The sequence below is a fragment of the Acomys minous genome (assembly GCF_964271855.1).
Source record: "Acomys minous genome assembly, chromosome: 19".
Taxonomy (NCBI): Eukaryota; Metazoa; Chordata; class Mammalia; order Rodentia; family Muridae; genus Acomys; species Acomys minous.
The window spans coordinates 28,222,689-28,366,867 of NC_140499.1; the positions used below are offsets into that span (position 1 = coordinate 28,222,689).

Genomic DNA, 144,179 nt, shown 5'->3' on the forward strand with positions numbered 1-144,179 from the left:
ATCCGCCTGCCTCTACCTCCCGAGTACTGGGATTAAAGGTGTGCGCCACCATGCCCTGCTCTGCTTTCACTTTCTTGCCTACTAAGAAATAAATTTTGCTTGTGAGAGTAAGGGAGGGAGAGAGTGGGGTAAGGGAGTCAACATCTATATATCCATTACCTAAATTTTTTAAAGACTTATTTGTGGGGAAGATTAAGCTTTGTCACAGGTGGAAGCAGTCTTGGCGGGCTTTACCCTTGGGGCACCCCATGAATACCTTGTGACAGACTGTTTGGAGCCTTCCTGGGCTTGGAATTCAGGAAGCCTACCTGGGCTTTGCATGTGACTGGGAAGGTGGGGGGAAGAAAAAAACAACAGGTTGAGTCGAAGAGAGCGCGCGGAGAGAGCAACCGGACCGGACCAGCTCGTGGGACAGAGAGACACCTAAGGACCCGTCCCGTGGAACGGATACCGGAAGGTTCACTCTTCTGTCCCTTTAACCTTTTTTTCTTCTTGTGTATGCTAATTGGGTTGTATAATAAAGTTTAATTGTTAATAAACAGAGCCAACACTTATTTATTTTTATTATGTATACATTATTCTGTCTGCATGCATGCCAGAAGAGGGGATCAGATCACATTACAGATAGCTGTGAGCCACTATGTGGTTGCTGGGAATTGAACTCAGGACCTTTGGAAGAGCAGGCGGAGCTCTTAACCATTGAGCCATCTCTCCAGCCCCCATTACCTAAATTTAAACAAACAGGTTTTTTGGTGTTTTGGTTTGGTTTGGTTTTGGCTTTTGGTTTTTTTTTTGAAAACAGGGTTTCTGTGTGCAGCCCTGGTTGTCCTGCACTCAGTCTGTAGACCAGGCTGGCTTCTAACTCGCATAGATCTGCCTGCCTCTGCCTGTGCTGGGCTTGTGCCACTGCGCCGGCTTGTTACATTGTGTTATATCTGCAAACATTTGCTAACTTTTTATGACCCTTTGCTTCACCTAATGACTCATGTATGATTGCTGGATAGATAAGAAACATGAGACTCAGATTGTAAAGACCAGCTAAGGAGTTCCTCTCCCGGTGTCGTCACGGCCTTGTTGGCTGATTCATGTGTATCCTGTGGGTGTCGATTTATAGGCCAGGTCTGAAAACATTTCGCATCCTCGGTGATGATAAGTCTTCCAGTTTCTTTGCCGTTCCTGGTTAGTCATTCCTTACACAACCTCCGTGAGATATTTCTTCAGCTCATTCTTTCCCAGTTAACACTGCCTTCTAGTCTCTCTCCTGCTTCCCTGGCCCCTCACCTCAGCCTTCCCTCTCTGCTCTCCCTAAGGTACCAGAGAGTGACAGCCTCGGGCCTCTCTCACGTGCTGCGTAAGCTCTCCACCGCTGAGCAACATCCCCAGCCCTTTCTTGCCTTCCCCCCCCCCCCCCCCCGGAACATATGATATCCAATTAAAACACAGCTCTGTCCCAGCACTGGGAAGGCAGAGGCAGGTGGATCTCTATGAGTTCGAGGCCAGCCTGGTCTACAATGAGAGTCCAGGACAGCCAAGGCTACACAGAGAAACCTTGTCTCGAAAAACCAACCAACCAAACAAACAAACAAACAAAAAACACACAGCTCTAATCAGGCCATATCCTAGTGCCCATACAACAGACCTGGCAATGATTAGAGTGAGTGTGTGTGTGTGTGTGTGTGTGTGTGTGTGTGTGTGTATCTGACTCTCAGACTATTGAAAACAATGGGCCCCAGAGAAATAGGCATTTCCCTCAGGAAACTCTGGCTGGGAAAAGGAAAGGGCTTCCACTTGAGGGGGAATTTGTCTTCCAGAAAGAGAAGTCACACGGTTCTATCTAGTCAGATCATCTTTCAGGACGAAATGACCCCCAAAGATGGGAGAATAGTGGGTGGGGCCACACTTTGACCCCATACGCTTAACTCTGGCCCTCTATTTAAACTTGAATCTCACTTCAGGATCCCAAGAGAGCTATTTGGGAGGAAGTTAACTCTCTTTGTCCGAATCTCAATGTGGCCACGTTAAGTACATCTCCTTTTTCTGCTTTTAGGCGGATTTTGGTCGCGTGTATTTCTATGGTTGTTTGCTTTTTGAGACAGGGCTTTACTATGTAGCTCTGGCCGGCCCAGAACTCTCTAAACTGACCATGCTGAAGAGCCACCTGCCTCTGCCTCCAGAGTGCTGGGATTAAAGGCATGCGCCACCATCGCCCTGCACCTGCTTTCCACTTCTAATTTGGCTTTTTCGGTGGTTTATTGGATGGGTGATCCTCTAAATTCGCTAACAGTCCCAATTACCCATCGCAAGCAGTTTTTCCCTAATTCCCTGGCCTTCATTTCCCCTGAGTGCTGCTTGCCAGGTGTGAATTCCTGACCTCCAATCATATGGTCCATCTCACACGCCTTGCCTAACAGACCTTCCGGCAGCCTTGTGGACTGATGCTCTCATCTCCACCGTCAGTTTCCGCATCTCCTGACTGAGGAACGGATGCTGTAGCGGCCGCCACCGCTTCGCCGTGGCTAATTTACATAACTGCTGTGGGGCGTGAAGCTTGACGGCCTTGGCTGGGCAGTCTCACAGACACGCGCTCGCACACACTCACAGCGCTGGAACCAACCCGGGATTCCCAGCCTGTGGACGCTCCCATTGCAGCCGGCGGGAGGGGACGCCGCCTCACGGGACGCCTCGCCAGCGGATCCCTGCGACCTCGATCGTCCCGCAGCCTCCACCCCGCGACCGACCCACCGTGTCTCTCTCTCTGGTCCAGCGGGTCCATCCCCGGCAAGAACCGTCCCCGCCTCGCACCACCTGGGTCGTGCGCGCTGATCTTCTCCCCAGCAGCCGCCGCGTGGTAGCGTCCGCCCCGCCACCGCTTGCCGGTGGCTCCGCGGCGCTTGCCGGCGCGCCTCAGTGAAGCTGCCACCTCCGCCGCGGTCGCCGCGTCTACCTCCCGGCTCCGCTCGCCCGCCTGCTCCGCGTCCCGAGAGGAGGAGGAGGAAGAAGGAACCCCGCTTGCAGCGCACGGATCGCGCGAACTCACCCCCACTCCCCCATACACACACACACTCGGCCCGGCTGGACAGCGCGGCGGCGCCCGGCATGTATCAGAGCCCGCGGTGGCTCTGCTCGGCCCTGCTGTTCAGGGACGCCCCCGGCCTGCGCCGCACGCTCGCCCCGCCGGTGCTCCTACCCCGGCCCGCGTCCCCGCGACTGCAGGCGGCCGCCTCGGGCGCCGCGAGGTCGCATCCCCGAACAGGTGAGTGAGAGCGCCGAATGAATGGGGCGCTTGAGGGCCGGTCCCCCCCACCCCCCACCCCGCTGTCCTCCCGCGCTTCGCCGCGTTGTCGAGTCCTGGAGGAAGCGAACATCGCTCGGCCGGGGGTTAGGGGTGGGGGATCGCTTTCCCTGTTTGTGTCGGATCTACCTGGAGCCCCGGAGGCCACAGAGATCCTACTTCGTCACGCGTTTTGTTTCCTTTTATCCCCCGGGTGCAGGCGGTTAGGCTTTGGTTGCAGTCTGTTCACGGACATCTTTATGCGGGGCGGGCGGGGGAAGGACCCTGAAAATGACATGACCGTGGGTTTGCAGGGCCTGTCTTCAAGCCGTGTTATAGCAATAGCACATGGTGACTCGCTTACATTTATTTGGTGGGGGAGTCTTAAATCCCTGGGTGAAGAGTTGTAAATAAGCCTTTCACGGAGAATCAGCTCCATACATTATCCTGTGTTTTCAGTGTCGCCTTTCTAACTAAAGACGGATTGCGACGATCACAAACTACATACAAATTAAGTATGGCTTTTAAATGAATAGTTTCTTCCTCAAATCTAGCAATTATTTCATGTGGGCTTTCCTTTAAAACTAGCAATTATATTGTAATACTTTTCTAGAAAGTGTAATTTGGTTGATACCTCAAAGTAGGTTATTTTACTATAGTATACATTTTGGTAGACTTTTGGTTTGATGGACAGATTTCACATTAGAAATTATAGGTACACTGAGGCTTTGTGTTGCTGTTTGTTTTTTCAGGACATGGCTCTGGCTGTCCTGAAACTGAACTATATAGACCAGGCTGTGCTGGAACTAACAGAGATAAGGCCATCTCACCTTTTTTTTTTTTTTAATAATGTGTAAAAATAGGTGTGGTGGCATACACTTATAATCCCAGCACTCAGGAGGAGGCCAGCCTGGTCTACAAAGAGTACCAGGACAGCCAAGCCTACACAGAGAAACCTGGTCTTGAAAAAAAACAAAACAAAACAAAAAACAACAATAACAAAAAAAAGTTTGAAGGAGGCAAGGTTGTCTGGGACAAGCGTATTTTAAATCCCCCCCAAGAAGCCTGCTGTGGTAGCACACACTTTTAATCCCAGCACTTGGGAGGCAGAGGCTGTGAGTTCAAGGCCAGCCTGGTCTACAAAGAGAATCCAAAATAGTCAAGACTACACATGAAACCTTGTCTCAGGAAAAAAAGAAAAAAAAATCCCCCTCCAACTCTGGATACCTGCCTCTGCCTCCTGAGTGCTGGGACCTCTGCCAGGCTAATACATTTCTTTACAGGTTTTCTGAAAGCCCTTGTTCAGGCCTTTATAGTGGGAGGATGTGGGATAGAGTTAGGGAAGTGGTAGAGTGTGGGCTTTAATCCCCACCAAACCCCAAATGCAGTCTCTAGCAGCAAAGACACTGCGGGGAGATAAAGTCATTGATTCATTTTCATTCATTCAAGATCTTATGCAATGTCACACCCCCCCCCCACACACACACACAGGTGCTTTAATACAGACCATTCTGTAAAGTATAATAGTAAAGATTCTAAGATTTAGGTTATTCAGAAGCGCTTACTTTCCATTAAGAGATGAGATTCAGGGCCAAGGAGTTGCTTGCTGCCAAGCCTGAAGACCTAAGTTCAATTCCAGGCATCACCTAAAGGAAGGCGAGGACTAACTCCTCCTTCAAAATGTCCGCTGGCCTCCACAAGGTGCCTGCTCATATAGGCAACAGATGAGTGTAATTTTTAATTTTTGTAAAGATGTAAGCAGATGTGGTTACCTGGGCAGCACCATTCCTTTTTTTGTTTTTGTATTTGAGACAGTGTAGCCCTTTCTGCCCTGCAGGTCTCCAGAGACTAAAGGTGTGGGTGGCCAGGAGCAGTTCCTGAATTCAGGGTCAGCCTGGGGCCCAGGAAATGTTTGGTTGGTTGGTTTTGGTTTTTCCGAGACAGGGTTTCTCTGTGTAGCTTTGGCTGTCCTGGACTCACTTTGTAGACCAGGCTGGCCTCGAACTCACAGCGATCTGCCTGCCTCTGCCTCTGGAGTGCTGGGATTAAAGGCATGTGCCACCAAGACCAGCTGTTTGTTTGTTTGTTTTGGTTGGGACGCAGGTAACGGTCCAGAACTGTGTTCTCATTAGGGGGAGAGGGTTTTTACAAAAGTTTGTTTAATTAAATGAAACACTTCACAAGGTAGCCATAAAGGTCTTTGCACAAGAACAATAATTCTTGATGCTTTCAGGATTCAGAGGGTGGAAGGCGGCAGAATTCAGAGCTAGACTTTGAAAATACAGTTAGCAATGGTGGCAGACACATTCAGCCTCAGCATTTGGCTCAGCACTTTGGAGGCGGGAATCTCTGAGTTTGAAGTCACCTGATCTATAGAGTTTCAGAAACCCTGTCTCAAAAAACCAAAACAAAAAACAAAAAAAAAAGGAAAGAGAAAAAAATATGGTTAGGGTTGAAAATGAAACATTTGTTGAGGAAAAGCAGCAAAAAGAAAAGAAAAGAACATAAAAGGCATTAAAGGAGAGTAAAGAAGAAGCATTTTTGCAGAATAGGCAGTATTTTTCAAAAAACACTTGAGTTTTGTTTTAAAACTCCAGATTATTGAATTTGTTAAATTAAAGTTTAATGGTGGTACCCAGATTCCATACTTTTAAAGATAAATAACAAGGCCCCACATTCCTTTTATTTCTTCCTTCTCACTTTTATTTATTTATTTATTATGTATACAGTGTTCTACCTGCATGTAACACACCAGCACACCAAAAGAGGGCACCGGATCTCATTATAGATGGCTGTGAGCCACCATGTGGTTGCTGGGAATTGAGCTCAGGGCCTTGGCTGGCCAGTGGTGGCTCACGCCTTTAATCCCAGCACTCAAAGCTACACAGAGAAACCCTGTCTCGAAAAAGAATAAATAAATAAATAAATAAAAATGAACTCAGGGCCTTTGGAAGAGCAGCCAGTGCTCTTCTTAACCTCTTCCCCATCTCTCCAGCGCGCCTCACTTTTAAATGAAGAATTATTTTTTAAAATTTTGTGTGTTTTTTTTATGTCACGCATTTGTGGGAGTACCTTAAGAGGGCAGCAGACGGCATCAGATCCTGGGGCTGGAGTGGAGGATGGTTGGGCCCCATCCAACCACCGGGTCTGGAAGGGCAGCAGTGCTTCTGACCATCTGAACTGGTCCCTACACCTTCCCTTTTCTTAGAGGTCAACCTAGATCCTTGAATGTTAAGCAGATTTTTTTGTTGTTTTGTTGTTGTTGTTGTTGTTGTTGTTGTTGTTGTAGAAAGGGTCTTATATTGCCCAGGCTGATCTTAAACTTTCTTATGTGGCTATTCTGATTCTTTTGCCTTTACTACAAAATGCAAGGTTTACAGGCGTGGGCCACTAGGCCAAAGCAAGCCCTAAACACCCCAAACTTGTTCAAAAGACCCTGAAGGAGCTGAAAGCTACTCCAGCTCTCTGTGAGGGTGTAAGTGGCAGCACATTTCATAATCTAGCTTAACAATTGGAGGGACTTAGAGGATGAGCTCGGCCCCTTCAGAGGAAGAGGCAGCAGTTGCCACAGTGACTGCTGCAGAGATGCGGAGCGTCATCTGTGGGCTTGGAAATGTTGTTCTCCAGATCCTCCTCTTCCTCCTCCTCTTCTTCCTCCTCCTCCTCTTCCTCCTCCTCCTCCTCCTCCTCTTCCTCCTCCTCCTCCTCCTCCTCAGTTAATGAGGAGTTGGCTGGGGCGCTGTTCTCCACCACTGGAACACGGTGCTTTTTTTTTTTTCTTGGTACAATCTTAAAAGCAAATACCAGCTCAGTTGACAAGGCAACTTTACTCAGGAGGCCCCTTAGCTGTGTGAGTAAGCTGTTTATGAGAAATGAGGAAGCGTGTAATTATCAAGCTTCTCCGGAGTAAGCGTGTTTCCTTATGGAGAGCTCAGGCATCGTTTTCCTGTAGTGTTCAATGGTAGCAGCCTAAATGCAGAGGGAGCCTCGCAGGGTGGAGTGTTGTTAGGTTAATAACCACGGTGCTAGAATCAAGCTCAATGCATGGGCGTTTGCAGTTCCTTTAGCCCTGCTTGCTGTGTCTTAATGCCAGATGGTATCTAGAAGAGATTGACCAATCAGCTGATGGCTTTATTGAACTGTATACTTAACCACGTACTACACTGCTCCATATGCTAAGTACAGCAGGCATGCAGAACAATCTTGTATGGCCAGATTGGTTAAGGGAAAACTTTAGAAGGCGTGGAAGACAGCGCACAGGCTGGAGAAGGGCGCAGTAGTGGAACAGGGAGAACAGTGTGATAAAAATGCACCTCTCAGTAGCAAATGCAAGTTTTTACAAAGATTTGGTTAGTTATTGTGTACGCAGTCCTCTGTCTGCATGTACACCTGCCGGCCAGAAGAGGGCATCAGGTGGTTGTGAGCCACCATGTGGTTGCCGGGACTTGAACTCAGGACCTCTGGAAGAGCACTCAGTGCTCTTAACCTCTGAGCCATCTCTCCAGCCCTATCAAACGCAAATTTACAGATTTGATTTCTTCAAGAGAAACCTGATAAACGCTGTCTAGCAGGTGCCTCTGATACTTCAGTGCGGGTTGGGAATATTCTATGACCCTGCCTTCCCAAAGGTGCGCCTTTCTCCCCGCTTAATTTTATGTTTGTGGATGTTTTGCTTGCTTGTATGTATGCATGCATACATGTATATGTCTGTGCACCTTGTTCATACCTGGTACCTGAGGAGGTCAAAGGAAGGGGTTAGATTGCCTGGAACGGAAGTCACGGGTGGTTGTAAGGCACCACGTGGGCCCTGGAGAAGAGCAGCCGGTACTCTTCCCGCCGAGTCAGCCCCAGCGGCCACTCAGAAGCTTGAGGAGCCATGGGGAAGACGGCTTTACCTGAAGGAGAACCGAGGAGGAAGACAGGAGATTGACAGCTGCATGCTGGGAGTTACTCTCGACTCGTCAGAACGTGCCGGGCCTCAGTGTGGCCACGTCAGGAGTGGTTACCACACTTGAGGAAAGACCCAGAACTCAAGGAACAATCCACCCGGGCATTTAGCCCTGTGGTGAAACCATCTGGCTAGCTAAGAGGTTTAGGATTTATTTTGTTTTGTTGTTGTTGTTTAATTTTTTTGGTTTTTCGAGACAGGGTTTCTCTGTGTAGCCTTGGCTGTCCTAGACTCACTTTGTAGACCAGGCTGGCCTCGAACTCACAATGATCTGCCTGCCTCTGCCTCCCAGGTGCTGGGATTAAAGGTGTGCACTACCACCGCCCAGGTGAGAAACCCTGTCTTGAAAAACCAAAAAAAAAAAAAAAAGGTAAATAATACAATACAGTCCCCAGTAGCAGCAAGAAGGGTCGCGGTCACATGTCCTCCTAGAGCATTGTTCTCAGTCTTCCTGTGTCTCCCTTCTTACCTGCCCTGCAGTGCTGGCCTCTTGCATGCTAGGTTGACGCTGCTCGCACTGAGCTGCATTCCCGACTTGCATGGGAAGGGGAGCTGGAAAGTGGCAGTTGCACCTGTGTCGAATGAGGAAGCCAGTGGAGGCCACTCTCTTTGCCAAGGGTAAGGAAGGCTGCCTTCTGCCTTCACTCCCCTGCTCAGAAGGACCCTTGAAAAGTGAACAAGATGGCACAAGCTTTGTAATGCCAGCCCTCAAGAGGCTGATGGCAGAGGATTTCACGTGTGAGGCCTGGCTGGTCTGCACAGTGAGGTCCAGCCTCCAGCAATCGCACGAGGATCAAAGGGGAAATCTAAATTAACATGCCTTAGAAGCTTGTCCATAGACCGCCCCTGATCTGCTCTGCTCTCAAGGCCTGAGTTATGTAGCCACGTTCCTTAGAGGACTTTATCTGATTTCTGCGCTGCAGGCCGAAACTAGTGCAGCTGCTTAGCATCTCCTTTTAATGTTGTTTATTTGCTTATGTGTATGTGTCTGTACATGTGTGTAGGTTCCTGGGGAGGTCATAAGGGGTTACTAATGGATCAGGTCACATGGACCTGAAGTTCCAGGAGGTTGTTAGAAGCCCAGTATGAATGCCCCGAATTTGGCTTACTGATGGCATAACTTCTGGCTTTCTGATTAATTTATTCCTCTGATTTTTAATTTCTTTAGATTTATTCGTGAGTATGAATGTTTGGCCTGTATATATGTATGTGTGACACATGTGTGCCTGGTACCCTGGGAAGTCAGAAGAAAGCATCAAATCTGCTGGACCTGGTGTTATAGATGCCCGTGAGTCATGTCCTGGTGCTAGGAACCAAACCCAGGTCCTCTGTGAGAGCAACAAGCTCTCTTAACCACACGGACAGCTCTCCGGCCCTAAGTTTTTTGGATTGGAAGTGCTTTATTCTCAAAAGATTTTAGGAAGGAAAGTAACTATATGTTTCATTTTGCTAACTTGATCTAGAACCAACAGGCCCAATGACTTATTTGTAGTGTGCCAAATAAAGATAATTTATAGTTCTCCTTTAGTTGTTTTGCTGTTTGTGACGCGTCTCATTGAATAACCCAGTGGAATTTACTGTGTGGCCAGGGCTGGCTTCAATTAAACTCAATAGGTAGTAAAGATTGAACTTGAACCTGTCATGCGCTACCACTCCCAGAAGGCTCTAGAAGTTCTGCGAACATTTCTTCTTGTTTGTTAAGTGACAGAAAGCTTGTTTTGATTTCATCATATATGCGTACTGTGAGGGTGGCAGGGGTGTGGGTGAAGGCGGAGGAGGAGACAGGTAGACAAGGCTCTTACTCCATAGTTCTGGCTGGCCTGGAACTTATTAGCCGAAGAGCCCAGCCTTGAACTCACAGCGATCCACCTGCGTCTGCCTTCCTGGTGCTAAGATTAAAAGTGGAAGCCACCATTCCCAGTTGATGTTTATTTTAATAGAAGTTAAAACATAAGAGTTGGCAAACTCTGTGAGGAGCCACCTAGTAAATGTTGTGACCCCTGCAGTTGCACTGTGTGAGTGTATCCAAAGGGAGTATATAATAATCCACTTTTTTTTGTTTTGTTTCATTTTGTTTTTGTTTTTGAGACAGGGTTTCTCTGTGTAGCCTTGGCTCAGCTAACAATCCACTTTTTATGAACATTGAAATTTGAATTTCATGTTTTTTTTTCCCATTTATTAATTCTTTGGTTTTGTTTTTTGTTTTTCTTTTCCCCTGGGACAGGGTTTCTCTGTGTTAGCCTTGACTGTCCTGGACTCGCTTTGTAGACCAGGCTGGCCTCGAACTCACAGTGATCCACCTGCCTCTGCCTCCTGAGTGCTGGGATTAAAGGCGTGCGCCAGGCTTACATGGGTTTTTTTTTTACCCCACATGTCCTGCTAATATTTTTCTCAACTACTTATTAATATAGAAGGAAGTAAAGGTGTCTCATCGATCAGCAGCTGTGCAATACCAGGGCAGCAGCAGGTTTGGACTGGTTTGTGGGCCCTATTCTAGAGAACTCTGCTCCGCCTAATACCCTCTGGACTCTCACAGCTGTAAAAACAGGTCATTTTAAAAGCATCCCCGTGTCAGTCAGCAGACTGTCTGAGTGGTGCTTTCCCACTAATCTCTTCAGAGCATTTTTCCAGAACCCACCTCAGGGAAGCTGTTGGCCAGCTGACGAGCATTGGAGCCCCGAACATGTTAGACTAAGTTATTTTCTTGTTTTGTTTTGTTTTGTTGAGAGTGTGTAGAGCAGTATGTAAATGGATCTCTTTAGAGGTGTCTTCTAATAAGGCTGTCGTGACTGGAACTACGGCTCAGCCTTTTCTGGAACATGCTTTGACTTTCTCATCTGGTCTCTGGCTTTGTGCTGCTGTCCGTGGATCATGGCACCGTGTCTCAGCGCTTGTATTTTTAGACCATTAGATTGAGAGTCGTGACCTTCACTGGATATCTCTGGAAATGCCACTTGGGTCATGACACTGCTTTGTACACTTTGTGCTGTACCAGTTGTGTGTGCCTTAGTGGCAGTGACGTCGACAGATGGAGGAGGTGAAACTTGACCTCTGATGATCCCTGGCACCAAGTGCGGGCAGCTCTGTGTGCCTGGGCCGCTCCCTGTGGGAGGCAGCCCTGCTGGAGATGCTGACACTCCACAGTACAAGGTGCAGCTAATATCACCAGGCCCCTCTGCAGTCTCCAAACACCAGTGTCCACATCTGGAACAGTGGCTTCCAGGGTTGCTGGAAGAGTGACGGAACACGTCATCTGACACTTCTAATAGCCTGCTCCTGAGCTTCAGAGGACTGCCAGTCATTCAGAAATGCTAGATAATAAGTCCATTCACGGCCTTAGAGAACTAGGGTTGGTTATTTAACCATCGTGCTGGGGATTGAACTCTGGGTCCTGCCATGCAAGAACTTCTCCATTGGACACATTTAAACTTGTGAAACTGTGTCTTCCTGTATAAAGTTTTGCTAACAGTTAAAAAAAAACTTTTTTCCCCAAGACAGGGTTTCCTGTGCAGCCTTGGCTGTCCTGGACTCTCTTTGTAGACCAGGCTGCCCTCGAACTCACAGAGATCCACCTGCCTCTGTTTCCCCAAGGGCTGGGATTAAAGACCTGTGCCACCACGTCCGGCTCAGTAAAATGAGAATTACAAGTAACAAAACGGCAGGCAGCCTTGCCAAAAAAAAAAAAAAATCTATGTACTTTGCTGATTAAATGTTCCTTAATTTTTTATTTTGCCATAATGGGTAAATGTTCTAGCACCATATGTCTCCAGCCCTAGGAACGTTTACTAAAACACCAAGCTGTGTGTATTGTCCCTGCCCTCATGATAGCTGTCCCATACCCAGGACATGGTACACATTGCTAATCTCAGCACTTGGGCTGGGGAAAGAGAAATGGTTTAAATATCCAAGGACAATTAAAGTTAAAAAAAAAAAAAAACAGGTCAGAGCCGGGCAGTGGTGGCATTAGTGTAGGCTTTGATCCCAACACTCAGGAGGCAGGTGGATCTCTGAGTTCAAGGCTAGCCTGGTCTACAGAGAAAGTTCCAGAACAGCCAAGGCTATCCTGCATGTGTGGAGGGGGGTGGGGGAGGAGCAGATCAGGTAAAAAAAAAAAAAAAAAAAACCAAAAAACTAGTAATGTGTGGGCATAGACCTAGACATGGGTGCTTGAATATTTGATTCCTTCAGAATACACTCGAACATGTAGTATAGTCAACATTCTACCGTCTTGTGTCAGTGTATATTTTGTGTGAACTTTCACTCACTTGCCCTGAAGATGGCCACATTTATTCAGGAACCCACTCTAATAAGCCAGTGAGAAAATTAGCTAGCCTAATTAGCTCTCTTAACCTTTTGAGGTAGTTCAACGCGTGGCCAGCAGATGGCAGCATTGGGCTGCTGGTACTTAATGTGCAAAGTGTTGGTGTGTCCCAGGTTTCCTTAGGCCCAAGGTTAATCAGCTTCCAATTCTCCCTAGGTGTGAGCCTAAGATAGCCCTGGATTTTGTTTATTATTTTAGCTGGCCCATGCTGTCGAGATTCTAAACTCAAACTGTGAGAAGCATCCACTGGCTGGGTAGCTGGACATGAAGTAGCTGGCTAACTAGGAGAGAACAGTGAGAAGAGGTGTCTTCTGGTCGCTGCTAGGGCTGCTTGGGAACTAGATAGGACCAGCCAGTTTAGGTCTCAACTGTTGAGATTGCCCCCCAGTAATTAAAAATGTAAAAACAGTTCCAGCCAGGAGCTGTACAGCTAAGTCCAACCCTTCCCTGGCAGATACAAAAGCCCTGAGTTCAAACCCTGGGTTCCGTCTCTAGCACTGAAGAGAAAGGTCTAGATAAAGCTAGGTATATTCAGTCTTTTATTTAACATGTGTGGTGGGGGTGTTAGCTGTGTAACCCTAGCTGGCTTGGAACTGTAAAGAGCAGGTTGGCCTTGGATATGAAGCAGTCTTCTTGCCTCTGTCTTGAGTGCTAGGATCGCAAATATGTACTAACGCGCCCAGTGATACAAGCCGTATTCAATTCTTTCAGCAGGATCAGGTGGTGCATGCTTTTATCCCAGCACTTGGGAGGCAGAGGGGCAGGAGGATCTCTGTGAGTTCAAGGCTACACAAAGAAGCCCTGTCTCCAAAACCAAACAGAAACAACAACAACAAAAATTCTGAAGATCGGTTTCTTTTGAGACAGCCCAAGTTGGCTTTGAACCCATAATACCCAGGAATACAAAATGGGCTGTTGTTGAGCTTAGGCTCACTGCTAAGAGTGCCGTATTTCCCAGGGGGTAATTAAGACAACCTGGAATTCCAGCCACCTGTCCCCAACCCCCAACGCCACACAAATTAGTGTCATCAGAGAGGAAGGAGCCACCATGATCAGTGGGGGGAAGGGCCAATCCATGGTGGATGGTGCTACCTTCTGGGCTGGTGATCCTGAGTTCTCTAAGAAAGCAGGCTGAGCAAGCTAGGAAGCAGCACCCCGCCATGACCTGTGCATCAGCTCCTGCCTCCAGGTTCCTGCCCTGCTTGAGTTCCTGTCCTGACTTTCCTCCAGTGATAACTATGTAATCTGGAAGTGTAAGCTGAATAAACCCTTTCCTCCCTGGCTTGCTTTCTGGTCACAACACTAGAAACCCTAACTAGGACAAAATGTAAGCAAAACATTGAGGCAAATGTTTAGGTCTGTCATTTTTTTTAATCTTCATAATAACCCTGAACTTACAGAAATGAGATGCAAAACGTAGCTAGATGGTAGTGTAAACTAAATTCTCTAATGACAGAGCAGCTAGAAAAACATCCTTTGTAAAACTGGTGGCCTCTAGCTAGTTGAGAAGACAGAAGGGGCAGGGCTTCATCAGGGTTCCGCACTTGTTCGAGCTCAGCCTTGCTTGTCAACTGGAGTACTGCGCACCCTTGGCTTCCGTCAGGGGTGCTAGGGTGTACCCCAAAGCTAGCCCGCACCCTTGGGTTCCGTCAGGAGTGCTAGGGCTAATCCCCACCCCCCAAAGCATATTTGAAGTTCCCTGTGATTAAACAGTGAGCCAGGCTGAGGAGTCCTTGGTCCACGGTTCTAGGGGTTGTCAGCTGTGTTTAGTTTAGGGCTAGGGATGTGCTTAGGTGTTTGCTTATTGCAAGCGATGGTGCACTCTATCAGTGTTTTTATTTCCTTGGATATGAGGATAGATGAAAGCCGGACCCAAGCTTTATGAACACATGGCTTGGGCTGAGCCCAGAGTCTTTCAGTCTAACTTATCTCTAGGCCTAGGCCTGGAAGCTCCCAGCCTCCGGTACAATCTAATCCTCTGCAAGCCTGGACCTTGAAGGCTTCAGCTTCCAGCCTCTGCCTGCCAACCTAGGCCTAGAGTGTTTCAGCCTCCGAGACTTCCTGCTAAAGAAGCTCACCCTCTCTGGCTCTTTCTGAGCTTTGGCTGACCGATTCACACTGGCTTCTCTCGGCCTCTCACTGAACTGCTCTGCTTGGAAAGCTGCTTCTGAACTCCACAGACTGCACCAAACTGGGCTGGTCCGCAGAGCCCTACTGTCTGCGCGAACTCCCTGCTCTCTTGCTGCGCTGCTCTTATGGAGCTTCTCTTTCCTGTCTGTTCTCGTGAGAGGTGGGCAGGTCGAATCTCCGACTCATTCTGTCAAATCTTTCTCTCATGGATACATCACTTTGCCCCTCAATTAGACAAAATTATGACACAGGGCTGCTAAAAGTACTTGTAATCCAAAGGAGAAAAGGGCAGCGTATAATTTTCAGTTGAAATAGAAGCAATGCCATCCACCTGTCTACCAGCCCTTCACATTCCTTGGATGGGAGCTCAGTGGTGTAGAGTGCTGGCCTAGCATGACAAGGCCCTGTGCTCCTTTGATCTCTCTTTTTCTTTCTGGCTTTTTGAGACAGGGCTTCTCAGTGAAGCCTTGGCTGGCCCTGTGTGTGTTGTTTTAATGATTTATTTTTCTTATTTTATGTATGTTAGTATTCTGCCTGCCTGCGTGTGTGCCTGCATCTGTCTGTCTGTCTGTCAGATCCCCTGGAACTGGAGTTAACAGACAGCTGTGAGCTGTCGTGTAGTGTTGGGCATTGAACCCAGGTCCTTTGGAAGAACAGCCAGTGTTCTTAAATGCTAAGCCACCTCTCCAGTCCCAATGTGTGTGTTTTAAACGTTTTTCTGGTCGAGGCAGTTTCCAGTTCTGGCTGTTCTGAGACTCACTGTGGGTAGACGAGGCCTCTGTTTCCTGAGTGCTGAGCTCCCCTGCTGGTTTATGCAGGCTTTGGCCACTGAGCTGTCTTTAAAGTTCGGGTCCTTACTTTCCTCGCCGCAGTCCTTTTCTAAAGGGACCTGGATTTTATTTGTGGGTTGGTTGGTTTGTTTTACTTGTTTATTTTTAGTTTTTTATTTATGTGCTTGTGTCTGGATGAGTGCGTGTGTGTGCTCACAGGGGCCAGAAGGTGGTGTCGGATCACTTGGGATTAGTTGTAGCCAGTAGTGAGCTGCCTGGCGAGGGTACTAGTACTGAGCCTTTGCAGCCTGTTATTTGATTGGTGTTTTTTGCTTTGTTTGTGTCAATGTTGGAGTTTACGTGAACCTAATGCATTTTTTAAAATTTACTTATTTATTTATTTTATGTAAGCCCTACTAAGATGTCTTTTTCAGAATAGTGAGCTAAACGTGGAAATAATAAAATTCACAGTGAAGCCGTGAGGGCCGAGTTGTGTGTGGGAACTAAATGATTTAATTAGCTTTGCTGCCCGGTGCAAGAACGTCCACCAGTGTCCTCACCTCTGCTTCAGTAGCTTTCAGGAGTAAAAGCTCAGCTTGTTGTGTGTTCTTTGTCTTCGCTGAGCATCAAAATAACTTTTTCATGTTTTGTCGAAGTCTTGGGGAAGGAAAAGTGCTTTACTTAAATGCTTCCTCAGGCTGTCTTACCAGAAGCCAGAAAGAATATCTGCACTTTAGTATTTACTCAGTCACACACACACACTCACACCTCACACACACTCACATAGTAAAATCTGCCCTCTCAAAAAACAAAACGCTTGTACTACTTGTACACTTCTCTCCTTTTAAGGCAAATTTTCTCAAAATAACTTCTCTTTCTCTCTCTCCCTCCTCCCCTCATTCGCCACCAAAAACAAGGAATTTCTGCTGTCACTGAAGCTTCCTGTGTAGCTAATTCCAGATGTGTCCTCCCTCACTTGGCTTCACTTGCCATTGGCACCGGGTGCAGGTGCTAAGGTCCTCGTGGCAGCATCCTCACAAACCGCTTGGTTTTTCTCCCTCTCTGGGCTTACCTTTCACCAGCTGCGGCTCACCCCACCCAGTCCCTTAGCATCCTCCCTCTCCGCTCCCAGTGCTGCGCACATGCCACAGGCCTGCCTCTGAGCTACCATCATACATTAAACCAAATAGTCAACTCAGAATTTTCCAGAAACTTCTTGACCGAGAAAAAGGGCAGAGACCTTTAATAGCCCAAGTACCTTGTCCCTCTAGTCTCCACACTGGTCTGCCTCAGTAATTAACCCTTCTGGGCACACATCCTGCTCAACTTCCGCACGTGCTCTCCCTCTGGCCAGCCTGGCCTCCAGTAGGTCCCAGTTGGGCTTATTTTCTTAGCGCGTGTATCTTCTGAAGAGCCATCCTCAACCATCACAGATAACAGAAGCAAATCCTGTGCTACCCAAATCCCCGTCTCACCCCTCTTCTGCATTTATTCAGCGCACTTTGAACCAAATACACACTATATGGTCCTTTGGTCTTCCCACTACAAGATGTGCTGCCTGAAAACAAGGATTTTGGCCAGGCGTGGTGGCACTCACCTTAAACCCAGCACTCAGAAGGCAGAGGCAGGTAGATCTCTGTGAGTTCGAGGCCAGTCTGGTCCACAAAGCGAGTGCAGGACAGCCAAGGGTACACACAGAAATCCTGTCTCAAAGACCCAGAAACAAATCAAGGATTTGGTCTGTGTTGTTAAGGTGTGTGTGTCTCCAGGACTAGTGTCTGGTGCGCTGTGGACATTGAGACATTGGGCGAGAGATGTTCATTTTCGAGTGTGGGTGTGCTTGCATGAGCGATTGAGGCAGGGGGTTGATGGTGGCTTTTGTGATGGCTTTGGTAAGTGGTGTATATTCACAAACGAGTGCTGTATATGTAAGTCCCTCTTTGAAGTTTCTTCTATTTGTTTCTGAGACGGGCTCTCGCTATGTAGCTGTGGCTGGCCTGGAACTCAGAGAGGTCTGCCTGCCTTCCCCCACCCCCACCCCCCCAGAGCAATAGGGTTAAAGGAGTGTCCAAGCATGCCAGTCTCTTTAGAGACTTTCTGATTATTTGCCATTTTGAGGCTGAGTCTAGGTAACTTGTAGCTAAACTGCCCTGGAACTCCTGGTATGTGCCATCATGCCTAGCTTTTTTTTCTGGCTATTATTAACCACCCCAAGTATTTTAGCCCACCTTACACTCTGGCTTATTCTCAGTAGTTAACATCTGTTCTGTCTCTCCTTAAATCATGATTACTATTTTCAGCAAACACTTCCCTGTTAGCTTTTGGAGGAAAAGGTCATGCCTATTTTGTAATGGAGGGCCCATCCCACAACTCACGGGATTCAGGAATAAAAGTGTAAATTTAACATACTGCAGAAAGTCTATCCTCAAGGACCGTGGCTTGGGTTAGAGAAAGAAGATTGGGTTCTGCCAGCAGTGGCCCCACTAACAGCACGAGCTGCAGAGGTTTAGGAGGGAATGAGTGGGCATCTTTCAGCACTCCTGCTCCCGCTGCCCTCCTTAGCTCATAAGGTAAGAGACTAGATTCATTACCACTTTGCAGCCACTTTTTATGGATGAACCTGTAATACTTTTTTTTAAGATTTATTTATCATGTATACAGTGCTCTGTCTGCATGTACACCTGCAGGCCAGAAGAGGGCATCAGATCACATCATAGATGGTTGTGAGCGACCATGTGGTTGCTGGGAATTGAACTCAGGACCTCTGGAAGAGCAGACAGTGCTCTTAACCTCTGAGCCATCATCTCTCCAGCCCCAAACCTGTAATTTTTTTTTTAAGATTTATTTATTATAGGGGCTGGAGAGATGGCTCAGAGGTTAAGAGCACCGTTGGCTTTTCCATAGGCCCCAAGTTCAATTCCCAGCAACCACATGGTGGCTTATGACCATCTGTAATGACATCTAGTACCTTCCTGTGACAGGCAGGTGCTTGTGTGAGCAGAATACTGTATAAATAATAAATAAAATTTTAAAAAAGATTTATTTATTATGTATACAATGTTCTGCCTGCACATGTGCCTGTACTCCAGAAGAGCATACCAGATCTCATTATAGATGGTTGGGAGCCACCATGTGGTTGCTGGGAATTGAACTCAGGACCCCTGGTTTGGTTTGGGTTTTTGTTGTTGTTGTGTTGTTTTTTCCGAGACAGGGTTTCCCTGTGTAGCCTTGGCTGTCCTGGACTCACTTTGTAGACCAGGCTGGCCTCCAACTCACAGCAATCCACCTGCCTCTGCCTCCCTGGGATTAGGAGTGTGCAGCATACACCACCACCTGGTGCAGAAACCTTTTTTTGTTTGGTTAGTTTTTGTTTGATTTCTCTGTGTAACAGCCCTGGCTGTTATAGACCAGGCTGGCCTGACTGCTGGGATTACAGGTGTCCCGCTGGGGGAAAAAAAATTTTTTTTCTTAAAGATAAAGACTTGAAGAGTGTGTACTTTATTTAATGATGCTTGTGTAAGACTGGGTGTGTGTAGAAAGACAAAGAAGAGGTTACTGAGGCGAGATGAACACGTTTAGTTTTGCAAGAGATCGGTTAGCAGCGGTACTTACATTTCCTGTCCTGGTAGGAAGCTGGAGGCTAGAAACTCCGTTACTCACTACGAGAGATGGCTTGGTGCCCGCAGGAGGCAGCGCGCCCGACTCCCCCTGACTGTGTGGACAGTGAATACTCTGACAGCCGCCATGTCACTGTGCTTCTGTCTGCAGTGAGTTCCATGGGAAACGGCACGAGTAGACTCTACAGTGCTCTCGCCAAGACGCTCAACAGCAGCGCTGCCGCCCAGCACCCGGAGTACTTGGTGTCCACTGACCCAGAGCATCTGGAGCCCATCGATCCTAAGGAACTTCTGGAGGAATGCAGGGCTGTTCTGCACACGCGGCCACCCCGATACCAGAGGGATTTTGTGGACCTGAGGCCAGACTGCTCCAGTAGCCACCCTCCCATTAGGGTCATGCAGTGGAACATCCTCGCTCAAGGTATGCCTGCCCAGCCAAGCCTGGTTCCGTGCACTCCCAAGGCTTCTCCTCTCCTGTGTGGGTAGCCAGAGGGTTCTCTTCAGCAACTCAGTGGGATAGCCTTAGACATTCTGTTGCCAACAGTCAGAGTCTGTGGCAGTCTGATAGCATTTCCAGGGGACAAACTGAGTGGATTGTGTGGACAGTGTGTGGAGCACGAATTGAGACTAGCCTTGGCTGGCCTTGATGACCCCCCCACCCCCACCCCCACCCCCACCCCTAGCACTCAAAGGCTGAGGCATAACAGCTGCCAGGGTTTGAGGTGAACTTGAACTGTGGAGTGAGGCCTTGTCTCAAAACAAAATAAAACCTGATATTGCTTGGCTAAATCCTAGCACTTAAATAAAGTTACTTTAAAATACTTAAGGCAACCCAGGCGTGGTGGTGGTGTACGCCTGTAATCCCAGCACTTGGGGAGGCAGAGGCAGGTGGATCTCTAAATTTGAGGCCGGCCTGGTCTACAAAGGGAGTCTGGGACAGCCAAGGGTACACACAGAAACCCTGTCTTGTTAAAAAAAAATTTAAAAAAATTGTAGCAGCCAGGAAGTTCTGGTACACACCTTTAGTCAGAGGCAGGTCAGTCTCTGTGTGTTTGAGGCCAGCCTGGTCTGCAGGGGGAAAAAAGATTTAAAAAAATATTTGTAGCAGAAAAGGGCCCCTTTTACTATACCCACTGAATTAAAAATTACATTTATTATTCATTTGGGTGGGGGAGTTGTTCTGTTTTATTTTTCTGAGACAGGGTTCCTCTGTGTAGCCTTGGCTGTCCTGGACTCAGTTTATACACCAGGCTAACCTCGAACTCACAGTGATCCGCCTGCCTCTGCCTCCCAAGTGCTGGGATTAAAGGCGTGCGCCACCACTGCCCGGCTAATAAATTTTCTTGTTTAAAGCTGTTTGTTTATTTGTTTGTTTGTTTGTTTGTTCGTTTGTGGCAGGGTATCTTGGGACCAGGCTGACCTGAGACACTCACCTGCCTCTGCCTCGCCAGTGTTGGGATTAAAGGCTTGTGCCACCACCAACTTGCTCACTAATCTTTTAAGAAGTATTTTTATTTGTTCTTTTACAATTTTGTGCATATATCATTTATGTTGCCTTTATCTACCCATTTCCACTCCACGCTGATCTTTGGTTCTTTTCCCTGCTGCTCATTCATAAGGAAGAAGGCCTACTCACTTGCCCTATTCATTCTGAGTACTATCTATTTATATCTGTTCACATGGCTTTCTTACAGTCAGTGGTAAAACTAGTGTTTATTTAAATTGACACAGTTATATCCCCAGGACTACAAAAAACAGCTTACCTTAAACCTAAAAGCCAAGCTCTTATATGCTAGAATACAGCTAAATGAAATAGTACACACACACACCACACACACCCTGCTGCTTGCTTCAGCAAATCGTATGAGGTTTTTTTGTCTGGGTGGGTTAGCACAGCTTAGACTTCCAAGCCCCTCAGCTTTTCTACTTTTCTTTCTTAGGTAGGGGCTCAGTATGCAGTTTTAGCTAGCCTGGAGCTCAATTGTGTATCCCACCATGGCCTCAGCCTTCCTAGTTCTGAGATCGAAGGTATGCGTCACCACACCAGGCTGCCCCGTTTCTTTGACGTCATGGGTCTGTAGTAGCTAACCAATGCTTGGCTTTTCTTTTTCAGCTCTTGGAGAAGGCAAAGACAACTTCGTACAGTGCCCAGTGGAAGCACTCAAATGGGAAGAAAGGAAATGCCTTATTCTGGAAGAAATCTTGGCTTACCAGCCAGATATATTATGCCTCCAAGAAGTGGACCACTATTTCGACACCTTCCAACCACTCCTCAGTAGACTGGGCTATCAAGGCACATTTTTCCCCAAGCCCTGGTCACCGTGTCTAGATGTCGAGCACAACAACGGGCCAGATGGCTGTGCCTTATTTTTTCTCCAAAGCCGATTCAAGCTCATCAACAGCACCAACATCAGGCTGACAGCCATGACCCTAAAAACCAACCAAGTGGCCATTGCACAGACCCTGGAGTGCACAGAATCCGGCCGACAATTCTGCATTGCTGTCACCCATTTAAAAGCCCGCACTGGCTGGGAGCAGTTCCGATCCGCTCAGGGCTGTGACCTCCTCCAGAACCTGCAGAACATCACACAGGGAGCCAAGATCCCCTTGATAGTCTGTGGGGACTTCAATGCAGAGCCAACCGAAGAGGTCTACAAACACTTTGCTTCCTCCAGCCTCAATCTCAACAGCGCCTACAAGCTGCTGAGTCCTGATGGGCAGTCGGAGCCTCTGTACACCACCTGGAAGATCCGGACCTCAGGGGAGTGTCGCCACACCCTGGACTACATCTGGTATTCCCGACATGCTCTGAGCGTCACGTCAGCCCTGGACCTTCTCACTGAGGAGCAGATTGGGCCCAACCGGCTCCCATCCTTCCATTACCCTTCAGACCACCTGTCACTCGTGTGTGACTTCAGCTTTATTGAGGAGCCCGATGAACTTTTATAAACACTATCATTTTAATCACAAGAGTCTTAACCAGGGATGTTTGGGGAAACTAAGAAAGGAAGTTGCCTGGAAAAGGACACCCAGTTTCTGCCACTTCACTCTCCATCATTTCCAGCATGCCCTTGGGGTAAAAAAAATAGTTCACAAACCTTTACAGTTATAACCTACAGCGAAAAGGGTGTTTGCACTCCAGCTTGGGCCTGTGTTGTTCGTTCGTGTGCCACCCTCCACACTTAGGGCACTCACGGCATAGGCTTGCTTGGAAGTGAGCCCTTGGGAAATAAAGTAAGATGCAGGACCTTTTCTAGACACCATTTCAAGTTATTTATTTGTGGGACTTTGAAATGTCAGCAAGAAATGCATGGCAATATTTATTTTTTTATATCTTCATGTAAAATTAAGTGGATTATATATAGCATTGTATACATTTTAGAACCATGCCGGAACAGACATAATTTCTTTAGACCTTAAAAATGTTTTTATATGGTGATCTAACAGAATGTACACTAAGGAACTATTGAGCCCTGAGGGATTTGTGAGTTTCTTTGTTAAGTACATTCTCCACAGCTAATCTTTGCCATTTGCTATGCCTCCAACGTACCCATTGTGTGTCTTGAAATTCATTAGCTTTCAGTTACTCAGCTTTCTCTAGGCATTGTTACGTACTTGTAGTTCTTGTGTGGTATACATGTGAAGATTGCTCCAGTCACTTCTTCTGGAATGTGCTTTTGACAAGTCGCTTTAGGAACAGTTGCTAAGAATGTTAGTGAGAATTCCTCCCGAGACGAGGACTCTGATGCTACCAAGGCCACATGTGAGACGAGAAAACCTGTGTCTTGGAGGCCGGCTTGGGCTGTATATCAAGACTATCTATCAATTTCTAGAAGAATTAAGAGTCCAAAAGCTAGCCTGGAGTCCGATTGTTGAAACTTCTCCCAAACAAAATAACCTACTGGTGGTAAAATGGTAAATATCTTAATGTGTGAGTTCTAAGTATCATTTAAGATTAATAAATGGACTTATGACAAAGAGTGCTTTTAATATCTAGTCCTTTTAGTCCAAAAGCAATCCGGAGTTAGTTTGGATCCTTTAATCTTATGTGGTAGCACATGCTATCCATTTCCACAGTGAGTTTTCATTTTGAAAATTAACTACCCATGCAAGCTTCTGGGTGTCTTGTGCCAAGGATGAAGTCCTCCAAAATGGCTTGCCGCTGCCTTCTACCTCCAGGTCCTCAAATAAGTTATGTAACTGTCCAGTTAGTCTCCCCAGTGCACTAGACACAGACACTCACCAAGGGCCAGCAGTACTGTACCACAATGTCAGACTTCACCTTTCAATTCCCTATAGAACGTGATAGGTGTTGGTTCTGGGGACACAGGACTAAATAGGCCATTTAGGGCTGGGTAGCTCAGTGGTAGAGCATCTTATCTTATAGCTTGTGTCAAGGCCCCAGGTTTATCTCCAACACCAGGAGAGGAAATACAAAGCCACCAGCAGGACATGGTCATTCACTGGGGAAGTGGAGGTAGGAGGTAAGAAGTTCATGGTCATTCCCAACTACAAAGTAAGTTCAAGGCTAGCCCAGAATATAAGAAAATTGTTGGCAGGCAGTGGGAGGCGGATCCATGTTAGTTTGAGGCCAGCCTGGTCTACAAAGAGTCCAGGACAGCCAGGGCTATTTTTACTCAGAAACCCTGTGTGTGTGTGGGGGGGGGGGTGGCGCGGAAAGCAAGCTGTTCAACAGATTTTCATTATCAGAGGTTCTGCCACTAGTAAATCCTTGCATCCTGCCCTTATTGTCTTTGGCCTATTTGCTACGTCCTCCTTCCCTAACCTCCACCATTTGTGATACTCTTGCTTTGTAGCCCAAGATGGCCTCAAATTTGCAGCAGAGCTCCTCCCTCAGTGTGTTCCAGTGCTGGGATTACAGTGTGAGCCTCCACACCCAGCTTTGCCCAGCATCCATAAATTACTTCATCTGTCCTGATTCTCTTTAAGAACAGACCTGTTCCCAACATGCCCTATTGTACTTTCCAGGCCTCAGCCTCAAAGTAGACCTTTCGCCACCTGAGTAAGGCTTCCAAGCTCACTTTGGGAATTTTTGTTTTGATGTTCCCGCCCCCACCCCTGCCCCCAAGACAGGTTTTCTCTGTTTAACAAGCCCTGGCTGTCCTGGACACGCTTTGTAGACCAAGCTGGCCTCAAACTCGGAGAGATCCTCCTGCTTCTGCCTCCCAAGTGCTGGGATCACAGGCACATACCACCACACCCAGCTTCTTCTGATGCTTCCTAAGCCAGTCCAGCAAGAAGACTGAAAATGAGGACACAAGTAAAGAAACGAACGGACAGGTGGACAAGATGCTATTGAATTTAAAGTAGTCACAATGGGGCAATGAAAATCCACTTTTGCTTTTCGAGATGGTTTCTCTTGTAGTCCTGACTGTCCTGGACTCTGCCTCCGCCTCCTGAGTGCTGGCATTAAAGGCATGCACCACCATGCCCGGCCATGAAACCCACTTTGATTTCTTATTGGCTTTTTGGCACACTTACCCAGGCTACCCTCAACTCTAGCTTTCTGAAACCTCAGCATTCCAGAGGCTGAGGCAAGATGATGAGTTTCTGACAACCTGGGCTATGTAGCTAGACCTTATTGGAGGGACGGCTGTCGTACAAAAAAAACCACGTCAATAGGACTTGGAAAGTGGCTAGAGGTGTGTGGCAGAAGGCATCTGAGCCTAGAGATCCCGGGCAGAAGTTATGGGCTGTTAGCACCAAAGGGAACAGAGGTTAATCCAGCACTCAGGAAGAGCTGTGAAGTGGCAATTAGATAAAGTGATCTAAGACCTAGTCAAAATCTAGTCCAGACTGAGATTTGATAGGAAAAGAACAGCTCTTACAATAAAATCATGTCAATAAACAGTAGTGTTTGCAGTACACATTAACTCCTTTCATCCCTACAAGGCTGATAAGCTACAGAGATAAGCCTTTGTTGGAAGTGTTTTTTTTTTAAAAGCTGGGCGTGGTGGCGCACGCCTTTAATCCCAGCACTCGGGAGGCAGAGGCAGGAGGATCACTGTGAGTTTGAGGCCAGCCTGGTCTACAAAGTGAGTCCAGGACAGCCAAGGCTACACAGAGAGACCCTGTCTCGAAAAACCAAAAAAAAAAAAAAAAAAACCCCAGACGTGAGAATAAGCCAGAGGCATGTCATGGAAAACCAAACTGACTTTGAGAAGGGGGCGGGGAGTGGGTTAAGAGCACTTCTACTCTTTCAGAGAACCCAGGTTTGATTCCCAGCACCCACATGGCAGCTCACAACTGTAATTCCAGTTCCAGGGACCCCTCATGCACGTGGTGCATAATAAAACTTGTATGGGGCTGTTGAGAGACTGGATAGGTAAAGGTGCTTATGACTAAACCTCACGGCTTGAGACCTGATTTCTGAACACTGCCCTCATCTGACCTCCTTCCTGCATGTACACACTAAGAACGTTTAATTTTTTTTTTTCAAATAAATTGTTTGATTTCAAAACTGGGATGCTGGTGAACTTGAAATGGTCTGGTGGAGAAACAGCACTAAATGATCGGCGGCTATTAACTGTTAGAGCAGGAGTGTGTGAAGGGAAAGATGCTTATGAAGAGGAGGCGCCTCCTTTCTGACAGACAGGGATGGCTGCTGAAGTGAAAGCCTCTGCAGCACAGGGTCCAGCCAGCCAGGGGGTCTCTGGAGATGTTCACAGGCGTCCGGTGAGAAGACCGGAACTGCTACTGGACTGTCACCTAACACTGGGTGTGGCGGTGCATGCTGTTAACCCCACCCAGCACCCGGGAGGCAGAGGCAGGTGGATTACAGGCATGCACCTGCATGCAGAACCTTTTGAAAAAAGAGTTTTAGGGGAAGATTTTGACCAAAAGGTACCTGCACAATATTGATTTTGCAAGATGAAATATTCAGGAACTGTTTTAAGAGGTAGATTTTGAGGTTAAATCTCAAATGGGGGTAAAAATCAAATCACCCTATACCTTTTCTTAAAGTTACCATTACATAAATTCGTGGAATGCCATTAGAAAAGGGATGTGACCTGGGAGAAACAGCTTAGCAGTTGAAGTACCGGCTGCTCTTCAGAGGACCAGGCTCAAAGCCCAAAGTGCAGCCTGCAACCATCTGTAACTCCAGGTGCAGTGGATTTGACATCGTCTTCTGGCTTCCTTGGGCACCAAGCACAGGTGTACACAAGCCATACATGCGGACAAAACAGCCATACACAAAAATGTTTACATCAATTTAGTTTTTAAAAAAGAGTTAGAAAGGGAACTTTCATTAAAAAAAAATCTTTGCTGCTATAAGTAGCATTGTATTAAATATACAAAGGCAAAAAAATATTAAACACTTCATCTAAATTTCTAAAAAGATAGACAACTTTTTCACTGTGGAAAAAAATCCTAAGATGTAGAGGATGTGTCATTAAAAACTGTGTGTGGTTCTCTGGTACCCCAGTCTTCTTCTGTAAAGGCTAGACTAATATTTTCTATCTATAAAAGGCCTGATGGAGAAACCAACAGTTGGAATGAGGACTCTAAGGATATGAGATGACAGAACAAGCTCTGCCGGGCATTCCATCTAGCACTAGTGCTGAAAGTGCCTCACGTACAGAAGTCCATTAGGTGTGGGCAACTAAAGGATGCGATTATGGGCAGGAGAGATGACTCCACGGTTAAGAGGTCTGCTCTTCCAGAGGTCCAGAGTTCAGTTCCCAGCAACCACATGGTATCTCATAACCATCTACAATGAGATCTGGTGCCCTCTTCTAGTGTGCCATATATATAATAAGTAAAATTTTAAAAAGGTATGTGAGTACAATTATAAGTGGAAATGTGCAGATGGTTGCCAAAGATTTATATAATGGGACAAAACCACAACAGCATTTCTTCATGTAGGAATTAACAAAGCACCAGACTCCTGTTGCTTAACTAAACAACACCCTGTACTGGTTTTTGAGCATTATGAAAAATATCACCAGAGACCAAAACCACAAAGTAAATTTCACTTCTATATTTCAGAAAACCTACTTGAATACACTTTGAAACAAGAGTACAACAAAATAGAATATACTTCAAATGTTGAATATACAAACTATTATAGTTCAAATCTGAACACTGGTACTTTCCCTCTTAAACATCAACTAAAAAAGAAAAAGAGAAAATCGGGAGAAAAGAAAGAGAAAGGAAACAAACACCAGGTATCAGAGCTACCTGGCAGTTCATGCTGAGCCTGAATGTCAAATAACAGGAGAACTGATACCGTGTGTCCTGCAGACCACTGGGCTGACTCGAGCGGTGCAGGCTGTTACAGCAAAGGGCCAGAGCCAACTGCTCATTTCTTCACAATTAAGAAACTGACAGACTTAAACTACCATATAAAATGTTACATGTAAATTCTATAACAATACTGTGCTAGGTACAAGGTTTTTTAAATTTTTCTTTTAATAAAAAAAGCTTTACACAAACAAGCCATTAGCTTATTTCAAGAAAGAAAACTGAAAATTAGTCTAAGGCCTTTGTTTTAAAACAGCTGAAGCTATATGATATATATATATTCAAAGTCAAAAAATAACAAACAAAAAAAAAGCGCACTAGATCTTTTTGCTATCCTTTCTGAAGCTTTTGGATCCACTCAGTTCACATTCTAGAATACCTATATTAGCAGAGTCTTCACATAGCACCAGTTAAGTGAATACTGTGCGAACACAGTAATAATATGCTGGTATGCATATAAAATGCATCAAAAATTGCTATATGTAACAATGAGATCACCCATCCCAACCCGCCCCACTGAAAACTATGTAACCTCTTACAGGTGTTAGTGTTCCAACTCTTAGTGTAACTTGCTATTGTAGTGAGCTGCTTGGTCCCTTTCAGTCTTTCTCTTACTGAGGGTTCAGTTGTTCCTACTTTAAGAGGCAGTTTTCTGTCAGCATCTCAAGGTGTAGGTCACTTCCCACTGAAACATGGGATAGGTAATTTGTTTCCAGTAAGTCTGCTTGCTTTCTTATATGCACAGCTGTTTCACAGTCCTCCTCTGACTTGATGAGTTCCCTTGCAAATGTCTGTCAGTACAGCACTTAACAGTCTGAAGTCCCTGGCAGAGCTCCTTTATTTCTCACACGTCACTAGCCCTTCAGTTTTCATCGTCACAGGAAGGGCAATAGCAGAAGGCGCACTGACAACCACTACATGGGTTACTGTCTTGTTTCCATCTGCCCCCTTTTCTTCTACCAGCTGCAAAGTTTTCACATCATGTTCCTGCTTTTTTGCTTCTGATTTAGCCTCTGGCCCTTTTATGAGCGCACTGATAACTCGAGGAGGAGTCTGGCCAGAAGCCTGCTGAGCAGGCACAGAGAGTCTCATGACGGGAGTACCGTGGGCTATTGAAACAGGGGTAAGGGCTCTCACGGCCAGCGGGGTTCCAACAATGTTAATGCTTCCTGATCCAGGCAGATTTGACTTTGTCTGCAGCTGACACTGTGCAAGCTGTGTAGCAGGGATGGTGATAATCTTGGCAGGCTGCATGGTGATTCTGTCACCATTTTCAGCAGAGGTTGGCATCACAGTCGGGACCGTCTGGATGACCACTTTTGGAGAGCTGGCTGTAGCTGGACTGGTGCTGGTTATTAATGGTGAGCCGGCATTGACTGACTGAACTGCCACAGTTGAAATCTTTTGACCCAGTGATGTCATTACCACAGGAACTTGCATTGCCACACGAACTGTCCTGGTGAATTAAAAACAAGCTGGTTATATTTAATACTAAGTTGGAAAATGAATCTCATGTTAAAAAGTAAATCCAAATCCAAATGCATAAAACTCCCAACTTTTACAGTTGCAGGGAAGTTTAGGGGGTAAAAATCTCTCACTCCTCCTGGGGATTGGACCCAAGGGCTCCTGCATGCTAACCAACTGTTCTACCACTGAGCCTCAGCTTTCTGAGGCAAGATCTTGCTAACTCACTGCTAGCTTAGACCTCGCTCTAGCACAGGCAGGCCTTGAACTTGTGATTCTCCACAGTACTTAGGACTACAGGCGAGTTCCACTACATATAGCTAAAAGTATATTTTACAAGAGCTAGCACTTTTTAAGTGTTCATACAGTGTTGGCTAATATAGATTAAACAAGGAGAGCTCCTTTGTTCCAAGGAGCACCGTGCTGCAGTTATGCTGTCTTCCTCACCTGGGCGCCGCTGCTGAGGATGCAGACGCTGTGCTGGTAGGCGACCTGGACGAAGCATCGTGAGCAGGGGAAGTGATGTTCATAACTCTAGCCATACCCTTCTCTGCTCTGGAGCAGTTCACAGGAGATGAGGTTTTCCCACCACGGACAGAAGTTGCCGCTTTGAGGAGACTTTCTGCAGACAGGGACACACGTTCTAATGACTTTTCATCAGCAGCTGCTGCCAAGTCTTCACTGCAAGCCTCACTTTTGTCATCATCAATGACCACTATGTTTTTGGGCATATCCTTGAACTGATACACAAGCCTCTGTCCTTCAACCTTTGCAAGAATTCCCCTTTGATAGTAGTATCTGTAAGAGAAAAATGACTACATTAACCAAATTGCCTTCCCCCAATAAAACCTCATACAACAAACACCTGACACACCCTTGTACTTTTCCCTTCCTGTAGATGAGCTCCTTCTACATCTACTCGTAAGACTACAGTTTTGGTGAAGAGATGACGCTGGTATGTCACACCACAGGCCCCATGGGGTTGATACTGTCAATTTGACAAGATCTGCAAGCACTGAGGAGATAACTCTGAGAGTCTGTCTAGATTTGGGTAACTAAAATGGCAAGACCCAACCTAACTGTGGCAGCCCTTTCTATGACCAGGAGCCTCAGACCAATTAAAAAGGAAAAAGCAAGCTAAGCAGCAGCATTCATCTCTGTTGTCTGGCTGGGCTGTGACGCGAGTCTTACACTATGCCTTCTCCACGCTTCCTTCAATGGCCTGTCACATCAGTGAGGAGTAGCTACAGCTCTGCACCTTGACGTGTATAAAACATTGTAGCACTGAGGACTGAACCTAGAGACTCCTTATCGAGAGGAAAGTGCTCTGCTGCCACCCAGCTCTATCTCCAGCACCCACTGCCTGTTTCTATATAGACCTGGCTAGCTTCCAAGTCTAGATTGACCCTCCTTCCTCCCAAGTGATGAGATCACAGTTTATGCCACCATATACACCTTGCTCTTTCTCTTATGAAAAGCTTAACCTAAACACAGAATATCGATAATACACAGAACTCTAATTTGTTATAAAAACAATCTGTCTTTATGGAATAATCACCTCAGCCATGTGTAGTAGAGATGCAATCTGTGGAATATGTGAACACTGTCATATGAAACACCATGTAGTAGTGGCTCATGCCTGAAATCCCAGCATTGGGAAGCTGAAATAGGCAAATTGATGCAAGTTTAAAGCCAATTTGTTTATATAATAAGCTCCAGACCAGTCTGGGCTACACAGTAAGACCTGTCTCAAATAAATAAATACTGTAGCATATACACTGGGATTTAACGCATTTCTCACACTCACCAAACCCAACAAAAAGTTTTCATTATCAAGATAAAGTCATTTACAACATTTGCAGGATCTAAAAGAAAATTAACTTTGGAAAATGTATTACATTTGGGTTCTTAAAGGATCACACTGAGGCCCAGGCTGGGGTCAAACTTACTATATAAAGGAGGATGACTCTGAACTCCTTTCCTCCTATCTTCAATTCCCAAATAGTACGAGTGATTGCAAGACATGTGCCACTATACGCAAGTCTGAGCTTAATCTTTTTTTTTCTTTTTGGTTTTTCAAAATAGGGTTTCTCTGTGTAACAGCAGCTCTGGCTGTCCTGGAACTTGCTCTGTAGTCCAGGCTGGCCTCGAACTCATGGAGATCCACCTGCCTCTGCCTCCCAAGTGCTGGGATTAAAGGGGTGCACCACTTCCTCCTGGCTCTGAGTTTAACTTTTTTTTTTTTGGTTTGTTTTTTGGTTTTTTGTTTTTTGTTTTTCGAGACAGGGTTTCTCTGTGTAGCCTTGACTGTCCTGGACTCACTTTGTGCATTTTAAGCATGTAGACCAAACTTTTCTTTACCTATTTCCATACTTAAGAAATTCTTCTAGACTCTTCTCCAAAGTTAGAAGTTACATCAAGGGCTTTGTTTTGTTTTGTTTGTTTGTTGAAACATGGTTTCTCTGTGTTAACAGACCTGGCTGTCCTGGGCTCACTTTGTAGACCAGGCTAGCCTCGAACTCAGATACACCCCCCTGCCTCTGCCTCCTGACTGCTAGGATTAAAAGCATGTGCCACCACACCCAGCAAGGGATTTTTTTCCCCCACTTTGGACAACTAACAGACAATCTAGAGACATGCAAGTTCTACTTAAAACCCATGTGTTTAATGCCCATGTTCATTCTTACCTCAAAGCTCGCCCCATAGTTTCATAGTTCATGTCCGGTTTGTTCTTATGCTTTCCCCAAAGCTTCGAGACAGCCTTTGAGTCCACAAGTTTGAATATGCCCTTTTCTCTCTGAGTCCATTTAATATACCTGGGACAAGTATTTTTATCTTGAAGCAAATCTAAAAGAAACTCCCACAGATAGGTTGTGTTTCCTTTAAAAACAAAGCAAAAACAATGACAGTCATTAATTTGAAATTCATTAACATGATTAAAATTTATTAAGATGATTAATTTCAAATAAAATATCCTTATTTACAACAAAAATGCCCAATATACTTATTTGCGACTTCATCCTGAGACCAGGTCTCACTATGCAGCCTTGCCAGACCTGAAACTTCCTATGTAGAACAGGCTGGCCTCAAATTCAAGCCCTGCCTCTGCCTCCCAAGAGCTGGGATTAAAGGTGTGCACCATGTCCAGACTAAGATGTATGCTAGTCTGCTCTTAAGATGTATGCTTTTCCACAAGGAAGCTAGTAGAGGCCCAAGATTCTATACTGTCATGTGCCTTACATCCAAGGCTTCTGGGTCAGTACGTGCAATGGCACAAATCTCAGTAGAATACAAAGCTTGCCTGAATTAAACAGAATCAAATTTCTTTGAACTCTGATTAAAGTAACTGGTACATGTTGAGAGAATATCTTGTGTCTGTATAAAAACTTCACCTGTCAATAATAAATCTGATAGCCTATAGCTTATGCAGGAATTAGGAGATGGGACATCCAGCAGGCATAAAGGATTCTGGGATAAAGCCAGCAAGATGTGAGGAGGATAGACAGCTGGTACCTGAGCACTGGTAACCAGCCAAGTGGCAAAATGTAATTAGTAAAATGGGTTAAGTTACGAGCTAGTCAGAACAGAGCTATATGGCCTAGGTATGTGTAAAATATTTTAAGTCTCATGAGTCATTATTCTGGGAGCTTGGGGACAGAAGGACAATCCCCCCTTCAACAGGTACATGTTTTTCACTCCTATCCCAAGTCCCTTAAAATTCACTAAGCTGTGTTGTCGTTAATGGTGAGGCAGAGTCTCACAGCCTTGGACTACCAGTCTTCCAGCCTTCACCCACCGAATGCTGGCATAGCAGGTCTGTGCCATAATGACTGGCACATCACTCAGGATCTTTTTGTAAGAAATACTTTTCTTTGATTAACCAGTAGGCCTCAACTGTGGAGTACTTGTCTGCATGCTGCCCCAACCCTTGAAGGACTATCTATCTATCTATCATCTATCTATCTATCATCTATCTATCTATTTATCTATCTATCATCTATCTATCTATCTATCTATCTATCTATCCGCAAAGGGTCTCTCAACGTAGTCCTGGTTCTCCTGGAACTTGCTATATAGACCAGGCTAGTCTTAAGCTCACAGAGATCTGCTTGTCTCTACCTTCAGGTACCACATAAGACTTTATTCTTGAAAGTTTATATACACATCAAGAATTTAAATTATTTCGAGGCTAGCCTGGTCTACAAAGACAGTCCAGACCAACCACGGCTATATAGAGAAACCTGGTCTCAAAACAAACAAACAAAAAAACCAAACAAACAAAATTATATTACTCTGCTTGCTGACTTCAACTCACCAGCAGGGCTGTCCTTACTCTAAGTTCGCATTCCCCACATATCTACAGCATCTGCTTCAAGCTTAGACTAAACTTTAAGTGAAAGTGATTTGGAAGCTGAGGATGTGGCTCAGAACAGAGTGCTTGTTTAGTATGCCCCAGGCCTTCAATTCCATTCCTAGCAGCAGCACAAAGCAAACAAAACCAGAAATAAGTGTGTATTTACAGTTTGGCTATCTAGTATTTACTATTATAATGTAACTTTAAAGTGTGCAATGTAATTTGTGGCAGGAGAAGGTCTCATGGTAGGTCAAGTGGATCTGAAACTCTCTAGGGAGTCGAGGATGACCCTGGTTCTGATCCTCTTGTTGGGATTATAGGCAGACACTACTATTCCTGCCTCTACTCACCACTGGATAATGTGTACACTACGTGTCTACCACACAGGTATTCCTATTGGCTGTGATACATCCCTTAGTTTCTCAATCTGCACTAAAAAACAAAACCTAACACAGTAGAAATGTAAAGTGACCAAGGGCAGACAAGGAAATCAAAGTCTGAAAACATTCCAAAACTGAGTCTAATGTGTCCTAAATTACTAAGAAAAGATCAATGAGATTGGAGTTTTTTCTTCCTTTTAAATATAACTAATACTAAACTTTCTTATGGACTTATCAGACAGTTTTCTCTAGACTTACAAAACAGACCTATTAAATATATGACAAATTTAAACATATTTAAGATTATCTATCTGAAAACATTTACTTATGACCAGTGATAACTTGTTTACAAAATCATCAGACACACATGACTAATCAAACCCCAGATCATCAAACCCAAAACATTAAGAAAGAGAGACTGGAGAGATGGCTGAGTGGTTAAGAACGTCGATACAAGCCAGGCATGGTGACGCACGCCTTTAATCTCAGCACTTGGGAGGCAGAGGCAAGTGGATCACTGTTGAGTTCAAGGCCAGCCTGGTCTAGTGAGTCCAGTATAGCCAAGGCTACATGGAGAAACCCTGTTTTGAAAAACAAAAAAAATTAATTTTAGAAAAAGGAAAAGAAAGAACACTGACTGCTTTTGCAGAGGTTCAGTTCCCAACTCTCATTACTGCTTGTAAAGCCAATTCTAGGAAATGGTTGTTCTTCTTGTTGTTGTTGTTCGAGACAGGGTTTCTCTGTTTAGCCTTGGCTGTCCTGGACCTGTTTGTGCAGACCAGGCTGGCCTCGAACTCACAGCGATCCGCCTCCCTCTGCCTCCCAAGGGCTGGGATTAACGGCGTGCGCTGCCACGCCTGGCTCCAGGAGATGTTTTAGAAAACAAACCAACCCCACCATCACCACCAAAAAAATCAACCAAGCATGGTGGGGTGGCACATGCCTTTGATTCCAGCTCTCAGGAGGCAGAGGCAGGTAGATCTCTGAGCTCAAGGCCAGCCTGGTCTACAGAGTGAGTTACAGGACAGCCAGGGCTACAAAGAGAAATCCTGTCTCAAAAAAACAAAGGAAAAAAAAAGTGGTGGTCCACACCTTTAATCCCAGCACTGAGAAGGCAGAGGAACAGGCACCTCTGAGTTCCAAGACAGCCAAGGCTACAACAGAAAAACCCTGTCTTGAAAAACAGAAAAGGAGTATGTACCAGAAGTACATAAGCCATATTAGCCAGAGGTAGTTTAAATAATAGACCCTGTTGCCAATACTAACGACCTTAAGCTCAATCCCTAGGGCTCAACAGTACAGAGCTGCTGACTCTCAGATTATCAGCTGACTTTCAGAGCCACACAAAGAAATGAGTGAGTACAGCCTCTTCTATTAATGCGGCTACATGTGAGGATAAGTGCTATATACAAATGTCCTCTAAAACAATGGTCCTGAAAACAATGTGGTCTGCACTGCCCTGTGGATATTACCGAATATAATGACTATGCTATCTCTGAGGCATAGCTATTTTAATAAAAGTTCTCCATAATGCTGGTCCATCTGATTAAGACATACTGAGAGATAGTACTCTCATATGCACCTCTACTAGAAATAATCCTTCTTACAACTGCAAAAATGTCGCAAAAAAAAAAAAGAGGAGGATCTTATTTCCAAAATGACCCTCCACAAATTACCTTTTCCTTCTCTGGCTTTCTTCTTGATTCCTAACTCAGGAGACCCATTGGAAACTGGTGACTGCTGGGTCTTTGGTTTGCGGCCAACTGAAAAAATAAGATAAAGAAATCATAAACTGAAAACAAATAATCAGACTCTAAAAATACACTCTTCACTATCTACACACTAATGTACAGATTAAAATACTGAGTGTCAAGGAGGTGTGGAGGCACACACCTATGAAAACCTAGGAAGACTGAAGTCACTATGGGCCACAGAGTGAGCTCAAAGGCCGCCCTCCTCAGTGCTTCTGGAGGCTAAGCCCAGTGGCAGCCATTGCCTGGCATGCATGACGCACACTTCCCTCACCCAGCGAGACTCAGAGTGTTATCAAAGGTGCTTGTAAAAGGAGTGTTACACTTCTGAAATTAAAAAAAAAAAAAAACAGTTGGTAGAAAGTTGACTGTACCAAGTCAGGAACTTCTATAACTTTTATTATATGGTCAGGGACAGCCTCAATCTGCTATACTTTGGTACTGATGCCCTGAAACCGAGCTGGCCTTGTGCTCACAGAGATCCTCCTGCCTCTGCCTCCCAAGTGCTGGGGATAAAGGTATACAACACCATACCTGACTGTTAAAAAAGTTTGGATTTGTTTGTTTCTGGTTTTGACACAGGGTTTCTCTGTGTAGCCCTGGTTGTCCTGGACTCACTTTGTAGACCAAGATGGCCTCAAACTCACAGATCTACCTGCCTCTGCCTCCTGAGTGCTGGGATTAAAGGCGTGCGTCACCACGCCCAACTCAGCTTAGATTTTAATTCAGTACTTTTATTAATTATTGAGGAACACCTTACATGCATAGAGAGCACTCTGATCATACTCCTTCTTTTCCCCCAGTGAGAAGCAATTTCACCTACAGACTGCAGACGGTCTGATTCTCTGAAGCCCACTGAGCTCAAATGAACAAACTAAACACTTATTTACACTGTGCGCCAGACAGTTCACTGGAATTCTAAGCAAAAGTGTTTAAATTTCCCCTTGTCAGCTTGCAGATAAACTGTAAATTTGATAAAACAAAACAACACATTTCCAGTGATTATGTCTAATAAATGCCTGTGCCATTCTCATCTGTCTGTTATCTCAGCCATGAGGCAGACAGACTAGCAAGGGCCTGTGTGAAATGTTCCTCACTACAAAGCAGGTTAGGGTGCTGCCCAGTGCAACACCCTGAGCCCAATCCCCAGAATTCACATAGAGGTGGAAAGGAAACCAACTCCACCATTGGTTTCCCTCTGACCTCCACGTGTGCACCACAGCACGCACACATCACACACAATCAAAACTGACTGAAGAATTAAGGATTGCATGTTTCACAAAACACACAGCCAATGGCATTCTGGCCTTGTCTCCCAGCCAGTGCACACAAGTGGACATCAGAGAACAGTGTGCAGCAGTCAGTTCTTTAACTCTACCGCATGGGCTCCAGGGACTGAACTCAGGCTGTGGGACCTGTTGGCAAGTTGGCTTAGCCATCTCATCAGCTTAGGTTTTGTTTGTTTGTTTTTAAACTCTCTTCTCAGTTTTTTAAGACAGGGTTTCTCTGTGTAGCCCTGGCTGTCCTGAAATGCCCTATGTGGACCAGGCTGGCCACAAACCTAGAGCCTCTGCCTCCTGAGTGCTGAAATTAAAGATGTGTGCCACCACTGCTCAGCTTGGTTTTGATTTTTTAAAAATAGGGTCTTATACTGCATCTCAGCTGGCCTGGCAACCCAGCTTTCAACAATCCGTCTCGGCCTCCTCTATGCTAGGATCACAGGCATGGGTGCCATGCCTACTCAGTTCTCTACATGACAGCCACTATGAGTCTGTGGAAGAGACTGAGGTCCTGGAGCATAGATGGTTTCGTTTGTTTTACACGTACAGGTGTTTTGCTTGAAGAGGGCATCAAACCTCATGAAACTGAAGTTAAAGGCAGTTGTGCTTCAGATCCCAGGACTATATTTACACACAGCTGTGAACGAACTGTCATGCGGGTTCTGGGAATAGAATCTGGAAAGCTAACCAGTGTTCTTACTTCTGGGCCATCCACGCAGTTTCCACCCCCTTTTCCTTATAAGGGAAAAAGTCAGACCTTTAATCTCAGTACTTGGGAGGCAGAGGCAGGTGGATCTCTACAGGAGATGAGGGGAAGGGAAAGGGAAAGGGGGAGGGAGAGGCAAGGAGAGAAGAAAGCAGTATAAGGAAAGGGGGTAGCACAAGGGGAAGGAGGGAGAGGGGAGGGGAGGAAGGGCGGGCCTGAGGTCCAGGGTAAGGAGAACGAGAAAATAAAAGGAAGAAAGCACTTAGCTTGGGGGAAAAAAGATTTGTAGTCTTTATGAACCTCCAAGTGTACCTTTTTCAACAAGCTACCCACCTTCTATCAACCACAGTCCAAGGTAGGCCCAGGAGTAGTTGGCCAACACAAAACATACTCCATAGTTTTCTTGTGAGCTTTTTGCTATCTATCTATCTATCTATCTATCTATCTATCTATATTTTTGTTTTGTCAGTTTTTGTTTGGTTTTTTTGTTTGTTTTTGAAAAGAGAATGAAGAGGAAGAATCTGGAAGGAGTTAGGGAAGGGGGAAGAAAAGCAAAATATGTTGTATTAAAAAAAAAAATTGGGGGCCAGAGAGATGGCTCAGTGGTTAAGAGCACTGGCTGCTCTTCCAGAGGTCCTGAGTTCAATGCCCAGCTACCACATGGTGGCTCACAACCATCTGTAATGTGATCTAACGCCCTCTTCTGGCCCGCAGGTGTACATGCAGGCAGAACATTCTATACATACATAATAAATACTTTTTTCTTAATTTTTTAGCCCAGCACTCAGGAGGCAGAGGCAGGTGGATCTTTGTGAGTTCAAGGGCAGCCTAGTTTACAGAGTGAGTTACAGGACAGCCAAGGCTACACAGAGAAATCCTGTCTCAGAAAAAAACAAACAAAACCAAAAAATTTTAGGTTAAAAAAAATTGTCCACTCCACGTCTGTTTTAGTTTTTTAAAACACTACCCACTAAAGGAAGAAAACATAAGACCATGAACGTTACTTGGTAGGTGTGTGTGTGTGTGTGTGTGTGTGTGTGTGTGTGTGTGTGTGTGTGTGTGTAGGCTGTCTACAGTGGCTCATGTTTATAATCATCTCAATACTACTGGGGAGGCTGAGACAGAAAAATGACACATTCAAGGACTGGTTGAGCTATATATAAATAAGCCCTTATCCCAAAAAATAATTTTTGAAAAAAAGAAAAATAAAGAAACAAGCAAATAAGCAAACACCAGGTACAGGTGGATCTCTGAGTTGGAGGTCACCCTGGTCTACTGAGTGAGTTCAGGAAAGCTAGGGCTACACAGAGAAACTGTCTTAAAAACCGCCAACCAACCAACCAAATAAACAAACCAACAAACCCAAAATTTCTCACAATTGATAAATATACTCAACCTTTCTTCTTCTTCATTGGTTCATGGCTATCTGGGGAAGTAGGAGTAGGCGAGGCATCCATGGGTTCAGACTCCTCAGTCGACACCTCCACCACAGTCTCTGTAATGACATCTGGCCTCATCGCAGCATGGATAAACTCTGGAGTTGACATACAAGGAGGAACAAACACTTCCACTATAAATCAAAGTTGAAAAATTAAAATTTCCCACCCCTATTAAGTTTCCTATGTGGATAGCTCAATATTTAGAAGAAACAAGGTTTACAAAAGAATTATTCAAATCAAGATAAAAACTTGTACCTGAAGAAATCAAGTTACTGAATATCCAAAATACACAAGTAAGTACGTATAGGGACAAACACTGTGGGAGTTATAAAGCCAACCTCTTATGCCTTTTAGGTACTTTGTTATTATTGTCATTTTTCAAGACAGGGTTTCTCTGAGAAGCCCTGGCTGTGCTAGACTCTCTTTGTAGACCTGGTTGGCCTGGAACTCACAGAGATCCTCCAGCCTCTGCCTCCCAAGTTCTGGGATTAAAGGTATATGATACCACAGCTGTCTACTTTTACTTTCTTTTTAAGATGGGGTTTCTTTAGCCCTCGTTTGCCTCTCCCTCCTGAGTGCATTAAAGGCGTGCGCCGCCACACCTGGCACTCCCCCACCCCCACCCCCGGTTTTAGTGAGTAAAGGACTGAAAGGTAATAGGAAGCAAGGGGCCCAGCCTGCCCTACAATTTACGGAGACAAGAAAATAAACATAAAAAAGAAACACGATAACATAAACAACTGTTCAAGAAAAATTTGTGGGCAATTTCTGCATTATTTACTAAGTACAGCATTTAAGATTTTGGAACCGTCCGTGTCAGTTACTGGTATTAGAACTGCAGCAGTAACTCCTTTGCATTAACGTCTTCACTCTAACAGGAACATGTGGCACTAAGGCAAACGGGCAGCTCACATACCAGGACTTCGTGAGTCCCTCAAGCAGGTAGGAGACTCCATATGAAGCAAGGCTTCAGCAGCTTCAATCGTCTTATCTGTGCAGTGTGCACTACTGCCGTGGACTGATGCTTCCACTGTGAAAAGGGGCAAGTTCTTAGTTAAAAGGAGAACATTAGCAACTTAAAATCTATGACTGAACAACTCTATAGACGCCATGGAGTATTCATTAACTACTTTAGAGAGTAATAAATAATAATAAAGCTACTGTCTACATTCTGTGAAGTGAATATTGATTTTAAAAGCAACCAATGAGCCAGTTATAAGCCACGTGCTTATTCTCAGTAATTGGAAAGTTAAGGCAGGGAATGGAGTTTAAGACTTCGCCGGGCTGTTACAGACCCTATTTCTAATCAGGAAGCTGATTAGAAAGGAGTGAGAAGTTCTGTGATCTTAACCAAAAGAAAACAAAGAAAGAACCTTGAAATGTGAAACTTGTATCCATTTTAGATTAAAATTAACTGAGGAAATCATCCAGAGGTGTTGGGGAGCAGGGAGAGAGACTGGGTGAAGAACAACCACCTTGTAGGTCCATTATTTATTCTGGTGTGCCATCATTAAACTGGAGGTAATACAACAGCCAACAGCAGTCAGTCAGGAGCACTTGTTTCTAAGCTAGCCTCCAGAGTGACTTCCATTTCTATAAAGTCTCCTGTGACTGGACAACCTCTGGGCAAGGATAATGTCACAACACTTCAGGACCTCGGTGGACTTCACGAGGTTTTACGTGAGCAAAGTACTTATATGGGTGGGTGCATGAAGAGACGGGTGATTTTACCAGGAAGCTTTTCCTAACTCAATTGCTCTTCTGTGGCTATTACATTTCTTCTATGCTTTGCTATCAAATGTCTTATGAACAGTCACGTGTGAGTAGAGGCTTGCACTTTCAGGCCTAACCACTTGGGTCCTTAGTCTCTGCCACTAAGGCAATCCACTTACTCTCTCATGCCTCAGTTTCCACTGTTATAGAGCAGGACGTTTCCACAAACAGCCGTGAAACCACATACACTGCTTACTTGAAATGGGAATTCTGTATCATGACTGCTCATTCCTGTAAAATTGTAAGCTCCTTGAGATTAAGGGAGCTTACCTTAACCCAATTTTGCATTCACGACTAGACTTGTTTACTTTTGAAGTGCTGGTGATCAAACCCAGCTCCTCCCACATTGCTAGGGAAGTGTTCCACCTCTAAGCTGTATGTCTAGCTCTGGATTTTCCTTATGGTGGCGCATACACGCATTTCTTTTATATAAAATTAAGGATGATGCCATGCTCTTACATGAGAACTGTCAAGGACACGTTATCTTAGTTGTACATGTACTTCACACTGGCTTATTCATTATATACTAAATAATTTAGACAGTTAGAGGTTCTGAAAAATAAACACTAGGTTTAATCTGATTGGTTTTTCTAAAGACGTTCCCCTTTAAGAGCTTTTGTAAGTGTTCATACAATTCCGTAAAACCATGACCAATTTCAAGTGCAGACATGAGTCTTCTAAAGCCTGTCTCGGGAATCTTTAATTGTAAAAAGAAAATCTGTTAGGGTCTCCACAATGCTAAAACCTCAACCTTAAAAACAAAGTCATTTGGGGAGCATTTGTTTTAAGACTTCAGGCCTGTTTTAGCACCTGCTACACAGCAACCACACTCTCAAGCAAGGTGCTCAGGTCTCTCCAGTTGCTCTTTCCATTTATGGAAATCTGCTCAAAGCTAACTGGACCCTGAGAGGCAGCCAAACCTCTAAGTAACTATCTTTAGGTGACCCTGCTTACTCTTATCTGCAGCTTCAGTGAGGCAAAGGATTCATTCAGCCCTTTAAAAAACTTAGTATTATGTATAAAAGACACTGCCATTCTTGAGTGTTTCCTCTCTCAAAGGGCCCCCTACAAGACTCACACACATTACAAACACTCAGAAAACAAACTCTCCGGTTTTAAACACTAACTTGGGAGCCATTCTTTTAAAGGCAGGATTGGTGTTGTAACTTAGCTGTTGTCTTAGGTGCTATTAATAAATTATCCTGGGTAAGCTAATTCCTTACGTAGTATTATGAAGATATACTCTCAAACTGTACTGTATCACAATTATAGCTTCAAGTATTTAAAAATCACAGGGCAATAAAACTACAGATTTAAAAATATTTAAGTTAAATATTTAATTAAATAAAAATATTTAATTTAAATATTAAGGCTGGAGCCAGGCAGATCTCTGTGAGTTCAAGGCCAGCCTGGTCTACAAAGTGAGTCCAGGACAGCCAGGACTACACAGAGAAACCGTGTCTCGGGGGGGAAAAAAGATTAAAGTTGAGCATGGTGGTACATGCCTTTAATCCCAGCACTGGGGGGAGGAGAAGAGGTGCAGAAGCAGATGGATCTCTGTGAGTTCAGGGCTAGCCTGATCTATAAAGCAAGTCCAGGACAGCCAAAGCTACACAGAGGAAACTCTGTCTTGAAAAACAAAACAAAATAAAAAAATAAGTTATAAATAACAAAAATACCTGCCTAACCGTTACACACTGTGTGTCTTAAATTTTAAGCAGCTTGAGACTTTTTTTTTCAAAATCATTATTTCATGTTAAGTTTATGTTAATACAAATGAATCTTGATTCTGTTCTGTTCTGCTTTTGTTTCTTGAGACAGAATCTCATGTAGCTCAGGCTGGCCTGGAATTCTGGACATAGCAGAGATCTTGAGCTTTCCAATCCTCCGCCCTCTGTACCCTAAGCACTGACATTCCAAAAGTGTACTACCGCACCCAATTCCAGTTAGTTTTTTAAAGTATACTTTATTGCTTCTACTTCTGACCTCAAACTTCTCCCTCCCCCCAATTAAAAAATTATAACCCCCAAAAATTTTACTATTATTTTAAATATCCACAATTTTTAAATTACCAACTAGAAAATCCAATATGTTAAGTACAATCAGCCAGTGTCAGTTGAGTATTCATCAGGCGCCCAGTGCTGTGCTACAAAATCTGAGTTCTGTGTCTGAATATAGCTCCTCTGGCCTCCTGACGCTTCAGGTTCAGAGCACCAGTACAGATGTAAAGTAATCTCACATTACTCTGCAATCTAACAGCTTGTTAAACAGCAGTGATTTCTATTTTAGGAGCTTACCATGTTCATCTGCAGCTCATGCTAAACATAAATAAAAATCTAAAAGCCTAGTGTCTGATAAACTAAAATACAATGAGATTCAAAAAAAATGTTACCCATTTTATGGCAGTGAGGAGTCTCTTTATACTTTGTCACCTTAAGTCAACAGGTAATTTTCTTAAATAATCTTTGATAACAAAAATTTAATACTTCTTCATTTCTGTAATTTTAAAAACTTCAATGCTATTTTGTTCAGCTCGATAATTCAAACTAAATTTAAGGCTAGCAGTGGTCTGTGCACTCAGGAGGCAGGGGCAGGTGGATCTCTTGAGTTCAAGGCCAGCCTGGTCTACAGAATGAGTTCTAGGACAGCCAGAGCTACACAGAGAAATCTTGTCTTGAAAACAAACAAACAAGAGGCAGAGGAGGAAGAGGAGGAAGAGGAGGAAGGGGAGGAGGAGGAAGAGGAGGAGGAGGAAAAGAATGCCCGTTTAGGGGCTGGAGAGATGGCTCAACAGTTAAGAACACTGACTGCTCTACCAAGATGACCTGGGTTCAATTCCCAGTACCCACATGGCAACTCACAACTGTCTGTAACTACAGGATCCAACAGTCTCCTACAGACATACATGCAGGCAAAACATCAATGCACATAAAATAATTATTTAAAAAAACACAAAATTTAAAACAGCACGTTTGTAAAGATATAAATATAAACGTAATAGTACGCTGTAACCAAAGTAAACAACTAAAAGCAACATCTGCAAATAAAACTCCTTCATACTACTTTCTAGACAATGTATAAGAAATTCATGGTAGAAAATAAGCAGCTCAGTTTTAAAATAGAAACACACTATTAGGTAATTGGACAGGTCTCATTTTCTAGCAGCTGAACTTGCTGGCTGGCCAAGCCTCCCTGAAGTAATACATCAAATACATATGAAAATGAGTTTAACTCTGATCACAACGCCATCAATAACCGTGGCCTGTACTGCCATTTACTGTGGGTAAATATGCTTGCTCCGTGTCCGTCTCCAATCAGCTGGTGTTTGTATGTGCACAGCTCCAGACTCACTCAACAGCTGTTACAAAATACCAAACTTGGTAATTAAGTCTGACAAGAGGCATACCTCCCAGCTTTGCAAAGAGAACGCTGGCAATGGATCTAGTTCATAACAGTGTTCTCAAGTCAGAAATAAACTTTACTAGCAATGGAGTTTTGAGAGCAATGGAAAAATGAGAGATACTTCATTAGGTGTTAGTGGTTTCTCCTAAACATAGCACCATAGCCTAGTATTTCCTAGGTCATCACTCAAGTTTCCGCACTGACTGACCACATCTTCAAATGCCCCAGAGTTCAAGTGGTGACAGAAGGGCACCATAAAGAAGAGCGTCTGGGATCTTCCACCTTCACATCTGTCTCCACTGATCATCAATCAATACAGCTTTATAAAACATATAAAGGGAATTAAAATTAACTTCCTAACCCAAAATTAACAAATTAAATATAAGCCTTAATTTAACATTTTCTCAGCCATATTTCACAAAGTACAAAGGTGGTATTAATACCTTTTTACTGGAGGAGTCTACCTCTGAACTACATCCTCAACTTGAAATTAATACCTTTACCTAATAGCTCCAAAATATTGCCATGTCAGCATGTAATCAACATAAAAACTTTCAAAATTCAATTTCCTAGCCATATCTCAAATACTCAATACCCACAGGTGGCTAGTGGCTATTATACCAAATATAATAAACCCATTCTTAAACTTAACTTTGATCAGAAGACTCTTTGGCATCAAAATATTGAGAATCTTAAAAAGACTTCTGAGAATAGACGTGTTATCTACAGAGAGTTACTGTGTTTGAAAACTAAGACAGGTACGGTGACTTGCTGCCTGAAACCCCAACGTTCAGGAGTTTTAGGCTAGGCAGCCTGGACTAGCATGAGGCCTTACCTCAACAAACACAAACTTTTTCCACTTCAAAAATATTTACTCATTTACAAAAATATACACATTACTTAAATATGCATATATGAGAAATAACTAAAATAATTCAGTGGCTTTACAAGTGTGCATATGTTACACATGTATGTATGTATATATTTATTGGAGGTAGGGATTCCAAAGGGATTGAACCCAGGTCCTCACATACAGCACTAAGCTATATCCTCAGCCTTCTTTTATTTTAATCTTTTGTTTCAGATAGGGTGTCATTAAGCTTGTCCAAGCTGGCTTTGAGTTCACTCCATCGCCTATGTAAGCCATGAGCTTGCATTAATAATCCTGCCTCAGCCTCCAGAGTAGCTGAGATTACAGACCTGTGCCACTAGGTTTTATATATTCTGGGAATCTTTAAATTTTCTTTTGTTTCTGTACACTTGTAAAATTGAAGACCAAATAATCTCCAAATAGTACGAAAAGGTTTGACTTTTTAGATTCTCCTGAAAGCCGCCTAGAGACACTACATCAGTCTGCCGCCTGTCAGTCTCTACCATCATTTGTTTCTAAAGAAAACTATTTCCTGTTGAATTACTGATTGGCTTTTACCCTGACATTACTTTGTAAACTCACTGATGCATAAGTCATAGTACTCACGTTGCAATGACCACAACTGTTCATTCTTCAACACATTTTCAAAGTGAGTTTTTTCCTATACTAGCGATCACATCCAGTGCCTCACCACTCAGTCGTACACTCCGCCCCCAAATATGTCTCTTCCTATGTGTGTGTGTACAAGTGTGTGTGCGGACAGTTCTCTCCATCCACCTTTGCCTGGATCTTAGACGCTGAACTCGTGTCTCCAGGCTTGCCTGCTGAAGTGCCTTTACCACTGACTCAGCTCACCAATGGCAAGGTTAAGTCTCTGGATTTAAAAAATAATCATAATCATCATTATTACTTTTGTTTTAACACATGGTACCTACCTTTTGTTTTGTTTGAGACAGGGTTTCTCTGTGTAGCCCTGGCTGTCCTGGTCACTCTGTAGACCAGGCTGGCCTCGAACTCACGGAGATCCACCCGCCTTTGTCTCCTGAGTGCTAGATTAAAGGCGTGCACCACCACTGCCCAGCCATACTTTTCCATTTAGTGCTGCTTTGTATGATTGTTTTCATATCACACAAAGTACATCAGAAATGAGCTTTCTTCAGTTTCAAAATTTATAATGAAAGCCAACCAGATTGTTTTGTCAGTGAGATGACTGGTGCTGGTTTGGGAAGGTGGATCCCAAGGTGAAAGGGCTTGCCACAGAAGCAGGTAGGTCTCAATTTGATACCTAGCACCCAGAAAGTGGTGGGCGCTCAATCCCTAGGGCTCTGCTGGTACGGCAGGCAACTGTAATCCCAGTAATGAGGCAGAGACAGGAGGCTGGCCAGCCAGTCTACCTTAATCTGCAGGTTCAATGAGAAATTCTGTCTCCAAAACATAAAATACAGTAAGGGAGAGACTGAGGAAGGTACCTAATGTTTGGGGTTTTTGTTGTTGTTGTTGTTGTTGTTGTGTTGTTTTGTTTTTCGAGACAGGATCTCTCTGTGTCACCCTGGCTGTCCTGGACTCAAACTCACAACAAGCAATGCACCTGCCTCTGCCTCTGGAGTGCTGGGATTAAAGGCGTACACCACCACCTTGGCTGAAGGTACCTAATGTTAACCTCTGGCCTCTTCATGTACATGTATTCACACACAGAGAGACTATCCTGTATATCCACAGAAAAGTTCCCTCTTCATTTAAGAATACCACTGCACAGGAAACTCTGGTGACCTTAATTCTAAAAGAAAAAGGGAAAGGAAATTAATGCCAGCACTCAGGAGGCAGAGGCAGGTGGATCTCTGTGAGTTTGAGGCCAGCCTGGTCTACACACATAGCAAGTTCCAGGACAGCCAAGGCTACACAATAAGACCCTGTCTTAAGGAAAAAAGAAAAAAGAGGGAGGAAGGGGGACGGGGAGAAAAGGGTAAGTAGTCAAGGATTATACACTTCAAGAAAAGAAAGCAAATCTTTTAAACTAAACATCTTCCCTCAAATCCAGACAGTGTACACTTATGTTCACATAAATTAGGAAAGAACATTAGGACATTTATTAACCTACGTACGCGCACACACACACGAGAACTGAACCCCAAGTATTCAAGTACACCAAATACTGTAAGTTTTCAAAGGTTGGCTAAAAGCAATTAACCTCTAAGACATACTCACATGGTATACTTCCTAAAATCACTTAAAACCAAGACTCACATCTTTATCTTTGCACTAAATGTGTTGGGCCTCTCCTAATTTGAGAGCTTTTAACGTCCTTAGAGATCCCCTAGTCAAATGCTAAAGAGGTTAGGTGGTTAAGTTAAGGTTAATTAAGACAGTTTTATCGATAGCTAACTAGAGAACTTCAACCCTTGGTTCCATGGTTCCTTAAGCAAGTTTTTGAGTGTGTAGTCCTGCCTGGTCGGCCTGCCACTGCCTTGTGAGGGCTGGGGATTAAAGTGGGCATCACCATGCCACACCCAAATGCAAGTTTACAAAGATTATTAAGTCTTGACTATAAAAATTTTTAATTTTAAGAGGACACTGATTTGTTATAAGCAAGTTATTTATCTCATCTTCCATTCACACTCCTAATTGCATAAATATTAAAGGATGATGAAAGTGTGATACTTAAGTTATAAAGAGGGAAATAAAAACAAACAAACAAAAAAAAACCTGTAGCAATCTGGCAATGGTACTGCTAACTGGTCTGCAGCTGCTTAGGGACAAGTTACCCCTAAGTTCTTCTCAAGTGTCGCTCATGCACACAACCGTCAGGTAATGGCCGCAATCATCACAGCTACCTTTTTATTTGTACATTATATAGACTTTCATCTGCATGCTTGTATATGATGACTTCTCTCAAGGAGATAAAGAGATCATTTCATCCACTTACTTGTAAAACGTGCAGACACCGGGGTTGGGGATGTAGCTCAGATGGCTGAGTGCATGCTGAATCCCCAGCACCACATAAACCAGGACTGGGAGTGCACGACTCTAACGCTACCATTAAGGACGTAGAAGCAACGCATTAGAAGTTCAAGGCCAGCCTCAGCTATATGCAAAGTTTGAGGCCATTCTGGGGTACATGAGACTTGTCTCAAAAACAGAAACAATAACAAAAAGCATTACTCTCCATGTGCCATTAAAAATGATCAGCAATAAAAAAAGTTTTAAACCATAAAATCTTATTTTTCTAAAACTCGTATTTCCTTCTCACTTTTAACTTGCTGGACTAGCTTTGAGTATATCAGCAAACCCTCTTAAGTTTCCTTCTAAAAGCCAGTAAGGGTTCTTCAGATTACATGAACATGAAAGAAGAAATTGGGTGTAAAAGTCTCTCATGGCACACTGTGATTTAAAAACCTTTAGTTGTAAGATTTCTGTAAGCAGTACTCAAAAATCAGGTTAGATCTGGAAAATGGCATCTAACGTCTTAGGAAACCAACATCAGAGGAGGTGCAGACCTGTGCTAAAGCACTGGTCCAGCATTCCCCTCCGCTGTCCCAAACAAGAACGCCTATAAAAAGGTAAAAACAATGATTTCCAAAGACTGTATCATGTGCACGCCCAATACAACATCTACAGACCACATTCAGTTTTACTGGTAATTCCAAAAGCTCACCAAAGGAAAGAAACCTCCCACCTGCAGAATTAAGCCCTCTTACTCTATGGTGTTCTGAGTGCACTGGAAATAACATCTTTAGGTTTATTAAGTTTTTGCCTTTACCTAAGTATTTCTGTGCACCGTACGTGTGTGCCTGGTGTCCATGGAGTTCAGAAGAGGGGTGGTATCTCCTGGACCCGGAGTTACACGTGGCTGTGAATGTGTATGCTGAGAACCAAACCCAGGTCCTCTGCAGAGCAACAAGTGGTCTTAACCAATGAGCATTTCTCCCAGAAACATCTCTTGAACTATATACACTCAACACTCAAAACACCACTTAACCCAAAATAAAAGTGTACACTAATTCTTGGTGACCAACAGACTGAACATAGCCAGGATCCACGCTCTCATCGTGTTCTCCCACTCGGTAAACGTTCTTATCCACAAAAGGTGTTTAAACGCTGCTCCGTAAATTGTGATTTCCCTAGAGACTTTTGAAATGTGCAAAATACGCCACAGACTAAACACTATCCACCGTTAGGTGCTATACACTACATACAGTTCTATTAGTCCAGATTTTATTTGAATTTAAAATTCCATTAAACTAAGGGATAAACATATGTTGATCATTTTTCTCCCCAATCCAACCTAGTCAGTTTGGGACCTCCATCAAACTACCAATTTTAAGATCTCCACCTAAAAACAATAGACGGAAAAGACTGTTCAGACCTTTTACAACACTACTGTTTGGTGACTATTCCTCATCCTCCCGGGGCCCTCGCTGCGCTGTCTGGTAGCAAGTAAAGCTGCTTTTTCTATGTAACTTAAGTCCGTGCCCTTCCGCTGCAGCAGTGGCGCAGCACATCCCCCACCCCCGCGGCCACTTCCGTGTTTACACTCCTCTTCCCTCCAATTCCATGCGTACATTGTCAGCTTCACTCCCGCCCAATCTTCATTGGCCGGGCTCGGGCCCGTGGTCCCGCCCCCAGAAATCAACGTTCTTATTTGGAACATCTCGGAGCGCAGATTGGAACCGCGGGCCTGTCAATCGCGCGCGTTCTGTCCTCTCCCAGGCGCTTCCGCTATGGTGGGAGGTTTGGGGGAGGGGAAAGGGGGCAATTCCAAGCGGAGACTTCCCTGGGGCCAGGACGCCCTCCCGCCCGCCCCGCTCCCCGCTTTCACCCGCTGTTGACCAAAATAAACGTTCCCCCTCCGCTGTCCCCAAGCCCCGGGCCGGCTGCACGGGAGACACCCGGTGTCCTTCCCATTCCCCCTGCAACACCCGCCCCACGAGGGAGGGAAGGAAGGGCAGCAGCCCAGTTTCTCCGCCGCCGCCGTTAGTCCGGGCGGGGAGGCGCCGCGCCGGGTCGGCGTCCCGCTCGGCACCGGGAAGTGGCCTCAGGACCGTTACTCCGGCGCTGCTCCCTGAGGGAGCAGACAGAAGGCCGAGAGCGTTTTGGCGGGTAGCGCCCCGGGCCGCGGCGTCCATGCGGAAGTGGCGGCCGTGTGAAGTGTGGGGCGAGGGCGGCGGGCGGCCAGCGCCCCCGGCCGCGGGCAGGGGCGGCCTCTCGGCCGGACAGCGTGGCAGGCGGCGGGGACAACAGCCCCGCTCACTTCCTGGTTCCCCGGCAACTGGGGTGAAGCGCGCAACTCGCCCGCGCCGACTCCCCAACTTAGCCGCGGCTCCGTGCCCGGCCCCCGCCGCCGCCGCCGCCGCGCTGCCCGGAGCGACAGCCCGGATCCGAGGCAGGTTACTCTCCAAGGTGATCACTTCCTGATTTGTCGCCTCCATTACTTCATTCACTCCCCCCCCCCCTCCGCTGCCGCCCCGTTGCCGGAGGCGGACACCGGACCTGGGCGCTGACCGCCCCGGGGGACGCTCCCGGCCCGCCGGCCGCCCCCTCGTCCGCAGCACCGATGCACCGGAGAAAAGTTCCCCTGCGCTTACCGGCCCGGATGAGCAGATCCAGCTGGTTCGTGGGTCCCTCATGCAGAGACGTCGCCATGTTTATCCCGGGGCTGGAACTGCTGCTTCACATTGACTTACACCCTGAGCAGCGGCGACAGGGGAGAAGGCGGAACCCGCGGCCGGAGACACACGCCGTGCGGGCGGCACTCACTCACGCACTCGCACACACTCCGACGCCCGGATCCTTGCGCGTCCTCCGACAGGAAGCGGCGGCCGGCCCGCCTCCCGCCGCCGGGCTGAGCAGCCCCACCACCTAACGGCAGGGGGGGCGGCGGCCCCGGCTGGCAACGCGATCCTTCCGCCCCGCGCCCAGACAGGAAGTCCCGGGCGCCGGCAGCCAGCGGCCGCACGGACACCTGAGGCTGAGGAGCCGCAGGCGGCCCTCGGGGACGCGGGCCTCGGCAGGAAGAGGCGCGCTTCACGTTCTGCGGAAGCGAAGTCTGCAAATGTCCCCTCTGGAAAAGAACCGTGAATCAAATTTTTCTTCCTAGAAGCGACCTGATACTTAGTCCCGCGGCTATACATGAAGGTGGCTTTTTAATTTGTTTTGGCCTTTCCAGAGCTTCAGGGCTTATGCAAAATACAATCAGTTCAGTTGAAAGACCTGCACTTTAAAAAAAACTCATACCTAGAAAATATTCTGAAAACATCACTAGAGAAGTCAGGAGTCTTCAACTACTTGAAAGACGACTTGGTCCTCTTCTCTTCACAAGTCAAGAGTACACTAGACAGGTAATTAGCAAACACCAGCAGTGCAGCCAGCCAGCCTCTGGAGACTGTGGAGTCGCTGGATGTGCTGGTCAGGAAATTCGTGTACCCTCAGTTTTATCTGGTTCACTTGGACGAATGAATGTATTCGTTCATATCTTAAATAATCTTTTTAAAATGTTTTCCTTGAAACCAACCTTACAAGTACACACTATAGCAGAAAAGGAAAATAAGTGGCCAGTTACTGGCTATAAATTAGTGGAAATACAGGGAATAAGACCTAATTAAATGCCTTGCCTGTTTGAGAATTTCTTAATATAAAAACCAAAACAAACTGTTGCCATGAAGTTGTTCACCACACAACTTATGTAAAATGCACCTCCAGTAGATTAAGTGTCCAATAAAAAATGTATTGAATAAAAAATAAGCATCTGTAATGGTAGGGTTACAAATTTTTATCTGCGTTAAATACTATAAATAAAAAATTTGACAGCAATATAATACAATATGGTTTTATAATTTTGCCCAACATCACTGCAGTATCTGATGGGTTTACTTAAGACTGCCATGCATAGGACAAAGGGAAACAGCCAACTGACAGCTTTCATTTTTCACTGCTATCATTTTTAAGCATCTCCCATTGGCGGGAAGCATCTTTAACAGTTTCTGTATCAAGAAAGATAAAGAATACTAAAGGGTAATTTGATTACTTTAGGTAGATCATTGAAACTGATAACAAATCAGAATTTCTACTCCAGTAACCCATTTTCCATGTATTCTATTTAGTACAGAAATGGAAACCAAAGGGTAAGGGTGTGTGTGTTTGTGTGTGTGTGTGTGTGTGTGTGTGTGTGTGTGTGTGTGTGTGTGTGTAAGTGACAAGTCAGCATGGCTTAAAAACAATAAAATAGTATTCTTAATGTAGGATCAGTTTGAAATCTGACACAACTTTTGCTTTACTATATTTCAGATATATCTGAACAAGGAGTGTGTGTGTATATGTGTGTGTGTGTGTGTGTGTGTTTTCTGAATGTTTATCCTAATTATATGTATCCATGTCTGACTTACATTTTAAGTATCGAGAACAGAAGCCGCATATATCCTTGCATAATAGTATATACACATAACACATATATACACAGAAAGTAACGCGAAGACTAGAAAACACAGCATTCCTATAACTTCAGAACATATAAAAGCAAAATGCCTCCCAATGTTATCGCAAGTCAGCCCTGCCTTAAGAAGGCTTTCAGAAGCCACCACACTTTACTGAGAATAAGTAGGATGGGCTTGCTACTAAAATGTATAACGGCACAAAGTGGCAATATGGCATCAATAATCTAATATATGTACTTTTATGAATATATGAACACATTTGCGTTTTTCAAGTCTCCACAATCAAACAGTTACTTATACTCAAAAATTTAACTAATTATGAATACACAGGCTTTTATGGTAAATAAAAATAAACTCATTCTCCCAATGAAACTATAGAAAAACAACATTGTATAAAAATTACTTGTAAGTATTGGCAGAAAGAGGGGAGGGGGAAAGAGCTAAAGAGCTAATATCATATCTTACTGCTTACTGAATACAGAGCTGCCTGCTATTTACCTTCATTTCTTTTTATATATTCTGTCCTCATACCTGTACAGTAGATATTACTATTCTATACATTTCCTTGATGAAAGATCTCAGGGTCCTTGCTTAAAGTTATAGTGATAAATGGGTCAGAATTTGAACCAAAATACTCTGACACACACATGCTTAATCTCAACCACTCCCCAGGAACAAGAATAACATCCTTCTTATGTCATACAAATGTTCTCATTAGTTTTTTTGTTTTTGTTTTTGTTTTTGTTTTTTTTTTAGTAGTTCCACCTCAAAGAGATGTAGCTTAATCTTCCCCTCAATGGACTTAAATCTTTACTTAACACACAAAGAAGGCTGAAGTGACTGAGTCACAACCCTACAAGGATGCCACATACTGTGTCAAGAGCAACCCTAACAAGTCTCAAAGGCACCCTCTCAGCAACTGCCTATGATGAGCTGCCTATAAGGCGGACTCCAGCTCTAACCAAGCCTTGAGAGGACAACCCAACTGACAAGACTGCAGCTTCATGGAAGACCCTCAGCCAGGACTATTCATCAAAGCCACACACTAACCGTGAGCCTCAAAAACTGTGTGCGATAGCCAATAGTTGGTATTTTGAAATGCTCTATTAGGGGATAGTTTGTTAATCAAGTAAAAGGTAACAGAAGGAGAGGGTGGGTGAAAATCATATTCTTCAAAGCCAATTCTTCAATATAACAATTCTTCAAATCAAGTCTTAACATACTGTTGCATAAGTATATTTACGTGTTTGTGTGAACATACTGTTTCACATTCTTTGGTTAGATAAGTGAAGTCATCACATTCCATATTCTTTTTTCATTGAGGATTTACTCAGTCCCTGCTATGTAATAAATACGTGCTTTCTATTTTTTTCTTCAAAGACAGGGTTTCTCTGTGTAGCTTTGGCTGTCCTGAAACTAGCTCCGTAGACCAGGCTGGCCTCCAACTCAGAGATCCATCTGCCTCTGCCTCCCAAGTTCTGTGATTAAAGGTGTCTGCCACCACCTCCCAACTGCTTTGTAAACTCTACATAGCACTGCTGTGCATGAATGTACCCAATTGTATTTATCAAATGTCTTCCTTGTTAGACAACACTATTCTCTCTTTAAATTTTTAATGATACATCTTTTTTGGTTTTTCAAGACACGGTTTCTCTGTGTAGCCTTGACTGTCCTGGACTCACTTTGTAGACCAAGCTGGCCTCGAACTCACAGCGATCTGCCTGCCTCTGCCTCCCCCTAGTGCTGGGATTAAAGCCGTGTACCGCCACCACCGCCCGACCTTAATGATACATCTTTATTATTTTAAGTTACATGTATGTCTGTGTGTAGTATGTGCACATGAGTGCAGGTGCTCAAAGAGCCAGAGGACTTGGAATTCCTAGGAGCTGGAGTTACAGGAGTGTGGAGCAGCTGACATGCTTGCTGGGAGTTGAACTTGGGTCGTAACTGTTCAGCCAGCTCTCCATGCCAATTCGTTTTCCCTAAGAGGGTTTTTTGGGGTTGGTTTTTCATTTGTTTGCCTCACACATGCAAAAAGAGCTCTGTACCACTGAGCTGTCCTGCTGAGACATTTGGGGCTGGGGGAAGACACATGGCCTCATGTAAACCAGGTTAGTTGCAAACTCGCTATGTAGCGTAGGATGACCTTGTACTTCAACACTCCTGCCCCCACCTCTGAGCACTGGAATTACAGGTGTAGGGGTGTGTGTGTGTGTGTGTGTGTGTGTGTGTGTGTGTGTGTGTGTGTGTGTGTGTGTGTGTTTTCAATGGCCTACAGCTGGCTAGGTAGGCTAGGCTGTCTCTTCTGATCTGTAGAATGTTAACATATTCTAGATTGCGACACATATGTTTTAGATATCTTCAGCTAGCCTGTTGCTTGACAAGTAACTCAAATTGGTCATGCTATAAAATTTAATGTTTTGAAGTCAATTACACTTATTTCCCATACAAGATATATTAAATAATATTTCAGATAAAAAGTAAATTACAGAAGAGTTAAGAAATATTTAGGAGCTGGCAAAGATGCCTCATTTGATAAAGGCAAGAATATTTGTATGTATTATTTTCGTTAAGATTTATTTATTTATTATGTATACAGTGTTCTGCCTGCACACCTGCACATCAGATCTCAATATAGATGGTTGTGAGCCACCATATGGTTGCTGGGAATTGAACTCAGGACCTTTGGAAGAACAGCCAGTGCTCTGAGCCATCTCTCCAGCCCACTTGTATGTGTTATACACACACAAGTCTTAAAAATTTTAAAGAAGCATTCAGAAGTTAATTATAAAATGCAAAATGTCAAACTATGTCTGACACAGCTGAAACCATACAGCAGTCAGGAATCGTCTTAAAAATAAATTAATCAATAAGCTGCAGTTAACCCCAGCACTGGAAGGCCACGGCAGGCAGACCTATGCTGTCTCAAAAAAAAAAAACAAAAAACAAAAAAACCCCAAAGAATAAATACATTAATCATTCAACTGAGAAAGATGGAAAAACTAAGTAAACCAAAGAAAGAAAAAGAAGGGGAAAATTAAATAATGCAACTGCAAACAGAATTTTTAAAAACAGAAGATTCATAAAGTCAAAAGGTGCCAGGCGTGGTGGTACATGCATTTAATCCCAGCACACAGGAGGCAGCAGCAGGCAGATCTCTGTGAACTGAAGGCCCACCTGGTCTACGAAATGGGTCCAGGACAGCCAAGGCTACACAGAGAAACCCTGTCTCAGAAAACCAATAGATAAATAAAAATTAAAATTATATAAAGCCAAAAGGTGATTTTAGAAAGACTCAGAATCAACATAAGATAATATGATGTGCTGATTACATATGTTCATAATATAAACACATCCAGATAGCAAATCCAGACACAGGGTGAACAGATACCCACCATCCAACAACAGGCCTTAGAAACTCAATGGTAATAAACTTGACACCTGAGTAAAGTCTCTAAACTGCCAGAACAGATACACATGCTTTATAGCTGAAACTGTACATTTCAGAAGAGGAAATGGTAAAAAACTTAAAATGTCCAAAATCTTTTCTACTCAAAACATTCCAGACTTGAATACCTTTTTAGATACTACAAAATTCCTGTCAATTTTAATTAATACATAATTCTTTGCTGAAAACAGGAAACTAAGTGAGAGCCACCTGTATTTTCTGAGGCTGGAATAATCTTGATTCTAAAACTTCTTAAGGACAAGGTATGAAAATAAAATCATGTATGAATATACGTGCAAGAGTTAAAAAACTTTCCTAAGACAAAACAAACACCAATGGTAAGTAACACCCATTCTCAACTTGCAATGAGGTCAACATGTGACAACATTCACAAAGGGGAAAAACATGGTTTATCACACTAGCCACATATGCAACAGCTGAAGTAACTGGCTACATGTATGCAAAGCGACGTGAATGCATACTAAGAACAGTGCTAAGTAAACAATTTAGGAAACTGAGCCATCTAATAGCACTTAATCAGGCCAGAAAGATATATAATTGAGTACAAAGAATATGCTAATCAACTTAAACTGGATATTCACAAGGGAGCCAAACACAAATAATATGTACAAGAGATAATAAGGACTAAATCCCTTAAAGAAACATAAAGTCAATCTTGCAATTTTCTATTTATCCTTATATATGTATGTGTATATATAAAGCATATATGTGTATATGCTTTAATAAATAGTCCGTCTCTACTCCTTATTTTCCACATGTATATCTATTAAGTACTAAATTCTGCTTCTAGTCTCTCAATGTATCTTGCAAAATCATTTCCCTGGAGTACATCTTAGTTATTTTCACATTTTCTCCTCTTCTCTCTTCTTTTCATTTGTTTTTGTTTGGTTTGGTTTGGTTTGGTTTGGTTTGGTTTGGTTGGTTTTCCAAGACAGGGTTTCTCTGGCTGTCCTGGAACTCATTCTGTAAACCAAGCTGTCCTTGAACTCAGAGATCCACCTGCCTATGGCTCCTAGTGCTGGGATTGAAGGTGTGCGCCACCACCGCAGCCTCTCCTTCATTTCTAAGCATTTGACTCCTTGCATCTATGCGCGTCTGTTTGTAGGCTCTCTATGCTGTTCCGAGGATCTTCTCTTAAGACCACCTCATCATTGTAATTCTGTCACCTGATTTATTTTAATAAAAAAAAGTTTAATTACTTTATTTTTAAATTTTATGTGTATGAGTGTTTTGCTTGAATGTAAGTCTGTACACCACATGCATGCCTGATATCTGCAAACCCTAGAAGAGGGTGCTGGGTACCCTAAAACTGGAGTTACAGATGGTTAGAAACCACTGTGTGAGTTGGACTCTGGTCTTCTGGAAGAGAGGTCAGTGCTCTTAACTGCTGAGCCATCTTTAAAGCCCCTCTCTTCTCTCTTCTCATACAGGAACTCCCCATATAGCTCTAGCCTTGAACTTGCCTTGGCCTCCCAAGTACTGAGATTATCAGTACACACACACACACACACACACACACACACACACACACACACACTGCCGCTGCCATGCCTGTACTTTATATTTTCTACAGCTTCAGATACTTTCTCCTTCCTTTCATTTCCTTCTGGGGGTTAAATTCAGAGCCTTGTGTATACTAAGCACACACCCTCCTCCTGAACCGCAAGTCCACAGACCCTTTCTTCTTTCACAGAATTGTCTAGAGCAGTTTGAGACCCTTTAATACAGCTCCTCATGTTGTGGTGACAGCCACAAAATTATTTTCATTACTACTTCCTAACTTCAATTTTGCTACTGTTATGAATCATAATGTAAATATTTATAGAGCAAGAGGTTTGCCAAAGGCATCCCAACCCACAGGTTGAGAACCATTGGCCTAAACGCTATTAAGATCTTTATTTTTAAAAGAGCTTGTCAAATTCTGCCAAGAGCAAATTCTCATGGGTCTTCACTAGAAGGAAGCTGGAGCTGGGTTTTACATTAGATGGAGAAGGAAGACTAGATTTATCATGCTCAGTTTTCTCGTGTATTTTTGGATTAAAGATTAAAAGAATAAATAACTCTGATCCACTTAGGTTTACGATGAGTGAGACAGTACTGTGGTAAACATGTCACATACTGCGATGTCAGATTTATTCCTAGGGGCTTAATGAAGATTTTTCTACTTGGTTTGGATTTCACTATGAGATTATATTTCATTGTCTTAATGATTATGGGTGTTGTATACGGCAACCCTGATACTTTTACTATTTTGCATGATGAACCTTCATAGCAACTTTAATAGTAGGTGTGAGTAAATCAGTGCCTAACCCAAGTGTCATCTTCCAGCAACTGATGGAAGCAGATGCAGAGACCCACAGCCAAACACTACGTCAAGCCAAGGGAGCACCGCAGAAGAGGGAGCAGAAGGATTGTAGGAGCCAGAGGAGTCAAGGACACTACAAGAACACCACCAGCAGAGTCAACTAAGTAGAGCTCACAGGGGCTCACAGAGGAAGCACCAGGCAGGGAGCCTGCCTGGGTCTATCCTAGGTCCTCTGTTATATTTTATGGTTGAGTAGTTTGGTGTTCTTCTGGGACTCCTAACAGTGGAAGTAGGGAGTCTCTGACTCTTTTGCCTTCTCTTGGGAGCCTTTCCGTCCTCCCTCCTACTAGACTGCCTGGCCCAGCCTTGATACCACAGGGTTTGTGCCTAGCTTTACTGTAATTTGTTATGCCATGTTCGGTTGAAATCCCTAAGAGACATACTCTTTTTTTGAAGGGCTACACAGGAGGAATGGATCTGGGGGGAAAAGAGGATGAGACCGGAAGTTGTGGAAGAAGGAGAAACTGCGTCAGGATGTAATGGAGAAGTTTTCTTTAAGTATATATGAGTAGTCTTTTAGATCTTAAATGCTAACCCATTTGCAAAGAATGACATTTGTTTTAATGTGTCTATGTGGTACTAGCAGTTGAACTCAGAGCTTTGTACATACAAGGCATGCACTTCACAGCTCAGCCATACCTCAACCCTGTTTACTCTCTTCTCATCATTAAAGGCTCTTCTTCCACCTGTGCTCCCTAACTTTATCACCACGAACTGAGAAAATGCCCCCGCCAGATTGTCCTGTGGGCAGTCTTGTGTGGGAGAGTCCAGACAGTTACAGGTAGTACCACCAACGGATAGGTGATCCTGGGGTGTACAAGAAAACAAGCTAAGCAGGCTACAGGACGCCATAGGAAGCGAGCCAGTGGGCAGTGCCCCTGCCGAGCCTCTGCTTCAGTTCCTGCCTCCCCTACCTGCCTGCGACCTTGTCCTGACTTCCCTCAGTGATGGACCTTACCTGGCACTGTAAGATGAAATAAGCCCTTTCCTGCACAAGTTGCTTTTGGTCACACCCAAGGTCACAGCAACAGAAACTCCTTAGGGTCACTTCATTGGCGAGGTCCTCCAGTAATGCTAATGGGTAAAGAACTTGCTGGCCCCCTTCTTCCCCGCTAAAGGACATTTACTCTGAGCTTGTTTTTTTTGAAGATTGTCCTGCTGTATAGCCCAGGCTGCCTGGAATTTGAGACTTGATTCTCCAAGTGCTGAGATTATGTTCATGGGCCACCATACTCACTCTACTGTACATTTTTAATAATATGCCTTACGAGGTTTCAACAGTCTTTATCCTCAGTAGACACTACATTTTAACAAATATGTGTGTGATCTATTGAAATTGTTACATGAGTATTTTTCCTTCAGTGCAATCACACAGTGATTTGCTCACTAACAGTTCTTTTTAACATCATAACTGCCCTTGCGATCCTATTATGAATCCCTTGTATTTTTAGACAGACTTCATCTGCCACTCTATATTTGAAATAACTGAAGCTATGATCATGGAACAGTGTCACCATAAATTTCATGTTTGCTTTTACTACTTTAAATTTTGTATTGTGGGGAGAGGCAGGCGCATGCCACAGCACACGTGTGGAGGTCAGGGAACAACTGGGAGACTTGGCTCTCTCCTCCCACACAGGCTGCCGAGCTTGACAGCAAGTGCTTTTACCTGCTGCACCATCTCACAGACCTAATTTCACTTTAAAATTTTCTAACAGGTATTTTTGTCAGTATTTCATACATGCATAAACTGCATTCTAATTACTCTCCTTTTCCACTCCTGTTATCCTCTTCCTCCTTAGAAATCCCTTCCCACATTAATGCTGTTTTGCTTTGGTTTTGCGAACCACTGAATTTAATCACCTGTGTGATCATGAATTTAGAACTATCCTTTGGAGCTCAGGGGACAACTAAAAGACATGACTCCCCCCTCCTAGAAGGTTTTGGCATCCAGTCATTCAGCATGGAGGGAGAGGACCTATGAGGCCATCCCCCACCCCCAAGTGCCTGTTGGCAGGTCTAGTCATGTGCCATTCCTAATGCAGGTAACTGCATCTTCTGTGAGTTCACGAGCGGCTGCATCATGCCCACGTGGCACTTTACACACAGCCCTTCTCCTTATTTCCTGAGCCCCATAGGTGGTGACAGAAATGTCTTGTTTAGGACATTTACTCTCAGAACCTAGAGCAGCTGTAGATCTCCAGATTCACCAGGATTATGTCTGTCATTAAGAGCAAACATAGCAGCCAGTGCAGTGGTGCACACCTGTAATCCCAGCACTCAGGAAGCAGAGGCAGGTGGGTCGCTGTGAGTTCAAGGCCAGCCTGGTCTACAAAGGGAGTCCAGGACAGCCAAGCCTGGATAGAAAAACGTTGTCTCCAAAAACAAGATCAAAAATCAAAAAACAAAAGAGTAGGCTTAGCATTTGTTTGTGGGTGTGAGCTAGATGCTCATAAGGCACTTTGACTCTGTATCAATTTAAACAACAATTCTAAGTTCCCTACTGGAGCCTATAACTTCCCCAGCCATGTGTTTTTGATGAGGTTTAAGGCCCCGTGTATGGGTTCCTTCCTGTGTCACCAGGCTCAAATTCAAGCAGAGACAAGGACACACCTTCGTAGCAGGTTGGTTTGGGAGTTCACAGCATTCACAGCTGTACAAAACTCTTAAGGCCTTGGTCTCCCAGCAACCTGCATGGCGGCTGTCCAGCACTAGGAAAGCTGGCCAGCAGACAGGAAGTTTCTAACCCAGTCCCAGCTGCTCTCTAGGTCCTGCAACCAAAGCCTATGGTCTTACAGCCAGCTCAGGGCAGGCAGAAACGGCCAAAGCCAGTCCTGCTCTAGAGGACCCTGGAAACCACCAACCACTCACACGAAGGCGTCCACACCTGGGCAGGGGCTGCCGTGCAGTGAAGCAAGGCCCTGGGAGCAGCACCGCCAGCCATGCAGGACATCTTCAGTCCTGTCTCTAATAACATTCTTCATTAGCTTACAAGTTTGCAACACCCTTTTTTCATATAGCTTTCATTATGGCTAACCTTCCCGCCTGCCCCCATAATTTCATATACTTTCAGCATTATCTATTTTATAAATGTTCAATTTCCTTAGCAACAGCTTATTCAAAGTTTTCTTTTGACTTATGTTTTGTTTGCTTGGTTGGTTGTTGGTTCTTTGGTTTTTTATTTGCTTTGGTTTTTTGATTTTTCAAGACAGGGTTTCTCTGTGTAGCCCTGGCTGTCCTAGAACTCAACTCTATAAACTAGGCTGGCAGAGATCCTTCCACCTCTGCCTCCCAAGTGCTGGGATAAAGGCATGTGCTGCTACGACCTAGTCAGATTCTTTTTTAAATGCATGTGTCTGTGTGAATATGTGCTGTATGTATGTAGGTGTCTATCAAGGCCAGAAGGTGTCGGATTCCCTAGGACAGGGGTTACAGGTGGCTGTGGAACCGTACTGACAACTGAACTTGGGTCCTCTCGAAAAGTGGTAAGTGCTCCTAACCACTAGACAATCTCTCCAGTGCCCCCCCATAATACTATTAAATACTATTATTTAATCATGGCAACCTGCTTTACACCTTGGTTTTGCCTTTTCTGCTTCACAGCTGTATTTTTTAAATGCACAGAAATTAATGGTTTGACTTCAGAAATACTCTTCCCCACATTTTAAGGACCTCTTTGCTTTTTGTTTGTTTGTTTGTTTGTTTGTTTTTGGAAACAAGGTTTCTCTGTGTAACCTTGGCTGTCCTGGACTTGCTTTGTAGACCAGGCTGGCTTCAAACTCACAGCAATCCACCTGCCTTTGCCTCACAAGTGCTGGGATTACAGGTGTGAGCCACCACGCCCAACTTTTAGAGCCTCTTTGTCTTAATTAAAGATATTCACCCTAAGCTTTTTAAAATACTTATTTATTGTTTATCCAGTATTCTGCCTGAATATCCGAAGAGGACCAGATCTCATTATAGATGGTTATCAGCCACCATGTGGTTGCTGGGAATTGAACTCAGGACCTTTGGAAGAATAGCCAGTGCTCTTAACCTCTGAGCCATCTCTCCTGCCCACACCCTAAGCTTTTTTTTTATTGCTGCCATTTCCTTCAGCTATTATTTTTCTGGTGAAATGTTTATCCATTTTATAAATTTTTATTTTTTATCTGTTATTTGTCACCTGCTTCTACTATTCGGTCTACTTTTGCTGAGGCTATTATAAATAGCAGATGTGTTTAAGAACACAGTAAATGACTGATATAATTTAGACTTCTATATCCTGATTTATGACTGACAACCATCATTTTCCCTGTTTATTAAGCTAGAATAAGTTTAATTTATTATTCCCTAGTCTAACCCCACTTTAGTATTTTGCAAGCTATGTTTCCTGGGTTCTGGTTTGTTTGAGGATGTGGTCTTATACTGTAGCCCACACTGGGTCAAACTCACAATCATTTTGCCTCAACTTCCTGATGGAGAGGACCACAGGCATGTGCAACCACACTTGGTATCAGAGCTACAAGTTCTGCTTCGCTCACACTGTCTGACTTGATCCCTTCTAGCTTTCTCTCTAACCACACCTATTGCAGCCGCTGAAGCAGCGGAACTTCAGCTGCACAGCTCGTCAGTCTCTAAGTAAACCACAAAATTCTTAGAGCTCTGTTCTGGCTCGTGATGTCTTCTCAATAAATTAGAAAAGAGTCTACTGGGAGTTTATGAGGCACATCATGAAAATTCAACCAAATAAATGCAAACATAATAATACATCCGGGTAAAACTTCATGGCTATATGAATTCACTAAGTCAATGAATCCAAGGAGTTCCGCATCCTCGAGTTCAACCACCTACGAACTGAAAATATTTGGGGTAGGGGGTTGGATTGGTACTGACCACGGAGAGCCCTTTTCCTGTACAGCACCCAGTTATTAAGTATTAGAAGGACGTGATGTAAGCACACAGAGTGCGCAAGGGCTACTCAGAAGCACGCCACTTTATATAAGGAACTTGAGCGGCAGTGAGGTTTGTTTGGAACACAAGATCTGATTACGTAGCCCAGGCTGGTCTTGAACTCACAGCTTCCCAGGTCCTGGGATGACAGCTTCCCCACGGATGTTGGTCCTGTGGGAGAGGGAGGGTCCTCCAAGCACAGCATCCAAGAGCTGAGCAAGGCTGCTCATGCCTGCAGTCCACACGCGAGGGGGGGAAGGGAAAAGCAGGGAGAGGAGTTTGAATACTTCTTCACTATCCTGAACATCTGAGGCAAGCCTGAGCTACATGAAATCCTCTCTCAAAAAGAACAAAAGGGAAAACAAAAAGCTGTAACTGTTTTCCATCTGCTACTCTTGTCAACAAAGAACACCCAGAAAAGCACATAAGCGCCACCAGATGGCACCAAACCACAGCCAGACTTTGAATCAGTTTGACTAACTTGCAGAAGCGCCTTGCCGAGCCAGCCCTGCATGCAGACCTCTCATGCGCTGCTCCCAGGCAAAGGCTCCATACTTTTCTTCCTCCTCCACTTCACCAAATTTACACTAACTCCACATTTCCAAAAATTCAAGCCGTTTCTCTTTTACTTCCTCATACAGTATCCTAGTTTATCTCTAAGCTGTAGGTGCTAGCCCACAGTAAAAATGTCAAAAGAGAAACTGAAAAATGGAAGGCAATCTGTCCCAGACAGTAAACAGTGTGTGCTGGGGCTGAAGAAATGGCTCGACGATAAAGGCAATTCCTACTCTTGCGAGCACCCCACTTTGGTTCCCCCCATACATATCAGGTGGCTCCCAACCATCTGTACCTCCAGCTCCAGGAGATCCAATGCCCTCTTCTGGCCTCCAAAGTAACCTGCACACATGTGGCTTACACGCATACACATAAAATCAAAATAAATATTTTTTTAAGCTAGCATATGCCGAGACCTAATAGAACTTCTTAAAAGTTCACTTTTTTAATATGTACATATTTTTCATGACTGTGACTGCTTTGCCTACATGTATGTGTGTCTGTGCACCACCTTTCAAGCAGTGCGTGTGGATGTTAGAAGGCACTGGTTGCCCTGGAACTGCACTTCAGATGTTTGAGTCACAGTGCTGAATCAAACCTGGATCCGCTGGAGGAACAGCTAAGGATCGTAGCCGCTGAGCCATCTCTCCAGCCAACACCCAACAGAATCTAGATTAACAGAAGCAGTGAAGAGTCAGCATGTGCATGTGCGTGTGCATGTGCGTGTGCATGTGCGTGTGTCTGTGTGTGTGTATGTAGAAGGAATCCAATACTACAATTCATCACACTATGGTGCTTGAAGCTGTGCTCTTGAGCCAACTAACCCTGAGTGTAAATCCTGCTTCTATACTCAGAAAAGTAATTTAGCATGGCACTCCTAAGTGTAAAGTGTTAACATATATACAACCCTCAGAACATGCCTAGCAATGGAATAATGAGACTCTGCATGTTTGAGAGGTTTTGGGTTTTGGTAGGATTTTTGTTTGTTTGTTTGTTTGTTTTTTGTTGTTGGTTTTGGTTGCCCTTACTACTTCTAAATATATGAAAGGAGGCAAATTTTAAGTGTCTCAAGCTCCCAAAGTAATGCTGGGCATAGTAACACATGTCTACAGTCCCAGCACTTGGAAGGTTGAAGCCAAGGCAGGAAAGAATCTTCTGAAAAAACAAAAACAGAGGGAGGATGGTTCAGCTGCAGAATGCTTGCATTGCAATTGTAAGGGCCTGAGTTTAATTCCCAGCACTGCAAAGAAAAAAAAAAATTATTGAATTTCATCCTCTGTGTGATAGAACTCACCTGAAAGATTTTAAAGAGAGAAAAGGGAGATAGAGAAAGTAAAGGACAGGAAAATATATCACCACCATCACCACACACACGCACACGCACACGCGCGCGCACACACACACACACACACAATGACAACATTTAGAACATTAGCTCATCCCATTTGACACATTAGCTCCTCTGCCTCTAAAGCTATGTCTTCAATGATGAAATGTTTAGACTTTTTCCCCCCTGTCTTTTATGTAGCTCTAGCAGTCCTGAAACTCCATTTGTATACTAGGCTGGCCTCAAACTCATGGAGACCTACCTGCTTCTGTCTCCCAAATGCTGGGGTTAAAGGTGTGCCTCTTCACCAGGTGAAAGTTAAACGTAGCCTACGTTACGACTGCCAGCATCTCAACTAACTGTATGTAAGAAGCTGGGAAAGGGCATCTGTGCCACCACTGCTTGACAAGAATGAGCCACCGGTTTTCTCCAGTCTCTTTCTAAATATTACGTTATCCAAAGAGAATTTTCAGTTGCTATATACTCCGATTTATGACAGGAACTTTCAAATGTGATAAACTTACATGTTCTCTACATTAAGTCCCAAAGTGCAGAAACTGCTATCTTATCTGTCACTGCAGCCCATGCCTTAAATAGTACCTGACGTATAGTAGGTGATCAATGAACCTTTATTAATTACTTTGCATGTATTTGTCGTGTGTTGCAAAGATGCCCATACCACAGTCTGAGTGTGGAAGTCAGAAGACAACAGTCCCTCCCTTCCACCATGTGACCTCTAGGAGCCAAACTCATCCCAGGGTGATGACAAGCATCTTCAGTCATTATGCCATCGCAATAGTCCTTATGCAAAAATTAAAGGTAATAATATATTGTATTCTTTTGAGCACAGAAAAGAATTTTAACATCTTTTTTAAAAATGACATATTTATCATTATGTATACAGTGTTCTGCCTGTATGTACACCTGCAGGCCAGAAGAAGGCATCAGATCACATTATAGATAGCTGTGAGCCACCATGTGGTTGCTGGGAATTGAACTCGGGACCTCTGGAGAAGTAGTCAGTGCTCTTAATCTCTGAGCCATCTATCCAGCCCTGAATTTTAACATCTTTACTGACCCCTCACTACTATTGTGGTAATTATATCAGAGTAAGAGACTACAGTGATCATTGGATGTTTAGGTCAACAGCAGCTCTCCTTTCCTGTAACTGTTCCTAGCAGTCAAGGGAAGTTATCAAAGAATGTCCTATGACCAACAACATTCACACCACCGAAAGACTTAGGAGAGTGAAAATGTCAAGTCAAACCACAGACCGATGAAACCAGAAAGATGCCCGCCAGGTATGACAGTGAGCAGCTGTAGCCCTATGTTCTAGGAAGGCTGAGGCAGGAGGATCATTTGACCTGAGAGGTTAGAAACCAGCCTAGCCTAAGTAACAAATATAACAAGCTCTCATTTGGAAAAACAAAATGTAAGGAATACTCTATCCCATAAGTCTGTGTTTTTATAAACCCCTCAAATAATTCTAATGTACACGTAGATTGGAAACGCAACTGTGATAAGAGACGATCTGTCATACAGATAAAAGAAAACTCAAACCAATATAATAATCAATGAAACTAATGCCATGAAAAACTAGCACAATAGATTTGAGAGGTTGGTTTTTCGTTTTTTTTTACCCCTTAAAGCAAATCAGGGCTGCAAGCGGGGTGCTATAGCTTTACTGTACAGCACCTGCTTAGAGCCTGAGACCCTCATGCAATCCCAAGTACTGCACAGAATGGGGGTGGGGTGGGGTGGGGGAGAGAGGAGAAAATGGGGACCCAGTAAAAGCACTTGCCATACAAACATGACCCTGAGCCTGACTCCCAGAGCCCACAGCAGGAAAGAACTGACTCCTGGAAGCTGTCCTCTGACTTCTACACTTGTTTCACGGCATATGTGTGCTCATACACAGATATCACAGACACGCAGCAGTAGTAAAGTGTTTTTAAATAAAAGAAGAGGGAGCCAGGTGCAGTGGTGCACACCTGTAATCCCAGCAGTCAGAGAGGCAGAGGCAGGCGGGTCTTTGTGAAATCGGAGGCAGCCTGGTCTACAAAGCAGGTACAGAATAGCCAAGGCTACACAGAGAAACCCTGTCTCGAAAAAACCAAACAAACAAACAAACAAACAAAAATTAAACACATGGATGAGAACTAGAAATGATATTTCAATGGCTTCTAAGTGAAGCTTAACATCTTTTGTTGTCATTGATTTTTCAGACACAGTTTCTCTGTATAGCCTTGTATGTCCTGGAACAGGCTTTATAGACCAGCCTGGTCTTGAACTCACAGATCCACCTGCCTCCTGAGTGCTGAGATGAAAAGTGTGCACCACCATGCCAAACTAAGTTTTAAATTCCAGCATAAGCGATGGTGTTTTAACAGTATCTGTGAGTTTTTGTTTTTGTTTTTGGGGGAGAGGGAATTCGGGATAGGATTTCCGTATGTAGCCTTGGCTGTCCTGGGCTCACTCTGTACACCAGGCTGGCCTCAAACTCAAAGATCCACCTGCTGCTGCCTCCCAAGTGCTGGAGCTAAAGGTGTGTGCCACCATGCCCAGCTTATCTGCAACATTTTAGCCAATAATAAATGTGTATTTTCCCACTACATTACATTTGTTAAAGAAATTTCAAAGTAGAAATTACAGCCCGCATTGTTTTGTAAAGAGAGCAGTGAAAAAGACCTTCCCAGGCTTGAATGTTCTAAGAAAAAAAAAATCTTAAGTTTGAGAAATTTATAGTCAGAGAAATGTACCACCTTAATAATGGAAGAAAATGCTACCCCAAATCAGCAATAAAACTAATTCTTCAGGTGGCAAAATAAAATAAAGCTTCTGACCATCAAGAGAGAACACACTTGAGTCCTAACCTTCTCCCTAAACAGTATGAGAAACTCATGCCACATGCACAGGCCAGAATCTGTTACGAGCAAAGAGAGCAAATGTACGGTAGACGCCAAGAACATCTGCAAATACTAGGGAAGAAGCTAGCCAGCCTTGGCTGTCCTGGACTCACTCTGTAGACCAGGCTGGCCTCGAACTCACAGCGATCTGCCTGCCTCTGCCTCCCAAGTGCTGGGATTAAAGGCGTGCGCCACCATGCCCGGCCCCCCATCTGTTTTGTTTTTAAGGTAGGCTCTAGCTACAAAGTTCATGGTGGCCTTGAACTAATGATCCTCCTGTTTCAGCCTCACAAGCGCTAGGATTACAGGTATGATCCATCACTCTCGACAAATGTTTTGGATTTTAGAATCTTGTCTTAAAAGACAGTGAAGAAGTCTAAAAGCTATTGAAACACGCATAAGCCCCACCCTGCAGCTCACCCCCATTTATCATAAACTAAATACTTTTAATGTAAATGGGGATTGGAGATTTGGGAAGGATTCATAATCATAAAATATTTTATTTCACTAATTCTAAGATTCAGTTTTTCACATTTTGAGATCTCTGAAATTGGGATGTGTCTTATAATTGGTGATCTCTTACCCACCACTGGTATAAAAGTAGTGTTTTTAACCACTGATGGCCTCTCGGGTTAAAGGAAACATAGATATTGAAATATTAATGCCTTCCAGATAATTTTAGTCACAGTACAATTATAATTCAGTTAGTTACAGAAAATAAAAACTCGAATAAGCTTTGAGGTTCATGTTTTGCCAACCCCAAGACAACAGACAATTGAAAGAAACCATTTTTAAAGGATTTAGAAACCATCTGTATTGGGAGAGGAAACAACAGGGGGAGGAGGAGAAGGGATCTTGAGCACAGCATCAGGGCCTCAGTCCCGGAACTTACCCACAGGAGTAGTTACCAGGGCAAGTAAGGTAACAACTTGGGTAGCAAACTGTTCTGGTGAAAAAAATACTACTTTATCATTTCTTCTTAAGGAGGGATCTTTGTCACTCTTTAAACAAAAATACGATAGAGGTAGATGAAATAACTGTAATGAAACATGACACCACAAACATTCTTAATAAATTAAAAGCCAACCTACCAGCATTGTCTTCCTCCTGGCTCAATCTGTTTCACCTTCAGGTAATCCTAGGCCTGGGGCTCCTTTTCAGGTCCCCAATTCCTCAAGTCGATCTTCTACCTCCCTGTGGCAACAATATTTTCTAATTAAAAGAGTCCGTTTGTGCCACAGGGAGGGTTTCTGATGATATAACAAATATGGAAGTTATCACAGCTCATCAGACAGACTCGTCCTGAGTCTTCAAGACAGAAGTCCGGCTTCTGACATCTCAATAAAGAAATCTGACTTTTTCAAACTGTGCTGATAAACCTCAATGTTCATTTATTAAAAAGTAACCATTACTTTCTTATTAAATTTCATACAAAGTCTTACTGTTCTAGCTTTCAACTAATTTTAAATACAATTTTTGTTGCTCACTGAAACAGTTTTAAATGTTTTTAATTTGTTGTATATTTGTGAGTATGCATGTGGGTGTACAAGTGTATGGAAGTCAGAGCTGACCTTCAAGGGTCGTCTCTCACTCCACCATGTGAGTCCCAGGGATGGAACTCAAGTCATCAGGCTTGTGGTGCCAAGACCTTTCACCCACTCAGCAGCCATCAGGCCAGCCCATGAGAACAGACTTTTTAGATTTTCTTGGTAATTAAGTACAAGGATAACTTTTTATACTTTGGTGGAGGAATACACCGTAAAGTCCTGCCACGACTACTCAGAGCTGTAGGAACCTTACAGAGGCTGAAATCTTCTTGTGATGCATTCTCAGAACAACTACAAAAAATAGCACAACTTCAAAAAGCAGTGCTCAGAGGAGCAGGGTAGCACAGGCAAATCGCTCCAGCTACTTGGGAAACTGAGGCAGAAGGTCTGCTTGAGCCTGTGGCTTAGGGCCAACCTGGGCAGCATAATAAGACATATCAAATAGTAATATTATTAATTTTTAAAAGGTTAAAACACATCACTTGCAAATTTGTGTTAGTTAGATATTCAAAAGTATCAATCTGTCTCACAAAAGTGGTGACTTTCAGTCTGTTTACTCTTTCTAAAACTTCTCAAATTTTCCATTGATCATATATTACTTTTATAGTAAAAAAATGCTTAGGTATGATCAAAATTATTAAAATCAACTGTAACTTGACATATAGTTTATCTAATGTGACAACATTAAAGGTTTGCTACAATATTTTCTTTCTTTTTTTCTTTCTTTTGTTTTGTTTTGCTCTTTGTTTTCAAGACAGGGTTTCTCTATGTAATAGTCCTGGCTGTCCTGGACTCACTTTGTAGACTGGCCTGGCCTCGAACTCACAGAGATCTGCCTGCCTCTGCCTCCCAAGTACTGGGATTACAAGCATGCACCACCATGCCTGGCTACAATACTTTATATATGGCCATGTTCAGGTATTTTTGAATGACTTTCAAAATTCTGAGTAACATTAGGTTATTCAATAAAGAAATCCTGAAGACTTTTATATTTAAACTTTTGTTTTGTTTTTCAAAGCAGGGTTTCCCTGTGTAGCCCTGGCTGTCCTGGATTCACTTTGTGATCCTCCTGCCTCTGCCTCCCCAGGTGCCGGGATTAAAGGTGGGCGCCACCACACCCAGATGACTTTATAGAAACATATATATGTCACTCTCCCTTATTTTCTTTCCTTCATTTGTTTGTCTGAAACTGGGTTCTGGCTCCATGTAACCTAGCTGGACTCACTTACCATGCTCCTGCCTCAGCTTCCCAACTCCTAAGATTTCAGACACGTGTTACCACACCTGGGCAGGAAATGGTTCTTGATTAACTAAAATACTAACGGCAAACTCTATTGATTTCGTTTGTATCCCTCACTACCTTTCACATGTTCAACAAAAAGGAAACACATACAGACACACACAGACACGCGCACACACACACAATTTCAAGCCTACTTGTATCCTCTCTACGAAGGGACAGGGCACATACAACAACATAAGAAAGTAACTAGATCTGCATAGCAGAATGGAAGGTCAAGAGTGATTCATGTTGGCCATAACTGTACACAAGGTCTTGGGTACCTGGGACTAGAACAGATAGTGCTAAGTATACGACAGGAGAGGAAACAGGCGAGGAAGCACGGTATGTTTTGAGAAGTCCTTGTGAAAGTCAGAAAGGAAAAGAGCTGGGAGGGTAGACTCCCCAAAGGTAAGGCCAGGTGATGAAGGACCTACTTCTGGATGACTGAGGGCCACTGAGCTTGGAACAAAAGTGGCCTTTGAAGTCTGGCAAACAAGGAGCTGTAGGCTGGCTGATAAGTGCAGTGGGCTGTAGGCTGGCTGACAAGTGCAGTGGGCTGTAGGCTGACAAGTGCAGTGGGCTGTAGGCTGACAAGTGCAGTGGGCTGTAGGCTGGCTGACAAGTGCAGTGAGCTGTAGGCTGGCTGACAAGTGCAGTGAGCTGTAGGCTGGCTGACAAGTGCAGTAAGCTATAGGATGGCTGACAAGTGCAGTGGGCTGTAGGCTGGCTGACAAGTGCAGCGAGCTGTAGGCTGGCTGGGAGGTGCAGTGGGCTGTAGGCTGGCTGACAAGTGCAGTGTTCTATAAGCTGGCTGGGAGGTGCAGTGAGCTGTAGGCTGGTTAACAAGTGCAGTGGGCTGTAGGCTGGCTGACAAGTGCAGTGTTCTATAAGCTGGCTGGGAGGTGCAGTGGGCTGTAGGCTGGCTGACAAGTACAGTGAGGTGTAGGCTGGCTGGCAAGTGCAGCAGTGACTTATAGGCTGGCTGACAAGTGCAGTAATCTAAGAAAAATGACAAGAAAAAATGCTTGCTGATGGTATGTGTTTTCTTTGATTTTTTTCTTTTTTTAACATGGAAATGAAAGAAAAATACAACAAATGTAATCTAAGTTAACTGTTCTGACTGAATGCACAGCAGACCTGTCAACCCTGGAGGCATACAAGAAGCTGCTAATAAAATCCAGGGAAGACTTGTTTGGGAACTGTGCTTCGAGTATTTCTCTCATGACATCCTTACAGTCTTAAATTCCTATTTTATAATAGTAAAACACTCTGAAAAGTTTAAACATTGCCAAGTAAGTGCTATGGAGAAGGGAGAACTAGCCAAGTGAAGTCAGTACTCTCTCCTGCCAAAGAAAGATGCTTAAAAGGCTAAAAAAAAAAATTTAAACTCCATCCCCCAGAATGCTTTCTCATATTTGCTTTTATAATTCTTCATGTTCTCAAAATACAAACATTTCTAAAACTGACTGCTTAATTCTCTGTCATTTTCTTATTCGGCTGTCTGTAGTCTGTACTATCCTCGCCCATAGGGATGTTCTCCAATACTTTTCCGCAGCTTCAACGATGACTCCCAAATCTGTCTCTGACCTTTAGTCACTGGGCTGCAGCTACACTAGGCAGCTTCCATCTGCCCTCCAGCTCTCTCAATGGAGCTCACACAGCTTCAGCCAGGCCCGCTCAACGGAGAGGCTGGGCAGGGGACCAGGGAAGGGGAAGAGTAAGACTAGGGCACGTAATACTGGCTCCTTCACTATGGCTCTGCCATGCAACCAGGTACATCCTTTGGCCAAGGTCCCAGATTTTCCCGAGGTGACCCCTTCTCCAGGGCAATTCCTTCGCATTTGAGTAGTTGAGTAATTGGTCCCTCCCCTGAGCCTGGGAGCCAAGAATGGAAACAGCTCTGCTGCAGAGTGTTGGAGGACTAACCCTCCCTCCTCTTGGTCTGTAATGTCAGGTTAGATTTGACATGGGATGATGTAATGTAGCCCTCAGTTCCTACGGCTACTCTTTTAATATTTCTCAAGGCAGCCTTAACAACTGCCGCCCTTCCTGCCTCTTGCCCCAACAATTTCTGTTTAAGTTGTATTTGTTTGTTTATAACTGTAATTGAGATTGAACATAGGGCCTTGCGCATGCCAGGTAAGCACTTTACCACTAGGCCACACCCCAGCCTGTACGCAGAATCTGTTCTACATACAGAGATGTGAGGTCCATGGTACCACTTCCTCCCTAAGAGCCTCTAAGTCTTGCAGTTTTATCTGCTTAATTTCTAACTCCTGAAAGTGATTCAGACTTATTTCTTATCATCATATATTTTAAGGTGAACATTAAAAACTATTTTGTCACTAGCCTAGTATACAAAAGAGAATTCAGGACAGCCAGAGCTACAAGAGAAACCCTGTCTCAAAAACAACAACAAATCTATATTGTCAAATCTCTGTAGAGAGTCTAGTAAACACCTCCCTGTCATTGCATCCCTGTCAGTACACCAGTGCAGGGAAGTGTGGCAGCTCTGAGTTATTTCCGACCCCCAAAGACAAGCTCACCCTCCACAGCCTATTGCTGCTCCTAGAAAATCTTATGATCACTGATCTTTAGCATCCTCACAGGCACTTGTTATGGGATTAGATGACTACACCTCTTTTAAAGGTTTTACAGTACTCAGTTTTCCCTACAACATATAAGAGGACGTTAGCATCACCCCTAAGTTATGAGAGGAAAATGGAGACTCCTAAAAGAAAGATAAGTGAAATAGACCATAATTACTATAAAAATGAGAGTGCCCTCACACACAAGGTAACGGAAACTAGAAACCTAGCCCCGCCCTGCTTCAAAAGGAGGATAGGGTTTTTGGCACAGGCATGTTTGGGTACAGAGTAAGAAAAGAAAAGAAAAAAAAAACTTCAATGTGAGCATCAGAGCTGTAGAACAAGTTAAATTAACTATTACGTTAGCCTGATAAAATATGAAGCATAAGCCAGGTGTTGTGGCGCACGCCTTTAATCCCAGCACTTGGGAGGCAGAGGCAGTCCTGCTTCTGTGACCTGGAGGCCATACTGAGTTCCAGGGGTACACAAAAACACTGTCTCAAAAAACAAACCACACACACACACACACACACACACACACACACACACGGAGAGGGAGGGGGAGGGGGAGAGGGGGAGAGAGACAGAGAGAGGGGGGTCGGGGAGGGAGAGAGAACACTATAGTTTAAAAGTATTCCAGGAAATATCTCTTAAAATTTTACACGGAAATCTTATTCTGTATGCTTTCTCAATCATATGTGTTCATGATGTGTGTGTGCATGCACTCATGTGCCATGGTGCACATCTGGACGTCAGAGGACAACTGTGTGGAGGCAGTTCTTTCCTTCCAACTCAACACAGGTCCTGGGGATCAAACAAGCCAGCAGGCTAGCAGGACCAGCCCCAGCCCCAGCACCCACTGACCACCTCAGCAGCCTTCTTCTATGAACTTAATCCTCTCAGCTCACCAGATAAAAACTGAGACCTTGGATTCCTTTCCTTTTCCTCTCAGTGACATTTCTTTAAATATCTATATGTTCAGATTTTTAGCTATAAACTTTTAATACCGCAAAAAATGACCACCCCATCCTAATCCCTTAGCAATTAAAACCACAGCCCAGCCGTGCATATGCATATGCATAACCATCTGCATATGCTTGCTCAGGAGCATATGCACTTAAGTGTATAGTTCTTTTAAAGAGAAACGAAATCGACGTACGTAGTGGCACACACTTTTAATCCCAACACTCGGGAGGCAGAGGCAGGCAGAGTGCTGTTGAGTTCAAGGCCAGCCTGGTCTACAAAGTAAATCCAGGAGAGCCAAGGCTACAAAAAAAAAAGAAAGAAAGAAAGAAAGAAGGAAAGGAAAAGAAAAGAAAAGAAACAAACAAACAAAATCAAGCTCAGATGTGCTGATATAAAAAACTATTTGGGGGGCATGGTGGGTGCATAAACAAAAACTAACCTATGGCTATTAATAATCCTTGTAAAATCATTAAAATATGATCAAGAATGCAACTTGGGGTTAAGAGCACTGCCTGCTCTTCTAGAGGTTGGGTTCAATTCCCAACAACCATATGGTGGCTCATAACCATCTATAACGAGATCTACTGGCCTCTTCTGGTATGCAGGTGGAAATACAGGCAAAACATTGTATACATAACAAATAAAGCTTTCCAAAAAAAAAAGAAAAGAATTCAACTAAACAAAATGAAGCTCTGAGGAACTTTTACCACTTTAGAGTAATGGAAGTGATCTGGCTAACACTTCCTTTCACTGTTTAAGAAAATTAATCTAGCTGGGTATAGTGGCTGAGGCCTGTAATCCCAGCACTCAGGAGGCAGAGGCAGGTGGTTCTCATGAGGGCGACCTGGTCTACTGAGAGAGTTCCAGGACAGCAAAGGCTACACAGAGAAACCCTGTCTCAAAAACCAAAACATAAACAAACAAAAAACAACTTGCCAAAATAATTACAAAAGCAACTGGTTTTTCTCCATGTGGGGTCACTGGCCTTAAATCCACAATCTTGGAGTCTTGGACTCTAAGGAAGCCAGGTTACATGTGTGCGCCATGCCCAGCTGCAACCTCCTTCCCCCACCCCACCCTCACATCACAATCACTAACATCTACCCTGCAAATGAAACCACGGCCCCCAGGAGTCCTTAACTGGGTCACATTCATTTCTTATTCAAAATTAATTTTAAATTATTTAATTTAAATTAATGAGGAATTTATCATCAATTATACAATATCATTTCTCAACATGCTCTGGCATTGTAATGCACTAAACACCCTAATGTGTCTGCTTACACAAATGCTGCACTGTTGTTTTCATTATTTACACTTTTAACTTTATGCCACAATCAATCATTTGAGGAAAATTCAGATCTAAGAGATTACTTAGTGTGCTGCCTGCTCTTCCACAAGATCCAAGTTCAAATGCCAACACTCACATAGCTGTAGGCATAAGGTCACTGTGTAGCTTAAATTCTGATTTCTGCCTCAATGTTGTGTAAACTCTGCTCTCCAATTGTTCCCTGGTATGCCAATATAATAGCTTACGCCAATCGCTAAGCAGGGAAGAGAATAGGGCTGGACTTCCTGCCAGCCAGAGGAGGAGGAGTTAGAGGAGGAAGTAGGAGCTGGGAACTCTGCCACTGGTAGAGGGCCAAGAGAGGTGCAGGAGAGATGGAGAAGATTCAGCCGGAGCAAAAAAATGAACTAAAAAGCAAGTAACTTGGGGATTTTGGCAAAGATGGAGTCAGGATAACATAAACAGTTAAGAACAGACTTAAACTGTAAGACTGTGTTGTAAAGCTTTATAAACAAATATAAAAGCGTCTCAAGTATTTGTATGATAGCCGGGTTAAGAGAGAAGGTAAGAGAAACAACCACAGTTTTATAAAAATAATTCCAACACATTGCAGGTCACAACCACCTGTAATGTGGGCATCCAGTGCAGACTTCTAGCACCAGGCACACATGTGGTGCACAAACGTACATGCAGGCAAAATACCCACCCATAAAATTAAATATTAATTAATAATAACAATCGTTCTGAGCCTACACGTCTACTTTCAGCCTGTGAAAGTCTGCAAAAGAAACATGTCATCTCATCCGGGCGTGGTGGCATACACCTTTAATCCCAGAACTCAGGAGGCAGAGGCAGGTGGATCTTCATGAGTTCAAAACCAGTCTGGTACGCAAAGTGAGTCCAGGGACACCCAGAATTACAGAGAGAAACCCTGTCTCACAAAAACCAAAAGAAAAAGAAAGAAAGAAAGAAAGAGAGAGAGAGAGAGAAGAAACGTGTTATCGCCTAGAATCCCCTAGAGTCAGGCACCACTCCAGGCACCAGGCATCATCCTAGCTTGGAAAAACAAGGCAACTCCTAATCTCTATGCTCAACAAAAGAAGAAATTAGAGAACACCTTGAGCCTAGAAGCCAGCAGTACTTAGAGGGCGCCATAGAGCACCACAGAACCAAAAGACACCAGACACTCAAAACTGAGTGGGGAGAGTTTGCTCGTCTAAATATTTGAGAATTTCCAGCCAGTGAGATGTCAAGATATGCAAAAGCACTGGTGAACAACTGAGATTCCCTGAGGCTCACATAATAGAAGGAAAGAACTGATTTCCACAAATTTTCCTCTGAAAACACACACACACACACACACACACACACACACACACACACACACACACATACACACACACACACTAAAGAAAATTCACTAGGGTTGCAAACTCATAGTAACAATTTTTTCAAACCATTAACAGATAATGATAATTTTTATTTATTATGATGTAAAAATTTTCTTCATGGTCATAGCAAAAACAAAAAGATCTCTGTAAGTATTTCACACACTAATCCCAAACACACACAGCTAATGAAATACAAACTGATGGAAACACAAGGATGTCTAAGAAGACAGAAAAGGAAGAGGGATTTGACAGCAAAGATGCTTCAAATTGAAAGGAAAGAAAATGATACTGCTCCAGCAATGCTGATTCAAAGATGGGCACAGCCTGTAAAGGGAGAATACTATACTTTTTTTTTTAATTAGAAAATATCACTGAATAACCCACTGATTTTTATAAGTAATAACTAGTGAGTATTTGTAGTTCCAGAAAAAATAACAAAACAACTTCTAAGGCTATTATATATCAAAGAATTATAACATAGGATGCTATTATATTTATATAAACTCTCTTAAACAAAGATTTTTATACCAATATCCAAACTATGCTAGACGGCATTTTAAAATAGGTTCTTCGGTATGAGATTCCCCAACAACAGCAATACTGAAGCTCACAAAATGAGTCATGGGGCAGAAGAGATGGCTCAGCAGTTAAGGGCACTGGCTGCTCCTCCAGAGGACCCGGGTTGGGTTCCCAGCACCCACATGGTGATGCATAACCATCTGTAACTCCAGCTCCAAGGGACCCCATGCCCTCTTTTAGCTGCCGTGGGAACTGCACATACACGGTGCAGACACACAAGCAGGTAAAGCACCTTTACACATAAAACAATTTTTTTATATGAAAGTTGTAGATAACAAACACTTTTTGAGACATCTACCTGTTTCCGAATTCTCGGTCTCAACTTCTTGCTCCTCTGCCACATCCTGCATCATGTAGGTCTCATCGTCATACACCAGGACCTGGGCAGCATAGCCCTGCTCTACTCTTGCACTGGGGACTGGCTCCACAATCACTGCTGGGTATTCAGGGACCTCGTCACCTCCCTACAAAAGCAAATTCAAAAAACAATCAAGCTTCTGTTGAGAAATTCTGGACTTAGTTCGCACAATCTCATTCAGTGCACACAGTGATTTTCCTGAGTTGTATATACGGATGCAGAAAACAAAGAAACGGAGTGTCTGGCTGCGATAATCTTTCAAGTCTTACGAGACAAATGAAGCTGGGCGTGGTGGCACAGGCCTTTAATCCCAACACCTCCTGCAGAGGCAGGAGGGTCACTGTGAGTTCGAGGCCAGCCTGACCCAGAACAGGCAAGGCTACACGGAGAAACCCTATCTCGAAAAAAAAACTGAAAACAAAAACAGTAACAATAGATAAATTAATTAATTAAAAGAGATGAAGAAATAATCAGGGCTTTTGGGTTAAGAGGTAAATTCAAAGCATGCATACTACACTTCGTTATGAAAGGCCACTAAGGCAAAGGTAAGAGACTTCCGTTGTACGTCTTACACTAAGGAAGATACTGCAACAAACACAAGAGCAACAGACCCTGAGAAGAATGACGGTGTGCGGACGGGTATGAGATGTGCTGGCAGACCCAAGAAAGCCGTCCACAGTCTAAGTATAAAGTGTTTCAGAGAAGAAGCTTTCCTTTTGATCTATTATAATTCCCAGACCAAACTCACAGCCTTAGGCCATTAAAAAAGCAAACAACAACAACAAAGCAAACAAGCCATGATGGTGCAGGTCTGTAATCCCAGCACTTGGGAGGCAGAAGCAGGTGGATTGGGTTCAAGGCCAGCCTGGTCTGCAGAGTGAGTTCCAGGACAGTCAGGGCTACACAGAGAAACCCTATCCCCGAAAACAAAAGCAAAAGCAAGCACGTAAACTTAAGGAAATATTTCAGGTGGCCTGGTGAGATGGCTCAGAGGTTAAGAGCTACTGTCTATTTATTCTTCTGGAGGTCCTGAGTTCAATTCCCAGCAACCACATAGGGTTGATGTCTTCTTCTGGCAAGCAGGTGTACATGCAGACAGAGCACTCCTACATTAAATATATATATATATATATATATATATATATATATATATATGTATGTATGTAAAAAAAATTTTTTTTACATTTTTAAGAAAGAGTTTAACACACAAGACAGAGGTAACCCAACACAAGAGTAAGACAACAGGAATTTTCCAGAAGGCTAAGACAATCTCCAGGATGTCAGCTATGTCCATCCATACTTAAAAGTCAACAGGTGGGGATTGCATCCATGTGTCATTATCTTGATTGTCCACTTGACTGGATTGGGGACATGTAAAAGACTAGTGATAAAGCTCACTCCTAGCTGTACCTGTGAGGGCGTTTCCAGAAACAGCATTATCACGAGGGCTCTCGCACAATTAGTGGTTTGAAGCTATAGGGTCAAACTTTGAAGAGGCTACACGGGAGCAATGACATTTGGGAGGCAGGACCCAGTCGGAGGAGGAAGGCCACTGGACCCACAGCCTTGAATAGTAAGTACTTCCTGGTCCCCGGCTCCTGTCTGAATCTTCTGTTTCCTGGCCACCAAGACACAGACAGGCAGATCTGCACCAGGCTATCCTGCCTCCCCACAGGTCACTGACTGAAGCGTCTCCTGTGACAAACGAGAACCATCGTACTAGTGTCAACAGTGACACTCTTCCTGAGGACACAGGCCATGAAAGCCTGCACGTTTGCCTTGCCTTGATCTATGAACTCCTTCCACCTTCCCCTCCTGCCTGAGATGAGTGAGCGGTTTCTCTGTGCTGGGAAACCCACCACGCTCCTGCGCATAGAACAACAGAACAGACCCCTTTATCTGACCGTATCAGCTGAACAAAGAGCTAACAGCTAAAGCCCTTCCGCAGGAACTCAGGGTGACGTGAGCTCTCCTGCATAAGCTGCTTCTCTGGGGAGCCCTGTGATGACTAACTCGGCCTGGGACCGAGTCACACTTTACAAATAAATAACACACTGCTTAGGAGCATTTTCATAAATGATGAAACTATAAAGAAAGGTACTGACATGACAACCTACGCAAGGATGACAGTTCTGAACACAAAGGTAAAATATATAGGAGAGAATCACAGTGTGAAATTTTAGCCCAACACGGTGACTTACACCTATAATCCCAGCACTTGGTGGTGGAGGAAGAATAAGGTCGAAGTCATCTTCAGCTGCACTACCACATTCTAGACCACCCTGGCCACCCAATCTCCAAGTAAACAAACAAACAAACAAACAAACGCTGGCAATTATTCCTTCTCAACCTGAATGATACATGCTGTGCTTTACTATGGTTTCTTGCTGGTGGCAGTTTCCTGGGATTTTACTAGTGTCTGAACTGTTTGGAATTTCTGTACTGTTTTTGAGATAGGGTCTTGCTTACCATATAGCTTAAGCTGGCCTTGAACACACGATGATACTGCCTCATACCTCCAAAGTTATTTTTAACATATGTATATATTGGGGCCAGGAGGTGGTGGTGCACACTTTTAATCCCAGCACTCGGGAGGCAGAGGCAGGCAGATCTCTGTGAATTTGACCCCAGCTTAGTGTACAAAGTGAGTCCAAGACAGCCAGGGCTACAAGAGAAATCCTGTCTTGAAAAAAAACAAAACAAAACAAAAAAGTATATATTTGTTTCACTGTCAATAAAACACTTCACCAAAAATTTACTTTGCAAAATATACTATAAAAAATTTTAAGGAAATACTCTTTCCTTAAATAACTATTTAATATGCTTACCACTGGACTTTTGGGGTATAAAACATGGAATCAAAGAGTTTGCAAGAACTGTTTAGAGCTCCCCAATTTTTTCTTTCTCAGTATGGAGTAGGAGTACCTTCATGAGTCTTAGCAAAGTGAAACAGACAGACATGGCAGTCTGTTTGGGTAACTGGCTGGCCTGAAACTCGCCACGTGAAACAGGCTGGCTTCAAACTCAAGCGATCCACGTGCCTCTGCCTCCCAAGTGCTGGAAGTAAAGGGGCGCGACAGCAGCACGAAGCCTGGCCGTGGATAAGAGTTTTGTTTTTGTACTTGTTTCTGGTGGGCTTCGTGAGGGTAATATACTCGCTTTAGTATGCAGTCCTTGGAATTTTATAAACACAGGCAGCTCTGTAACCACAACAAACAACAGAACATTCAAACAACTTCCCCCGTCCCTCATGCACACTCTACCCTGCTCACACACAGATCACTTCCCTTGTACACTCATCGGCAATCCACTGCACTTGCACACAGACCCAGGTAACCATCAATCAGTTACCTCCATGTCTCTGGCCTTGTATCTCAACCTTTTCTCAATTTTTCTTACTACATTTAGCAGATGCGCGCACACGTGTGCGTGTGCGTGTGTGTGTGTGTAACTTTTTGTGTTGGTGTCCATACATGTTCTGACTCAGTCTTTACCCACAAGCATGAGGATCAAAGCTTGGATCCCCAGCATCCACGCGGTGACCTGCCTGTAACTCTAGTGTTCGGGAGGCAGATGGGATCCTGGGACAAGCTAGATAGCTGGTCTAGCTGAACTGGCAAAACTCTATGCTCAGGTGAGAGGCCCTGCCTCAACATATGAGGTAAGAGTCTGCCAAACAAGACAATCATCTTCACTTAGTTTTAAGTCTGTCAAATTCTTTTCCAAAATAGTTCTTTTTTTAAAAAAGATTTATTATGTATACAGTATGCATCAGATCACATTATAGATGGTTGTGAGCCACCATGTGGTTTCTGGGAATTGAACTCAGGACCTCTGGAAGAGCAGTCAGTGCTCTTAACTGCTGAGCCATCTCTCCAGGCCCCCAAAATAGTTCTTATAACATTCCCATGAGAAATGTAATAGCGTTCCAAGTGCTCATCCTTTCCAGCACGTGGCACCACTCTACAGTAAGCACCATTCCAAGTGTGCAGCAGGATCTTTGACATTTTAATTTGCATCTTTTTTTAAAGACTTATTTATTCAAGTATCTTATATATATGAGTGTTCTGTCTTCAGTTCAGCAATCAGATCCCATTATAGACTGTTGTAAGCCCCCAAGTAGTTGCTGGGAATTGAACTCAGGATCTCTGGAAATGCAGTTAAGTGTTCTTAACCACTGAGCCATCTCTCCCGCCCTAATTTGCATTTCTTTAATAGCTAAAATGCTGCACTTTTGTTATATTTTATTTTTTGTTTATTGGCCATTCATACAATTATTAAAACCATCTTTTTTTTTTTTCTTATGTGTTCACATACATAGGCCAGCATCATTCCCTGAACCTGAAGCTCATGTTTTCTTAGCTAGTCAGGAAGCCAACAAGCTGCAGTGAGCCTGCCACCTCCACCCACCTCAGACCTGGGTTACAGGCATATGTGCTAGACACGGTAAGTGGGTGCTGGGATCTGAACACCAGTCCATGTGAGTCCACAGCAAGCCTTCCTGACCACTGGGCCATCTCTCCAACCCCTCTCCTTCCTATTTTAATAGGACACCTTCATCTTTACTACTTTTTATACTCTGAAGGTGTCTCTGGCCTCAATAAGGTGTAAGTGTATCCTCCATAGGATTGAGTAAGGGAAGCTTTGTCCTCAGGGTGGCAACATTAAGAGGAAGACAGTGAACAAAATAAAATTTAACCTTTTTTTTTCATTAAGTCAATTGCAGAATTGAAATTGTTACCAATAGTGGTATTCTAAGCTTTGAGACATTTTAATTTTGTGTTAGCTGTTCTATATTTTCTCTTAGCTATAAATTATATAATTTTTAAAAGGCTTATTATTTATATAATATTCTGCCCACATGCATGCCAGAAGAGGGCACCAGATCTCATTATAGATGGTTTGTGAGTCACCATGTGGTTGCTGGGAATTCAACTCAGGACCTTTGGAAGAACAGACAGTGCTTTTAACCTCTGAGCCATCTCTCCAGCCCCCAATTATGTAATTCTTTGTGGATGTGTTATACTTTTATGAATTTATCCAATTTTACTTTTAAAATGTTTCCAAGCTATTATAAAGGACACATTTTTTCCGTTTTTGTTATTTTATTTAAACACAACTAAACCATGCATACAAGCCATCTCCTCATATTCCCCGCTGCACGGCCTGGTGCTGGCATTGGTGACTCTGACGGCCAGCTGTGCCGCTCTTTCTACAATGGCTTTTGGTTCTAGGAGGAAACATTGAAAGTGATCTCAGCACAATAAGATTTTTGCACATCAGCAGCACTTCCAGCTCCGCTATGGACCAGAAACTTCTGGAAGCCCCTAGGAAGCAAGTGCTTGGTCTTCTTTTTGCACTTTTAAGCATTTAAAAAGAGGAAGACAGGGCTGGAGAGATGGCTCAGAGGTTAAGAGCACACTGGCTGTTCTTCCAAAGAGGCTGAGTTCAATTCCCAGAAACCACATGGTGGCTCACAACCATCTATAACGTGATCTGATGCCCTCTTCTGGCCTGCAGGTGTGCATGCAGGCAGAGCACTGTATACATAAAAATAAATAAATCTTTTAAAAAAGAGGAAGATGGGGGGGGGGGGTGGAGAGATGGCTCGGAGATTAAGACACTGCTTGCTCTTCCAAAAGTCCTAAGTTAAATTCCCAGCAACTATATGGTGGCTCACAACCATCTATAATGAGATCTGGTGCCCTCTTCTGGTGTGCAGTTGCACATGCAGGCAGAACATTGTAAACATAATAAATAAATCTTTTTTTTTTTAATTTTTAAAAGAGCAAGACAGTGTGCATGGCAGTGAAGTCTATTAAAATGTTTTCATATCATTAATAGTGCCACTCTTGGCCAGGTGGTGGTACACACCTGTAATCGCAGCACTTGGGAGGCAGAAGCAAGTGGACCTCTGAGTTTGAGGGCAGCGTGGTCTACAGAGTGAGTTCCAGGACAGCCAGGGCTACACAGAGAAACCATGTATCAAAAAACAAAACAAATAAACCAAAAAAGGAAAGCAGTGAAGTACTTCTGTGTAATAGTGATGGAATTATAAATAATGAGCCTTGCCCTCCCTGGCCACAGTGTGTTCCTGTCTTGCCAGGTGACCTCTTGTTCCTTGATGATTATGACATCATGCATTCTGATGCCTTCAGCAGCGCTAAAGAAAAGTACCATGCCCCTGAACCTCCAGAACTGTGAGACAAATAAACACTTCGGTATGTAATGCAGATTCACGCATTTCATTGTAGTCACTGAAAATGGATTATACAGTCTTTTTGTCAATATATGTGTTGCAAGTGTTCTTTTTTTTCTCCCTTTGTTTTTCAAGATAAGGTCTCTCTACATAGCCCTGCCTCTGCCTCCGCCTCCCGAGGTGTGTGCCACCATGCCCAGCCTCTGCTTTACACTTTCTTAATGGAACTACTTGAACAACAGAAGGCTTTGGCTTTGTTGGACAGAGTCATGCTATGTTGCCTCAACTTCCCAAAGGGTGTGATTACTGCCATGTATCATCCATAAGTTTTTATTTTTACATGTTTGTTTGTTTATTATTTCGTGTGTATGTGTGGCACATTTAATATCAATAGGTTTAAGTTTATCATGTTGTTCTTTGCTCATTTTCCTGGATATTTTCAGCTCCAGCTTATGCACTACTTGTTTTTCCTTAATATCTTAGTGATTGCTTTATATTTTACAACATGCTTTTGTTAATTTTTCTTTTTATGTGTGTTTCTCTGTCTTCTTAAAAAGATTTATTTATTACTTTGTATACGGTGCTCTGCCTACATGTACACCTTGCAGGCCAGAAGAGGGCATTAGACCACATTATAAATGGTTGTGAGCCACCATGTGTTTGCTGGGAATTGAACTCAGGACCTCTGGTCAGTGCTCTTAACCTGTGAGCCATCTCTCCAGCCCCCATACAACATGCTTTTTAATGTGTCAATATGTAATATGTGGCTCTATGTTTAATGTAAGGATTTCAGAACAGTATTATCTAATTCTTTACTCTGCTGTCCTGCATTTACTTCACAGTATAAAGTGCACAATAATTTCTGCTGAATAATTTTTAAATGATTTTACATGCTGGATGTGGTAACAACACCTTTAATCCCAGCACTCTGGAGGCAGAGGCAGGATGATGTCTGTGAGTTCAAGGCTATCCTAGTCTACATAGCTCGAGGCCAGCCAACAGGGATATGTAGGGAGACCCTGTCTCAAAAAAAAAAAAAAACAAAAACAAAAAACTCTACATCTAAATACACTGAGAGCTACATCACAAGGATCACACGTTATTTAAAATAACCTTTACTCTTAAAAAAACAAAAAACTGTGTTCTCCACACAGTAACCATTTCCCAGGACTTTTGACTTTGCATAGAACCAAGATGCCAAATGGAATTATTAACTTTCTGCCTAAAAAGCTTATTTGTAATGCTTCTTATAGTTCAAGCATATTTGTAGCCAATTTTCTTGGCCTTTGGGGAAAAATTCATTTTAAAGTTTTGTTGTTGCTGCTGCTGCTATTATTGTGTGTGTGTCTACATTTGTGGGTACTTATGCAGAGGTCATAATGCAATTTGCAGGAGTTGGTTCTTTTCTTCCACTCTATAGGTCCCAAGAATTGAACCCGCTTCATCGAGCTTGGTGACCAGCTTAGCCCAGCAGCCTAGCTACTTATTTTTACAAGATACATAATTGAGGAAGTTTTACCCTCCCAGCATTGTCTTTAAAATTTGACTTTGTGTGTATGTGGGTTTGCCTGCATGTATGTGTGTGAACATGTGTGCCTGGTATCCTGGGACGACAGAAGAAGGCACTAGACCCTGTGACCTGTAGCTATGGATGTTTTTCAGCCACCACACAGGAGCTCGGAACTGTCTCCAGGTCGTCTTCAAGATCAGCCAGTGCTCTAGCCCTGAGCGCTGCCCAGCACTCTGAAGGTAGTGCTGCCCTCTGACCTGGAAGGTTTCTACTCAAGTATCTGCGGCACTTGTCTTAGTTTTGTCTGACTGAGGGTGAGAGTCTTTCTCTGGGGCTAGAGAGTTGACACAGATATTAAGATACTGCTTGCTCTTCCAAAGGTCCTGAGTTCAATTCCCAGCAACCACATAGTGGCTCACAACCATCTATAATGAGATCTGGTGCCCTCTTCTGGTGTGCAGGTGTATATGCAAGCAGAAAACTGATAATAAATAAATAAATCTTTTTTTTTATATGAAGTTTAGTATATAAGTATGGGGGAGAAGGAAAGGGGAGACAGAGGAAGAGGAAGAGAGAAGAAAGGTAAGAGAACAAGAAAGGAAGAGAAAAACAAGAGCAAATAAATAAATCCTTTTTAAAAAATCTCTGAATTTGGCGTTGAGCAATTTTATTATAATGTCCTTGCTATCTAAGTCTGGTTTATCTTACATAGTAGTTAATATTAATCAATCTATAGGTTTATTTATCAAACCAAATCTATGGTTGTTACTTTTTTCATGTCTTTTTTCTGTTACTCTCTGCTCCACTTATTCTGAGGTTCAGTATATATACGAGTAGGCAAGACGCCAGGCATGGTGTGCTCACCTCCACCCCCGGCACTCGGCAGGGGCGCAAGGCTACCCTGCAGTACACACAGAAACACCAGCTCAAAAACCCCACACAACCCAGCATGCTGCCACACTAGAACAGCCTCAGCTAGCACCGCAGTAGATGAACAGTTTTTCTGTCCGTTCTATTTCCTTACTTTTTTTCCTCTGTACTTCCCAAAGTGGTTCTCACTGCTGGTTTCAGACTCTCTGATGCTTTACTTCTGAAGTGACTAGACAGTCTTTAGTCTCATTTAGCAAACTCTTCAGGTGGTACACATCTCAGTGCTCAAAGTTTCCTATGCTTTATGTAAATGTTCCAATAGTAGATAATACATTCTACACGCTATCTTGTCTTAGGAGTTTGGGGGGGTTGTTTTGTTTTTTTGTTTTGTTTTGTTTTGCTTTTGTCTTAGGAGTATTTTAGTGAAAAATTATGTATGGATCAGCTTCTCAGTGAGCAGCAGGTCATAATACCAGGATCTAGCCCAGGGTCCTGTAGAGGCAAAACACCTACAACACTATAGGCCCTGAATCAATTTTTAAGATCTATTTTTTAACTTTTTTCAGAGTAAATTTTAACTATAATTCTACAGCTTATTTAGCGCTTTTTAGGACTTGACCCTTGCAGATTGGAATGCCAGCAGGAGTTTGTGCCTTTCTGGCCAGTCTTTGGTTGGCTTTCTGGTCTGGTATGCCTAAACTACTGGTGTTCCAGTCAGAGACAATGGAAACCCCACCAATATGTGCAGCTCTTTCTTTAGGAAAGGGGCTCCTCTGCCTTTTGCATACTGTACCCTTCACATGAGTTTGTTGGAACCTCTCCAAGTTTGTTTCCTTGATTCAAGGAGACAGCTACTTCCCCCATGCTCCTTTTTCCTACAGAAGGCAGCTCCAAGCAGCCGGCCAGTGCCGTCTCAGAAACGCTCCTGTCTTTCAGAGAGCACAACGATACCGTACACATCGTCTGTTCTCCTCCTTTGTTTAAGCTAGCAGTGTAAGCCTGGTCTCCGTTATTCCATCACAATCTGAAGTGAAAAAACTCTGTATTTGTTTCTCTGGAAGATGATGTCATCTCGAAACTTTTATTCACGGTTTTTAAAAGGAGATTTAACTACACCCTAAGCATAACTTGTAGCCCCAGTGTAAATACTTTCCCCATGAGCAACTGCGAACTACCAGCCTGGCATCAGTGACTCCTGATCTGGAAGAGAGGTGACAGCTGGCTCTCACTGCACACGCACTCCCGGCATCCTCAGGAAAGGAGCCAACTGCAGGTAACTATTTCCATTTTTCCATAGAATTTTCCTGTCTTCCTAGTCCTACTTCTCAACATTATAGAATGCAAAGTAAATGGCACACATATTCCTTATAAATCCTCTAATGTATTTTCAAAGCTCAGGTGCCGGTGGCTGAAGGATTGGCTCAGTGTTAATTAAGAGCACCTGTTGCTCCTGCAAAGGACCCTGGTTCAATTCCCAGCACCCACTTGACAGCTCTCAACTGTCTGTAACTCCAGTCCCTGGGGATTGGATGCCCTTTTCTCGTGTGTGCATGCATATACTGCACATACATACACGCAGAAAAACATTCGTACACATAAAGTCCTATTTCTTTGTCCACCATGTGTGTCCTAGGCATCAAACTATAGTCTTCAGGCTTGGCAAAAGAGCCCTAGGAAGCCAGGCCACCTTGCCAGGTCTGTGTTAGCAGAAATAAACAAACCATTTTGCTTCAAATAATTGAGGACTGCTTCTGTTCTCAGCTTCTGATTGTATGAACGCTGAGGAAGCTGGCCTTGTCTACAGCACTGGTCCCCCATCTGGCCTACCAAGGGCAAAGTGTATTTCTTTGTTAAAGACTTTTTCTTTTCCTCTTGACATGGGTGTCTCAATATTGCTTTGTTCAAGTCATTGTTTGTGTGTTTGTTTGTCTGTCTGTCTGTCTGGTTGGTCGGTTGGCTGGTCTGAGTTGGACTGGATTTTCTCCAAGACAAGTTTTTCTGTGTAGCCCTGGCTGGCCTGGGACTAGCTCTATGAACCAGGCTGGCCTCCAACTCAAAGATCGGCCTGCCCCTGCCTCCCGAGTGCTGGGATTACAGGTGTGCATCAGCACACCTGGCTAGTAAAGTCTTGTCAGCGGCTCCCATGTTGGCCCCTATTTTTAAAGGAAATGTCCCAATACTTAATGATTAAGGAGCATTATGTTGATACAAATGTGTTTAGCAGAACTCTATAAAATCCCTTCTCACTGAGAGCCTGCTCTCCGGGCTGAAGGAGCTGTAATCATGTGTTGCCTTTGCAGAGGACACTTCCCAACTCCCTGTAACCAGCTCCCTGCGATCCGCTGCTTCTGCTGACTGCTGCTCACCAGGCATGCACGTGGCACAGGCAAAACACTCATGCACGTAAGAAACATAACTACATCTTTAATAAAGTATTTTCTCTACCATAATAATTTCCTAATATGAGCTATTCCCATCTACTTAGTGATTGCTCTTTACAGGCACCACACCTTACTACCTCACTACACTCTTCTGTGAAATGGCTTTTCTGTCTATACTCATTAGTAACTCTGCAGTTTACTTTTTGTTATTTCAGTGTCAGAAACTTTACTTTTTGTTATTTCAGTGTCAGAAACAGAAACATCTTTATCTTGTTCAATGTATTACTTTTTTTTTTTTCTTTTTGGTTTTGGCTTTTTAAGACAGGGTTTCTCAAACAAAACAAAACAAAACAAAAGAAGAATGGATCTGGGATTTGAACAGAAAGTGTTCCCACACTGGTGCCACAGCTCCTTAAATACCCCCTGAGCACGCTGCCCTCTCTGACCTCCTCCCATAGATTATAACTACCCTATTGCACCACATAAATCCTTAGTCAACACCAGCTTGGTAGATTCTGCCATCTAATACATTTTCCTCCCATGCACTTCTAACCAGGAATCCTTGTGATTCCAGGTAAACAAGGGGAAAGTAAAGGAGGCTTCCAGAAACAAACCTTGACGACCCTCTTTCCCCTATACTGGCGTCTTTCTAGTCAATAAAATGCCAATACACTCTGTAAACACACTGTGCACGGCAGCGCTCCTCACAGGAGAGAACACCAACACTACAAAGCTACAGAGCAGAGAGAAGTCATCTCACAGAGAAGCAGCATTTGCGGGGTGGCAGAGAGCGAGCGAGCACAACTGTGTCCTTGGTCTCTGGTGACTCATCCCTGGGGTGAGATACAGAAAGTGATGTGCAGCACATACAGAAGCAGACTTTAGATACGAAGGGAGCCATGGAGGAGATGGCAAACCCACGGACAAGAGCAGGTCCTCTTAGTCTGCCCACAGCACAGCTGGGTCTCAGACACTGAAAAGACACCAAGCAAGCAAGGGAACCCATCCAGACCGTGGGACACACAGCACTGTGTCCTCCCTGTCCTCTGGCATGCCTCTGTGCCATTATCCTGGCTCCAACCCCAGGGACGGCAGCATCTTTCACAGAGAGAGACTTCCCAGATACTGAAGCTGTCCTCTCACTGCTCCCAGGTGTCTCTAAGGAAACATCTGCCCGCAACACTGTTACAATTTTGGTTTGTTCCCAGACTCAGTCTCTAAGGAATGCTGGGAATAGAAACCAGGACCAGAAAATCTGTTTTCCTCTCCCACCTCTTATATCTTCAGTGCTTTCTTTCTGTAACAAAATGACCAAAAACACTAAAGATTCAAAATCCCATCTGCTTAAATTTCAAATTTTCATCTTCTAAGTATAAAAATAAGCGCACATATCAGAGTAATATATGATAGATCAATCCTGAGGTAGACTTAATAGAATAACTAAGAAATAAAGATGACAAAGGAAGCAAGCATACACTTCTAACTTAAGGTGACTGCAGCTTAGATATTTAGATACAATGTATTTCTCATTCTCCATAATCTAAGAAATGGATATTAACAAAACTTAAACTTTGTCTAAGCTAACATAACACCATTCTTCCCATCCCTTTCCTGCCTCCAAATCCATTGTAACACATACATCTTGCATCACTCAGTGGAGCATCTTCTCACACTATTACTAAGTTATATGAAAACCCAGGCCATGGTTGTTACTACTTTATGCACTGTACATTTCTACTCTCAAATACCTGTTTCTCTCATTCATTTCAAGATTAACTCATGTACTGGTTTCTAATAACAAAAGAGAGATGAAGTAAGTGAATGCCTAACCTCTTGATTGTCTATTCCAGTGCTGGAGAGCTCCTGTACAGGCCCTCCGCTGTCCACCACTGCCGATGTCATCGCTTATTCCCTGAGGAACTCTCAAATGCTACGAATCAAGGTAATTAAGGCTCACAGATGACTGCCAGTGTTATATGTTCATGTTCAGGTTCTAGTTCAATAGAGATGGAGTAGACATCCAGAAGTCCAGGCCTCTAAAGACGATTAACCAGAGGCTCTAAAAAAGAGGAAGAATTTGGAATTGTTAAAAATATATAGAAAAGATATGAAGCAATTTAGTGCTTAACACTGTTTAATTGAAACAGACATAAGCTTCTACTTCTGTGTCAAAAGAAGACATTAAATAGCATCCTACTTAAAAGTTTAATATTCAAACTCATTAACTTATTGAATAATATTTTACCAAGCTTTTGTATACAGGTATTGTTACAGAAGACATTATGTTAAAACTTCCTTGGGCCGGAGAGACCTCTGAGTAGTTCAGAGCACTGGCTGCTCTCCCAAAGGACCCGCGTCCAACTCCCAGCACCCACAGGGCCACTCACATCCACCTGTGACTCCCAGGTCCAAGGGATCCAGCGCCCCTCTCCTGGCCTCCCCACCAGCCACAAACCCGATACACAGACATACAAGCAGGCAAAACACCCATAAACACAATTTTTAAAATATTTTTAAAATTTTAGACCTGCCTTCTTTTATGGAGATGCAGTATCATACCCGGGATATTTTAACAATTTTTAAAATCTGGGCTGGAGAGAGATGGCTCACTGGTTGAGAGCACTGAGCTCAGCTCCCGGCCCCCACCATCAGGCAGCTCCAGGGACTCCAATACCCTCTCTCCACCTGTGTTCACATCATATACTCACACACAGACAAATACACACAGAACTAAAAATTAATCTTTTTAAAACTCCTTTAAGCACTGAGAACATAAAACCTGGGTTGTGGGGCTTATGCAGCAGCTGCTTTTAATGACAGAGCCATCCCCAGCCCTCCCGAGGGTGGCTTGCTTGTGTGTTTGTTTGTTTGTTTTGTTTTTCGAGACAGGGTTTCTCTGTGTAGCCTTGGCTTTCCTGGACTCACTTTGTAGACCAGGCTGGCCTCAAATTCACAGAGATCCGCCTGCCTCTGCCTCCCAAGTGCTGGGATTAAAGGCGTGCGCCACCATGCCCAGCCATTCTTTCTTCCTTTTAAAATTTATTTATTTTTATTTCATGTCCATTGACCTTTTGCCTGCATTTATGTCTCTGTAAGATGGTCAGATCCTCTGGAACTGAAGTTACAGACAGTTGTCAGATGCCATGTGGGTGCTTGGGATTGAACTAAGGCTCTCTGGAAAAGCAGCCAGTGCTCAGAACCACTGAGCCATCTCTCCAGGCCTCACTCTGCTTACAGAGGTCAGTGTCAAAATGTGTCTCCTCTAGATCTAATCCCTGAGTTCCTCTTTATTTTTTAAGACTTTTTTTCTTTTTAAAGATTCGTTTATTTGTTTGCTTATTTACTTTACAAATGAGGGCTTTGCCTGCATGTACACCTGCATGCCAGAAGAGGGCATCAGATCCCATCATACATGGTTGTGAGCCACCATGTGGGCGCTAAGAATAGAACTCAGGACCTCTGGAAGAGCAGCCAGTGCTCTTAACCGCTGAGCCATCTCTTTAACCCCTTGGGCCATGTTTTCTTTTCTTTTCTTTCTTTTTTTAGTTTTTTTCAAGACAGGGTTTCTCTGTGTAGCCTTGGCTGTCCTGGACTCCCTTTGTAGACCAGTCTGGCCTTCAACTCACAGAGCTCTGCCTGCCTCTGCCTCCCCAAGTGCTAGGATTACAGGTGTGAGTCACCATGCCCAGCAGGTTATGTTTTTTATACAGAGAAAATACATAGCTTTCTGACAGGATTTATCTTTTCTTAATGTCAAAACTAAAGAATGCAGAAAATGTAAATACATTTAAAGAAATCTATACTTATAATAAATTATTCCATTAATATATTAATGCTAATATACTCAGCATTAACTGTGATCACTGCATCATATGGAATGGGAAGAAATAATAAGGAACTTCTGTAGACATTTACTATAAAATAAAAGCAGAAACCTCATCTTTTTGTTGTTGTCGTTTTAGTTTGGTTTGGTTTGGTTTGGGTTAGCTTGGTTTGGTTTTTTGAGACAGGGTTTCTCTGGCTGTCCTGGACTTACTTTGTAGATCAGGCTGGTCTCGAACTCACAGAGATCTGCCTGCCTCTGCCTCCCAGAAAGCAAGGATTACAGGCCTGTGCCACCATGCATGCCCAGCTGAAACCTCATCTTACTACTTAAGAATGATCTAATACGTTAGTCTCTTTTTTCATATTTCTTTAAAAGATGCATTTGTTTTTTGTTATTTAATGTGTAAGTGTGTGCGCCTGAAGTGTATATATACCATATACGTGCAGATGCATGCAGTGGCCAGCAGGAGGAGTCAGATCCCCTGGAACTGGAGCCCAGGCAGCTGGCAGCTGCGAGTACTGAAACTGAAGCCAGGGCCTCTGAAAAAGCAGCAAGCGCTCTTAGCCACTGGACTATCTTTCCAGCCCCATCTTCTGCATCTTAGACAGAAAATTAAATAGGGAGTGTTTACACCTTAAGAAACTTGAAGAAAAATCCACAACCCCATCACAACAAAGTTCCTTGCTACTATAACCATTTATTAAATCTGCTTTCCAAACACACATTTTTTAAAAAAACAGAAATAAACTTTACTTACAATTTGAATGTTAAGTAGTCTAAGCATCCTTCACTGTTTTCAGAACTCGGAAGAGCTAAAATCTAAACTAGCAGTTCTCTGGAACTACTAGTGGGAAGGAAAAAAGAAAGTATTAACACAATCCTATTTAAAACTTTTTTTTTGCCCTAATTAGTTATGACTCAGACAGTAAATACTTAATAAAACAAATGATCTCCAAAGGCTGATGCACACATTTACCCAGACATAAAATCATTATGTCTAGATGAGTAAGGAATCAAAACATTTTTACAATCAAGGCTGCAACTTTAAGTTACCACTAAACAACAATTATTAAATAAGCTCAGATCCAACACACACAACCTATGCTCCATATTATGGAGTACATTACAATCAACCAGTAGGCTTTTTTAGTGTTTAAGGGGAGGGGATGGATGCATTCCCGAAAATGAGTCAGGAAAGGTGGTGAGGCACCATGTGTGTGCTAGGAGTCAAACCTAGGTCCACTGCCAGGAGCTCTTAACTGCTAAACCATCACTACAGGCCAACCAAAATGTCCTCAAGTGGTACCAGCATAATTCCTTGTGCTGTCTGGTTTTATGTCAACTTGACACAAGCTGGAGTCACTGGAGAGGAAGGAGCCTCGAATGAGAAAGGACTCAGTGAGATCGAGGCAGGCTTGGAGGGCATCTTCTTAATTACCAATGGATGGGGAGGACACACCAGGGCAGGTGGTCCTGGGTCCCATAAGAAAGCAGGTTGAGCAGGCCATGGGAAGGAAGCCAGGAGCAGGACCTGCTCCTGTGTCTCTGCATCAGCTCTTGCCTCCAGGATCCTGGCCGGCTTGAATTCCTGCCCTGACTTCCTTCAGTGATAAGCAGTAATATGGAAGTGTGAGCCAAAATAAACCCTTTCCTCCCCAGCTTGCTTTTTGGTTATGGTGGTTTCATCACAGCAATATAAGCCCTACTAAAGACACTCCTCAGCTGGGCATGGTGGCTCCGCCTTTAATCCCAGCACTCACGAGGCAGAGGCAGGTGGATCAATGTGAGTTCGAGGCCAGCCTGGTCTACAGAGCAAGTCCAGGACAGAGAAACCCTGTCTCAAAAAACCAAAAGAAACAAAAAAACAAAAAACACTAAGGCAGGGTGTACTAGCACACCCCTTTAACCTAACATCCAGAAACCAGTGGCAGGCAGGTGTCTATGAGTTTAAAGCAAGCCAAGACTACAGATCTCAGACCCTGTGTTGGATAGAAAGATGGATGGATGGATGGATGGATAGATAGAGATAATTTTTTAAAGACTAAGGATGGGTCATGGTGGCACATGCTTTTAATCCCAGCATCCAGGAGCCAGCCTGTACTATACAGCTCAGACCCTGTCTCAAAAACAGAAAAAAAATTTTTCTCAATAAAATCAATGAGCCCCAAGTAAACTGAACTCAAAGAGAACCCCACAGTAACACACACAATAATCATACTTTCTAAAACTATAGCCAGGGCTGGAAAGACGGCTTGGTGGTTGAGAGCACTCACTGCCCTGGACAGGACCAAGGTTCAGCACCTACATGGCGACTCACAAGAATCTGTAACTACAGTCCTAGGGATCCACCACCATCTTCTGGCCTTGTCAGGCATTGCACAGACATGTTGCACATATATACAAGTCAACATTCATACTCTTAAATTTAAAAATAATAATTTTTTAATTAAAGAAACTTGGCAGCAAGCAAGAAATGATTTGTATGAGGGATCCTCAACAATATTACCAGGAATACGGCATCAGTATTTTGTGGGACTGGTAAATATATTCAAAGAACTGAAAGAAAAACTGCAGCGGGGCATGGTGGCACATGCCTTTATTCCCACCCAGCACTGGGGGAGACAGAGGCAGGTAGGTCAATGTGAGTTCCAGGCCCAGCCCAGTCTACAAAGTGAGTCAAGGACAGCCAAGGCTACACAGAGAAACCCTGTCTCAAAAAAGGAGAGAGAGAGAGAGAGAGAGAGAGAGAGAGAGAGAGAGAATATGAAAGAAAGAAAGAAAGAAAGAAAAGAAAAGAAAAGAAAAGAACTGCTATCAACAAACAACCTTACATTCTGCAGACCTGGCCTTGAAATGTGGAGGTCTGAAAGCATCCTCAGGAAAATCGACAAGTTCATTACTACTGAGCAGAGCCACACTTCACACTTCAAGAGCTGCTTACATGAGCCCAACGAGGTAAAGTAAGAGGACCCTGGACTCCAAGCTTTGGGAGGAAACCAAGGCCAGGATACAGAAGGCCGTGTCCGGGCAGCAGTGGCATGCTGCTATAAATGGTTTTTATTCATTTTTGTTCCTCTATGTGCTGCTTTAAGACACTAACTTGTTCAAATAATTTTTTGTCTAAGAGCCAATATATTAATATAAATTTGATTTAAGTAAGCCAGGAACGGTGGTACATGCCTTTAATCTCAGCACTTGGGAGGCAGAGGCAGGTGGATCACTGTGAATTCGAGACCAGCCTGGTCTACAAAGTGAGTCCAGGACATAGAGTAACCCTGTCTCAAAAAACAAAACAAAAACAAAAACAAAAAACAAAAAAAAATTTATATTATCTACACATCTTATTTATTTAATTTAAAGAGAAAGTAAAAGTTAAAAATCAGTTTGTTTGGGGGCACAAATGCATGAAGCCAAAAATCTTGTGACATCAAATTGAAAGAGACTCCTTTATGGAAAGGAATTTTTGGTTTTCTGGTGTTGGGGACTGAACACAGGGCTCCATGCATGCAAGGCAAGTGACTGAGCTACATTATCAGCCCAGAAGTAGAGTTTTACGTTATTAAAATCACACTGCGAAAACTCAAATTAGTGTTCAAATAGAGTGTTATTGCAGGTTGTTAAATGTAATTCCAGTATCAAACAAACAAAAAATAGCTATAGAAAATGAGAAATTAAGAGTTTACTTAAACCAAGAAGAGACTTGATACCCTATGAGCATATAAAAGGGGAAGAAGTCCCCCTCAGTCACAGTCATAGGGGAGGGGAGTAAGGGGAAACTGGGAGGGAGGGAGGAATGGGAGGATACAAGGGATGGGATAACCATTGAGATGTAATAAGAATAAATTAATAAAAAAAATTTTTAAAGAATCTACTTAAAAAATCAATTACAGCCAGGTGTGGTGGTGCATGCCTTTAATCCCAACACTTGGGAGGCAGAGGCAGTTGGGTCCCTGTGAGTTCAAGGCCAGCCTGGTCAACAAAGTAACAGCCAAGACTAACACAGAAAGACCATGTCTCGGGCCGGGGGGTGGGAGGTGGGGGGGGGGGGAGAGGGGGGATGGATATATATATAGTGCAAAAGGAAACTGTGATACAAAAAAATGAAGCCCAAAATTCCTGTATAGAAAATATGCAGGGAAGGTGCAGAAGTATCTCTTCATTATTAACCACTACATCCTGCTGGTTAAAGACTTAATGAGCACAGAAACAAGAACAAACCAAGCCAACATGCTGCCAGCATTTCTCATCAGAGCTAAAGATGAACTTTCTATCTGGCTTTAGACAGACAGGCCCTTTCACATACACTCACTGTGGGGCAGCAAGGCAAAGACAGTCAGAAAACTCTATAGGGAATGCACTCGTTATTGTAACTGTACTAAAGGTTAAAGCTTTATATATATTGGTATTCAATAGATAAACTGTAAAGGAAGAAATTTCCAGGAGGAAACTTATTTTTCCTGCTCTTCTTTATAAGACCAAACATCATTTACATGAAATTCTAATATAACATTTACCTGCCCTCTAATTAGAAGAAGAAGGGAGAGGAGGAGGGGGGGGAGGAGGCAGAAGAGAAGGAGGAGGAGGAGGGGGAGGAGGAGGAGATGATGATCCTTCTGTAAATTACATCTCCAGCCAGGAATGAAGCCACCACAGCACTTTCCCTGTGGCTTTCTCCACACATGGGAAACCAAAACAGACATTGCTTGATGTGCTGCTCTTCAAAGCTCCTCCCCCTCCATCCAGCTGACCTCTGACCTCATACTTCTCTCCTACCTGGGCTTGCTGAGCTCCAGGCACGAGGGAGCCTCACACTCCACACTACACACACTGTCGCGCCAGCTGCTGTTCCTCAGGCTGCAGTCTCCAGCACAGTCAACAGGATGGGCAGCGCCCTTCAGACACCTTCGCTTTCCCCTTTTTCCAATGTTCCCCTCCCCGCAAAGTACATTCCATTTGCACACAGCCCTGCTATCATTCCCTATTTAAAATCACAGTATTAGTCATTTGCTGTATTTACACTCTAAAACTACCTTGTTTGAATGTTTAATGCCTGTCTCCTCTTCCAAAATATAAGAGCCAAGAGAGCAGCGAAATAGCAGATACTGTGTCTACCACGTCTTCCAAAAAACCTAAAATACTATTTTCTTAAAGATTTTTTTATGCTGGGCATGGTGGGGCGCACCTTTGATCCCAGCATTCAGGAAGCAGAGGCAGGTGGATTACTGTGAGTTCAAGGCCAGCCTGGTCTACAAAGCAAGTCCAGGACAGCTAGAGCACTAGAGAAACCCTGTCTGGAAAAAAGAAAGAAAGAAAAGAAAAGAAAAAAAGAAAGGAAAGAAAGAAGGACAAAAGAAAAAGTAAGTTGTTCCCACACTGGTGCCACAGCTCCTTAAATACCCCCTGAGCACGCTGCCCTCTCTCACCTCCTCCCATAGATTGTAACTACCCTACTGCACCACATAAATCCTTAGTCAACACCAGCTTGGTAGATTCTGCCATCTAATACATTTTCCTCCCATGCACTTCTAACCAGGAATCCTTGTGATTCCGGGTAAACGAGGGGAAAGTAAAGGAGGCTTCCAGAAACAAACCTTGACGACCCTCTTTCCCCTATACCGGCGTCTTTCTAGTCAATAAAACGCCAACACACTCTGTAAACACACTGTGCACGGCAGCGCTCCTCACAGGAGAGAACACCAACACTACAAAGCTACAGAGCAGAGGGAAGTCATCTCACAGAGAAGCAGCATTTGCGGGGTGGCAGAGAGCGAGCGAGCACAACTGCGTCCTTGGTCTCTGGTGACTCATCCCTGGGGTGAGATACAGAAAGTGATGTGCAGCACATACAGAAGCAGACTTTAGATACGAAGGGAGCATGGAGGGGATGGCAAACCCACGGACAAGAGCAGGTCCTCTTAGTCTGCCCACAGCACAGCTGGGTCTCAGACACTGAAAAGACACCAAGCAAGTAAGGGAACCCATCCAGACCGTGGGACACACAGCACTGTGTCCTCCCTGTCCTCTGGCATGCCTCTGTGCCATTATCCTGGCTCCAACCCCAGGGACGGCAGCATCTTTCACAGAGAGAGACTTCCCAGATACTAAGCTGTCCTCTCACAGCCCCCCAGGTGTCTCTAAGGAAACATCTGCCCGCAACACTGTTACAATTTTGGTTTGTACCTTGTGGATACTGAGAAGTAAACCTGGATCCATTGCAAGAACCACAAATGCTCTTAACAGCTGAGCCATCGAGTTCGAGGCCAGCCTGGTCTACAAAGCGAGTCCAGGTCAGCCAAGGCTACACAGAGAAACCCTGTCTCGGAAAACAAACAAACAAACAAACAAACAGCTGAGCCATCTCTCCAGGTCTCTGACAGATATCTGGCTCCTGGGCCAAGGACACATCTCAGTGGGCACAAGTGTGTCTGCCTAGTCTGACCACCTCAGTCCCATCCCCAGGACCCGCACGGCAGCACGGAAGAAGCAACGACTGCAAGTTGCTCTCTGACCTCCACATCAGTTCCCATTGATTCAAAAGAAATAAAGATGACTAAAACTTCAGTTAACACTTGAAAAAGAATGGGCTGCAGGGGATCTCTGAGTTCCAGGCTAGCCTGGTCTACGTAGTAAGTTCCAGGATAGCCTATGCTACACCAAGAATCCTATCTCAAAATAAACAAACAAACAAATAAATAAATAAATACCAAATTGGGAGGTGTGGGGGGTAAAATAAGTTATCACTAATTCTACAGAACAGGAAAAAAAAGGAAAAAAACTGAATGTTTACAGTAAATAAAGAAGACACGTACAATATACAACAAAAGGCTCTTAAAGAATGAAGAAATGTTAAAAAAAATATTTTAAGAAACAGCATCAAGGAACTAGAGAGCCGGCTCAGCAGTTCGGAGCACTTCGGGGTTCAGTTCCAAGCACCCACATGGTGCCTCACAGCTGTTGGTAACTCCAGTTCCAGGGAATGCAACAGCGCCTTCTGACTTCTGATGGCACCAGGCACACACATGGCACATGTCAGGTAAAACACTTGCACACATAAAATAAAATCAATCTAAAATTAATAGAAAGGAACAGTCAGTAAGATTAATGAGGTGCGTATATGCAGGACACACCCTCCACCCCTCAGAGTTAAGACACTTGTTGCCAAGATCTCAGTCCAGTCTCCAAAGGGTAGAAGGAGAGAAGCGATTCCCACCAGGCATGCCTTTAACTCCAGCGCATGGGAGGTTGAGACAGGTAGATATCTTTGTAAGTTCAAGACCAGCCTGGTCTACGTAGCCAGCCAAGACTAAGCAGTGAAACTCTATCTCAAAATTTAAACAAAACAAAACAAAAAAAAAGGACTAACTGATTAAAAATATTAAAATCTAGGGGCTGGAGAGATGGCTCAAAGGTTAAGAGCACTGTCTGCTCTTCCAAAGGTCCGAGGTTCAATTCCCAGCAACCACATGATGGCTCACAACCATCTACAGTGAACTCTGGTGCCCTCTTCTGGCTCTGGCATTCAGGCACACATGCAGGCAGGATACTGTATATATAATAAATCTTAGCCAGGCGTTGTGGCATGCCTGTAGTCCCAGCACTCAGGAGGCAGAGGCAGGCAGATCGCTGTGAGTTTGAGGCCAGCCTGGTCTACAAAGTGAGTCCAGAACAGCCAAGGCAACACAGAGAAACCCTGTCTCGAAAAACTAAAAAAAAAAAAAAAAAAATCTCCTTTCCTCTGCCTCCCAAGTGCTGGATTAAATGGGTGCACCACCACCACCTGGCTCTTCTGTTGTTCTTAAGTGTGGCTGTGCTGCTCTGTGGGAGGATATCAGAACTTCACGCTGTCTGGCTGTACTTTTACTCGCGGACCCTTTTTCTTCTGTCTTTGATCACTTGTAACCATTTTCCTATCATCTTAACATTTCTTGAGTCTGTAGATTTATTTATTTATTTATTTATTTATTTTAAGATTTATTGTGAGCTGGGTGTGGTGGCGCACGCCTTTAATCCCAGCACTCAGGAGGCAGAAGCAGGTGATCTCTGAGTTTGAGGTCAGTCTGGTCTACAAAGTGATCCCAGGACAGCCAAGGCAACACAGAGAAACCCTGTCTCAAAAAACCAAAAAACCCAAAAAACAAACAAACAAAAAGAATAGATAAAATAATAAAAGGCAGGACTTTACAGAACGATTTCATCACAAAGAAGTTATGAATGCTAAACAGGCACGGTGGCGCACACCTGTAATCCCACCTCTCAGGAGGCAGAGGCAGGTAAGATCACTGTGAGTTGGAGGCCAACCTGGTCTACAAAGTGAGTCCAGGACAACCAAGGCTACACAGAAAAGCCCTGTCTCAAAAAACTAAAAAAAAGAAAAAAAGAAAAAATAAAAAAGAAATTATGAATACTGATCACTTCATAAATACTCAACAAAGTTATGCTATACAACAAATATGTATAATTATTATGTATAGAGACTTTAAAACATTTTAAAGATTAAAGAAATTCAATATACAAAAGAGAAAAAGATTCACACTAGACACATCATAGTAAAACTGTTAAGTCAAAAGCAGAAAAACAAATTATGAGAAACCAGGCAGACCAGAGTGTGGCAGATGGCATATTCAAAGCTGAAAGGAGGAGAAAACTTGAGCTCCAGGGACTCTGCACCCACCAAAGCTTCTCCTCAAAAGCATAGGAAAACCCAAAGATCTCAGAAAACCAAAGGCTGAGATAGCTCCCTTCCAAGCAACGCTAAAGCCAGTCCTTCAGGCTGAAGAACTCACATCCATGAACCGAAATGCATACAAAGAAACACATAAACCTATACCATACAAAGAAACATATAAACCTATACTAAGAAATAAATATGCACTACGTATAAAATGGTCTTTTAGAAGACACAGAGCTGAAGAAAGAAAACAAAAGTCCTGAAGTGAGGGAGGGAGCGGGCGGTACCTGACTGCAGGCTCAGCAGTTTGGGAGGCTGGCGAGAGATCCGTATGCAAGAGTTCAGGACTAACAGGGCGCCCTCCATAAGGTGCCAGTGGGCTCTAAACAAGAAAGAAGAAACAAGAAAGAAGAAACAAGCGCAGAAGACTGTGCTGCTGACCACGCACGACTGCTGACAGACAGGATGGGAGGTATGCTGCAAGACTGAAGCCAAGTTTCTATGTTAGACTGAAACTGTTCTTGATCTGAAATAGATTTAGTAAATTAAAAGCTGTATTTTGCTGGATATGGTGGCACATATTTGAAGTCCCAGCACTCGGCAATTGAGGCAGGAGGATTGTGTTGAATTCAAAGGCAGCTGGGCTACACCATGAGCAAAGGCCAGTCTAGAGACCCTATCTTAGAAAAAGAAAAAAAAAGAAAAGAAACAACATAGGAAAAGAGAGTTGCCAATGGCACACTGGGAAGTCTATTACATATAGAAGAGGCAGCAGAGTGTAAGCAATATTTTTTAATTGAACATCAGAAAAGTATCAAAACTGCAGGCATAAATCTCTCAGAGTCTACGCTAGTAACAGATGAAATCCTATAATCAAAAGCCAGTTATGGCATTTTCTTAAAGAAAGCATTTAACTAGGTGCTATGTACAAGATACTTTACATCAATAAAGAGAGTTGAAAGTAGGACAAAAAGAAAAGATGCTGTTAAAGTAGTAAACATGAAGAGAAAGAAAAAGATAAATTTGTAATGATGAAAAGACTAGAGTTAGCAGATAGCTACTTCTAAGACAGCTTGCCACCAAGCCTGACAACCTGAGTTCAACCCAGGACCCACAAGGTGGAAAACCAACTCCCCAAAGCTGTCCTAAGACCACATGCGCTCTGTAGCATAGGTGTGCTGTGGAGAGAGGAGGGAGGGAGGGAGGAAGAGAGGAAATAGAAGCCAATATCCTTTATAAATACAGACACCTTTAATCCCAGCATTCGGGAGGCAGAGGCAGACGGATCACTGTGAGTTCAAGGCCAACCTGGTCTACAAAGTGAATCCAGGACAGCCAAGGCTACACAGAGAAACCCTGTCTCAGAAAAAGGAAAAATAAATAATAAATAATAAAAATACAATAAATAGCCGGGCATGGTGGTGCACACCTTTAATCCCAGCACTCAGGAGGTAGAGGCAGGCGGATCGCTGTAAATTTGAGGCCAGCCTGGTCTACAAAGAGAGTCCAGGACAGCCAAGACTGCACAGAGAAACCCTGTCTTGAAACCCTCCGCCCACCAAAAAGTCAAATATCACTAAAGCAAAATCCATCAACAAATAATCGTTTACACTGAGCCAGGAGGATTTATCCTAGTAACCTCTTTCATACCTGAGGTCAAATGGCATACGTAATACGTAATACGGCGTATTATTGGACTAGGGGAGATGCCATGTGATCACCTCATTATGACCAATCATACTGTTACGTGTGGGGCTGAAGGACTTCCCAAGATGCAAGACTGTCAATGCTGAGCATGGCAGTCCCAGGTGAACTGCCACAGCTGGTGACACCAAGGGACGTGGGAAGGATATGTGACTAGTCCAATACCCACTCACTACTAAAAACAACACAACAGATGAACATCATTTACAAAAAAACAGCTAAAGCCAGCACTGTCCCTAATGATAACAAGGCTCAATGACCTTTTCCTCCTACCAACCTGGAGGATGCCATGCAGGCTCTCACCCACTTTTTGTTTTGTTTTGTTTTGTTTTGTTTTTTTGTTTTTTGAGACAGGGCTTCTCTGTGTAGCCTTGGCTGTCCTGGACTCACTTTGTAGACCAGGCTGGCCTCGAACTCACAGCGATCTGCACACCTCTGCTTCCCTAGTGCTGGAATTAAAGGTGTGCGTCACCATGCCCGGGCCTCTCACCCACTTCTAATCAGCCTTGTACTTCCTGTTAGTTGTACTCAAGTAAGAAAAGAAAAGAGGGGAAATGAAAGAAATGTATTCTGGTTAGGACAATGCAAAGTCACCTTCATTCACAGGTTATATGGTAAACTAGGTAAAAACTACTACAGAGTTCACCCAAAATACTAGAAGAATGAATAATTATTTCAATGAGATAAAAGTATACAAGATCAATCTGAAGAAAAAAATCAATGTTATACACTAGCAACAAAATTGGCACAAAATTTGAAAAAGACAACCACATTCACCAGCCTTGAGATTGAATGGGGATAAAAGAGCCTCCTGCCAAACCTGACCCCCTTAGTTCCAGGCCTAAGACCTAAGTTTTGGGGAGAATTCATCTCCAAAAGTTGTCCTCTGGCCTTCACACCTGCAGTAACCATGGCATGTGCTCAGACACTAAACAAACTGATACAAAGAAAAACATCAAGACAATTCCATTCACAGTGAAAATAAACTGAAAAAAAAAACCCCTATATATATCTGGTATATACATATAATGAAATATTACTCAGCTTTTAAAAATAAAGATATTCATCTGGGTGGTGGTGGCACACATCTTTAATCCCAGCACTCAGGACACAGAAGCAGGCAGCTCTCTGAATTTGAGTCCTGCCTGGTTTACAGAGTAAGTTCTAGAACAGCCAGGGTACAAAGAGAAACCTTGTTTCAATTAAAATATTAAAATTTAAAAATTAAAAAAGGAAATTCTGTTATTTGCAACATGGATGAACCTTGAGAACATTATGCTAAGTGAAAAAAGGCAGGCCCAGAGGGCAGGCCCACTTTCTATGAGTTATCTAAAATAGCCAAACTCAAAGAAGCAGAGAACAGCAGTCTCCAGGAGCTGGAGTCTCGCAAGAGCCATGCCTAGCTGTCCATCAAAGGACATAAAGTTTCTGTTGTACAAGGTAAATAAATTCCAGAGATCTGCTATGCCACATTTTGACCATAGTAAACAATACTATGTAAAATTTAAGTGAATACTCAAGATCAGTAAATACATTTCACATGTTCAATGTTAAGATAGGAATTTTCCCCATATTGAGATATAGATTCAAAACAACCTCTACCAAAATTCAAATGGCCCTTTTTTCAGGAGTGTTTTCTCAGTCCAACTCTAAAATTATTTATAAAAAAATAAAAGTGGAGCCAGGCATGGTGGCGCACACCTGTAATCCCAGCACTCTGGGAGGCAGAGGCAGGCAGATCTCTGTGAGTTCGAGGCCAGCCTGGTCTATAAAATGAGTCCAGGGCAAGGCTACACAGAGAAGCCCTGTCTTAAAATGAATGAATGAATGTGGACCAAAAAGTTGACTAGCTATGGCACCAAAAGAGATATGAACATGCTGTGAACATAGAACTCTGGTTGGGTACTTGCTTAGCATGTTTAACTAAGACTGTAAGAAAGAAAGAGAGGAGAGGAAGCTTAAGATTGCTGACAATATGAAAAGATAACCAACACTATGAATCATAAGAAAACCCAAAACGTCAATAGCCACTTCATACATATCCACTATCACGACTACTTCACATCCATCCTAGCAAGGACATACAGAAAACTGGACTTCAAGTCCACGACTAATGAGAATGCAATATCGTGCTGCCACTTTGAGAAACAGTTTGGAAGGTTCTCTGAAAGTTAGACATATGCCAATCATATCCCATGTGTTCACCCATGAAAAAGGAAACCATACATGCACATGAGGACTTGTAATCAAACTTCCAAGGTGTATCTATAAACAGTCTGAAAATGGAAATAATTCAAATACCCATCATAACTGGTAGATTGACAAATATGGAATGTCCATAAAGTGTATATTATCTATCAGAAATAAAGTCCTGATACATGTTGCAATATAGGGGGAAAAAACTCAAAAATGTGCTCAGTGAAAGATGTCCAACTTAAAAAGTGCATATTATAATTCCATTAGGCAAAAACAGCCAGAGGGAACAAACATGGAGATAAAACAAAATGGTGACTGGCTAGGGTTGGGCTTTGGAGAGTGAGGATTAACCACAAACAGAGCACAGCGAATATCGGGGGTGGATGGAAAAAAGTATGACAGAGCAAGCCTGGGATAGTCTCAATCCTATACATTTATTTACAAATATTGGATTAAGCCACGCAGTGGTGGCGCACACCTTGAATTCCAGCACTCAGGAGGCAGAGGCAGGCAGATCTCTGTGAGTTCAAGGCCAGCCTGGTGTACAGAGTGAATTCCGGGACAGCCAAGGCTACACAAAGAATCCACCTAGAAAAAAAGAAAGAAAGAAAAAGAAAAAGAAATGGACTATACACTCAAAATGGAGTAATTATTTTTGATATTGTTGCAAAAAGCTGATTTTTGGGTTTTTTAAATATCACTCCAAGGAGAGCATGTCCACACAAAGGAGAGCATGCATACAAATATTACTCACAATAGCCAACAAGGGGAAGCTCAAATACCTATCAACTGATGAATGGATTAACGTAAGGAAGTGTATCCGTGCAAAGAAGCATTACTCAGCAAAATAGTGACAACAACGATGATGATGTGCTGACACATGCTACAACATGCACAAATTTTAAAGACTTTATGCCAAGGGAAAGAAGGCAATTACAAAAGACTACATATTGTACACTTGTACATGACATTCCCAGAACAAGCAAAGGCATAGAGAGCCACAGGGCCAGAATGATGGGCAAAATGAGTGACTGCTAACCAGTACAGGAGTTAGTCGTTGGTATCTCGGTTGGTAGTACTGCGGATTGAACTCAGAGCCCTCTCCATGCAAAACAAGCACTATGCCACTGAGCTACATTGTTGACCCATATGTGACTAGACCTTAAAAATGACAATGAACCGGGCATGATGGTGCAGGCCTTTATTCCCAGCACTTGGGAGGCAGAAGCAGGCAGATCTATGTGAGCTTGAGGTCACCTTGGTCTACAAAGTGAGTCCAAGACAGCCAAGGCTACACAGAAACCCTGTGTCAAGAAGAAAACAAAAACAGAAACAGAAACAAAAAAACCTCCAAAGTTTCAGATTCTCTCCAAATATTTTGTAACTATGTGTGTCTGCAAGGTACAATGATTAATCTAAGTAATTAAGTTTAAAAATAGAATAACATTGCTAGGTAATGGTGGCACGCACCTTTAACCCCAGGCACCGGGGTGGGGGGGGGGGGGGAGGCTTATCTCTGTGAGTTTGAGGCCAGCCTGGTATACCGCTCAAGTTATAGGACTGCCAAGGTTACAAAGAGAGACTACCCTGTCTCGAAAACCAAAGGAAACAAAAAAAGAAAAAAAGAAAAACATTAGATACTGAAATTTCCCAGTGTTGAAGACACCAGATTCCTACTTCGATTATTTACTGGATGTATGAACTCTGTAAACTGTATTGTCTTCTATAAACCTTATTCCTAAATCCCTTTAAACATAATTCAACAGTCCCCAGTCTCATATGAAGTCATTCAACCCTCTGAAAAACTGTAAGCCACAAAAATACAATCTTATCTCACTAAGGCCCAGACGGACATTGTTCCGATACTAGCGGTAGGGAAAGTGAGTTATAGTGCCTCTCAACAGGGACGCGAAGAAAAAGAAACGCAAAAATCTGAAGATCAAAGGCGCGATTTCTACTATAGTTTCTCACTGCCCGATGAAAGCATAAGCCATTGATTAATGTCATGAACACGAGAAAGATGTTCCAGGGTTACAGTGACGACCCCCATCTTACGCCCACTTGATAAAGTACTAAGAACTTAAAGAAAGGGTATTCAGCCCAGAACGTGGCTCCTAGGAGGGCAGCCCAGCAAGTTGGCCCATGAGGGGCATCGGAAACTGCCCTGGGACTCACTCACTCGGCCCCGTAGGTTATTTTGCCGTCCTTTGCTGACAGAGTAAAAATGTCCCACTAGAGTGGGTCCGGCGGCCGCGCGCAGCGCCACTGGAGCACAGTCGGTACCGAGGCGCGCGGTGCGCTCACTACACTTGCGGCGAGGTCCCCCAGGGCCAGCTCCGCCAGCAGGGAACCCGAGAGGCGGCACCGGACCAGGGAGCTTCCAAGAGCCCCGGGTTTTTTTGTTGTTGTTGTTTTGTTGCAAACACAGATTGCGATCGCAGCCCAGCTCCCCCGGGAACTAGGAGAAGGAGGCGGCAAAGGACCAGCGGAGAGTGAGAATAAAAGAACGGCGGGGTACAACCTGTCGTGCCCGCCCGGGCGGCGGTGAGCAGGCCCGACGGCGACGGAAACTGCCGCCCGGGACGCGCTTCCCCGGCAGCCCGGCTGCCGCGCGATGACTGGCGCCGCGAGGTAAACAGCGCGCGCCGCGGTCCCTCGGCGCCACGACCGTTGCCCCGGGCCGCTCCGGTGCGGGCTCCCGCCCTACCCCCAGCTCCGCCGGTGTCACCGCCCCAGCCTCCGGAAAGCCCCTCCGCCGCCGCTGAAGCAAACAACACAGGCGCGGGGCGGGGGCGCCCAGGAGGAGGCGACACTCGGGACAGCCGGGCTGGGTCGCCGCGCCCTCCTTCTCCCTCCCGCTCGCTCCCGCCGGCCTCCGCCGTCCCCGAGCTCTTACCTGCACTCCCTCCACGTCGCCGTGTCCCTTGCCCTTCCCCTAAGGGCCGCAGACCGGCCCAGCCGCCGCAGTCACCCGCTGTTGGCCCGGCGTCCTGCGGGAAGCCGAGGGGGCCTCCCCGGGCCACCGCGCGAGCCGCTCCGCACTACAGGACCAGACAAAACCGCGCTGCGCCCCCCGCGCGCGCCGCTCCACAGAACCTCCCCCCCACCCCCCCGCAACCGCCGAGGCGACGGCGGCGACACAGCCGGGCGCGGGGAAGCGGCGGCCGGCCCCCGCCCTCCGCACCCGCTTCGGCTCCTCCCCCTCGGCCTCCTGCCGCCGCCACCAGGACACTAGAGTCCGCCTCCCCCACCCGGCCGCTCCGCGCGCTCCTCCCTCCCCGCGCGCCGCCGGGGGAGGCGACACCGCCAGTCACCGCAGCGCCTGTCAAACCGGGCCGGCTATTTATACTCCCTACCGCCCTCGGGCCCCCCGCAGCCCACCTCCTGCGCTCTCGAATCCCGCCCTCTCCTCGGTGCCCAACTTCGCCCGAACCCTCCTGCTCAGGTGGAGACGCTAGCCACTTGTCCCTCTCTGCGTCCCCGGGGCTTCCTTACTCCCCCACGTCGCGCACTGCACTGCGCTGCGGCCGCGGGACGGGCGCGTGGGGACGGCGGGGCGGTGCGTGCACCTGCAGCCCAGCCGGGACGATACGTGCACCCCTTGGGCCACTCTCGAGTCCTTGCTGTCACCCTTCATCCCCTCCCAACTCTGGGCTTCCAGATCTCCGCACTCGCAGACTAAGCGTCAGGGAAGTGTTGGGTTTACAAAATAAAACTCTTGTCAGCCCCAGTATTCAGAGTCCCCGCGCGTCTCCCGGGCTCGGTGGATGGTGGCGGCGGGGGCGGGCAGGAGCGCGCGGCCCGCCCCGCCGGGCCACTGACGCACGTGGCGCCCCGCCCCGCCCGCTCCGGGGCCCCGGGGCGCCGCCCGCTCCGCCTCCTAGCGCGTCCACCCCGGACCCCGCCCCGTTCCCAGAAATTACCACCGCCCAACGGCCCGGCTACGCGGCGGTTGGTGCCCGCGGTGGCCGGCGGGCGGGCGGGCGGCGCAGCGCGCAGCTGCGGAGCGCGGCGGGCGGCCCCCATTCGGGGGGCGGGGGGGCCGGGGAGCTGCGACCGCCCGCTCGAGCCTTTGTCGCTCCTATGCCTGTCCGTCACCGAGAAGTAACTCAAGTCTCGGGATCTTCGGGGCCAGGGTGAAGGAGTGCGTGTGAGTGGAGGAAGAGTATCTTGTTCCAAGTGTCCACAAATTGGGGGGAAACGGAGGAAACCAGCGGGAGCTGCAGGCTTCTGGTTTGCACACTTTCACACAAAGGGGAGCCTCTGAGCAGGGCACTCTCACGCGCCTTCCCGGGCACAAAAGCCAATGACACGGTGCCCAGGATGTCCTGCGTTTGCAGCGACTCGCTAATGGTCTTTCTTAGGCGCAGTTATGCATGCAAACGCCAGGGTCTCTTTCCCCCATCACCACCATTCCCCGCCGCCGCGGCTTGTATTTGTTTCTTTAACAAAGAGCATCGGTTGTCCCGGTGCGCGCGGGGGCTGATCCTGCTGGGCTGAGACTCCTGCAGGCTCCCTGTGGGAGACCCGGCACTTGCAACAGCATACACCGAGTTAATTTCAGGGCTCCAGTCTGACTGTTTTTGATGTTCTACAACCAGTTTTTACGAGAACGAAATACTGAGTGGTGTGATACGCTGTTGAGATGAACGTGGGAACCGTAATAATGACCCTAGAAAGGGGCTCAAATGAGACACGCAAGAGGCTTCTGTCTTAATAAGCCCCTGACGAACATTAGAACTTAACCTCATTTTTTTTTTAAAGCTGTTAATGCTTACTTGGAGTTGATTCTTGGGTGTCTTAAAAAGCAATTTTTTAAAAAAGACCCTTTTCACTTTGAAATGTACTAGAATCTTGGATTAGCAGAGACGTTAATCAACCGTCCTCTTAACTCAAGGGAAGTTTTCGGGGTTGGCATCTCTCTGAACGACAAGAATGAAGTCTCAATAACTTTCAGACCTTAATATATAGTAGAGTACTGCACACACAGCATCCTTTATACAAGATGATGTTTTTCTCCTGTTTCTTATAAAAATAAATTATTATTTTTAAGAGTTACCGCTCGCTTTGACACTTTCTGAGTAAGAATACTGCATCTGACAAGGCAGGAGCCTGCTTTCGCCAGTAAAATCTTAAAATGGGGAACAACCTATTCCTGTTTGCTACTTTGAGAAAACAATGTTTCTCTCATTTCCCATCTAAAGTAAGCTGGAAAGTCCCAGAGCTTACGGCTGGCTTTTTCACTGTTGATGTGTATGAATGTACCTACTGGTTTTGCAAAGGACCCGGGTTTGATTCCCAGCACTCCCACATTATGGGTCAAAAACATCTGTAACTCTAGTTCCAACACCATTTTTTCTGACTACTGTGGGTACCAGTCATGCACACATGTAGTCAAGACACATTTAAAAAAATATACTAATATTTTAAAATGTAGATCTGTCATAATTCAAAGTTAGAACACTTCTCCACCCTGTTGATGTGGATATGATATGATAATCTTACTTGCTTCTGGGCACAGCAACATGGACAGAAGTTACAGTGTAAAGATGCTGAAGGTCCCGGCCTCAAGAAGCATTGCATGTTTCTGCTTGCCTCCCTAGCACTTCTACCTTAAACAGTTTGAAGAACATGTCTGGGAAGTCTGCTGGTCCAAGAAAGATGACACACATACACGGAAGGGCCTGGAACCATTCCTAGCTTATAGCCAGAGGCCTGTATGTTGTGCAACAGTTTCCTTCAAGATTGAAACATTGCATCCTGCAGGGAACGACCTTGAGTAGGAAGGTAAACCACTCAAAAGGGCTTCAGGGCTTCAGGGCTTCAGGAAGTCCCTGAAGATGACCAGATTCACTAGGCTCCTCCTGCAAGAATAAGCAATAAAAAGCTGAGAGTTCCTCTCCGAAGGGCAAAGCCAAACTGCAAAGAAGACTCCCAGACTGGAGCAGCTGTTTGGAAGAAACAGAAACCAGCTAGGCTGCCCGGAAGAAGGTTAGATCCACAGAAGCACCAGGAACAGATGCTCTCCATCCTGTTGAGCTGCCTTCAAGCTGTGCAGTGTGCTCCAAGTTCCCCGCTTTCCCGACGCCGTCACCCATGCTGAGGTAGGCTTTGGTGATGCAGCTGTCTTTGAGTCATTTCTGCTCCCGTAAGGAACCCCTCACCGTACTCCTGTAAGTCAACCCCAATAAAACTCATTGATTCACCAAGATGTACTTCGGTGGTATCTGTAATTTGGGCTGTGTGTGTCCCATAACTGGGGAGAATAGATAAATGTCCTTGCTACTTTTTAACTCTAATTTATTTTGTTTTCCTTACTGCCTCTAACACCCTTCCAATCCCCTACCTCAAACTCTTGGTAGGAGAGAAAGAAGGTTAGAAGGGACAGGGGACATAGACCTCTTTAGACTTAGTTCCAGCTGGTGAGGCTCCTCTGGTTCTTTGGGAAAATATCAATCTCAGTTGTCAGGATATCCAACAGCCCAAAGAACCAGCAGCTTCCTTCCTCTTCTGTCCGTCTCCTCAAAGCTCCCCTTCCTCTCACTGGGCTCTGATATTTATACCTTCTCTGAGTCCTCAGAATTAAACTAACTGCAGCTTGCAAAGACCGCGCCCCTCACCAGGCCTCCTGAGGCAATTATCAGCTGTTGATGAACTAAAAGCAACTCCATATCCCACACTTGGGATTAAAACAAAAACTCGTTTACATAATATAACTGAGTTTTAAAAGAAACCAAAACTCCCACTGCAGACGGATGTGTGTATTAAGTCTCCCCAGGAAAAGTTTGGTCACACAACCTTGTAGACTACAAGATTTGTTTGTTTGAGAGCATCCTCCTGGCTGTGAGTCTTAAATTAGCCTAGAACACAAGACTGGCCTGCCTCAGCACTGAGGCCTAAGATTATAATACGCCCAGCAACATTACTGCTTTATGACCTGCATTTGCATATGTTTGCTTCCCAGATGAAATATGATCTGCTCTACCCATTTATCTGCCTACCTACATGTCCACTCATCTCCTTCTTCCCATTCCCCAGGCCCTCACTCAATATTGGGGTTCCTTCCCCCAATAAACCTCATTATACCAGATGTGTTGCCTGGTGTAAATCCTCATGGCCCACCATGGTATCCCCTCGCTGTATCATTAAATTCGTAACACTTGGGAGGCAGATCCCTGCGAGTTCCAGGGCAGCCAAGACAACACAGAGAGAAACACTGTCTCGAAAAAACAAACAAAACAAAAAAGAATCCAAGTCTAAGCAACCTTTAACCTCAGCACTCAGGAGACAGAAGCACCCTGATCTCTGTGACGTCAAGGCCATCTGTCTACTCAGAGAACTGTAGGCCATCCAAGGCTATAGAGTGAGACCCTGTCTGGAAAAAAAAAAAAAAGTCAAACATGGTGACTTGTAATTTCAACAGAGGTCAAGACTTAGTCTGCTCTCCTAAGGTCAACACTTGAGATTGGCCTTTGGCTGGCTCAGTGTGCACAAACACCAGTAAAACAAAAAGTTAAATCCAAGTCCCTCTATACTTAACCTTTCCTACTTTCCCAGCCATTCCATACCTCTCTTTCACAGAGGCCTATAAAAATAGTTTAGCTGTGCCTAGGTCCTCTGCAAGAGGAAAAGGTGCTCTTAACTGATTAGCCATCTCTCCAGCCCCAGTTTTTAAATGGTTTATATATACATATACACAAATGCATACATGAAGGCAAATTAAATATACATGGGATTATATAATGTGTGCTGGTAGAATATTTTTATACATCTTTTCTCTGTGTTTATTTCCCCTCTGTTCTCTTTAATTACACAGAAACTGTTTTTAAATTTTAGCCTGTCTTCAGTGGGACAAGCTGAGCAAAGGAAGAGGTTTTCCTGCTTCGATATTAGGATGTTAAAAAGGACGACACTTTAGGAGCCATTACGGGGGTGGTAGTGAAAACACAAGAGGAAACTAAATCCTCAGAGTTGGCCAATAACTAGTTCCCTCTACTAACCAGGAAGTTTGCTTTGGGGGGGGGGGCGGGGATCAGAGTCATTCTTTATTAAATAAAGCTGTATTCCTTATAACCTTTAAAGTTAGTGGTCCAAGAACAGGGTTTAAGCTACTCTGAGGTAGCTTCAGAATTCACAGCATCACTTCTGACACACTCAGATAGTGACTCGGCTCAATGTGGGAGACCACTACTCAAAGATATTAGTGCTGGGAGCTGAGAGCGGTCAGGGACCACGGTCAGTGATGGAACCAGTATCTAAACTCCTGTGTCATTCATCTCAGGCTGGCATACGCCTGGTTGTCAATGAGTATGCTCACTTTATGAGACCATCAAGAAAAAAAAATCTTTGCACCGCCCCTCTTTTTGGTTTTTCAAGACAGGGTTTCTTCGTGTAGTCTTGGCTGTCCTGGACTTGCTTTGTAGGCCAGGCTGATCCCGAACTCACAGAGATACTCCTGCCTCTGCCTCCCTGAGTGCTGAGATTACAGATGTGTGCCACCATGACTGCCTTTGGCCCTTCCTTAAGCAAGTGGTTCTGAGTAACCATCAACTGAACTCTGATGTTGACCTACCTTGTCTATTGATGGACCACTGTAGCTGCCCTTCCCATCTTCCTTCCTAGGCTTCTACAGAGAAAGTAATTCCTGCTTCCACTCTGGGCCTGCAAAGGAACTCAGTCTCTAAGCTCAGCTTTTGGTTTAGTTCAGTGGTTTTTGGTTTTCTTTCTTTTTCTTTCTTTCTTTCTTTTCTCTTTCTTTCTTTCTTTTTTGTTTGTTTGTTTGTTTGTTGGTTGGTTGGTGTTTGGTTTGATTTGGCTTTGGTTTTGGTTTTGGTTTTTAGTTTTTAGTTTTTCAAGACAGAGTTTCTGTATGTAACCTTGGTTGTCCAGGACTTGCTTTCTAGACCAAGCTGGCCTTGAACTCACAGAGATCTGTCTGCTTCTGCCTCCCGAGTGCTGGGATTACAGGCTCTCCTAGGACTAGAGTTACAGAGAGTTGCAGTTGTTGATTTGGTAAAGCATTTGTTGATTTGGTAAAGGACCTGGGTTTGATTCCCATCAGCCACATGGTGGCTCACAACCACCTATAAGTCTGATAATTCCAGAGAATCTGATACTCTTTTCTTATTTCTGTGGGCACCAGGCATATAATACATTAATTAATTAATTAGGTTGGTTTTTCAAGATTGGGTTTCTCTGTATAACCCTGGCTGTCCTGAAACTCACTTTATAGACCAGGTTGGACAGGAAACCATAGAGATCCACCTGCCTCTGCCTCCCAAGTGCTGGGATTAAAGGCATGTGCCACCGCCCAGCCTCTGTGGCATTTCTTTCATGTAGAAATATTTTGGAGGCTGGTGAAATGGCTCACAAATATCACTGGCTACTCTTTGAAAGGACCAGGGTTCAATTCCCAGAACTCCAGCCTTAAGGAATCTAATACCCTAATCTGGTCCTGAGGGTACCTGCATACACATAACATATCCCTATATAGTAATATAGACAGACACACAGAGAGACAGTCTGTCTGTCTGTCTGTCTGTCTGTCTCTCTCTCTCTCATTTAAATTTCGTTTTGTTTTCTCAGGGTTTCTCTGTGTAGCCCTGGCTATCCTAGAACTCACTCTGTAGACCAGGCTGGCCTCAAAACTCAAGAGAAACACCTGCCTCTGCTTTCCAAGTGCTCGTATTAAAGGCTTAGGCCACTGCCCAAAGTGCAACTTTGTAAAACAATGAGTTTTATTGGGGTTACTTACAGGAATATGGGTGAGGGGTTATTTAGAGGAGCAGAAATGACTTAAAAAACAGATGCATCACCAAGCATACCCGAGTACGGGTGACAGCTCAGGAAAGCTGGGCACCTGGAGCACACCGCACAACCCTCGGGCAGCTCAACAGGTTGGAGAGTTTCTTTCCCGGGAGTCTCAGTTGGCCTAACCCTCCTCCAGGCAGCTCAGCTGGTTCCTGCATCCTCCAGGCAGCTGGGCTGGTCTCAGAGTCTTCTTTGCGGCTTTTAGTGCTTACTCTGACTGATAGGGACCTAGTGAATCTGGTCAGTTTCAGGGACTTCCTGAAGCTGTTTTGAGTTGTCTGTCTTCCTGTTTTAGGAGCTTCCCTGCAAGATGAAATGTGAAAAATACCTCAAGCTTTGTGGAAGCACTTTTTCTCACTTCATACTCCATTCCAAGAGGAAAAGAAAAAGAAAAAAAGTCTGTGGGTGATATTAACTGCTCCTGGGAATAAGCTAACAAATATCTGTTCATACCAGTTAGGCAATCAAGATAATGATTCCACCAAAGTCCATCTTGGTAACCAAGCATGAGTGAGGGTTTTCTCAGAGCCTCCTGAGTGACCTTAGAACAACTACGTCACCCCAACGAAGTCTCACACCATCATAAGGTGACCTATGGGGAGCTGCATCACTAAGGCCCCTTTTGTTACTCCTCTTCTTCCTTTGTAAATGCCTGGAAGAAGCTTCCAAGATTCCTAGCAGCTGGCTGGAGGGAGAAGAGCAGGAGGCGGGAGGGGGAGGGGTTGTAACATTTGGAATTCCAGATGAGAGGCCAGTGACCCTTTCTCTGCCAACTAAGGAATGCCAATGGCTCCTGAGCATTGTCACAAGCTTACCTATCCCCCCTGATGTGTTTAGTTTACTACGTGGATTATAAACTCCAGAATGGCAATGGGATGTCCCATGTTATGCTCACAGGAAAAAGTTATCCTGCAGCTGACGACTCTCTTGCACAGACTTCGGAATGTGCAAGTACAGAGGCAGAGGTCTCAGCTAGGCCCATTGGCACACACCTGTAATCCCAGCACTCAGGGAGGCAAGAGGTGGGCAGATCGATGTGAGCTCGAGGCAAGCCTGGTCTACTTAGCAAGTCCAGGACAGCCAAGGCTGCTATTTAAGCTTTTCCCTTAGCTCACTAGCCAAGTCAAAATCTCAATCTCTCTCTCTCTCTCTCTCTCTCTCTCTCTCTCTCTCTCTCTCTCTCTCTCTCTCTCTCTCTCTCGTTTTTCTAGATAGGGTTTCCCTGTGTAGTCTTGGCTGTCCTGGACTTGTTTTGTAGACCAGGCTGGCCTCGAACTCACAGCAACCCACCTGCCTTTGCCTCCTGAGTGCTGGGAATAAAGTTGCGCGCCACCATGCCTGTCTCCAAAATCTCTTAATAAGCGGTAATTCCTCCTATTTCTTTTTTCTTTCTTTCTTTCTTTCTTTCTTTCTTTCTTTTTTTCCCCGCCCCCCCCCCCTTTTTTGGTTTCTCAAGACAGGGTTTTCTCTGCATAGCCTTCGCTGTCCTGGACTTGGTTTGTAGACCAGGCTGGCTTTGAACTCACAGAGATGTGCCTGCTGCTGCCTCCCAAGTACTAGATTACAGGCTTTTGTCACCACTGCCTAGCTCAGGAAGGTTTTTGTTTGTTTGTTTTTTGTTTTTGTTTGTTTTTTCAAGACAGGGTTTCTCTGTGTAGCCTTGGCTGTCCTGGACTCACTTTGTAGACCAGGCTGGCTTCAAACTCACAGCGATCCACCAGGGTGTTAGAATTACAGGCATGTGTCACCACACCTGGCAGGAAGCTTTTATGGTAACAAAATAAATTTAAAAAGCAAGACACTTAGCCGGGCGGTGGTGGCTCAGGCCTTTAATCCCAGCACTCAGGAGGCATAGGCAGGAGGATCACTGTGAGTCTGAGGCCAGCCTAGTGTATAAAGCCAAGTTCAGGATGGCCAAGATAACATAGAGAAACCTTGTCTCAAAAAAAAAAAAAAAAAAAAAAAAAGGACACTTAAAAAACAAAAACAAAATCCTAGCACTCAGGAGGCAGAGGCAGGTGGATGGCTGTGAGTTTGAGGCCAGCCTGGTCTACAAAGTGAGTCTAGGACAGCCAAGGCTACACAGAGAAACCCTGTCTCAAAAAAGAAACCAAACAACAACAAAAAACAAACAAACAATGGTGCCAAACACCTTTAATCCCAGCAGAGGAAGGTAGATCTCTGTGAGTTCAAGGCCAGCCTGATCTACAAAGTGAGTTCACAAAGATGGGGCACCGTTAAACAGAAAAACCCTTACTCAAAAAACCAAACAAAACCTTTTTTTCTTTTTTCTTTTTCTTTCTTTCTTTCTTTTTTTTTTTTTTCCCCAAGACAGGGCTTCTCTGTGTAGCCCCGGCTATCCTGGAACTTGCTGTGTAGACCAAGCTGGCCTTGAACACAGAAATCTGCCTGCTTCTACCTCCCAAGTGCTAGAATTAAAGGGGTACAACCACCACTGCCTGACTTTAAATTTTTTTTCTAAATTGGAGTCACTCATTTTATTTCAGGTGTGAGTATGTTGCCTGTGTGTATGCAATGTGTGCTTGGTGCCCACAGAGATCAGAAGATGGCTGTTAAGTGGAGTTACAGATGACTGTGAAGCACCATGGGTTCTGGGTATGAAATCTCACTCCTTTCTCTTCAAGAGAAGCAAGTGCTCTTAACTGATGCACCTCTCCAGCCTGCCTTTGCGTTTCTTACATATGTGTCTGTGTGCCTGTGTGAATTTATGAGTATTAACTTGAGTGCAGGAGCCGTCAGGGTGCAGAAGAGAGCAATGAATCCCCTGGAACTGAGGAGAGACCTCTGTTTTCTGCCATGTGGGTGCTGGACCCAAACGCTGATCCTCTGCAAAACCAGTGCCTTCTCTTAACTGCTGAGCCATCTCCCCAGCCCCAAATACCTTTTAAATACCTTGGTGGAAACAGTAAGTATGCGCATAGCGGAGAAATCTCAGCGGTAAACATCAGATACTATCTGATAACAGTCTCAGCTTTTAGTTTGGTAGAAGCTAGTGTCTGCTAAAGGAACGCGTTCCAAAAGGCTTTCTGGGGTTTTGTTGTTGTTGTTGTTGTTTGCTTGTTTGTTTGTGGGTTTTTTGTTTTGTTTTTGATTTGGGTTTTGTTTTTTTGAGACAGACAGGGTTTCTCTGTGTAGCCTTGGCTGTCCTAAATTCACCTTTTAGACCAGGCTGGCCTTGAACTCAAAGCAATCCGCCTGCCTCTGCCTCCCCAGTGCTGGGATTAAAGGTATGTGCCACCATGCCTGGCCCTCCAAAGTAGTTTTTAATCTGTCAGTCACAGGCTGTTAGGTCCTGACACAAGGCTGGGCAAGGAAGAGCTGTTTATGGGCTAAAGATGGCCCAAGATAAATAGTAGAGTCAGGTTCTGGACCTGCAGCATTCCATCCCTGTCCTATTGCTGCCCTTCTGACTAGTTGGTCAGCCTTTAAAGACACGGTTTCTTTCCAAGAATCATCACTGCACAGCAGGATGCTTTAGAATGAGCTGATTCTGCCAGTGAAGACCTCTAAGCACCGGGTCCAAGGCTGTCCCACCCTCCCAGACAGACTTCAAAGACTTTTTCCTTTTCTTCTCCCTCCCTTCCTCCTGTTTTCTCTCTCTTCTTTTCTGAGACAGTGGCTCTCTATGTAACACTGGCTAGCCTTGAACTCGGACAGGATCTGCTGGCCTCTGCCTCCTGAGTGCTCCTGGGGCTGCAGAGTCGGCTCAGTGGTCAAGAGCACTGGCTACAACGGGTTCAGATCTGCGTGGTTGCTTAAAACTGTTAACTCCAGTTCCAGAGAAGGCAGCACCCTCTTCTGGTATCCCTGGGTACTTGCATGCATATGCATGTGCTGCCTGGACACAAACATAAAAATAATATTTTTAATTTGTTCACTTTACAGCCCGATTGTAGCCCCCTCCCTCATCAACTCCAAGTCCTACCCTCCCTCAATCATGCCTCCTCCCTCCCTCCCTCATGCCCCTTCCCTCTCTCCCTAGTCCTCAGAAAGGGGGAGCCCTCCTCCCCTAACATCTGACCTCAGCCTATCAAGTTTTGTCTGTATTATCTGTATCCTCTTCCTCTGTGGCTTGACAAGGCTGCTCCACCAACAGGAAGAGATCAACATGTGGGTACCAGAGTCCATGTCAGAAGCAGTCCCTAGTCATCATACTATAGGACCCACAAGGAGACTGTGCTGCAAGCCGGGCAGTGATGGCCAATGCCTTTAATCCCAGAATTTGGGAGGCAGAGGCGGGCAGATTACTGTGAGTTCAAGGCCAGTCTGGTCTACAAAGTGAGTCCAGAACAGCCAGAGCTGTTATACAGAGAAACCCTGTCTCAAAAAAAACAAAACAAAACAAAAAACAAACCACAAAAAACAAAAACAAAACAGAAGACTCCCTGTGCACTGTGAGTCTCAGCATTTGCTTAGACCCCCTGCTGGTAGCATCTTGCAGAGGGCCTCTGTGGGAAGCTCCCATCCTGTTCCCTCTCTTCAAGCACTTCCAGTGTCTATTCTAGTTCTGAATGAGAACTAAGCATCCTCCCGAGGCTCCTCCTTTTTATTTAATTTCTTTAGGTCTGTGGATTGGAGTGTGGTTATCCTATATTAAATGGCTAATATCCGTTTATAAGTGAGTATATACCATGTGTGTCTTTCTGGGCCTGGGTTACCTCACTCAGGATGATCCTTTCTAGATCCATCCATTTGCCTGCAAATTTCAAGATTTCCTTGTTTTTAATAGCTGAGTAGTAAAAAATGTTCCATTCTTCAGTTGAGGATCATCTAGGTTGGTTCCAGATTCTGCCTGTTATGAATAAAGCTGCTATGAAAAGTAGTTGGGCACAGTGGCACTACGTGCAATCCCAGCACTCACGAGGAAGAAGTAGGCGGACCTCTGTGAGTTCGAGGCCAGCCTGATCTACAAAGTGAGTCCAGGATAGCCAAGGCTACACACAGAAACCCTGTCTTGAAAAACCAAAAAAAGAAAATAATAATAATAATAATAATAATAATAATAATAATAATAATAATAATAATAAATAATTTTAAAGGTTTTAATTTAAAGAGAAATTTACTGGCTTGCACTCTCCTGCAGGATTAAAGACACCAGTCACAGGCCCATATGACAAGATCTGACTCCAGAGGCCTAGAGAGACAGGTTAGCAGTTAAGAGCCCTTACCGCTCTTCCCAGGGACGTGGGTTGGTTTCTAGAACCCACATGGTGGCTCACAACTGTCTGTAATTCCAGTTCCAGAGCATTCAACGTGCTCTTCTGACCTCCTCAAGTACCAGACACATAGTGTACAAGCAAAACACTCATTCACATTACATGTATCTGACTGCACAGAGGGATGCAAAACCTTCAAGGCAGAGTCACAGGGCCAATACAGTGTAATCCAAGACACGTGAAAAATTGCTGATCCATTTAAATTATTTTCTTCTTCTCCTAGAGCATGCAATTGAGTCCCTGTATTCTAAAAGCATCTATAATGGCATTTTGCAGTACACAAAGTCGATTTAAGAGCGATTAAGATGCAGACTCTCACCCGAAATGAAGTTGTTGAATTCATGTTCCACCACTCACTAAGATGTACATACCCTTGCTCAGGCACTTTAATAACCTGTTTTTTTCCCATCTTCACTTATGTCTACAAAAAGGGAATAATCATAAGGCCAAGTTAATAAGCTTGCTTGAAGGATAAAGTTAACTAATCCATAAAATCATAGTATTTACCTTCTAAGCCTCTTCTGTGGCTGTTGTCTTTTGTAAGTGAAGCCATTTTTGTTCTGTAGCTCTGGCTGTAGCCTGGAACTCACCCTGGAGCCCACTCAGGCTGACCTCGGATTTTCAGTAAGCAACTGAGTGCTGAGATTCTAAGCCTGCACCATGCCTTGCAACACCCTTTATATTTGGAATGAAATGAATTAATATTTACATATCTGTATACTTCGTGCACGTCTTGGTGTCAGTAAATATGAGCTGCTGTTACCTGCCTGTCTGGGTCTCAGTGTTCTCACCTGCAAACGGACAACAATGAGACCCCTCTCCTGTACTTAGAAAGGACTGAAGAAGAAACACTACACAGGCCAGGCTGGCTTCAAACTCACAGCAGTCCTCCTGTCTCAGCCTCCCAAACGCTGGGATTGCCTTAATACCTTTTCAATTCTCAATATTCCTGATTTAGGGAATATCACTCTGTGTGTGTGTGTGTGTGAGAGAGAGAGAGAGAGAGAGACAGACAGACAGACAGACAGACAGACAGACAGAAAGACAGAAAGACACAGGCAGAGAGTGTGTGTGTGCGCACGCCACCAAGCCCAGCAACATCAAATGTCTTTCTTTTTTCTTTTTTGTGGGGTTTTTTGTTTTGTTTTGCTTTGTTTTGTTTTTTGGTTTGGGTTTTTTTTTTTTTTTTTTTTTTTTTTTTATCGAGACATGGTTTCTCTGTGTAGCCTTTGCTGTGTGCTAAACTCACTTTGTAGACCAGGCTGACAAGTGTCTTTCAATCATTCCTTTTTTTCTTTGTTTGTTTGTTTGTTTGTTTGTTTTTAGAATGTTCTGAGTGTGCACATCTTTTGTTTTGTTTGGTTGGTTTGGTTTTATTTATTTATTTGGTTTTTCGAGACAGGGTTTCTCTGTGTAGCCCTGGCTATCCTGGAACTCCCTCTGTAGACGAGGCTCGCCTGGAAGTCAGAGATCCGCCTGCCTCTGCCTCCTGAGTGCTGGGATTAAAGATGTGTGTGCGCTACTGCCCACTGGCTCCACAGTCATTCCTCTTATTTTTTTGGTTTTTCGAGACAGAGTCTCTCTGTGTAGCCTTGGCTGTCCTGGACTCGCTTTGTAGACCAGGCTGGCCTCGAACTCTCCAGTCATTTCTATTCCTTCTTTTCTGACTTGGTCAGTGAACCTGACCCTTGCTCCTTTGTCTAGGCTGCCTGTCCCCACCCCCAGCACTGGGTTGCTGATGTGTCCGGCTATGATTGGCTTTTTGTTTTGTTTTGTTTTTTTTGTTTTTTTGAGACAGGATTTCTCTGTAGACCTGACTGTCCTGGAGCTCACTCTGTAGACCAGGCTGGCTTCGAACTCACAGAGGCCGCCTGCCTCTGCCTCTGGAGAGTTGGGATTAAAGGCGTGCTAATACCACTCGGCTATGATTGGCTTTTATGCAGATGTCAAGTATTGATCTTAGACTTTCACATTTGTGCTGCAAGCACTTCACCTATGGAGCCGGCTCTCTAACCATCAATACCCTTTTACAGGTCAAAAGCCCAGGTCCGCTTGCCTTCTAATTAGAGTGTGTACCACCTGTTTTGTTATGTAATTGTCCGCTTCTTTTACGTTTGTTTGTTTGATGGTGGGGTATGACTGTGTGCCCATAGTTTGTGTGTGGTGGTCAGAAAACAACTTGTGGGAGTCAGTTCTCTCCTTTCACCGTGGGAGTCATGGGACTCTAATTCGGGCTTGGTGACAAATGCCTTTCCCCCACTGAACCATCTCACCTCTCGTTTTGAGTGGTTCAGGTAAGCCTGAGGAATGCAATCCGTGCTCAGCAGCCGGCCAGCAGGGTGAGCGCGGTTCTGCTCTTGACTTCCTTACAGTGAAAACAGAATGGATGGGTGGCAGGGGCCACAGGTGAGCAGCCTGTCCCTAATAGGCATGGCTGCCTCTTGTCCTTCACCCAGCCAGATTCCAGACACCCCACCCTGCCATATATGCTACTGTGTTCCTGAGTGGCCTCCAATTTGCTATGAAATAGAAGATGAACTTGACTTCCTATGTCCTTCTTGCTTTACTTTCCCATCTGCATACCCATCACATATACACAATTTTATTTATTGTTTTTCTTTTTTTTCTTTTTTCTTTCTTTTTATTTATTTATTTATTTATTTATTTATTTATTTATTCGGCCTTTTGTTTTTGTTTTGAGACAGAGTTTCTCTGCGTAGCTGTCCTGGATTTCCTTTGTAGACCAGGCTGGCCTCAAACTCACAGAGACCCGCCTGCCTCTGACTCCCAGAGTGCCCAGACTACAAAAGTGTGCGCCACCGCTTCCAGTTTCACAATTTTGTTTTTTAAATTTAAAATAGTGAGAGAGGGGGAGGGGGAGGGAGAGAAAGAGGAGAGAGCACTGGGCAGTCCGGCTTCAGCCTTCAGGCGCCCTAAGCAAGCGCCTTTAGCAGGTGACTCTTCTTCCCCACCTGCCCCAAAACCTTTGAATTCTTTTTGCATTCGTTTGGATTCTACAGAGCTAGGGTAGTTATAGGCCCTCGAAGTGCTTTGTTTGGATAGCCATTTATCGTTTTGGAAAATGTGTAAACCGGGTGTGGTGGCGCACGCCTGTAATCCCAGCACTCGGGAGGCAGAGGCAGGCGGATCACTGTGAGTTCGAGGCCAGCCTGGTCTACAAAGTGAGTCCAGGACAGCCAAGGCTAACACAGAGAGACCCTGTCTCAAAAAAAAAAAACAAACAAAAAAAAAAAAAAACAACAAAAAAAGAAAAATGTGTAAATTCTGCAAATGAGTACACCCTGGAAATCTGACGTGAACCGCGGAATCTACAGTAACTATCGATGAACTAAGAGGATGATTGGAAAGGTAGCCTTGTTATCCCACTGCTGTGGGGGGGAAAAAACCTCATCTTTACTAGTGGCTCGTTGGTCTAGGGGTACAATTCTTATTTTGGGTGCGAGAGGTCCCGGGTTCAAATCCCTGACGAGCCCAGCTTGTCTGGGTTTTTTCCCCCCTCTTCTTGCTACTCTCCATTTTCTGGAAGTAGTTGAAAAGCTCTTTCTGTTAAAGTCCGAGCAAGCAGAAGGAAGAGAAGAGTGTAAAAGGCCCTTCCTCAGTGGGAGCTTGCCTGGGTGGAGGTCTGCGGTCCCCGCTACCCAAGCCCTAGGAACTTCTCCACAGAAGAGGTTTTGATATAGAGGACCCGGAGACCGGTTCAGCCCAGATCTGCCGGATTCTTTCAAGTCAAGGAAGCGTGCACTGGAGAGGGAGTCCCAACTCTAGACAGAGCCCCGAGTGACCCAGAGGGGGCTGGGACACAGCGACTCTACCAGGGGAGGGAGGAGCATCGCAGGCTGGCCCTGGGGTGCGATCTGCTAGGTGGTCCATCTACGCTGCGTGCACCCTTTCTTCCGGCCTGTGGCCACAGACTGGCGGCTCTCGTACCTGCCTCTGTGATAGTCAAAGGAACTCTTCATGGTTTTGGGTTCGCTGGGAGCGAGGCGCAACACCCGAGCGGGAAATGCTACACTAAGCACGCTATACCCCAGGGTGCCGCACCGCAGGCTGGTGGCCTGGTCTGGGATTCCAGGGGTCACGGTCCAAGGAACCTTTACGCAGCCGCGGCAAGGAGGACCGTCTGTCCCGCGAAGTGACTGAATTCCATAGCGCGGGCTCCCACGTGGGCAGCGCGAATCGCCAGCCAAGTGCGGAGTGGCAAACGCTGGCCAAGATCAAGACAACGCGTCACTGGCGGCCCTGTGGCTGCTCCTTACTTTGCTCGTGATGGAAAAGGACCCGAACCACGAGTCCCTCCGCAACCACAGTCTTTGAAGTCACCCTTTCAGGGCGGGTCTGAAATTCGACTTTCCTTTCAGCTCAGCCCCCTCAGGTCCCGCCCAAAGATGCGTCAACGGTCATAAAGAGGACCAGGCACATAAAGCCTACGTGGCTCGTTGGTCTAGGGGTATGATTCTCGCTTAGGGTGCGAGAGGTCCCGGGTTCAAATCCCGGACGAGCCCATCTTTATCTTCCAAGCAGAAGTTTATCTGGGAAGAGTTTACATTTTGAAGAGATCTCAAACTCCACCACCCAGAAAAGAGTTGAATCTCCAGTTACAGATCGATCGGCCGTTCAGATCTCTGCCTAGACTCTCACTCAGGAGGCCAGAGTTTTAACATTTTTGAAAATTAAATTATGTTTTATTTTATTATTTCCTGGGGGTTAGGGAAACGCCACTGCGGAGATAAAAGAACAACTTGAGGAAGTCAGTTTTCCTTTTCCACCATGTGCACCCCTCGGAATGGAACCCAGGTGGTCCTCCCACAGAGCCAGACTTGGTGGAGAGTGCAGCCTGGAGCCTGAACCGAGTGGTGTGTTCTAACGTCAGAGCAGAAGGAAGACTCCAGCCACACAAAGGAGTTTATTTAGGTTTAGTCTTGTGGGGAAATGGGCTGGAGAAAACCCATTGACTGTTACTTAATTTTTTCATTTTGCTGCTGCCATTGAATCTAGGAGCTCAAGTAAGCAGATCAAGCACTAACATCCCCAGTAGTTTATTTAATTTTAATTATATATACTCGTGTTTGTGTATGTGTGCGTGTGTGCATATGTGTGTGTGTGTGTGCATGTGTGTGTGCATGTGTGTGTGTGTGTGTGTGTGTGTGTGTGTGTGTGTGTCTATATGTGTATGTTTAAGTATGTGGACAACTTTCAAGAATTTGCTTTCTCTTTCTAGTCCACCCTGTGGACCCTGGGACTTGAACTCAGTCGTTGGCAACTCCACCCAGAGCCATCTCAACAGCCCTGCTTTGTTTTGGGTTTGGGGGGTTTTATTTTTCTTTTTGGTTGTTGTTGTTGTTGTTAGATTTTTGAAGTCAAGGTTTCTCTGCCTAACAGCCTGGACTCCATTTGTACACTAGGTTGGCCTTAAACTCACAGAGAACCGCTGCCTTCCAAGTGCTGGGATTACAGGTATGGGCCACCACTACCAGCTGCCCTGCTTTGTTTCTGTTTTGTTTTGTTTCATTGTTTTGCTTTTTTGAAACAGGGTTTCTCTTTGTAACTCTGGCTGACCTGGAACTTGTTTTATAGATCAGGCTGGCCATCAATTCACAGATATCTGCCTGTTTCTGCCTCTGAGTGCTGGGATCAAAGGGTGCATTACTACACTCAGGCTCAGATTTTTTTTAAAGATTTATTTATTTATTATGTATACAGTGCATATCAGATCACATTATAGATGGTTGTGAGCCACCATGTGGTTGCTGGAAATTGAACTCATGACCTCTGGAAGAACAGTCAGTGCTCTTAACCACTGAGCCATCTCTCCAGCCCCCAGGCCCAGATTTTTAAATAATAGTTCATTGAAATATCACCTGGCACATTTGGGAGTTGGAAAAGTGATTAACTGATAAGTCATTAATTTCTATTTTCTTGAGGGAGGAAAAAGGTTCTTTAGAGGGAAGGCTTTCACCCAATAGTCTAGCTATATAATTTGTAGGCCTTGGTGCAAAATGAAAATGCAGGACCCAGCCAGCAGGGAGTGGTGCATGCCTTTAATCTCAGTACTAGGGAGGCAGAGACAGGGGAGTTGCTGTGAGTCTGAGGCCAGCCGGTCTACAGGGGCTACAGAGAGAAACCTTGTCTCGAAAAACTTAGAGAGAGAGAGAGAGAGAGAGAGAGAGAGAGAGAAGAGAAGAAAAGAAAATTTAGGGCCCTTCATATAATAATTTAGAGATTATTAGAAATTTTATATGATTTTTGGGTTTTAGAAACAAGATTTCTCTGTGTAGCCCTGATTATACTGGAACTTGCTTTGTAGACCAGGCTGGCCTTGAACCCAGAGATCCACATGCCTCTGTCTCCCGAGCATTTAGTATTAAAGAGTTATTTTTACTTATTTGTGTGCACATGTGTGCAGGTCATCCTAGAAGGCTGAAGAGGCTGGCCTTATCCCCTGGAAGGGGCCTTGCAGGTGGTGGAGTCACCCAACAATGGTGCTACAAACTGAACTCAGATCCTCTGGACAAGCAGCAGCTGTTCTTAAACACTAAACCGTCTCTCCAGCCTACTAGATATTTTAAAGCACAGCAGAATATTAGACCAGTCACCAAGCCCTTCCAAGAGTCAAGACCCTTGCAATTGCACACACTCCGGGGGTTCGGCTGACTCCGCAAGGGAGTGATGTCAAGTTGGAGTTGGAAGCAGCATGCCCGTCTTTGAGAAAGACAGTCTGCAGGGGCAGTTAGTTCCCCTGCCATCTGCTGCATAGCTGCTTCCCCTGGATTGAAACTATCCCTGCAAGATGAAGGAAAGTGAAGGGAGAATCCTAAAACTCAGGGAACAGAAAACATAAGAGGCTCAGGAAGCTCACAAAACTTAAGATTCATGGAACTAAGCCAGGCGTGGTGGCGCACGCCTTTAATCCCAGCACTTGGGAGGCAGAGGCAGGTAGATCTCTGTGACTTCGAGGCCAGCCTGGTCTACAAAGTGAGTCCAGGACAGCCAGGGCTACACAGAGAAACCCTGTCTTGAAAAAAACCCAACCAACCAAACAAATAGATTCATGGAGCTCTGCCTCAAGATTATCAAGGAGTAAACAAGCACTGGGGAAAGAAGAATCTGTGGTAGAGCTGTCTGTGGGATGGCTCAGCGGTTAAGAGCACTAGTTGGTCATGCCAAAGACTTTGGTTCAAATCCCAGCACCCATATAGCAATTTACTTATTTATTATGTATACAGTGTTCTGTATACCAGTGTTCTGCAGGCCAAACAGGGCATCAGATCACATTATAGATGTTTGTGAGCCACCATGTGGTTGCTGGGAATTGAACTCAGGACCTCTGGAAGAACAGTCAGCACTCTTAACCTCTGAGCCATCTCTGCAGCTCTCAAGAGACAGTTTTTCAAAGAGAGGAGGCAGGGGTTTTTTGTTTTGTTTTGAGACAGGGTTTCTCTGTGTAGCCTTGGCTGTCCTGGACTCACTTTGTAGACCAGGCTGGCCTCAAACTCTTAGCGATCTGCCTGCCTCTGCCTCCTGAGTGCTGGGATTAAAGGCATGAGCCACCACCACCTGGCTAAAAGTTACTTTTACATTTCACCATAGCAACAAAGAAAAGTAATGAGTGCAGAAGCCAAAGGGAACACCAGAAGGTGAAGAGACAGAGTGTGGTAGGAGTGATGAGTGTACCTCTCATCTCTACCCTTTATTTCAGAGAAAGGGAAAATGCTTGAGTCAGCACTTATGGGTCCCCAAAAAGTGCCCCTGGAAAGAAATAGCTAACAGATGAAAGGAATAGAATATGTGTCGTCATGAGTGAAACCTACTGTGCACCCTTTATAGTGAAAGGAACAACCCCCACTATTTCTCTGATTTAATGGTCAAGGCTGCCTGCCACAGAGCTCACATGGTGAGTAGAGGCTCCACGTTAAATTGCATGTTTATTGGCTCCCTGGCTATTGGGGCATTCTGGTAACCCCACAGCACCAAGAGCAATGGCATCAGTTGATAGCTAAGGAGATCATGAGATGACGCAGGTGAAAAGGACTAAGTCTTGGTTAGGGTTCCTGTTGCTGCAATGAAACACCGTGACCAAAAGCAAGTTGAAGAGGAAAGGGGCTATTCGGCTTACACTTCCACACACTGTTCATCACTGAAAAGCGTCAGGACAGGAACTCAGACAGGGCAAGAACCTGGGGGCAGGAGCTGATGCAGAGGCCACGGGAGGGTGCTTGTCTTAGTCAGAGGCCATCCTAGGGTGCTTGTTTTAGGGTTTCTATTGCTATGAAGCCACACCATGACCACAGCAACCCTTACGGAGGAAAACGTTTAATTGGGGCAGGCTTACAGTTCAAAGGTTTAGTTCATTATCATCATGGTGGAAAGCTTGACGGCATGCAGGCAGACATGGTGCTGGAGAGGTTGCTAAGAGTTCTACATCTGGACCTGCAGCTAGTAGGAAGAGACGGTGAGCCAACAGGCCTTGCTTGAGCTTCCAAAACTTCAAAGCCCACCCATCTGTGACGTACTTCCTTCAACAACGAGGCCACGCCTCTCAATAGACCCACTCCCTGTGAGTCTATAAGGCCATTTCCATTCAGGTCGCCACGGTGCTACTAACTGGCTTGTTTCCCGTGGCTTGCTCAGTTTGCTCTCTCAGAAAACCCAAGACTACCAGCCCAGATAATGGAACCAGCCACAGGGGGTTGGGCCCTCCTTCATCAATTAAAAAAACGTCTTAGGGCTGGATCGTATGGAGGCATTTTTTCAATTAAGGCTCTCTCCTTTCAGATGGCTCTATTTTGTGTGTCAAGTTGACATGAGATCAGCCAGCATCGTATGTCCTAGGGATGGCAATAATCTCCCTCAAAGGGAATACCATGGGCACTTCTTCTCTGCAAAAGAATATACTGGGGGTAGGCACACTGCTGGGGCACACCTTCCACGCCACCGTTACAGAGTTTCACCCGAGATTGCAAAATGTAAAGGCAGATACTTGTGAATGGGCGAGATGGGAGCCTAGAACGTTTCTGCCCTGCGTAGACCTATAAACATCAAATAGTACTGACTGCCTAGAAGTCTGTCCTGAAATTACAGAAATTTATAGGAGCTTCAGTGATTAGCTGTAATTTGACCAGCCCTAAGGTATTTCTGCAACTGGATATGTGGCCTGTGAGGACTCCAGACAGCTCCCAGAAGAGACTGAGGGTGTAGAGAGCTAAGTAGGGTAGTCACCATGTCTATACCGCTGTGCCCAACACTGCTAAGTAAGGTAGTCACTATATCTACACTACTGGGCCCAACACTGCTAAGGTAGACCCCCCATCTACACCACCGTGCCCAACACTGCTAAGTAAGGTAGTCACCACGTCTACACCACTGTGCCCAACACTGCCAAGTAAGGTAGTCACCACGTCTACACCACTGTGCCCAACACTGCCAAGTAAGGTAGTCACCACGTCTACACCACTGTGCCCAACACACCTCTTTTGCCAGAACAACTGATACAAGTATCTCCTTGTTGTGTTGGAGCTTGCTGATATTTTTTCCTTTTCTTTTTTCTTTCTTTCTTTCTTTCCTTCTTTCTTTCTTTCTTTCTTTCTTTCTTTTTTTTTTTTTTAAATATTCTCTTGGTTGCTGAATTCCCAAGACCAATTTGCATTAAGAGGGGTTTCCTGGCTGGAGAGATGGCTCAGAGGTTAAGAGCACTGACTGCTCTTCCAGAGATCCTGAGTTCAATTCCCAGCAACCACATGGTGGCTCACAACCATCTACAATCTAATCTGATGCCCTCTTCTGTCCTGCAGGTGTACATGCAGGCAGAGCCCTATATACATAATAAATAAATACATCTTTAAAAAAAAAAACTTTTAAAAAGGGGAGGGGCGAGTTTCCAAGCACTCAAGCAGGATTGTCTTAACACACCGGCAAGGGAAGGTGGCCTGACCTCACTTTCTCCTCCTGCTCTCACCTCTCTGTGGAATTATCTCTCAAAGACTTAGAGGTGTGTACCTGGAGGACCCAGGACAGGCAGGCAGTGCACACAGGCACACGGGCAAGCCGTGCTGTGAAATCCCTAGGAGAATTACACTCCAGGAAGATGTACATCAATATCACATATGACAACTTAGTAAAAAGGTACCATGCTGTGATACCAAAGTAAGTAAGTAAATAAATAAATGGCTCAAGAGGCTCCTGAGTAAGCTAAGATTCTTAAAAAACTTTAATTTTCTTTTATTTATTTGTAGACCAGGCTGACGTCGAACTCACAGTAATCTACCTGCCTCTGTCTCCTGAGTGCTGGGATTAAAGGCATGCGCCACCACGCCAGGCTTCCCTTACAAGAGAATTTTAATGAACATGTCCCTTTGTCTTAGAAGTCGCCAGGTGTTCAGGGACTGTGGGGAAAAACAAAAAAACCGACCTGAGCAAACAGTTCTAATAGGGTTTGGGTCGTAGTACTGGAGAGGGAAGAAAGCAGTCCAAGTGCTAGAATAGCGACCGGTGGACGAATGTGAAACAGTCCTAAAGGTGAGAACCGCTTATCCAACCGCAGGCCACGCCCCCTTCTCCAGCAGCGCGTACTGAAACTTGCCAAAGGTGGCGCGTATATTTTCAGCAGTATGGTGCGGGGTTTACAAGTCCTGTCACTAATGCTGTGCAGGCTGTGTTAGCACCAGTGTTCTTTCAAGCTTCTAAGCCTCCCCCAGTAACTGAACCAAGAGCTAAGACAGATAAAGTGCTAAGAGGAACACCATCTGTCTGCACCGAAGGCAGAAGGAAGGGCAGCTTGAACAGGGCTGGGCAGCTGTTGAGATGCAAATGAACACTGACACCGTGTGGCTGGAGAAAGAAAGCCAGAAGCGTAGCCAGTGGCCTGTGATAAGAGCTGGATATAGGACCAGTCCATGAGGTTGGCCCTGTGACCATCTGCACCGATGGCTTGTATTTCGGAGGTCTGACTTTATGGATGGCCCAGTGGGAAAAGAACTGGCAGGTGCTGCTTCTACCACGGTGGGGCAGCAGATGTTGGAGGAAGTGTATAGCAAAGTCCAACAGGAATCAGTTTGCCATATGGTAGCTCATTGAGTTTTGGAAATCAGGAAGCAGATGTAGTTGCCAAGCTACAAACCATCACCAACCCCCATGCTTATCTCCAGTTTGGCCACAGGGAGCTGACATAGGCTGAAAAGCAGCAGAAACTACCAACATCCCCGTGAAATATTCTGATATTCTGCATGGTAACAATAAGTGTGAGCCATGTTCCCAAAACAGGAGGCTGAATATGTAAGTACGGAGGCAAATAGATGCTCAGCCTTGTGGACACTGCCACAAGCCCATTGAAAACTTGTTTGTTTCTTTGTTTTGTTTTGTTTTTTGGGGGGGACAGGGTTTCTCTGTGTAGCCTTGGCTGTCCTGGATTCACTGTGTAGACCAGGCTGACCTTGAACTCACAGAGATTTGCCTGCCTCTGCTTCCCAAGTACTGGGATTAAAGGCGTGTGCCACCATGCTTGGCCGGAAACTTTTATTTATTTTATTTTATTATTTTTGGTTTGGTTTGGTTTGGTTTTTGAGACAGAGTCTCTCTGTGTTAGCCTTGGCTTTCCGGAACTCCCTTTGTAGACCAGCCTGGCCTTGAACTCACAGCGATCTGCCTGTTTCTGCCTCCTGAGTGCTGTGCTGAAAACTTTTTTAATTAATTAATTTGTTGTGCAAGCAATCCATAGGTGAGGCTCATTGGGTCTTATCACAATCTCTGGGTCAAAGATGTGAGCTAAGGACCCCAGGGCAAATTGTACCTCCATTTGTTTTATAACTCTACACAGGCTGCCTTGGCTGAAATAAGTAACGGGTTATTAAGATAGAAGTAACGGGGCCTGAATGGGTGGCTTGGTGGTTAAGGGCGCTTGCTGCTCTTTCAGAGGAACTGTCACTTCACAAAACCAACCTTATGCAACTCACAGCTGCTTGCAACTGCAGCTCCATGGGTCTAGTGCTGCCTTCTGGCTTCTGCAGACATCAAATGCACATGGTACACATGCCTGGCACACACACACACACACACACACACACACACACACACACACTAAGTAAATAAATAGCTACAAAACCCCAACAACTAAAGTCTGAACAAAGGCATCCTATGCAAAGGGGAAAAAGTACTCATCAGGGCTGGTGAGATGGTTCAATGGATTAAAACATTTGTCACCAGCATTCAGGGGACAGAGGCAGGTGGATCACTGTGAGTTCAAGGCCAGAAAGTCCAGGAAAGCCAAGGCTAACACAGAGAGACCTTGTCTTGAAAACACAAAAAAACAAAAACAAAAACAATTGTCACTAACTTTGATGACCTGAGTTTGGCCTTGAGAGGAAAGAACTGTCTCTTACAAGCTGTTCTCTGACCTCCACCATCATGCACAAGCATAAAAATAAATAAATGTATTTTTTTGAGACATGATTTCACTCTGTAGTCCTGTTTAGCCTGAAACTCTAAAGAGACAAAGGTAGACCAGGCTGGCTTCAAACTTATAAAGACCCACCTGCTTCTGCCTCCTGAATGCTGGGATTAAAGACGTGAGGCTCACCATACCCACCTAATGTCTTTTTAGGGGGAGGGAAAGGGTCTTACTATATAGCCCTGACTGGCCTGGAACTGGCTATATTGATTAGGCTGGACTTGAACTGAACATCTGCCTGTATCTGCCTCTCCAATGCTAGGATGAAAGGTGTACAAGATCGGAACACACTCTTAACTGTAGAATCATCTCACCAACCCTTAGACAAAAGTCGTTTTCAAAAGGAGGCGCTTTCAGAAGCTATCTGGCTATTGAATGAAAAATCCTATATAAGAAGTGGATTGCTTCCCTACGAATTGTTGGGCCCTGAGGCTCTACATTCTGCAGAGGATATTGCCACTGACATAGGTTGCATGCCGGAACTAGAAGTTAAGACAGCATATGCTGTGAGGCGTCGTGGCACACACCGCTAATCTCAGCACTCAGAGGCAGAGGCAGGTGGATTGTTGTGAGTTTCAGGCCAGCCTGATCTACAAAGTGAGTCCAGGACAGAGAAATCCTGTCTAAAAGAAGAAGAAGAAGAAGAAGGAGAAGGAGAAGGAGAAGGAGAAGGAGAAGGAGAAGGAGAAGGAGAAGAAGAAGAAGAAGAAGAAGAAGAAGAAGGAAGAAGAAGAAGAAGAAGAAGAAGAAGAAGAAGAAGAAGAAGAAGAAGAAGAAGAAGAACTGCATTTGGGAGCTAAGCACAGTAGCACACTCCTTTAATCCCAGCCTTTGGGAGGCAGAGGCAAATGGATCTCTGTGAGTTCAAGTCCAAGACAGCCAAGGCTACACAGAGAAACCCTGTCTAGAAAGAAAAACAAACAAAAACAAAAAACAAAAACATTCACTATATATAGTATTGAATAAAAAAATCACATTCCACATTATGATTAATAGGTAAGAATATTAATAAAGGGTGTTATAATTTGGCTCAAGAATTAATAGTGGCTACTGCTCTTGCAGAGAACCTGGGTTTGGTTCCCAGCACACACACCAGACAGGTCATCACCACCTGTGACTCCAGTTCCGGTGGATAGAACACCTGGCCTTCACCAGAACTGTACCTGGCTGGCAAACATAAAGACCAGAAGGCATACACACACCACACCCTTGAATTATTTATATTGTTTGCATCAAACATGTACACAGCTTTTTTTTGTGGGTGGTCAAAGTGGCCCACTGGATAAGGATGCCACCAAATCTGATGACTTGACCTTGGTCACTGGAACCCAAATGGCAGAAGGAAAGAAGAGACACCCATAAGTTGTCCTCTGGCCTCCACATACGCACTGTTGAGCATGCATTCTCTACACCCACACATGTATATGTGATAAAAAAAAACAAAAAAACAATTATCTGCTGGGCATAGTGGTATGTGCCTTTAGTCACAGTAGTGGGGAAACAGAAGCAGACAAATCTCTGAGTTTGAGACCAGCCTGGTCTACCAAGTGCATTTTTGGGACAAGCAGGGCTACATAGTGAGACTCTGTCTTAAAAAGACAAAAAACAACCACCGGGTGTGGTGGCACATGCCTTTAATCCCAGCACTCCAGAGGCAGAGGCAGACAGATCTCTGTGAGTTCAAGGCCAGCCTGAACTACAGAGAGAGTTCCAGGACAGCCAGAGCTGTCACATAGAGAAACCCTGTCTGGAAAAACCAAAACCAAAACCAAAAACCAACAACAAAATAGGACTGGAGAGATGGCTCAGTGGTTAAGAGCACTGGCTGCTCGTCCAGAGGTCCTGAGTTCAATTCCTAGCAACCATGTGGTGGCTCACAACCATCTATAATGTGATCTCATGCCCTCTTCTGGCCTGCAGGTATACATGCAAATAGAGTGCTTACATACACAAATAAAAATTATCTTGGGAGGGGGGGCGTTTGAGACAGGGTTTCTCTGTGTAGCCTTGCCTGTCCAGGCCTTTACTTTGTAGACCAGGCTGGCCTCGAACTCACAGAGATCCGCCTGCTTCAGCCTCCCGAGTTCTGGGATTAAAGGTGTGTGCCATCGTGCCTGGCAATGTTTAAAAGCAAACAAACAAAACTTTAAAAAAATCATTTTTTAAAAAGATACTCCCATTTTTGCAGTGGAAAAAAGAAGAGTTATGAGGAAGAGACAGGGGTGAGGGGAAGGGAGAGAGGAAGAGAAGGAGGGGGCAATATTTTGATGATGATTCTTCCTTCTACCAGGACATCCTCAGGATAGGGTCCACCTTTAGGGCCTCCTTCGGTCTGAGCTACTTCCCTGAAGACCTGGTCTCCAATATCGTTTAGTCATGTTAGAGGTTAGGACTTCAATGTATGAATTTTGAGCCAAATACAGTCTGATGCTCTTTGTTGAACTGTCTTCAAGGAAGATTGTACAAGTTTACGCTCTGTGTTACAGGTTTGTATCCTTGCTTATCTTGCTCTGCCACAGATTTTGAACATTCCAAAATTGACAAAAGTGGCAGTATCGTCATCATTGTTGCTTTGGACAAGTCTCATGCATCCTACAAGAGCCTTAGGCACACTCAAGGATGACTTTGAATTTCTGATCATTCTGTCTCCAACTCGCGAGTGCTGTGATTAATGGAGATCGAACCTAGGCTTTTGCGCATGTTGACGAGCACTCTACCAAATGCTTGGGAGCAATAAAAAGCCTACATTATTTTGAAAAAGGACCTAAAAGACTTCCTAGCTGCGCAAAGACAGTCTTGACCTGACCAGGTGATTGAATCCAGCTGCATACAGGGTTATTTGTTTTGTTGGTTTTTAGGGGCTTGTTTTGGGTTTGTTGTTGTTTTTAAGACAAAGTTTCTTAGCCTGCAAGGCAGCGCACAGGGTTGGGGGATGGGGTAGTGGGGGGGGTATACACCAAAAAAACCAAAACCAAAACCAAAACAACAAACAAACAAACACCAAAGTTTCTCAGTGTAGCGCTGGCTGTCCTGGAACTTGCTGGCCTCCAACTCTGCCTCTGCTTCCTGAGTGCTGGGATTAAAGTAGGTTTGAGACTAACTACATAGATTCACGTTCTGAGATTAACTACATAGATTCACGTTCATTTTCCCGCCTCCAGGTTAGCTAACACCTGCAACCCTTGGTCCATCCATTAGCCTGGGAGGCAACCAACCCCCACAAACCAGAAAAAGCATTTCCTGATTTTGATTTGTTGCTTGAGCTCTGGCGGAAGCAACACCTTACTGCACTTTCCTGGGAAGATGGATATGACTTACTGAGAACAAAGTAGGAAGAACTCAGCTGAGCTGTGAGGGTACTGAGCAAAGTGCACAGAGGGAGCCATCTTGAGAGAGGGACAGCGAATCCTTCCATACAGATGTGAACGCCTCCCATGCTCACAGAGTGCATCCTCAGCAGAAGATGCTTTTTTTTCTTCTTCTTCAAGACAGGGTTTCTCTGTGTGGCCTTGGCTATCTTGGACACACCTTGTAGACCAAGCTGGCCTCAAACTCAGAGATCTGCCTGCCTCTCTGAGTGCTGGGATTACAGGCGTGTGCCACCACACCCAGCTCATAGCTAAAATTTAAACATTAACTCCCTTTGCACAGAGTTGTTGGTCGACTTTGGTAGCAGAGGAGTTACAGGGAACAGCACGTTATATTTCCCAAGAAAACTGCTTTATAAAAGACCTCCAGCTGGCCGAGGATGTGCATGACTGTAATTCCAGCATTCGGGGAAGCAGAAGCAGGTGGATCTCTGTGAGTTTGAGGCCAGCCTGGTCCACAGAGTGAGTCCTGAACATCCAGGGCTACACAGGGATCCTGGTTTTGTTTTGTTTTGTTTTGCTGTGTGTGTGTGTGTGTGGGTGTGGAGGATTACAAAATAAATAAATAAATAAAAACCACTTTCATTTCAGGAACTCTGACTAGCAATAGTATACTTAAAAAAAAAAGAAAGGAAGACAGAAAGGAAGAGAGAAAGAAAGAAAGAAAGAAAGAAAATCGGGCTGGAAGTTAAGAGCACCGGCTGCTCTTCCAAAAGTCCCGGGTTCAATTCCCAGAAACCACATGGTGGCTCAAGACCATACATAATGAGATCTGGTGCCTCTTGTGGCAGACAGGCGTACATGCAGGCAGAATACTGTTCTTTAAAAAAAAAAAAAAATCTCTCTTTTAGGAGGTGGAGCTGCAGCTCAGCCCACAGCCATCTTAACTCTAGCTCTGGGAGGATCGACAACATTTTCCAGCCTCCAAGCACGCACATATATATATATATTCTCTTTTAAATATTTAAAAAAGTATTTACTTATTTTTTTGGGCCAGCATGGTGGCACACGTCTTTAATCACAGCACTGGGAAGGCAGAGGCAGGTAGATCTCTGAGTTTGAGGCCAGCCTAGTCTACAGAGCCAGTTCTAGACCAGCCAAGGCTACACAGAGAGACCGTTTTCAAAAGACCAGATAAATAAATAACATTACTTTTTTCTTTTTAACTGGAAAATGAGATTTGTTTATACAGAGCCGGGCATGGTGGCACACACCGTTAATCCCAGGACTCCAGAGGCAGAGACAGGATTGCTGTGAGTTGGAAGCCAACCTGGTCTACAAAGTGACTCCAAGACAGCCAAGGCTACACAGTGAGACCCTGTTCAACAAAACAAAACAAACTAACAAAAAGATTTGTGTATACAAATATATGGGGTCTGATGTGTGTTTTAATCTATGATAACATAGTAGAAAGAGCCAATTAAGCTTTTTACCTTACTTTGAATGTAAATAGCTTTTACTTTTTTTTTTTTTAAGGTGAGAACATTAATAATCTATTTTAGCCATTTAGTCCTGACCACTAGGGGGAGGAGTGGAACAACAAAAACTTGAGCCATCTTCCTGAGATTTGCGGTGTGTGCTGTAACTACTGTTAGTTTCTTCTGTACTATTAGCGTTGTGTGGAAGTTCTCTATTTCTTCTCATGAAAGATCATTTTCAAATAAAGTTCATTTCTTTCTAAAGAAAACAGTGTATCATTGAAAGAGGTGGATAGAAGAGATCATATATTGTGTAATTTTTTTTGTTTGTTTACCTGAAACACCCAGAGACAACAAAACTGCACGCACATAAATCAGATCAGTGCTTGGAAGGGCCAGAGGCTCAGGAAGCGGGGATCTTACTGAGAGATGAAAATGTCCTGAAATTGATTTACAATGATGGCTGCAGGAGTAAAGCTGTAAACATAAATGTACAGAAGCCTGTGAGTTGTGCACCTGACATGAAGTGTAAAATAAGCTCTGATAAAGGTGATTGGGAGAACATACATGGCTTAACATGCTAGTTTCATCTCAAGGAAGGTGCGCAGATCACCGACCCCAGGAGAGTTAATGCGGGTGACAACTGTGGGTCTGGACACCTGACTGGCTTTCACCAGGACCATCCTCTTACCTTGAGGAGACCCCTGTCCGGCTCTGCCCTCACTGTCTGCCCCACTCTGTGAGCCTATGGCGGGCACTTCGTGTTCAAAGCACGACAGCAAGGTGCAGATGTAACGAGCAGATGTTCTGAGGGAACATCGAGCCACTGGGGGCCTGGAGTGCTGGGACAAAAGGTATGCCTGCATGCCTGGCAGCTGGTCTTGACTCTGTGTTGTTTTTCAAGATAGGGTTCCTCTAGGTAGCCTTGGCTACCCTGGACTCTCTTGGTAGACCAGGCTGGCCTCGAACTCACAGAGATTCACCTGCCTTTGTCTCTCAAATGTGAGATTAGAGGGGTGTGCCACTGATCACACCTCGGTCTTGATTCTTTTGCAGTTGTTGTTTTGTTTTTTTTGTTTTGTTTTGTTTTGTTCGAGACAGGGTCTCTCTATATTAGCCTTGACTGTCCTGGACTCGCTTTGTAGACCAGGCTGGCCTCGAACTCACAGCGATCCACCTGCCTCTGCCTCCGGAGTGCTGGGATGAAAGGTGTGCACCACCACTGCCTGACCAGTCTTGATTCTTAAAGTTGATCGATTCTCTTGTGTGTGTGTGTGTGTGTGTGTGTGTGTGTGTGTGTGTGTGTGTGTGTGTAGGCACTTGGCCTGCAGATGTCTGTGCACTGTGTGCATGCCTGGTACCCAAGGGAGTCAGAAGAGGGCATCTGATCTTCAGGAACTGGAGTTACAGACAGTTGTGTCCTGCTGTGTGTGTACAGGAAATTAAAACCAGGTCCTCTGGAAAAGCAGCCAGTACTCTTTTTGTTGAGCCCTCTCTCCAGCCCCAGGACACGTGTGTGAGTGTGTGTGTGTGTGTGTGTGTGTGTGTGTGTGTGTGTGTGTGTGTGTGTGTATGTAGAAAGATATAGAGGGATGACTTAGTAATTAAGGGTGCTTATTCCTCTTGCAGAGGACACAGGTTCAGTTCTCAGCACCCACATAATAGCTTACAACCATCTGCAACTCCAATTTTGGGGGATCCAGTGCCCTCTTCTGGCCTCTACCGGGCACACAAGTAAGTGGTACACAGACATACATCTTGGCAATGCATTCACACATATCAAATAAGATAAGTTCTGTGGACAGAGAGATTAGTGGTTACAAACACTGGGTGCTCTTCCGGAGGACCAGGACTCAGTTCCCAGTGCCTCAACAGCAATTGACAACTGTCTGTGAGTATAGTTCCAGGAGGCTCTTTTCAGGCCTCCACAGCCACCAGGCATGCACACAGAGCTATGCATGCAGGCAAAATACCCACACACATAAAATAAAAGTTTTAAAAAGTAAATATAAATAAATAAAAACAAATGAAAGCATATACTTTCATTTTGTAGGTCCTTACAAAATGAAGTTTGGAGGCAGAGGCAGGCAGATCTCTACGAGTTCGAGCCCAGCCTGGTCTACAAAGTGAGTCCAGGACAGCCAAGGCTACACAGAGAAACCCTGTCTCAGAAAACAAAAACAAACACACGAAAAATCCAAAATGTTGTAGTTTAAATGTGAAATGTCCTCTGCAAGCTGGGGATGCTTAGTCCCCAGCTAGTGGTGCAGTTTGGGCAAGTTGTGAAACTCTTTGTAATTGGAGCCCTGGGAGGAAGCACATCATTGGGGTCCGGCCTCTCACTTCCTTTGCTCTACTCATTGACTACAATATGACAAGCGGACCTGCTGTGGATAGGCTGCTTCCCTCCTTCCTCCCTTACGCTGCTTTGGCCGGAATATTTTATCATAACAGAATGTACGACAGAATAGTATTACTTGTTGTAAACTCAGATAGATCTTTCTTTATCCCCAGCCCGTAGCTCACATTCCTGATAATATAACAGGAAATTACTTCAAGGAAATCCCTGGAATAAAAAAGAATATGTCCAAACCATTCAAAGGAATGGGATTTATTATTATTATTATTATTTTTAAAACTGGCCAAAGGCGGAATAAAATCAAGTAATATCTGATTCTTAAAAACACAAATAAGGAGGGGAAAGGCAATGTTGCTCAGCTACCTAAGCCATCACGTCTGGACACTTGCATTACTAGTTATTGTTCTTGTCTGGGAATAAAGGGTACTGGATATGGTAGCCCATGCTTTTAATCCCACCACTCAGGAGGCAGAGGTAGACGAATCTCTAGAGTTTGAGGACGGCCTGGTCCACATTCCAAGCCAACCAAGGGCTACTCAGTGAGACCATCTTAAAAAATTAAAAAATAAAATCATAAAGAGAATCCTTCTCTGACTCAGAGATGGAGGCGGCTCTGTGAAAATATGATTACAGGCATTTCAGCTCCCCACCCTTCCCTCCGCATTAACTGGCAGCAAGGCCTGCCCCCAGGCAGCGTGGGTATTTGAAAGCAGAATGTGACTAAAGTAGACTCCACAGCCAGATCAGCGAGAAGCAAGGAAGCTGGACTGGTATTGCAGGGTCGGCCAGTTCCGCAGGAGGCTGAGGACCCTAAGTGTGAGGCCAGCCTGTACAACTTAGGAAGACCCTGACCCAGAATAAAAAGTCCAAAGGCAGCAGGGCCTGTGGTTCAGCAGTGGGATGTCTTCCCTGCAAGGACAGGCATGGGCTCTAAGAGGAAGCCGGCAGCTTTCCCTCTCCTTGGTCTCCTGGGAGATCATCTCTGCAGCCCTACTCCTTCAAAAAAAAAAAAAATTCATTCCTTGTGTATACAATGCTGTGTCTGCATATACACCTGAAAGCCAGAAGAGGGCACCAGATCTCATTATAGATGGTTGTGAGCCACCAACATGGTGGCTGGGAATTGAACTCAGGACCTCTGGATGAGTAGTCAGTGCTCTTAACCTCTGAGCCATCTCTCCAGCCCATAAATAAGCTTAAAAGAAAAAAGGCCAAGAGGGAAAAATAGGGGAGGACTGGAGACAGACTGTGGGAGGGAGTAGTGAAAGCAGGATGATCAGGTGTTCAAGGCTATCCTGAGGTGCACACGAGTTAAAGGTTAGCCTGGGCTACAGGAAAAAAATGTTTCAAGAAAAATGAAAAGGATCCAGGCACGCTGGGCATGGTGGCAAGCCTTTAATCTCAGCACTCGGGAGGCAGAGGCAGGTGGATAGCTGTGAATTCAAGGCCAGCCTGGTCTACAAATTGAGTCTAGGACAGCCAAAGCTACACAGAGAAATCCTGTCTCAAAAAACAAAAACAAAACAAAAGATGGCTAACTGGTGGGAAGTGCTGAAGCCTCTTTATTTTATTTTAAAACTCTAATTGCACTTATTCGTATGTATGTGTGTGTGTGGCTGACATGTGCCATAGCACATGCGTGGGCGTCAGAGCACAATTTCAGTGGCTGATCCTTTCCTTTCGCTTTGTGGGCTCTAGGGATCAAACTGAGGTCATCACTCACTCATGGCAGTAAGCGTGCTTCTCTGCTGAGCCATCCCATCGGCCCCTTTATTTTCTTTTTGGAAGATTTATTTATTTATTATTATGTATACAGTGCTCTGCCTCCATGCACACCTGCAGACCAGAAGAGGGCATCACATTATAGATGTATGTGAGGCACCATGTGGTTGCTGGGGATTGAACTCAGGACCTTTGGAGGAGCGGTCAGTGCTCCTAACCTCTGACCCATTTCTCCAGCCTTCCCCCCACATTCTCCCTCCGCCCTTTGTATTTTCAACCACTCATCATTAGCTATAAAATTCTTCCACAGGGAAAACAAATTGTAGACAGTTGAGATGATGGCCAAGTTTGAGTGCTGAAGAAGAACTCAAGACCTTCTGCTTCCAATTAGTGACTGCAAGGAAACAGGAAATTAAGTTCCAGGCAGAAGCAGGAACTGTTCCTGTGATGGAAAACAGTCAATAGGTAAAAAGAATGAAGACAAGCCTTAGAAATGAGGCTGCATTGCTGTCCTCACGAATGGCCCTTTTGAAGCTACCTACTGTTGGACGAAAACCAATGTCCTTGCAGGAACTTATGTAAGTTCTCCCAGTAACTTTATTTTACTGACATTTCTTGAATGAGTTTTAAGGAATACGACGAGGCGGGGTGTTGGTTCGGTATTCGGCTTAGGAGAGAGCTAGTCACTCTGATATGAAGAGTCAGTTTTGAAAATAGCTGGGAACATCTCTTGAGGGACAGTGAAGCTACACTAATTCGAAGCGGCAGATGTATTCACACTGGGATGCGCCTGGCCTGCCTGGCCCGCGGTGACAGCTCTTATGTAAGCTGATTAGGCTGAGCTGCTTGGTGGACCGATCACTGAGCCTCCGAGCACTGCTGAGCCCACACCCTGCGTTTGCCCTCACTGGTTTATTGAAGAGACGTGAAGGGCAGTGGACTAGAGGGCAAACAGAGTATTAAATTAATAAATATCTTGCTTCTTGAAATGAGTGAAAATCGCACTTAGAATAACAAACAGGCGTTGTATTGAGAGGGAAAACATAGCTTCACTTCTTTACGCAGATTTGTGTTTGAGAATTTCTTTAGTTGAGCACCTGTATAATCTGAGGAACACTTACACCAGAAGCTAGAATTATTTTAGTGAAATTATAATAACATAGCAAATTTTTAAATGAACATTTACCTCTTTCAGTTGGAGTTAGGTTGAATGCTATGACATTTCTGATTTTGTAGGAAATAAATGATGACATTATGAAACTCTCTCAAGCAGACCACAGTTCCAAACTAAGCCCCATAATTTCACTCAACCAACTCTTTTTTTAAAATATATTTTTATTTAATTTTAATTTAAATTTATGTCCGTTCATATGGGAGTGTCAGATCTTAGAGTTACAGACAGTTGTGAACTGCCATGTGGGTGCTTGGGAATTGAACCTGGGGCCTTTTGGAAGAGCAGGCAGTGCTCTTAACCACTGAGCCATCTCTCCAGCCCCTCAACCAACTCTTTTATTCTTGAGGTTTTGTTTTTCAGGTGAATTCTATTGTTCTGGCATGTTGACCTCAGACTCACGGGGACTTCCTGTGCTGAGAATACAGGTATAGCCACTATGCCCCCATTGAACAAACACTTTTATTTGTGTTTCAGTGTCTGTATGAGTGTGTTCTTACATGTATGCCATAGCACCTGTGTAGAGGTCAGAGGACAGCTTACAGGAGTGAGTCAGTCAGTTCTTTCTTTCCACCATGTGGATGCCAGGGTGGGGTTTAGCAGCAAGCATCTTTATTTGAGAAGCCAGCCTACTTGTCCTTAGCAATTATTTCTGAGGCCCTTAGTGAGGTCTTCGTTCTTGAACAATTTCCACTTTAATGAGGAATCCCCAAAATATAAATAGTTGCAAAGCAGAATGGTAAATTCAGGGTCAATAATAAGATGGCACCAGGGTGCGGTGGCGCACACCTGTGATCCCAGCACTCGGGAGGCAGAGGCAGGTGGATCTTCTGAGTCCAAGGCCAGCCTGGTCTACAAAGCGACTCTAGGACAGTCAAGGCTACACAGAGAAACCCTGTACCTTCGGTGCACCAGTAGACCCCACTTTCACATCTGGTATTAGCTACAAGCAGAGCCTAAAGCATAGTGGTTGACGGCAACTGTGAGGGGGTGGGGGGCTGGGGGAGGCTGTGCGGGGTGAGGGGGTGGTAAATCTTCATGTAGGGCACATCAAGTTTTATTACACTATTCTACTCTTGTTTGAAGTTTTTCTGCAAACAGAGTGTTGAAGAGAGAAGCCTGCATTTCAGGTTTGCTTTCTGAGAGAACTCCTTTTTTGCGGCTGAATGGGATCTGTAGCACAGATGCCAGATGTGGGTGCTGGGAATCGAATCCTGGTCCTCTACAAGACCAATGTGTGCTGTTAACCGCTGAACTGCATCTACAGGCCCAGCTGCCAAGCATTCTTGACTCAGAACATGATGCTAAACATCCCAGCTCTTGATGACTGTCACAGAAACAAGCCCTGGACACCCTAGTTGTGTGATAACTACCTCTCTTCTTGAATCATTTTCTTCAGTTAGTTTCTCTTCTTTGCAGCGGAAACTATCCCAATTAAACCAGTGACAAAGAGCCAGGTGGTAGGAGTGTAGCCCATGTGTTTAATCCCAGCACTCAGGAGGTGGAGGCAGGTGAACCTCTAGGTTTGAGGCCAGTCTACAGAGTGAGTTCCAGGACA

The 144,179-nt window shown here is 44.5% G+C and overlaps 2 protein-coding genes and 1 long non-coding RNA gene across 11 annotated transcripts; 2 read left to right on the forward strand and 1 right to left on the reverse strand.

Moving 5' to 3' along the window:
• Positions 1–2,987: 2,987 nt before the first annotated feature.
• On the forward strand, positions 2,988–23,035 carry NOCT (nocturnin). Its single transcript, XM_084769024.1, has 3 exons — positions 2,988–3,253; positions 19,209–19,478; positions 21,171–23,035. Exons 1-3 carry the CDS (start codon positions 3,097–3,099, stop codon positions 22,004–22,006), a joined length of 1,263 nt encoding a protein of 420 aa, XP_084625150.1. The 5' UTR covers positions 2,988–3,096; the 3' UTR covers positions 22,007–23,035.
• A 4,009-nt stretch (positions 23,036–27,044) lies between these two features.
• On the reverse strand, positions 27,045–108,135 carry ELF2 (E74 like ETS transcription factor 2). Of its 8 annotated transcripts, none has more exons than XM_084769018.1 (10): positions 107,973–108,132; positions 93,266–93,349; positions 90,513–90,741; positions 77,663–77,828; positions 39,613–39,726; positions 38,654–38,791; positions 35,197–35,283; positions 31,474–31,666; positions 29,234–29,584; positions 27,045–28,778 (listed from the first exon to the last, which is right to left on the reverse strand). In XM_084769018.1, exons 3-10 carry the CDS (start codon positions 90,582–90,584, stop codon positions 28,160–28,162), a joined length of 1,740 nt encoding a protein of 579 aa, XP_084625144.1. In that variant the 5' UTR covers positions 90,585–90,741; positions 93,266–93,349; positions 107,973–108,132; the 3' UTR covers positions 27,045–28,159. The 8 variants fall into 8 exon arrangements, with proteins under 8 accessions (XP_084625144.1, XP_084625142.1, XP_084625143.1 ...); XM_084769016.1 differs by having other exon boundaries at positions 93,266–93,352; XM_084769017.1 differs by lacking the exon at positions 107,973–108,132 and adding an exon at positions 107,598–107,736 and having other exon boundaries at positions 93,266–93,352.
• On the forward strand, positions 50,724–58,688 carry LOC311590151. Of its 2 annotated transcripts, XR_014776788.1 has the most exons (3): positions 50,724–51,077; positions 52,926–53,220; positions 57,967–58,688. It is a non-coding gene; the product is annotated as an uncharacterized lncRNA (long non-coding RNA). The 2 variants fall into 2 exon arrangements; XR_014776789.1 differs by having other exon boundaries at positions 50,792–51,077; positions 52,926–58,688.
• Positions 108,136–144,179: the final 36,044 nt, after the last annotated feature.

Coding starts and splice junctions, on each gene's coding strand:
- NOCT (XM_084769024.1), top strand. CDS start 3,097: ATGTATCAGAGCCCGCGGTGGCTCTGCTCGGCCCTGCTGTTCAGGGAC. Junction 3,254..19,208: donor GAGGTCGCATCCCCGAACAG/GTGAGTGAGAGC, acceptor TTCTGTCTGCAG/TGAGTTCCATGGGAAACGGC. Junction 19,479..21,170: donor GTGGAACATCCTCGCTCAAG/GTATGCCTGCCC, acceptor TTTCTTTTTCAG/CTCTTGGAGAAGGCAAAGAC.
- ELF2 (XM_084769018.1), bottom strand. CDS start 90,584: ATGACATCGGCAGTGGTGGACAGCGGAGGGCCTGTACAGGAGCTCTCC. Junction 39,727..77,662: donor GACCGAGAATTCGGAAACAG/GTAGATGTCTCA, acceptor CCCTTTTCACAG/TGGAAGCATCAGTCCACGGC. Junction 35,284..38,653: donor ACCAATGAAGAAGAAGAAAG/GTTGAGTATATT, acceptor TTATTTTTTCAG/TTGGCCGCAAACCAAAGACC.